General features: G+C 43.8%; 11 protein-coding genes across 17 annotated transcripts; 4 read left to right on the top strand and 7 right to left on the bottom strand.

The window, feature by feature from the left end:
• Window positions 1-318: 318 nt before the first annotated feature.
• On the top strand, window positions 319-26,520 carry LOC6613725 (choline O-acetyltransferase). Its single transcript, XM_032722655.1, has 9 exons — window positions 319-445; window positions 855-1,109; window positions 18,183-18,262; window positions 19,333-19,524; window positions 23,026-23,787; window positions 23,853-24,260; window positions 24,328-24,474; window positions 24,540-24,740; window positions 24,947-26,520. The coding sequence occupies exons 1-9, from the start codon at window positions 319-321 to the stop codon at window positions 25,142-25,144; spliced, it is 2,370 nt and encodes a 789-aa protein (XP_032578546.1). The 3' UTR covers window positions 25,145-26,520.
• Window positions 1,022-13,713, top strand: LOC116801669 (vesicular acetylcholine transporter). The gene is made up of 2 exons (XM_032722641.1): window positions 1,022-1,109; window positions 7,339-13,713. The coding sequence occupies exon 2, from the start codon at window positions 7,710-7,712 to the stop codon at window positions 9,435-9,437; it is 1,728 nt and encodes a 575-aa protein (XP_032578532.1). The 5' UTR covers window positions 1,022-1,109; window positions 7,339-7,709; the 3' UTR covers window positions 9,438-13,713.
• On the bottom strand, window positions 19,698-20,657 carry LOC6613727 (peritrophin-55). Its single transcript, XM_002038161.2, has 2 exons — window positions 20,548-20,657; window positions 19,698-20,466 (listed from the first exon to the last, which is right to left on the bottom strand). Exons 1-2 carry the CDS (start codon window positions 20,555-20,557, stop codon window positions 19,778-19,780), a joined length of 699 nt encoding a protein of 232 aa, XP_002038197.2. The 5' UTR covers window positions 20,558-20,657; the 3' UTR covers window positions 19,698-19,777.
• LOC6613726 (vegetative cell wall protein gp1) lies at window positions 21,791-22,732 on the bottom strand. The gene is made up of 2 exons (XM_002038160.2): window positions 22,638-22,732; window positions 21,791-22,564 (listed from the first exon to the last, which is right to left on the bottom strand). Exons 1-2 carry the CDS (start codon window positions 22,642-22,644, stop codon window positions 21,915-21,917), a joined length of 657 nt encoding a protein of 218 aa, XP_002038196.1. The 5' UTR covers window positions 22,645-22,732; the 3' UTR covers window positions 21,791-21,914.
• A 250-nt stretch (window positions 26,521-26,770) lies between the features above and the next one.
• On the top strand, window positions 26,771-27,221 carry LOC6613724. Its single transcript, XM_002038158.2, has 2 exons — window positions 26,771-26,877; window positions 26,951-27,221. Exons 1-2 carry the CDS (start codon window positions 26,871-26,873, stop codon window positions 27,157-27,159), a joined length of 216 nt encoding a protein of 71 aa, XP_002038194.1. The 5' UTR covers window positions 26,771-26,870; the 3' UTR covers window positions 27,160-27,221.
• Window positions 27,222-27,246: 25 nt separating this feature from the next.
• Window positions 27,247-37,915, bottom strand: LOC6613723 (mitogen-activated protein kinase kinase kinase 4). 2 transcript variants are annotated; one of them, XM_032722639.1, is made up of 7 exons: window positions 37,374-37,915; window positions 32,709-32,909; window positions 31,428-32,209; window positions 30,839-31,352; window positions 28,065-30,780; window positions 27,592-27,771; window positions 27,247-27,527 (listed from the first exon to the last, which is right to left on the bottom strand). In XM_032722639.1, the coding sequence occupies exons 1-7, from the start codon at window positions 37,613-37,615 to the stop codon at window positions 27,441-27,443; spliced, it is 4,722 nt and encodes a 1,573-aa protein (XP_032578530.1). In that variant the 5' UTR covers window positions 37,616-37,915; the 3' UTR covers window positions 27,247-27,440. The 2 variants fall into 2 exon arrangements, with proteins under 2 accessions (XP_032578530.1, XP_032578531.1); XM_032722640.1 differs by lacking the exon at window positions 37,374-37,915 and adding an exon at window positions 33,602-34,364.
• Window positions 37,916-38,391: 476 nt separating this feature from the next.
• LOC6613722 (CDP-diacylglycerol--glycerol-3-phosphate 3-phosphatidyltransferase, mitochondrial) lies at window positions 38,392-40,347 on the bottom strand. The gene is made up of 2 exons (XM_002038156.2): window positions 39,081-40,347; window positions 38,392-39,018 (listed from the first exon to the last, which is right to left on the bottom strand). The coding sequence occupies exons 1-2, from the start codon at window positions 40,143-40,145 to the stop codon at window positions 38,599-38,601; spliced, it is 1,485 nt and encodes a 494-aa protein (XP_002038192.1). The 5' UTR covers window positions 40,146-40,347; the 3' UTR covers window positions 38,392-38,598.
• A 338-nt stretch (window positions 40,348-40,685) lies between these two features.
• On the top strand, window positions 40,686-44,628 carry LOC6613721 (serine/threonine-protein kinase greatwall). 2 transcript variants are annotated; one of them, XM_002038155.2, is made up of 6 exons: window positions 40,686-41,028; window positions 41,508-42,341; window positions 42,402-42,560; window positions 42,632-42,760; window positions 42,936-43,938; window positions 44,010-44,628. In XM_002038155.2, exons 1-6 carry the CDS (start codon window positions 40,879-40,881, stop codon window positions 44,273-44,275), a joined length of 2,541 nt encoding a protein of 846 aa, XP_002038191.1. In that variant the 5' UTR covers window positions 40,686-40,878; the 3' UTR covers window positions 44,276-44,628. The 2 variants fall into 2 exon arrangements, with proteins under 2 accessions (XP_002038191.1, XP_032576624.1); XM_032720733.1 differs by lacking the exon at window positions 42,632-42,760.
• A 25-nt stretch (window positions 44,629-44,653) lies between these two features.
• LOC6613720 (ectopic P granules protein 5 homolog) lies at window positions 44,654-53,121 on the bottom strand. The gene is made up of 15 exons (XM_032720732.1): window positions 52,998-53,121; window positions 52,216-52,949; window positions 51,876-52,161; window positions 51,353-51,813; window positions 51,065-51,292; window positions 49,793-51,007; window positions 49,587-49,730; window positions 49,347-49,524; window positions 48,315-49,282; window positions 47,797-48,253; window positions 46,985-47,741; window positions 46,205-46,913; window positions 45,827-46,141; window positions 45,189-45,764; window positions 44,654-45,132 (listed from the first exon to the last, which is right to left on the bottom strand). The coding sequence occupies exons 1-15, from the start codon at window positions 53,025-53,027 to the stop codon at window positions 44,820-44,822; spliced, it is 7,371 nt and encodes a 2,456-aa protein (XP_032576623.1). The 5' UTR covers window positions 53,028-53,121; the 3' UTR covers window positions 44,654-44,819.
• Window positions 53,122-53,470: 349 nt separating this feature from the next.
• LOC6613719 (sodium-coupled monocarboxylate transporter 1) lies at window positions 53,471-88,600 on the bottom strand. Of its 5 annotated transcripts, none has more exons than XM_032720736.1 (11): window positions 88,446-88,600; window positions 85,652-85,701; window positions 62,872-63,116; window positions 62,653-62,800; window positions 56,045-56,219; window positions 55,813-55,948; window positions 55,218-55,377; window positions 54,932-55,150; window positions 54,498-54,876; window positions 54,289-54,431; window positions 53,471-54,175 (listed from the first exon to the last, which is right to left on the bottom strand). In XM_032720736.1, exons 3-11 carry the CDS (start codon window positions 63,080-63,082, stop codon window positions 53,704-53,706), a joined length of 2,043 nt encoding a protein of 680 aa, XP_032576627.1. In that variant the 5' UTR covers window positions 63,083-63,116; window positions 85,652-85,701; window positions 88,446-88,600; the 3' UTR covers window positions 53,471-53,703. The 5 variants fall into 5 exon arrangements, with proteins under 5 accessions (XP_032576627.1, XP_032576625.1, XP_032576626.1 ...); XM_032720734.1 differs by having other exon boundaries at window positions 62,872-63,113; XM_032720735.1 differs by lacking the exon at window positions 88,446-88,600 and adding an exon at window positions 86,904-87,245 and having other exon boundaries at window positions 62,872-63,113.
• A 10,349-nt stretch (window positions 88,601-98,949) lies between these two features.
• On the bottom strand, window positions 98,950-102,935 carry LOC6613718 (alpha-2B adrenergic receptor). Its single transcript, XM_002038152.2, has 2 exons — window positions 102,741-102,935; window positions 98,950-100,653 (listed from the first exon to the last, which is right to left on the bottom strand). The coding sequence occupies exons 1-2, from the start codon at window positions 102,933-102,935 to the stop codon at window positions 99,514-99,516; spliced, it is 1,335 nt and encodes a 444-aa protein (XP_002038188.1). The 3' UTR covers window positions 98,950-99,513.
• Between the last annotated feature and the right edge of the window lie 3,598 nt (window positions 102,936-106,533).

The following is a 106,533-nucleotide window of genomic DNA, read 5'->3' as shown; positions in this document are numbered from 1 at the left end:
CAAATAACTACATTTGGTCGGTGTGTGTGTATTTCCCTGGCTGAGAAGGAAAAGTGAGGAAAACTCAGCAAGTAAGTCCCCAAACTTGCCTTACATAAGCCACACAAAAATGGCAAAATGGCAAAAGCACGCAATGACAAAATGGGCGCAAAAAATAGGCGCAAAAAACAGTCGCAAGACACACAAACAAACAAACAAACAAGCAAACCAACAACATTTGCTAACCGACAGGTGAGAGCGAGCGGCCAAAAGGAAATTGATTTTCTCCGCACACTTCAAATAGAATCTTATTCAAATGTGCTCAACTGGGCGAGAGTAATGGGCCTGGGAAAACGGGAAGCGGGCCAGACGGATGAGGGGCAGGATTTGCCAGCCAATTGGCTATCGAATGCCCGGCGGAGGCGCAGGCGCATGCGCAGATGTCCTGCGCCGTGGAAGGCGCAAGGTGGGGAGCTCCAGCCTTCCAGGCTGAATACCTACTGCTGCTCAACGCTTTTTGGCAAGCCGTCGCCAGACAGAAGTTACCTTTGCTCCTGCCCGGACGACTGAACGCACGCTGCTGCTGTATCGCCGTAGTCGCCGTCCGTCGCCTGGAAAAAGAACTCCCCGGAGCTACATTGTATAGCCAGGAATAGAAAAAAAATCATAAGAAGTATAATTTTTTGTGGACGAGCTCAGCCAGGGAAATCCAAGCGAACGAGCGGTCGAGCGTTGCGGTTGCATTGCGGGTAGAGTGTCAGTGTGTGTGTGTTTTGGCGTCGGTGTGAGCGTCTTGGCGATCGATTAGCGCGCGCTGCCCTTTTACATAATCGCAGCGAGAAAAGTCCGCGCGCTTTCGTGTGCTTTTGGGTGATTTTGGGTGATTTGGGCGATCATCCCAACCGACAAGAAAAAAAAGGGGCCAAACCAAGCGGATCCGAAAGGAGCGAACGTGGCGTCCAACGAGGCCAGCACCAGCGCCGCGGGCAGTGGCCCGGAGTCCGCCGCCCTGTTCTCCAAGTTGCGTAGCTTCTCCATTGGCAGCGGGCCCAACTCGCCGCAGCGCGTCGTCTCCAATCTCCGAGGATTCCTCACCCATCGCCTCAGCAACATCACACCGAGCGACACAGGTGAGCAACATATATAGTTACTGCTTGGTTGGGACTTGCATAACGTGGCTGGGTCATAATTAAAATTAAACAACATCTAGTCGCAAGCACACTAGAGCACTGGGCCCGCTGGCCAAGTGGTTCGTCCTCGTCCTCAAAGGCCTCCCGCTCATCAGCGTTGTCCTTTGGTTCACAAGTGTGGCTATATATATGTATATATATATATATACACATCTATGTCTCTCTGTGTGTGTGTATTTTTATGGACATGGAGAGCTCGTTCGGGAGCTCGACACTTGCCACATTTCACAGGGTAGACACATTTTATTTATGGCCCCAAAACAGCACGAGGAAACCGAAAGCCGTAGGTTCGTAGGTTTCGTTTCACTCAATGGGTATCCGTGGAACAACATGGGAACACGAAACGGAACGTAACGGAATGGAACAGTTACCGTTCGACCGCCTACCGTCCAAGCTCAAAGACTTTAGCTCTTATGTAATTCCACGGACTGTCCAGGTGCCATTTCACACAAAGAAAACTTTTTGTATTGAATATCTAGCAGTTATAAAAAATAATTTCAAATCACTTTTAAAGTTCGATACGAATATATATATATAATATATAAATAAATAAATTTACTGCAGTTTCTAAAATTTTCATTGAATATTTAAAAATGGTTTGTAGGGTTAGTAAGCTTGCTCTTTCAGAGAAAGAATTTTTGGGATTGTTGATAACGAATTAAAATTACGGATTGTTTAAAGATACATTTTTTCAAATCAATTCTTTCTTTCCAAAACTTAGAATTCGAGGTAGTTAATAAAGTTTTTGACAATGGCACAGTTTGAAAGTATTTTTATAATATTAAAGATTGTGACTTGACTGAGTACTTACTTTACTTCTCATGAATTTATAGCCAAGTTACTTTCCTTAGATAATTTTAAAATGCTACTTATTTATACCATTCCTGGCGAATGGTAAAAAACCATTTCAACACTGCCTTTATACATTTTTTTTATTCTAAAGAAATCTCCATTGGCACTTAATGCCCGAATTCTTCTGCTCGTCGTTGTTTTAGGACTTTTCTGCGGTCACCAATTGAGAATCAATTAGCCGAGAATCGCAAACAACTGCCTTTATTAGATTGCGTTGGCTAATCAAATTTGTGTCTGCCGTCCCATTAAATCATTAAGATCCTCCTCTGGTGGAATGTGTAGAATGTGTCTAGCCGTGGTCCGGCTGGAGTTCATAAAGGCTGCCGCCACCACTACCACTACTGTCATCCATGGGCCAAAGGAAACGCCACCATGCCGAAAGCCACCTGCCAGAGGAAGCAATTTTCTCTGGTGCTGCGGCTGCTGCATAATGAAGGCAATAAATATAAATTTCACACACAAACACAAACAAGACGACGCCGTCGTCATTAGATTGTTTGCCTTGTAGACGCGTTTGTAACGCTGATGTGTTCATAGCGGTTTCGTGTCAAAACAAAAGGGGGCGCACCACCACCCAGTCACCACCACCACCAGAAACCACCGAGAAACTACAGACCGAGTTCCTCCTTCTATATTTTATGCCCATCTACGGCAGCCCGAGGGGATGGAAAAATGCCAGAAACAAAGGCTGGCAGGAAGGTAGCTCGTAATAAGCTAAACGAGAAACAAGTAACGCATTTGTCTTGATGCCGTCTGATAAGAACGCGCCCGGACATCTCGAGGGTTGCCCGCTCGGCATTGAGCCATCAGGATTCGAAGGGGGGACAATGCGGCAAGGGGCTGGCGGAAGAAAGGGAAAGAAGGTGGAGAAAGGGGATGGATCTGGACCAGAAGTTGCACCCAAGTAGCGACATCAAAAGTCGTAAACGGGCCGCTGATGGTGTTGTTGATTGCTCCGCATTTGCCAAGCTACAAATGGTTACATTTTAGGCCCTGGGTTCGATGCTGGAAATTAGCAATTTGCCAGGACGAATAGGATATCGCAGTTATCAATCAAAAGTGCACGCAGAGAAAAGTTGGGTATACTCGTATATAAAAGCAAAATATACTCTCGAGCGTAAACTATTCAAATTTTACAGCTGATAACTATGTTAAAAGCTTGAATTTATTTCTACGAAAAGTTTGTTATTATATATCCTTTAAATCTCATACAAGTTAAAATATATGAATTAAATAGTCATAGTTTAGATTCATACTTTCGAGTGGCTTGTAGTTGAAATTTGAAAAAGTTAGAAATTGTTAGATGTCTGTTATACATCAGTTGATGTTGTATCATCTTCTGTCTATTGTTCTCTGTGCACAAAACTACTTGAAACACGAACTGCTGAATGGGAGACATAAAGGTAAATTACTTTTATGCTGCAAAAAAAAGGCATTGAGTGCGGCAAGTCCGAGTAATTTATGTGGAAATCAATTTGTAATCCAACGCTCATAGTTGACCAAAAAGGGATGTTCGGTGGAAACTGCACATGTGTGCAAAAACACGGACATTAGACACGCACATCCACACGGGGAAGAACGAGAAAGAGGAAACCATTTGGGGCTCACTCCCCCCCAAGTGCCCCGCCCATTTAATGTTTTGATTTATAGACAGATCCCACCCCCAACCCCACACTAAAGGAGCTGCTCCATACGCCCCGTGGTACCATCAGTGCCACCTAAATGGCGCCCTTTGTGCGCTCGTGCTCCTTTATTTCCATTTCGGGGCAGCTGGAAACTGAAGTACGGATCCTCGGGCTAAGTGGCTGCGTGTCCACTGGGAGTTGATAAAAGCACATCAGCGCGGCAACAATAAGAGCAATAAAAACAAGGACCTGCAGCGCAGAGGGTTGCTTACAAAGGCAAAAGGGGATAGATACCCTGTTTAAATTGACATTTTCCTTCGTTCCAAAAACTTTGGCAATTAAAAAAGTGCTTTACTAGCCAAGCTAAAGCCAACCCGGTAAAATCGATTGCACAAGAATCGCAAGACCGCGACAAGACAATTAAACTTGAAACAGAAATGTCACTTGGCAGCTGGAAGAGGGTTAAGGTAACGCTAGCAACGCTGGCCAAGTTAATCGATCAAGAGTGGCCAAGGTGAGGCTCATTAGCTGGTCACAGTTCATTAGAGCCAATTGCTCGGGAACGTGTCTTAGCCACATACGAACTACGGCACTGCTGCCCACCCCCAACAGAACTTCAACCCTTCGAGCCACTTGAATAAAGCAGCTTACACCACTTGCGGGGAGTTTTACAAGTTCAGTACTTATGAAGATGGGGTTGGTATCTCGAATCCAAATCCATATTGCGGACCTAACACTTGTGAGGATTTTCCGCCGGCTTTTGTCGAGTGCGGCTTACCATAAATATTATGATATATTTTATTTGCTGCCCCACCTTTGAAATTGGCACTGTAACGAAAAACGAAATATATTCTAGATTATTAATTTTAATGGCATTCGCTGCGTTGCCTGGGCAATGGCAAAGCGCCAAAGCTCACAGTTACATGCCATCTCATTGCAAATTCAAGTCGAACGAAGCCCACGATATAGTGTTTTTTTATGTCTTACCCTTCAGGGGAGCGAGGGCAGAATGAAATTGTATTTTACGCTGATTACCTCGTCAGACAGACGCTGGCACACCCAGGACTAAAAAAGCGAATGTAATTTCATTCCCCTTTCTCGCAAAGCAAACATCCTTTGCTGTTGCTTAAAAAACGACAGGACGACAGGCTGCGGATGTTCCCAGGGTTACGGGGCGGGTGGCAAAAGTCGGCGATCATCCTGCCATTGAAAAGGCTAGTGGGTGTCTAAGTGGGTGGAGCTTTAAGCCTGGCTGAGAAGAAAACACTTCCTTCAATTGCTGCCCCAGAATCCCATTTCGTTCTTTGTTGTCTGGCAGAAGATTAAATTTTGGCTTTGCCTAGATGGATTGGAGCTAGAAAACTTAAAGCCTTCTGAATATTTAAGGCAACACCTGAAGCCCCTGAAGCCCCATAGCTAGCCTATTATTTATGAGACACCAAGTAGAAACTACACTATGCTTCCTTCTCTGGAGCCTGGGAAAACACATGGGCCGTCATAATTTACTGCGGTCGAAGCTGCATAAAATATGATGAACGCTTGGCCTGCTAATTGAACCAGTCGGAAGTTGCCACTCGACCCCAAAAGGAGATGAAAAGGAAACCCAGCAGAAGCTGCAACAAAAGGTCAGGCGAAACGACTAACTAAACTCACGCAAAGCAAATTCACGACCACAAGCCAACCGAATTTTCCATAAATGTTCGAGCATTGCCTGGGAAATCCATCAGCTGTCCCGGGAGCTTTGCCAGACAGGGCGGAAAAATCAATAAAATTATAAAAGCGTAAATACAAATTGCTAGCTCATTTATAAACAGACATAAGTAGGTGTGTTCCTTTCAAATAGGTAAATATAATAAAACTTCTTTGAAAACATGCTGAAATATTTATAGGAATGAAAGAAGCAAAGTTTTTGATGTCTTGTCATGTGCACGAGTTCTGTGTAACTTGAACAGCTTATATAATTGTTTATCATACCATATAAAGATTAACATTATTTTAATATTCCGATAAGACCTTCATTCAGTTGCGAAATATTATATGTATCTTAAAGACATATATTAAAGTATAACTCCGTTCAAGGTTCTTTTCCTGATGTTTTGTTATAATATTCCCTTAAAATACGTGAGATACATTGAATGGTCTGTTTAGTGGGGACCCTGTTGTAATCAACATGTAGGCACACGTTTCTGCACTTGACTTGAGCAGCAGCTGCAGGCGCTCGACCCAGGAGCAACCCCTGGTGCTGATAAAAGCCCGACAACCACCAGCACCACCGCCGCACCAGGGTCAAGTGCGTCCACCCACCTGACCCACCGGGCCTCCTCCAGCGGATTTTGTTGTTGGGGGAAAGCACTCATGCATGGAGAAAACTCAAAAATTAAAGTCGCTGGATGAAAAATAAAAGCGAGAGCCCCACACGGTCGCAAAACATAATTGACTCATGGACAGCCCGGGGGCTGTTGCCATATACATTTATGTATGTAAGAGTAGCTAGGTGAAAGTGGGTGGGTGACCAGGACAGAACACATGGCTGTCGGGGAGGTTTGGAGCAGATACACGGGGACGTGGTCATGAAAATTTAATGATAAAACGAAATGTTTTTGTTACGTCTCGCGTACACCAAAGCCTCATAAGGGGCGGCTCTGAATTTGTTTGGATGGGGATGGTGTACGCCACATAGTAGTAGCAAAAACAAAAAAGTGGGGCAGGGGTCATATTTATACGCAGCACACGTCGTATTTTCATGTTTACCCAAATGGGGTAGCTGGTCGTCGAGCGCTAGAAGGTAGATAAATGTTGAAATTAGATCGGCATTGATAGCCGGCACAGCAGCGATGTTAGCTAAAGGAAGTTTTTTAACACCATGAAGCCCTAATGAACTTAGGTGGCTGTTTTTTAAGCATCAGTCCAAACTGTATTACTTTTCACACAAAAACAATGAATCATTAAAATCTCACAGATAATTCTTTATATTAATGCCTAATGCTTACTTACGTTTAAAAAACTAAATTTTGATACTTTAGTATATGATTGTCCACCGATTCTCTTCGGAAAATTGTATTCCTTATTTAAACACAATGCTTGGGTGAACTTAAGCTCCCTTTTGTTCGCATTCAAGTATTTTCTGATGTCGTGCAAGTTGAGTGGGTCTTTTTTTGTGAAGTAAAAGCAATAATTATAATTACTGTGTCGATGAGTGCAACCGCGTGGCTCTGAGAACACTTGGCTCCGCTTACATGCCCACAAAATCCAATTAAAATAATTGCTACACCCTTATATAATCACCCTGGACCCACAAATGTGTTCAATGAAATAATTGTAGAATTTACTTTACACGTACTTTTCGGTATTCGTTTTATGATTGAAATGTGTGTCCCTCGAAGAGAAGAACCTAAAACTGAAAGATATCCCTAATCCTATGTAATCGAAACAATGCGAATGCCACGAACTAATCCTAATAAAATACAATTTCTGTTCACCAGCAGGCAGCCTTTTGCAACACAGAAACAACATTTCAATCATAAAATAGACCCAACTAACCAGCTAATCCTAGTTAAGAGTAAGAGAGAGAAAGAAGCACATGTGCGAAAGAGAGAGTGCTGCTAAAAAATTAAGAAAATAAATGTAGCACGGCAATCAAGCAACAAAATTAAAGAAAAGACTAACGAAATCTTGTTTCTGTGTCGTTAAAGGTTGTTCACTGGCATGCCAACAACTCGTACACCTCCAACTACAACAACCACACCAAAACATGTAAAACCACACAGCAACAACATCAAGAGCAGGAGCAAACAACACAGTTAACCACAAGCAACGATAAACCACCTCAGAGCGGGCAATTAGCGGAGCGGAAACGGAAGCGGCCATATTTGTAGCAAGAGCTAAGCAATTTCCGGCTGTAAGAATGACAGGCCCGCCGATCGGCGCATAAAAGCTTTAAGGCAACAGAGAAGAGTACAAAACAAGAAAAGGAGAGACAAAGAGAGAGGGGGAGGAAATCCCGAAGGAACTGGATCAGAACTTTGTACACCTCAGCAGTTGAAACTAATTAATTGCAACAAAAATGGCCTCATTCCAAATACCTGTTATCAACCTGGAGGTGCGCGAGGTCAAGGACATCGTGTGGGAGAAGATCCAGGAGCCGGTGAACCAGCGACGCCTCATCCTCGTGATTGTATCGATAGCCCTGCTGCTGGACAACATGCTGTATATGGTGATAGTGCCGATTATACCCGACTATTTAAGAGAGATTGGCAGCTTCGATGATGGGCCGACGCCTCCGCCGTTGAGGGATAATATCACGGGAAAGATCATACCCGTGCATCATGACCATCACGGGCAGGACTCAGCCACGGGCATCCTATTCGCCTCGAAGGCCATTGTCCAGCTGATGGTGAATCCCTTTTCGGGCGGCCTCATCGACAAGATCGGCTACGATTTGCCCATGATGATCGGCCTGACCATCATGTTCTTCTCCACGGCTGTCTTTGCTTGTGGCAGCAGCTACAGTGTCCTGTTCTTTGCCCGATCCCTGCAGGGAGCCGGTTCCGCCTTTGCGGACACCGCCGGATTGGCAATGATAGCTGATCGGTTTACCGAGGAGAACGAGCGTTCGCAGGCCCTTGGCATTGCGTTGGCCTTTATCAGTTTCGGATGCCTGGTGGCGCCTCCGTTTGGCGGAGCGCTCTACCAGTTCGCCGGAAAGGAAGTGCCCTTCCTGATCCTGGCGCTGGTGTGCCTACTGGACGGGCTGATGCTGCTGCTGGTGATGAAACCGGTCAAGGAGGCGATGAAGCAAAGCAAGGATGTGCAGGACCAAGTAATACCCATCTGGCGTCTGCTGATGGATCCCTATATTGCCGTCTGTGCCGGGGCACTGACCATGTCCAATGTGGCGCTGGCCTTCCTGGAGCCCACCATCTCGCTGTGGATGGAGGACAACATGACCACGGACAACTGGAAGATCGGCATGGTCTGGCTGCCCGCCTTCTTTCCACACGTTCTGGGCGTGGTCATTACGGTGAAGATGGCCCGCAAGTATCCGCAGCACCAGTGGCTAATGGCCGCCGGTGGATTAGCGCTGGAGGGCTTCTCCTGCTTCATCATACCGTTCTGCAGTGGCTACAAGATGCTCATGCTGCCCATCTGTGTGATCTGCTTTGGAATTGCCCTAATAGACACGGCTCTACTGCCCACACTTGGTTATCTGGTGGACGTGCGATATGTGTCGGTGTACGGCAGTATCTATGCCATAGCGGATATATCCTATTCGATCGCCTATGCCGTAGGGCCCATTATCGCCGGCGGAGTGGTGGAGGCCATTGGCTTTACGGCTCTCAACTTCTTGATAGCCTTCTCGAATCTGGCCTATGTGCCCGTGCTGCGAAAGCTACGCAACATCTATGACTTCAAGCCGTTCGAGAATGAGGCCAACATCCTGATGCAGGACCCGCCCAACAAGGAGTACCAGACCTATGTGATGCACGACCAGAAGCCAGTGGAGGGTGGCGTCAAGAACCATCTGGAGTACGGCCAGCAGTATCAGCAGGAGCAGGAGACCAATCTGGATGACCAGCAGTACGAGTACCAGCAGCAGCAGCAGGGATACCAGCAAGGATATCAGCAGGATCAGGGCTACCAGCCGGGCTACCAGGAGCAGGGCGGCAGCTACGCTCCGCAAGGCCAGCCCCGTGTGGCCAATCCCTTCCAGCAGCAGCAGCAGCAACAACAGCAACAGGTCCAGAGCAGAGGTCCTGCCGCCCCAGCGAATCCCTTTAGGCAAGGATTTTAAACTATTGCCCCACATGCCCAAAGCAAAACAGATACTCCTAGTTTTAAATCGTGTTCTTTTGCACACCTCCGTGTGCAATATTCTGTTCTCTGTTGAACCCACTCTAATCTAGACACAAGACACATACACATATATTATTACTATAGACATATAGGCAAGTGGTACGTACACTATAACGAGCATTACATGCAGATAGTTAAAATAGCAGCTAGTTAATGCCTTGCACCGCACCTAGTTTTGTATCATACACGAATGTTAAAGCAACCGAGGACAGTGATGGGTACGGTATGACTTGAGTTTACTTGGATGTGGAAATGGACCTAAAGGATAGAAAGCTTATTTTTTAAAATCCAATTCAAAGTTACAAAATGAACTTTTTTTAATTAACAAAGCTGATACCAAAAAAGGAAGTTAATACAATATAATTATAATATCAAGCTATTTGTAAAGATGACATTATATGCGAAGAGTTCATTATTTCGAAATGCCATAAAAATCATTGTTTCAGTAACTATGAAAGCAAAATGCAATTTGAAAACTCAATATCCAATATTCCTATCCAAGTAAGCCGCCAAACTACCAGGCCTAAGAAATGCCCATCACTGACATAACGCATATATGCTATATAGAGCGGTCCGATCGGATCGCCTATGCCCTATACTCAGTACTCATGCAGCCGTTTTCGTGTCTATCAGTCAGTGAAGCTAGAGAAACCAAAGCCTAGTCATAGATAGTTGATAAGGGGAGGATTCGGACTCGGTATCGAACTCCCGCCCCATCAAGTATACACACAAGTATCAGATATTATATACACGCATACATATATATATATATATCTATATACAAGCTAGCTGTGTAAGCAGCTCAGCTGACCAGAGGACCACTTTTGCCCGAGTGCCGCCGCTAGACAAGCAATGGCATCCATATCGCAGACATATCACAAGATGCACAAATCGAAACCCTCCCACGCCCGCTGAAAAAAAGAGGAACTCCTTCGGGTGTCATTGTGGTGGACTTGGGACGAGAGTGGATTCCCGGCCAGAGGGGCTATATGATTTCCGGTTTGAAAAGCATTATGAGTTGAAAGTTTCTTAAACATAAGACACAACCAAGGTAACGATACATATCAGAGTCTCGATGGCTCGCCTGTTAAAATTACCAAAAGTGATATTACTTATTGCTACTAGTCTATATACAACATACATACATATATCGTGTCATATCGATAGCATACACAACTAGTTTTAGGACGTACATGAAGATGTGTACATAAGTTATACAACAACCAATGGAAACAGAAATCAATTGAGATTTAAATTCAAGTTTCATATTTACCTACCAATCAATTATTATTTGCTTGTTGACTCTATGTGCACATGGGCAGTTCCATCCATGGAAACTGCCGCCATAGTAGATCTTCGATAGCATAGCATAAATGTGTGTACCTTGTCTATAAGATAAAGATAAACCTAACTGAATAATATGAACATATTTACTAACGATTATTGTAGTCATACAGTACGGTATTTTAATTCGTTTCGACTGCACCACTTTTTAGGGCAGTTTACTGCCCCTATATTATACACCATTTAGTCGGACCTAAGATCCGTCATATCGATAAGTAAATTGATCTTTTATATACAATTCAGCATGCGTATATGGATTTCGGAATATTTATCTACACTTTTCGAATGTGTTTAGTCGAAGTTTAGAGTTGATTGCGAGTATATCACAGACGTTCTATATCCGTAAACATATCAGTCAAACGGCCATTTAAACACTAATGATGATGATATTAATTTAGCGAAATCAATTGGTTAGATCGCAGTCTGCATAAATATACACTAACAGAAATGCACTGATTTTGACGAAGTTACAAAATACGTTCATAGGATTTTAGAAAAATGCTCGTTTCGATACTTTCATTAATTTTGTTTTAGATAAACAACAACGTTATCTGTTTTTATGGATTACCCGCTTTATATTTAATTAAATTCCATTATTTTCCCTATTTTACCGACACTAAATATATGTACTTAACAAATATATACATAGTTCTACAAATTTACAAAACTGTAGAAAGGCTCTAACTATAATATGAATTAAACTCATGAAAAAATCTCCCATCAAATGTATCAATTAAAACGAAGACGAGTAGTGGTGACAAAAGAAGTGTTAAAGCAACTACATATTTATATATAAAGCGAAGATGAATAAAAGCAGAACAATTAATATAGTCAAATAATATATATTATTATGTAACATATTATAACCTTGTTTATTTAAGTAGCTAACAATAGAATTTTAATAACAACTAACTAAACAATATATATGAACATGTATAACAAGACACCGAAAAAGCAATATTTATATAAGTTTCCTTTGAAACAATCATCTAAAAACCACAATGCCAGGTCTTAAAGTCATGTAAGGATTGAAATTCCGTTTAAAAATAATTAGACATTAACTTTAGTGCGTTCCTTTCACTAATATATGATTGATTTTTACATGACTTTCGAAACTGGACGTAGATAGATGACAAACAAATGAAAAAACATGACAATTTCAGGCATTCAAGATTTCAATAGATTTGAACAGTTTTAACCAAAGTTTGGTAGAGCGCAACATGTATATGAATCTTCCACTTTTGGTTTACAAATAAATATATACATATATGAATATACAGCTTAGGAATAACCATCACACTATGTACTCAAAGGACGAGGACATTGAAGGTCGATGGTGAAGAGCCTGAAGGATGTGTGCAGCAGTGCCGGCAATGTGTAATAACTTACTAAACAAATAAGAGCAAATGGAACGCATAAACTGTATGTGTTACGAGCAAATAATTATAAATATAAATATTAAAATAAAAGCGTAAGAGAGATGTATGATAACATACATATAAGTAAAATATACATTTATAAAATGAATTATTAAACACGATAGCAGTTAATCGAGTGGTTATACTCTGCGTATTACAAGTGTTGAATGTTCAATAGCATTATATGAATTATGAATTATATGCAATAACTGTGCGCTATGGATAATTAATTAATGAACAAAATTCATTTTTAATATCGAATATATACTAAATGATATAGGGATTTTACCTTGGCAACAAAACCAGTAGCACACAAAAATAATTTCATATTTTTTCATATGAGAATTGCCTCTCCGACAGTTTCTATGTGTTGTGCGTGTGAAGAACGTTTTAGAAAATTTAATTGTATACCCTAGACAAAATAAAGTGAAGCCCACAAAGTTATGTAATGCCCCCCAGTTCGGTTTTGTATTGTATATAAGGCATATTGTTAGTTTCGAATGTCCTTTTTGGTAGAAGTCAAACTGTTTCAAGTACATACTTACATAGATGGTACAGAGCTAAATTATAACAAAGATCTTTGCAATTTGTTTCGGCTAATGTTATAGACGTTTGTGTTACATATCTAACAATAATTATAACGATAAACGGTGGAAATTATAATACAAATAATTAAGCAAATGCAAATCAGAAGAGTAACTCAAATTTTACCAAATATCCAAGTCCCAGTTCTGTAACGTTGCTGTTCAATTTCCAAGTCTATCCATCTATATTCTATACGTAATTATGTTTGTATCTGTATATCACAACGTTCTTCAACTATCCCCAAAACGAAACTAAGCAAACTAAGTGCTATGCATATCAAAACGAACGAGAAAGCGAATCGATGTTCGATGTTCGATGACTTAACAAGGCTAAAACCCAAAAAAACCCTCTATAATCAAATGTAAGCAATAGGGAAAGAAGCAGGAACTGCCTCGAAAACCAAACACCCTTCAAGTTCGGATCGATGTGTGTATATTTTCCTTAAGATTCATTCACGGCATAAGTCCGCAAAAATTGAAAGCTTAAACAAATACCAAACTGGCATTTGCCGGATTTGTTCAAGGGTAAAAATATACAAATAGAAAACTCGCACACATGACTCTATAAACGTATTTGAACTGCATCGATGAAAGGGAATTCAGAATGGCAGTTGCCTGCTTTTGGCTATTGGAAAATGCAATGAATAATGAATTGGACGAGCAGAAAAAATTATAACCGAACGTACATTAAAGCATACTGATATTGTCATGAGCTATAGAGGAAAGATAATGCATTATTACAGAGCGACACACCCAACACACACCCACAACCCATACTACACACACCCAACCACCACAACAGAAACAGAGGACAAACAACACAAAACAAACATGTACTATTGAAATATAATTGTTAACCATGAAAAAACGAGTCTTTTCTTAATGGAAACTGGCAGCTCATCCGATCTATTAACGATTAATGCAATTAATTAGCTAATGTGGGCGAAAAAAGGGACCTTCTGTTTCGATTCAAATCGAGCCGCATTGTGTGTACACCTGGTTTCTGGTTTCGTGCCAAGTCGGAACTGGGAAACTTTGGCATTCTAGCATTCATCTCCCAGCTCTGGGGGTTAGTATGTGTACCTATGGACATCCCCATCCAAAAAAAAAACCCACGAACTTTCCGGTGGGGAATTGTGTGCGTGCCCCGGGGGCCAGAAATTTGTGTGGAAAATGATTTTATGTTTGCAATTTCCATTAGCAACTTTGGCCCGAGTCACGAACAGCCAACTTTCGTCTACTTATTTATTTCGGATTTTTGGGGGTGGATGCCCCAGGCTGAGATACGGATTCAGCCGCAAACGAAAGGTGGACCGATTTTCGGGCGTGTCGGCCCAAATATTCTGACTGCTTGGCCGCAAACCGCAGGCCAAGTGCAAGTACAAGTCAGCAGAATAGCAATCTCCGCCACAATGCCCAAGCAATTTACGCTTTCCGCTTGTTTCAATCCGAACAATTAAAAGAGTTTCCAATGCCACAATGCGGCAGTTAATTTGAGTTTGGCGCACAAAAGTATGCTAGGCATTTGCTGCTGAAAAGAGAAAAATCCCGGCTCATATCCACAAAAGCGCAGTGAAACAACGGCGCTAAGACCGTAAAGGATTTACGGCTCAATTGCGATGTGCGTGCGATGGCGATGGCGACGGCGACGGGAGCCCCACCATGCCCATCGACATCCCCCATCCTGGTCCAGGTCCACCCTTGTGAATGGAAGAAAGCCCTTTACGAGCAGCAAAACCGAACAAAAGGAGGAAAACTCATTCACTCGACCATTCATCGCTTGTTTCGACATCCGACAATGTTATGACCCCGCCAGCCGCCAGCCGCCAACACTAAAAAAATTCGTATGATTGCAATACGCTTTTCAAAGATAAAACATCTCACTAAAATTAAAGTTATAGTGCCAGCAAGTTTAAAAAAAATACTAAGGGAAGTATTTGATTTGTTAAAAATTTATTTCTTCTTTTATAAATAAATATCTCTTAATATAACATATTTATCTAATTAATTTTTTAAAAAAATTTTATCGAAAAGCCAAAAAATTTGAAATCGATTGAAATACATTTCTTGATCAGCCCGAATTATATATATTAAATCCGAATCGCTATGGATACGCCTCAATATCTAATAACTTTTCTTGGCAAAATGTTGTCTAAGCTTTCACCCCTTTTATTTTCCCAGTGTATCTTCTTTCACCACCGAACACTGGTACCAGTTGGTGGCTGCGGTTTGGGGTTCCGGCCTGTTCGACGGGTGTTTTATGTAGTCGCAACGTGTCGCGCCCTCGTCCTGCCGCCTCCTTGGGGTGCGGATTTGTTTTGCCTTTTTAAATTCTTCTCCTTCATTTGCTCCGGTTGCCGGCATCTGCTATTTGGACTGGTCCTAATGAGCTACGGCTGAGCTTGGGGTCGACTGTAGCTAAATTGGAATCATGCCGGCAGAAACATTATTTTTCATTGGGATTACATTTTATCGCATTGTCTGACAGGCGGCAGCAGTTGCCCGTCGTTGGTGCTTGCTTCGTCCTTTTTTTGTGGAATGGGCAGCTCGGAATGTCATGAATTCGAGCGTGATTTTTGCAGCTTAATAATGAGCCCTCGGTTTACTGACGCGTTTTATTGGCCAGCATTTAAAGTAGGGGCGTGTTGGCATTAAGCCCAAGATTCCTCGCCGTTAATGTGTGAAATGTCTCCGGAATATTGCCATCCCCATAATGGGAATGGGAATCCCATCCCGTTCCCATTATCCAATATATTCAACCATAATTATAACGAGGCATCGATCTCTATCCGCAAAGTTATGACTGCGCACAAATCGAATCATGAGTTGGCACAAAACTGACAGATACGAGCAAATTGAAGCAGACAGCTACATGGAAAGAAATGGAAAGGGGAGCATTACTTTGGGGTAAGTCCCCAAGTTCCGGAACCGGAACTGCGCTGTGTCTGCCACCGAAATTATGCATGAATATCTGATTAGCCGTCTGTCGGCCTAATCAGAAATCCTGGCCAGCAATCAATCAATTGGAAAAGTGTCGCTGCCAATGCATACAATTAAAGGTGACGCAGCAGATACATTTTTAGCTCAAGGAAGGGAAACCAAATGGGACCCATTCCTATTTTAGCAATAGTATTTTATTTTATTTTTATTTTAATATTATTTTACATTTTTGTACATTTTTTATTTATATTTAGTATAGATGACAAACTCAAAGTTTATGATTTTGGCATTAAGTCCCGCAACTGGCCCCATCAACCTTCAATTCATTTTCATTTGGGAGGCTCATTTTGTATTTTCCTAGTCCTGGTCAGCGGAAAACTTGGTAATTGGAATTTATATTTGGACATCAAAGTGAAAGTAACAAGCGCCATAACTTTTCCCCCCAACTTCTTGTAAATTTATATTTGCTCTATGAAGCGAGCGAGATACAGCTACCCCAAATCCATTAGCCAGTGAGATGAGCGATGGGCCACCCCAGAAAAGAGTGGCCCCAAACCAGAGCTTTAATTACTTAATTTGAATTTCTCAACGACGCTTCCTAATACAATTTATTACAATTTGCTGATGGGTGGATGGCTAAGATGGGTGACCCCGGACAGGTTACATTTTGTGGTTGCTGTTGTTCCAGCTCGGCAAGGACAACAAAGGAACGGACGTTCAAATTGCCGCCACGTGACTCCATTGTGTGATTACCTCCGCCAGCTATGCAGTTGCTCAACTAGGGCATCTTTAGCGAGATAATGAAAAAAGGATAATAAATTGTATTAAATTTGACATCGTTGTGGGTGAGTCGCGTGGCTCTACCCCCACTTCGGTTCAAAGGGAAATAAAGGCCTGTTTGCCGTTTCTGCTCGTTTTCCTTTTATCCCGATTGCCATAGAACAATTTTATTAATAATATTATGATTGTCCTGCCACTTCGAAGGTGGGTGGGGTCGATTTAGCTGGAAATCAAACAGCTCCACTAAGCTAGATGGCCGTGCTTCAAAGAGCTCAATGCTTTGACCCTGGAGTGGCTGATATGTCCCCTTAAGTGGCAGGAAGTTAAGATAAGAGGCTTGTTACCTTTGAAAGGAAATGTATTGAAAAATGTAATTTCTACATTGTTTTTGGGCTATGCTCTTTATTTTACTGCCCGTAAACTCGATCTATAGATTTAAATCATTTAATCGCTTGCGCTCGCATTTGCGGAATTCTCGACGAGTGGATCGTGTAGCTCCATGTATGGTACGGATAACCATGCTCATCTCATCTTAAATATATTTTATTATATAAATACATATGTGCATATTATATACTTTTAGTATTATGAATTGAGCCTCTTCTCACTCTTTTGTCGAAATATCCAAATTTTTGTTGATAAACATAAGTTTGTCCATAAGTTAGTAACAAATGATTGATGAATAATAGATGATGTTTAATTAATAATAGATGTTTAATTGATGAAAGGGCGAAGAACAACAGTCATTAAAAACGCTAAAAATCGTCCGATAAAATGCGCTTAAACAGCGGCGATTAATAAAAATTTTTGGTCTCCTTTAACGGAGTTTTTGGGATGTGATTCACAGATGAATCGGCGGTGAATGGAAATACAGGATTGATTGTTACACTCTTAGTTTTACGCTAGCTCATTTTGGCCATCCAATGTATGGCATCTTGCGCATCATGTTATTCTTATGTCTTTGGCTCACAATGGTCCCAAAGTTCCCAAGACCTTCTTGCCTGAGCCGGAAATTCGAGCTACTCGGGCGCAATGGCAACCGGAAGTGCTTATACAGCTGAATTACAGAAATGACAGCTAAAGTTTTTATGTGTATGTCAGGAGCCAGAAGGCGGACAGTCAAAAGGAAATGGGCCTGGCTTTAAGCACGAGAATTTTCAGTTTCCTCTGACCAATTTTATTGTATTTCGCCGGCGGAAGCCTGGCCAAGACAATAAATGGCAAACTAGCACGAATTTGTCCGAATCTATGTGTGCTTTGATGCGGGTTGTGGGTCATCGAGGGGATAATCGAATGCGAGCTAACGGAATTTGAACAGCAGATAAGGGAAATCAAGTTAAGGGTTGTCGAGATCCGATAATTTTGGTCTAAAAAAAAGCGAACTACTCTCGGTGACGCATAGGCTATACATCTTTTTTTTTTTGGTGGGGCTGTCAGCCGATCGATAAGGTCGGCATATTTCGGATACCCCAAAACTCTTGAGGCTTGTGACAGTGATTAACTAGTTCGTGACTGTAGTCTAACGATTGCGGCAAATTACTCAACCATTTAATTTGGTGTTCAACAAGTGGTTAATCAGCGATTGTCGTGTCGCTTTTGTTTTCTTTGTTATTTCAGGATGGAAAGACTCGATTCTGTCGATACCAAAGAAATGGCTCTCAACGGCCGAGTCTGTGGACGAGTTTGGATTCCCTGACGTGAGTAAAATTGATTAAACCATTTCGAATTCGCCTCCCCATTTCTAGCAAATATTTGCCCTAGGGCTAAACTCGACTGTTACTTGAATAATTCAAAGACAAACACTCGCTCAGACGACAGACTAATCCTGTTTGTTATAATTACAAATGCAAATAACGAGGGCTTTTGTATGGCAACAGGAGCTCGGGTAGCTCCTGGCAACCAACCTGCCTGCGTGCAAACAAGCCGGAAAAACCAACCTTTTCGAAACCCAACCCCCCAAAGCTCAAACCCTCCCACCCTCTACCCTCTACGCCCCCATACTCACCTGGAAAAAAAGCACAGCAGCCACAGTAACAACCCCCGAAAAGCAGAGTTAGACATCTAAATTGTAAACCGATGGATGACAGGGGAACCCCCCAAAAAAAAAGACAAGTGACAAGAGACTGGGTATTCGGATATAACAAAAGTTTCAATGGCTTTGAAAACGGAGAACACGACGTATCCGGAAGTCAGCGACATGCTGATACCTCGTCGTTTCGTTGTTAAGTGGAAAACTGTGTTTTCGCAGCAGGTAAATCAAGGTCGATGGATAGATACATTTAAATATGAAATTGCAGTCAGAACTCCTGCATGCAAAACCAGCTGCTTTGAAAATTCGGCAATCGATTGGATTGCAGACCTCGAAACAACGATTTTCCCACTTGGGAACTCCTAGAGAAAATCTCTCAATTAAAGTTTCCGGTCGAGGGTGGAAAGCAGAAAACGGAAAAGGAAAAAATGTCAAGGAGTGGAGCACAATGTCAGATTCAAGCCATTCCATTTCTTTTTCTATTTTTTCTTTTTTTGATTTGAAATTTGGCTCCCCAGGGCATAACGTTTTTGTACGAGTATTGCTGGTGGCAGGACAAGGCAACTTTCCATTTGACGCTCGATATTGTCATGCATACAAATGAGGAAATGGGGGGAAATTCCCGGAAAAGCCGGGCAATGTCAAGTGTGGAAGAGAAATAAAATTGAATTTGCAGCACCACGCAGCTTACTAACCCCATCGAGAACCCTTTGTCCTGACTCCGTTTCGTTGTTGCAGACTCTACCCAAGGTGCCCGTTCCAGCACTGGATGAAACGATGGACGACTATATCCGCGCCCTGGAACCGATTACCACGCCGGCGCAGCTCGAGCGGACCAAGGAGCTGATCAGGCAGTTCTCGGCTCCCCAGGGAATCGGAGCGCGACTGCATCAGTATTTGCTGGACAAACGCGAGGCGGAGGATAACTGGGTGAGCATTGAAAGTGATGAGTTTTGAAATCTAAATAAAAATGCAAAAATAAATAGGTGCACTTTTTGGCAACAAACAGGTTTATATGTCTATGCGTTTTCTCTTTTATAGCTTACAATCAGATTTTCTTGTAATCAAACTAATATTGGTGCTTTGAAAAACTAAAAATGATATCCTTTTCATAATGTGTGTGTGTGTCAACACTTTATTCAGCCAACAAATTTGGGGTTTTGGATAGAATCAACTCGAGGACTTAATCGGTGCTGGCCGAAGGTGCGGTCGGAGGACCGTCGTTGATGACAGGAGCTGTGGGCGCGGGCGTCACCGGAGTGGGCACATTGTTATCATTGGGAGAGGGGGGCTGGGGCACGTAGATGGTGGTGCCAGTGGGGGTAATGATGTCGTCACTGCCGGAGGCCGTGGTGCTGCTAGGAGAATCAGTTTGTGGTACGGGCACCGTGACGGTGGTGGACTCGCCAGGTGCCGCAGTGGTGGACTCGCCGGGTGCCGCAGTGGTGGGGGCAGCGGTAGTTACAGTGGTGGACGCGGTGGTGGGAGCAATGGTGGTTACGGTGGTGGGAGCAATGGTGGTTACGGTTGTGGGGGCCACAGTGGTGGCGATGGGCACACAGGTCACGTCGATGGGCAGACTGCTGCACTGGGCGCTTGGGAAGTAAGTGTCGCAGGTCATGCATCTCTGCATGGCATAGTTGAAGGAGGAGCCTTGGGCACAGCTGGTCGGGACGGCGGTCAGCACTGAGACACCGGACTGCACCTGTGTGGTGCACTGGTAGTACAAGGTCGCGTTCTCGTAGTTGGGCAACTTGAATCCTGCCTTATTGCATACAACAGGATCAATTTTTTCCGTATACTGAGGATCGTTCTTGCATACGGCCTGGGCTTTTCCGGTCATGGCCACCACGACGGCGAGCACAAAGATCACTTTGGGATTGAAAAGAATACGAGGAGAATGTGGTTGATGGGCTGGCTATATCCTGTTGGCCTGTGTGAGATGCTGCTTACCGGCTTTCATGTTGATGGTTTGATTTTCGGGTTACTTGCACGACTGGAGAAGGAATGCGTCTGGCTGCTAACTCGGCTCACCGATCACTGATGCATTCCAGCCAGCTGGAAAGCCTTTTTATGTGGAGGCAGCCCATGCTAGGCACGTTTAATCAGCCCGCTTCTAGATTAATTCGTGTCTTGTCGGACCGGGTGCGAAATTGAAATCAGCAATGCCAACCAACCACGACGCTTAATTGCGCCTTAGAGTCGTTGGCCCGAAGTCTCGGTAATCTCGGCCAGATAACAACGGGGCGGAAACTATTCCGAATCTGGGTGTCAAGTGAGCAAGCAAGCAATAGGAACTTCTCATTCCGAGTGTCATGTCAATTAGCATCGCAAACAGATCATCTGTGGAGGCGGCGATCCCATTCTTACCTGGTAAATGACTTCATGATATTTTCTGGGGAACTCAAGTTCTCAGCACTTTATCACTGGCATTCAGATAGCAGCAGCAGTGGTTGCTACATAAGGTCTATGTTTTGTTCTGGGGAAGCACTCCGTTCACCCTGATGGTAATTCCTGAGCATTAAATTTAGCAGTTTAATAATTAAGGTATACAATCATTGAAGGTTTAGAAATCACTTAAAGTATCTGGATTGGTAAACTTATGAAAGTGTTATTTCGATGTTATCGAAGTTATCATATCTTAAACCTGCAAAACTTCCCACATTAAAAGGTTTGATTACAATTTTTATAATGTATTCCCAATAAACAGATAACATGCGTGTTATACACCAACAACTTTCTCGAACTTTTCCACGATATATTGGGGTGCCTTCGAGTAATATCTTATAGCTAGTTATAGTCACCATAATGTACCATATAATAGCATTGATTTTGTGTTGCCCTGAAATTGACTTCCTTCTCCAACTACGAGTATATATCTCGTACCTCTCACTGCTATTTCTTGAATTTGCATTTTAAATGTAAGTAGATAGTGTCAAACTAATGACCATTTATGGGCGGAGTACACCAATAGTTCAGTTCTCACTGGCAGCTCCTATCTGTTCGTCACTTTTTCCTTTTCGTTTCACATTATCGAATTCGGATGTCTTTGGCGGCCTATCAAAATATTCCGTGCCTAACAAGAAATCGCAATCAATTACCCAGTTCTGACTCCCTACCGCGATAAGGAAATTCTGGAAACAACAAATGCCATTCCCCCGAACGCCCCCATTCCCGTCGAGAAATACGAACGAAAGTCGTTGCCAGTTAGATATTTAATTACTTTAGGTTGCTATTTAGAGTAGTGAATGAAATTCCGCTTGCTGAACGATGGACATTGAACTGGCGATCTTCGTTAGGATTGGGATTGGAATTGGGATTTAAGCGGTGGCTGGCTTCTTCTGGGCCTTGCTGGGTGGCGTTGGCTTCTTGGCGGCCTTGGATGGAGTCGGAGCAGCTGGCTTCTTGGGAGCGGCGCTGGGCTTCTTCGCCATGGCTGCCTTTGAGGGCACTGGAACGGTGGCCTTCTTGCCGGGCTGGGGGACCGTGACCTTCTTGCCGGGCACGGGCACAGCTGGCTTGATGGCAACGGTGGGTGGGGTTGGTGGCTCTGGGGCCGGGGTTGGTGGGATGGGGTGCGCCTCAACCTCCTCCTCATGATGCTCATGATGCTCCTGGTGCTGATGGTGCTCCGGAGTCTCGGCCTCTGGCTGAGACAGTGCGGAGATCACTGGTGGTGCATTCTCGATAACGTGCATGGTGATGGGAGCAGCGGTGGGCAGAACATCCATCGGGGGAGCTGGGATGTAGTGGGCGGGCGACACGCACTGCTGGAGGACAAAGGTGAAGACCTGGCCGGCCGGACAGTGGACAGTCAACTGGCTGCCGTAGACGCTCGGGCACACATAGTACTCCGAGTTGCTGTGGTAGCTGGGCCAGCGGATGCTGATCTCACCGCGGGCGCACTGCAGCGTGTAGTCCAAGCGGGCCTGGCTCAAAGCCAGCAGGCTCAAGAAGCACAATGCGAATACTGGGAGGATCGAAAAAGAAGAAGTATTTTATAAGTCAGCTCCGCATACTGTAGGGATCTTTTCGCATCCTACCTTTCATCTCTGGGCTGCGTCCGTTTTGTTGGTTATCCGTGGTGCTTCGGGGGAACTGTGGTACTGCTCTTTCAATGGCCCACTTACCATTATTTATACTACTTCGCATCTTGCTATCAGAAATCAGAAATCAGAAATCAGTGATCAGCTATCAGCGATCTCCGCGTGATGCTACGAGATAGACACTCAAACCGCTCCCCAAAAAATTCCAAAAAATTCACAGCTAATTGAATTTGTGTCGAACACGACAAGGAAAAATATCAACCACTAACAAGATTTTCATGTAAAGACCTTGGACAGATAGAATTCGAACATATCTCTTAATATTCTATTCACAAAGTCGACTAAAAGCTCATTTTAAGACAGTAAGTCCTTTTTTTTTGAACAGGCCTATTACTACTGGCTCAACGAGATGTACATGGACATTCGCATCCCTTTGCCGATCAACTCGAATCCGGGCATGGTGTTCCCGCCGCGTCGCTTCAAGACCGTCCACGACGTGGCCCACTTCGCCGCCCGCCTGCTGGACGGCATCCTGAGCCACCGCGAGATGCTGGACAGTGGGGAGCTGCCGCTGGAGCGGGCCGCCTCGCGGGAAAAGAATCAGCCGCTGTGCATGGCGCAGTACTACCGCCTGTTGGGCTCCTGTCGTCGGCCTGGTGTTAAGCAGGACTCGCAGTTCCTGCCGTCGCGGGAGCGACTGAACGACGAGGATCGCCATGTGGTGCTTATTTGCCGCAACCAAATGTACTGCGTCGTGCTGCAGGCCAGCGATCGTGGAAAGTTGTCGGAGAGTGAGATCGCCTCGCAGATCCTCTATGTCCTCAGTGATGCCCCCTGTCTGCCAGCTAAGCCAGTGCCGGTGGGTCTGCTGACCGCCGAGCCGAGGAGCACGTGGGCACGGGACCGGGAATTGCTTCAGGAGGACGAACGCAATCAACGCAATCTGGAGCTCATCGAGACGGCACAGGTGGTTCTCTGTCTGGACGAACCGCTGGCTGGGAACTTTAATGCGCGCGGTTTTACGGGTGCCACGCCCACTGTTCATCGGGCGGGGGATCGGGACGAGACGAACATGGCCCACGAGATGATCCACGGCGGAGGCAGCGAGTACAACTCCGGAAATCGCTGGTTCGACAAGACCATGCAGGTAATGCAACTTTAACTTCCTTAATTTATTTAATTTTTATTTTAAATAACTAACCTAACTTTCAGCTCATTATTTGCACGGATGGAACCTGGGGCCTGTGCTATGAGCACTCCTGTTCCGAGGGCATTGCTGTTGTCCAGCTGCTAGAGAAGATCTACAAGAAAATCGAGGAGCATCCGGACGAGGATAACGGTCTACCGCAACACCACTTGCCACCACCGGAGCGTTTGGAATGGCATGTGGGTCCGCAACTGCAAGTGCGCTTTGCCCAAGCCTCCAAGAGTGTGGACAAATGCATCGATGACCTGGACTTCTATGTGTACCGCTACCAGAGTTACGGAAAGACCTTCATCAAATCGTGCCAGGTCAGTCCGGATGTGTACATTCAGCTGGCCCTGCAACTGGCCCACTATAAGCTGCATGGACGTCTGGTGGCCACCTATGAGAGTGCGTCCACTCGACGATTTCTGCACGTAAGTATGCCGGCATCTATACAGGAAATGTAGATCGGTTTCATCATATCTGTACAATCATTTCCAGGGCCGCGTGGACTGCATCAGAGCGGCCAGCACGGAGGCATTGGAGTGGGCGAAGGCCATGTGCCAGGGTGAGGGTGCAAACGTGCCCCTGGAGAGCGATCGCGAGGATGAGGAGGAGTCGCGCAAGGTCAAGTTTAGCATTTACAGTGTGGGTATTCCGGCGTTAAGCCACCACCGTAAACCGAGTAACTTATCTTCGCCCTCAACCCACAGAAGGATCACCTCCGTGAGCTTTTCCGGTGCGCCGTCGCCCGCCAGACTGAGGTGATGGTGAAGAACATCCTGGGCAATGGCATCGACATCCCGCTGCTGGGTCTGCGAGAGGCCAGCATAGAGGTCACCGGCGAGATGCACGAGCTGTTCAAAGACGAGTCCTACAACATCTCGCAGTGCTTCCTGCTCTCCACCAGTCAGGTAGTAATGGGCCAACAGGTCCTCGCTAATAAGCACCACTCTGCACTCAAACACCTCTGCACCACCTAATCAATTCTTGCACCCCAGCACCACTGAGCACAAATCAGCTACACAAAAGTAGGTATCGGCTAGAATGAAGATTTCTTCTGGACTTGGCATACATGTATTTGGGATCGTTATAATGATCTTCTTGAAATACCATTCAGGTGGCCTGCTCTACGGACAGCTTCATGGGATACGGACCGGTGACGCCACGTGGCTATGGCTGCTCCTACAATCCACATCCGGAGCAGATCGTCTTCTGCGTCTCGGCCTTCTACTCCTGTGAGGATACCAGTGCCTCGCGCTACGCCAAATCGCTGCAGGACTCGCTGGACATAATGCGTAATCTACTGCAAAACTAGACGAATGTGGCCAGGATTGGGGTCCACCAAAAAAAAAAAAAAGAAAACATATCAGTTAATGTACCTAAGCAGGTTAGCGAACGAAAGTAAGTAAGTGTAACTAGCGACCACACGGGCGTTTCATTTGTGACCAAGCACCACCAAGCGAGCCACCCAACGAGGGGTGGGGATCTGAGGAATAAGATGGATAACGATAACGAAATCGGAATCGAAAACTAATGTCAATCACTATCAAGTTGAGACAAAAAAACCAAAAAAAAAGAAATAAGGCAACTATACGCAACCCATTCGCTTTACATATCCGTTACCAAAGTATCCTCGTAGTTTGAATTAGAGCAACTCTAGTCAATTAAATGTTTTAGAGCCGTTTTATGCGCAAACTGTTAGTGCTGTTATCTAAGTGTGTTAATTGTGCTATATTAAATATGAGTGTTATACCAATCACTAACTAACTTAGCAGAGCTTACGAACTTGTTTACCCCCACTGTCCGCGAATTATGGCGAGCAAGCCCAAAAGTATGCAATACTTTTCGTTACGAAAGTTATGTTTCAAATACGTTCTATAGTCGTTACAAAAGATACTAGCTAAAGCATATACTAAAAGTACTATCTGCGCTTGTTACTGCAATTTCGTTGTTTGTTTGAGGACTTATTACAAGAAAAAAAATTATATAGTGTCTGTTAATATATTTCCATATATATTCGTGTTTTAGAGAGCAAATGGTATACCGTAACTAAAGGCTTTTTGGATGAATATATATATCTATATATATATATATGTATGTACAACCCGTAACTGAATAATGAAAAGAATGTAGAGGAAAATATAGAATACGCGTATAGACTTGAGACGTAACAATACATATCAATAAATTTACATACATCCCAGGAAGGCAAATAATGCCCCACGGCGCAGGACGATTTCGAAAGATATAGATACATATATATAACCTATGTGTGTGTTTGTTAGTCTGTTCGAGCCGTTAGCAAAATAAAAAGATGTTTCGATGGCCATCCAAAGCTGTCAATAATCTGCAAAGAATATATTATATACATAAATACTATACGTATGTTATTTACAATGGAAAATATATGAGAAACGTTAAAGGACAACCAGATACTTATATCAAACTAGTTGCTGTGTTCATTGTTGCTATATATGTACTATATGTATGATTATCTTTTAAACTGTTAACTACGTACTATCCAACTAACTATGTATCCGTTATTATTCGATCTGTGTATCATTACGTTACCATACTGTTCTTTACTGTAGTTAAGTTTGACTCGTTTCCATATGGCCAAGAGCCGCAATTAATGTATGCAAAAATAATCACGAACCGTATAAATTGAAATAAATGCATTACAAACCAAGAGCACCATCATTCCTGACCTACAATTGATCTGCTGGTGAATGAAAATACTCCTACGTATATGGATTTGGATAAGGCGAGCGGACAAATTGGCCACGTATTTTCAGTGACTTCCAAGAATAGATAAGTCGTCGTCTTCCGCTTGAAACAGTCATGAAATCCGAGCTGCGCACTTTTTAATATCCAAGTGGTAAATACGATAACAAATAAATAAATAATGATAAGCCAATGCCAGATAAATAGTGTTTTAATAAATTAATTAAATATACCAATGGATACCCATGGCCAGGTGGTTCTCCATAAAAGGCCCTGGCCGTTCTGGGCAGTTCAACAGTTTCTAAAACGCCGTCAACATGAAATGTAAGTACCGCATAAGGAGTAACCGCCAACGAAATCCGTGGACCATTCGAGTAACCCGCTCAATTCGTTGCAGTCTTCAACCTGCTGTTTAGCCTCTGTCTGGCCTTCATGCTGTGCACCTCGTGGGTGTCGGCTTTCTCCAGTCTTGCCACCCCGGAGCCAACTCCGCCAACTGGTGCTCCCGTCGATGGTACGACTAGCACGGGTTTCTCTGGCCCCCCGTCGGCTGAAACCACAAATGCCACGCCAGAAACGTCGACCATCTATCCCATTTACGGATAGTCATCATCGATTGATCAATTAAAAACTAAATCGCAAATATATTAAAATACGTGTAATTTTCACTTGCATCAAATGATTTGTGGGGCGTACGGTACGAAAGGCATTTGATTATTTTATACGGGTTATATATTGTCCAACATAAAACCAGACGAGGTCATTCAAATAATCGACATTCACATAAATTAGACACTAAACAAAATGCACACCGATGTACATATGCATCATATGTAGGAGTGGGCCTAAAAAAACCGGGTGCTAGTTAAGTAGACACCACGTTGCATCTAGCTGCTGCTGGTCGCCACATTTCGCCGGAAAGAGCCTCGCACCTGCATCTGCAACTGCTCGCTGCTGCACTCGTCTCGACCGTACTGCACATGGAAACGAAAATCAATAAGCAACATTTGGCAGCGGGCTAACCACAGGCCTACGCACCTTGCAGAAATTGTGCTCCAACAGTTCCACTGCCGTTAAACGCCTCTTGGGATCGTGCTGCAGACAATGATCGATGAAGTCGTGACCCTCCTGGGATAGGCTCTCCGGTGCCTGCGGCTTCTCGCCCATGCCCACTTTGAACATGATCTGGAAGTTGGAATCAAACTGGGCCCAAGGACGCTGTAAAGAAACCAAAAATAAATAATATTACACATATTAAACAAATGATTTAGTAGCCTAAATTGATATTATTTCCATTAGGTATAATTAGTTAACTATTTCTGCATTCATTAAAAAAATGAAATTTGTGTAAATTAAAATAAATTAAAGAACACGTTACTTTACGCAGTCTAATGCACAATTGGTTGGATAATCATCAAACTGCACCATTTCAAAATAATCCAACATTGTGAAATGGACTGTATACCCCGCCCCATACATCGCATTGCTTATCTACAATGTGAAGCACTCACCTTGCCCGAGGCCATCTCGACAACCACACAGCCCACCGACCAGATATCGGCCGCCCTGCCATGGCCATCGCTGTTGGTCTTTGTGAACACCTCTGGCGCCATATAGGCCTGCGTGCCGACATAGCCCTGCAGCTCGCCGGGCACGGTGGTGTGCGCCTGGATCTTCACTGCTGATCCGAAATCGCCCAGTTTCAGGCTGTTGCTGCCGTCCACGAGGAATATGTTAGCAGTCTTGATGTCGCGATGCACAATGCCATGCTTGTGCAACTCAGACACGCCCGACAACAGCTGGGCGGTAAAACGTCGCGTAAGCGCCTCTGGCAGATTACCAGTCAGCTCCACCAGCGACTCGAGAGTGCCCTCAGAGCACAGTTCCATGAAAATGAGCAACTCTTCGCGGTGCACCTCGATGCCATAGTAGCGCACCAGGTTTTTGTGCTTTATTCCTTCCAGGATCTTTAGCTCTTCGGCCACATTCTTGAGCGCTCGCGTCTCTCCCGGCTGGATTGCGATCTCTTTCATGGCCATCAGCTCTCCCGTGTTATTGTTCACCGCCGTGTACACCTTGCCGAATCGACCCTGGCCGATCTTAATGCCACGATGCCAGCGGAAATGAACGCTACGCGCCCTTATATGCACCTTGTCGCTGGAATTGAGAGACTTGACCTGCCCAATCAATCTTCGTTCGCGCAGCCCGTCCTCTAGATCCATATCCAAACGGTTGACGGCATCTCTAACGCGTTCCTGCCGCAAGGCCAGCGGTGTGCCTTCGAGGCTGCTCTTTCCAGGAGATGCTGGAGTCGGAGGCGTCTGGGGCACCAACAGACGCAGCTCGCCATTGGCACTCCTCTGGCACGGAGTGTCAACATAGTCTGAACTGTCAACGGGACTGTACGAATTTCCTGACACATCCTCCTTTAAACTGAACTGCGGATGCAGTAACTTGTTGTATGGTGGCGACTGCAGTGGCGGCGTATTCGGATTAAGGACCATGCCAGCGGACATTGGAGTCCGTGTTGGCGTCCGGGAACGCGAGGTGGCCGGCGATGAAGTCTTGCGAGTGCGCGGCGAAGCCTTTTTCTTGGCGACCTTTTCGGGTTCCGAGGTGATTCCAATCACGTGCGAAATACAGCGATCCATTTGCTGCTTTAGCGCCTCAAACTCGTCGTCGTCCAAGTGCTGGGTGATTTGTGGATCACAGGCAAGAATTAAAAACTCCAGACCCTGGGAGGCCCAACGCGGACGCATTCCTCGCCCACGTTCGCAACGCTCCATCACGAAATGCATCCACATCTTAGCGTAAGCGATAATTCCTAAGGCAAGATCTACTGTGTGAGCACCGCTGTCCTTTTGGTCCATAATCTTCTGCTCGAACAATCGAATGACGTCCTTGTGATACTCGAATCCAAATTTGTACCCCTGATGCAAAATCTCTCGAGTGCGCGACAGCACAGCCTGTTTGTCTTGCTCATCCAAATCTCGCATGTTGCTCAAACAGCAACGTTTTTGCACTCCTTCAATTATTGCCGTCAACTTGTTGCGCACTTGCAAAACGTCCTGCTGCAGTAGCTTGAACGCCGCCTTGACGTCCGAACAGATGAAATCATGCTGCTGGTTGGCTACGTCATGTTCGTAATGCTCGCGATGAAAATCCGTCGTCTCTACGTCGCGACAAAAGGTTTTGGCAAAGAAGAGCACCTTAATGGAGCGCTCACGTTCGACTGTGAGCAGCGATTGTGTCTCTCGGCAAATGGTCAGCAGTTGCCATTTAACCTCCTCGTTGTCGTCGGTATCGGCGGTGCCATCGATCTGTTGATCTAGCTCAACGGTACGCTTCACCAGGCGTTCGGAAATGCTCCGCAAAAGCTTGCTGATTATGCCACAGAATTTTTGAGATGCTAACGTGTGCATGCCCTTTATCATGGGACTGATAAGCTTGGTAAACATCCATTCCTTCTCAAGGACGGACTTCTGGTTGCCCTCCGGAACGGCAACCAGCACTAGTTGATCGATGTACTCCAAGTACAGCTCGAAAGTCTTTCGCACCGTAGCATCGTAGTGGTTTAAAATGCTAATATAACTGCCTAGTTCCGCCTCATTCTCCACCAGCGCCGTGGTTATGTGCCGCTGGTATCGCTCCCGATGGGTCAAGGCTAGGGTCAAGCCCTCCCTGAGCTCCTTCATCAACTGTTCCAGGCTCAGTGGATTGGGTCGAACGGGTCTCGTTTCGAGACGCATGCGCAAGAACTCATGCATGAACTGCAACGGAATTCCGCTCAGAAATACAAAGGTAGGAATGTACGACGGTAGATTTATGGATTGTGCCTCTTCGCTCCAGTAGCCGTAAGTGCGCAGCTCCACAACCTGTTCGCGGCTGATTTGAGGATCCAGCCTTGGTACGTCTTCCTCAATGGACTCCGCATCCGACTCGTAATCTAAGTCTTCAGCTCCGGGTTTTTCCAGAGCTATGTGCGCCTTGTACAATGCCACGTTGTGCAGCTTGTGTAGAAAAGCCAGCGACTTGGCCAGTCCTCGACTTTTGAGCACATTTTCTATGAACTTGCGATACAGCGCAGTGGACTGCTCTCCTGTCCCATTGCTGCTGCACGTACCCAATGGCTCGACACTGAAAATGTTGATGTCGTGCATGGATCCCTTGCGCATGTGGCTGTGAGAGCACTCGCTGGACCACTGGCTTACCTCCGTGGAGGTGGATCTAAACGAAAATGTATGTTATATGTTTTCTTCAATTTTGTACTACTTCTCATACTTACTCATTGCTACTTGATGTCTCGCCTGGCACGTGGGTGGCGTCGTTTAACATGAATTGCACTTTGTGGCACGGTGTCACACCCTTACGCGAGGATGATCCGACCATACTGGGTGGCTTTGATGAATCCATTGAGTTAACAGCCGAATCATCGTTCTCTACACCCGATGCTGATGAACTACCGCTGTCGGAGGCGATGTAGGAGGAAGTGCACACGGGCCAAGAGAACTTCTCATCCTGCAGTCTTGCCAGAATTTTTCCTAGAATACTGAGCTTCAACTTGTTCTGCTTGGTAATGTTATACCATAAGCACATGGACTTGATGCGCCCTACAAAGCTCTGGGATTTGTAAATGGGATGCAGAGCGCCCATGGCCTGCGAGGAAGGGTAGAGTGCCTCTGCAGCTTCCAGGCGCGTCAGCATACCCTCTACCTCTCGCAGCGCCAACTCCTGATGATCCATGCAATCCTTGCAGTACAGCGACATGCAGCCTTGGCACATTTTGCTGGGCAGTGGAGCTGGAGAATAGATTTAAATAATGAATAACAAGAATAACAATAACAAATCATGAACAACATGATGGTTTGACATACAGCTAGCATTAGAATTGCTATCGGAATGAATGCCACTATCCAGGCTTATCAGACTCGGCTCGCGGCGATAGCGCGGCTGGAACTTGTAGTTTATAATGTGGGTGAGCAGGTCGGAGACTCCCTGACGCGCTTCGAAAAGGTACTTGTCCTGCTGCTCCACCGTTCGGTCTGCTTGCCAGGCCTGTAGCTCCAGCCAGATGAGATCCTTCAGCTCAGTCTGCCAGGTGTGCTCCTCCTGTGATAGTTTGGCATCCTGTCGGTCTACGCTACCGAGCTTAATTAGATTGGCAAACGTTTCGTGGAAGTCCTTTCTTTTTCCCAACCCAGGCGTTGCTCTTCCATCACTCCTTAACATTCCAGCGGGAAGTTGAGCAGCGAAAGCCAACGGCGGCGCCGAGGAGCGATACCCAATGGGACGTGAGGACACGCAGCGATAGCGATTGCAGCTCTCCACAACCTTGGAAGCAATTCGCAGTTGAATCGGCGCCATTGCCTCCGAATTGAGCGGCATGATCTGGTCCAGAGACTCCAGTGGATGAGCTGTCTCGTGGAAGCTGTTACCTCGTGGAGCAGCCACCGCCGTTGTGGCCAACGAGTTCTTCATCTCACGTTCCGAGTCGCGAAGGAGTGACTGCAGCCGCTTGTCCGTCCGCTTGCTCTCATCGTTGACAAACATCTCGTTGAGCAGGGCGCAGTCCATAGTGTTGCGCCGCAGGACGCGGGATCTGGCCGTCCTGGTCTTTTTGGGTGTGCCACCCAAACTGGCCGGCAAGTCTGCGGAACTGAGAAAAAGCGTTTAGAAAGTGGTCGCTTATGAGTATGCATTTTTCTTAGAATTCTAAAATTTTGCATGTTTTTTATTAGATTAAAAAGACGACTGTTATTTGCATATTCTTGCGAATATAAATATTTAGAATTTAAACATATAAATTTTCAAATAATTAACTAAGATTTTTTAATCTATATTAAAATCCAATTTTTACACAGACGACAGGGCAATTCTTGAAACATATTTAATTGTAAATGGATATTAAATACTTCAAGGTTATTTAAAATCATTTCCATTTTCGTTTCAACAGTGATTACGACTATGACATCAGCCATAGAGATGGCACTCATATACCATCATATGCGGCATATGGTAGCATATGGTCATTTGGTGGGTCTGCGTTCGTCACTATTCGCGATCACGTACCTAGCCCGGACGCAAACCCTTATCGCGTCCATCCTGATGCCTTATCCATATGGAGCACCCCGTGTGTATTGATTGTGGATACTCACGCTGTCACATTGACCACCTTCTGTTTGCGTTCCCAGTCGCGGTTCTTAATTTTGAGCCTGGTACGTGGCGGAGTAGTGCCGAAGGCCTCATAGTGCGCCGCCAACTCATCCTCGGGCGGCATGTCCTCCTCCAGAGCACCAATCCGATTTCGAGCCATCTGCACTGGACGCGAAGGCGTCTGCTTCACACGGTACTCAACTCTGTAAGATCCAAAAAAGAGGGGATAATGACGTTGAATATCACGGTTGATAGTATAGTATATTTGCATTAATCTAGGGGCTTGTCCTAATTGTTTCGCTAATTGCAACGGCGGACAAGTGCCGCTTAATCGCCGATAACACAGATAAATATACCTACTGCACTCAGAAAATATCTTTAGTATTGCGGTGTCTCGTTTATTGAACAAGGAAGTTTTCACGCATTATTTTTTACAGCTGCGATAAAGTTATTAAATTGCTAAGTTAATATATATAAATTTTCATTTTGTGGTATGAAATGATATATCTTGGCTTTTTAGAATTATATCAATGAGCGTTTGAATCGTGTTTTCAAGAGATCAAGAAGGTATTCAACAGTTAACCGAACTAACTTTTACATTTTTCTTTTAAACTTTCAACCAAATTTCGCGCTGTTTTTCGTGTGCATCACATGGAAATTTGTCGGTGTATCCAAGGGTGTGAAAGCCGCGAACGCTGGGGAGGAGGACATCCCTATCTTATCTGACTGCTGCCGGTGTTGCAGACAGCCACATGTCACGCCTGCGATTATGCCCTAATTTGAGCAGAGGTTTGATTTATTCCCGACCAAAAAAAAAAAAGCCCAACATTGGCTGTGATTGTTGTGTGCAAATCGCGTCACATTTTTCATCAGCCTATTGGCTAGGTTCACTCACTTCCTTCGACGCATTTTGCAGCCCTCCTCCTGGGGAATCAACTGTTTGCCCAATCCAATAGCTCCAAAACCGGCACTTATCAGCGAGTCGCAGCGAGACGAGAGAGAACCTTGGAGTGCAATCCTCGTCTTTGCTCTCAACTGGCTGGTTGATAATGCCGCTGTTTTAAACTGTGCTTAATCGCCGCAATCGAGGGCTAGTGTTACTTTCCGAGTCTCCGGTGGGTGCCCGAGCCAGATTTATGCACATATAATTGCACCGCACCATACACCACAACAACCCACTCTGGAGACAAAAAAAAACAAAAAATAGCGGCGAAACGATACGAGAGCTCACAATTAAAAGCTGGTGGAGCTGGAGAACTTTAGACGCGAGCCAGCGAACGATGACTGGACTGGGGACTGGACTGGCCTGGGGGCGGAATGACTGATCCACGGTACGCGGCACCCGGCTGCCGATTTCCCTCTCGGATCGATGGAATCTCACTGGTGGGGTGGGTTACGGCTTATGCACTATCTCCCACCGTAGTAGTGTGTAGTTTTCTGGCTGGTTTATCACGACGAATGGCAAACAGGCGGCAGTAGTTCGCACTCCTCGCACCGAACCCTTTCGAATTTCATAACGCGCAGCACTTGTCGCGGCAGCCAGTCAGTCAATTTATTAGCACTTTTAACAAGAATATTCCCCATCTATTCGCCAAAGCGTATAGTATACGGATCTGTATGTAGCGCAAGCGAGTGTGTGCCGCGGTGCCGACGAAGCGGTGTCGCCCCCAAAACGACTGCTATTCACTGCCAATCGCGGCGAACTGAAAAGCGCGAGCGGCGAGCGCCCGACCGACGCATCCGATTGTTTGCGGTCCTCAGCGGAGAGCAACTAGTGGGTGGCCACTTCAAATCGGAGATGCCGGTTTAGCTACTAAATAGTTCTGTTTCACATTTGGAAGTGGTCATTTCAGTCAGAAACAACTCGATTGTGGCACAGAAAGTGTAAAAGTATGTTTAACATATTAACTATATATTGTGAAGCCTAAGGATTACAATACATACAATACCTGCCATTAAACTATAGCCATTTTTGTGTGGCATCTCAGAGAGAGGAGAGAGCCAGAGAGGTATGGAAGCTAAGAGCGCAAGAAAGAGAGACGCACCACCGAGATACGGTTTGTTGTGGAACTCAAAGGGGTATTCGATCGTTTGTGGAAAGCATTGCGTTTGTTTGTGGTTTGCAATTGTCTTAACCGCGCGAATATTTATTATTAATTTATGGCATTTTATTATGTACGCGCTCGTTAGCTAATAAGCAATGTGTTTACTTAAGCTATTGAGTGTATGTATTTTTCTACGAGCGATCAGAAGAACAAAATCGTTTCGAATCAAGTCAATCAACTTCATTGAAAAATATATGAAAAATCTATTGTCACGTGACCAGCGGTGCGTATACTTCATATTAATAGATACACATTAAAGTTGCACATTCGCACCGTGGTCCCCATTTATGTATGAGGCATTGGAAATTCGATGACTAACCGATCAATTTACCAGATTGACTGATAGGGCGACTTCGTCCAAAACAAAGTGAGTTGAAATAAGAAACAGACAATCAGACACCCAATCAAAATTAGTTCTTGTAAACAAATGTGAATACACAACCATAGTTTTTAGTTTTATTTTTCAATGTTTCATAGCTTAGTTCTTGCCAATTTAAGGAACGAAAATGAACAAGAGTAATCGAATAGGTTTTGAGAGGTTTGTATTTTAAATAAATAGAAATAACAAATCATACACAATCTCTGAATCTCATGTTTATGCTGTTTTCTTCGGTAAACATGGCATTTAAAAACACATTAGAAAATTCTAAAATTAGTGCAAACGGCAGTGGCACGTGTGTGTGTGTGTGTGTGTGTGTGGGCGCGTGCGTGTGCAATATGCGGAAATGTTTTCTGATATGTGTGTACATTGTACACGCCATAATTATGCTTATCAAACACACGAAAGCCCCAAAATTATAACCAACTGATTTGATTGTGCTCATGCCAGGCTGCCCACAGCGAGAGGTCTAGAACGTGGAGCAGAAGAGAGAGCGAGAGAGAGATAACCAGCAAGTTCAAGTACAAATACGAATGTTGCAAGAGCGCGATCTCTCGCTCTCTTGACCAAAGCCAACAACAGTTAGGCCAGAGACCTTCAATCATCGGAATTCCATTCAGTTAGCCAGGTGACAACCACAAAACATTATGAGACGGAGATTTGAGAAGAAAGCGAATTCGATTTGAAAACAGAATAACGAAAGAGGTTACAAAGCAGAGTGGGCAAACGCACGTATTAAACGCGTTTTAACTTCCAATAGTCTCCCCTCCATCTCTTCTTCTTCCCCGTCCCCTAAAACAGGTATACCAGCTGAAGAAGAACAAGATTGGCGGCATTAAATGAGAGATAAAGTCAAATGAGAACACTGCTTAAACTTGTCCAAACTATCGATTACCCTACAAATGCTGTTGTAAAATTTAAAATCAAAAACTTGTTAGTTACCTTTCCTAAAGAATCGCTGCTTGTATCTTAGCACATATGATTCTTTAATTAAAAAAAAACATAATATTATATTTACACATTGGCATTTTTCCAGCGAACTAATCAACTTATCAATTAACAGGTATTAAAATATAGAAAGACCAACGAAAAAAAGAGCAAGCAGCAGACACATAAATCTCGGCTAATTTCACTTAGTTGCCATAGAAACAGGTGCCAAAGAAAATGGATGTTTGCCGCAAATTTCCTGCTAAAATACGACATTGGTGTTTTCCTGCGAAACGAAACCCCCTTGAACACTCACCCATCCCATAAAAATCAAATCAAAAAAAATTAATTGTATTATGAATAAGCCCCGCGCAAAAGACACAACAAAAAAAAAAAAAACAGCGGAAAACGTATCCGTAATTCCCTCAAGGTGAGCGTGTGTATGTGTTATCAGTCCACCGTCAGCGTTATCAGCAAATATCTTGGAAGACTTGAGGCGGCCCCACACAAATATGACTATGATAAATGCCGAAATACTCCGAAAAACGACGCAGAGCGTATATAACATGCATTATAAAGAAACTTAGTTTTTATATTGTATACCCGATTTAATAACTGGCAATTAGGGATTTTCCATTGAAAATATTTCAACACATTAAAATCAGTTTAAAATATTTATGAAGGGCGCTCTGTTGTAAGTGCGAAAACTTGTTGATCACTGAAAACAATACGTATTGTTACATAAAGGAGCGAAGATTTCGTTTCAATCCCATGAAATTTCCACAAAAATTTGTTCGACGAGTATGGGTTACACAAATATTAACGATTTTTCGCAGTGCACCTGTGCAGAATTTTAATTGCGCTGCACACAAAGTGTTCAATTTCAGGCAGAATTCGCAATTTGTTGCTGTTCATTTTTTGTGCCTGTCTTGCAGTTCGCTAAATTCTGGGGTTCGTTGAGCCACCCAGGCCAACAACAAGATAACGTGGCCCAAAAACACGTTGTTTACGTTTAAACAAATAAAACTGGTGAAATGCACAGCGAGAGTGAAGAAGAGCGAGAGCAAATGAGAGGGAAAACCCGCAAACAGGGCTTTGAGAGCAGAGCCGCGACAGAGATACATATATGTTGTAAGAGGGGGAGAGGAAATGGGAAAGAGAGCGCTAGTTAGTTACGTGCCAATGCAGACTTTCTTGTTTCTGTTTGTGTTGGGAAAAGCCCAGCAATTCGAAAACCGCTGGTGTGCTCTGCTCACCTTGCAACATCCTCCTCGACGCTCTGCTCGCGTCGTAATCGTATGGGCGGAATGGGCGGTATGGGTGGTGGGGGTGGCGTTTCAGCTGTAAAAGCACTATGATGCCCATTGCCATTCTCCTCCTCTCCTGCCTGTGACACTTGGTCCTCTGCATTTGTTGTTGCTGCCGGTGTCTTTTGCAAACGCAAACTCTGTTGCAGCGCCAGATAATCAATTGTTCGCACTCTTCGCCTGTTTGACATTTTTGCAAAACTCTGTTTTTTCTGCTTTTGTTATATTCTTGGAATTTGCTGCTCACACGCACACATGCTCAGCCAGCCGCCAGTGCACAAACACTATAACAATCCAGCACCAACACACACTTGCAATTTAGTAAGCACGCGCCGCGTTGTTTTTTCTTTTTGTTTTGCCTTTGGCGATAATCAGATTTATTTTAATTTAACTTTCACGGCGAGCAAACACATAACGTTTAACGCGCTCCCGAACTTGGCACGCAGGTGAGCAGCCTGTCCTACGTCTTACCGGGCCAAAAAAAAGCAGCTAACTAAAGTTTCCCAGCCACTCAAGTCGCCCGGCGTTTTTGAAGAGCGAAACGAAGAGAGAGCTTTAGAGGTGGTAAAGAAGCAATAATCGATCTGAGACATTTCGTTCAACAATTGGTTAAAAGCTTAGAAGTGAGCAAAGTATGTCAAAGACTTAAAAGTTTGCTCAGAGAACATCTAAAAATATTAGTTAAACAACACATTTCACCTTTTTTTATTAAAGTTCGAAATACATTCTTGCAAATAGCTAAAAACATAGGTCTATCCCATTATTTCTGCTTCTACAAACCGTTAAGCCATCGTAAAGGCGTCCATCACTAGTAACAGATAGGCGGGATATTTGATTTTGAACTTATGATTATTATATCAACAAATATTAAAAATGAATAAAAGTACATATAGATAGTACGTATATTTATAATACATGCGCTTGATTCTGAACTTATGATCCCCCTGGTGATAAGAACACAGTGTGGTAGTTTTCCTTCTGCATACCCTCGATTCCGTATAACATTCTCTTTATTATTTAACAAACTTTAGCGTGTGTACAAAAGCAACAATTACCAGCAATAGAAACACTTGCCCAGGGCAAAGATTAAACACGAATTATAAAACTAAATTAACTACTTGGGATATGGGCCTTAACAAAGAACGAAAAAAATTAAGCTATTGTATCAAAGAGCCTAGAAGAAATTCCTGAATATGCGAACGACGGCCTGGACCCATCGCGGAACGGGTCGTTGGACGATTTCCCGCTCCGCCGTCTGTGACAGATCGTATAGCCGGTCAGCTTCCGCCTGCAGCCGCTGGCTCAGATCCTTATTAGCCGTCACCAGACACACCTGCGTCTCCAGATCGCGGTTCACCGATCGCTCGCCAAAGTTCGAAGAGCCTATGAGCGTGAGGTTGGGCAGTAGCGCCTCGGGCAGGTAGTACCACAGACCTTTAGCATGGTACGTCCAGCCGGGCTTCTCGTACTCGAAGAAGTTGACGCGGTGGTTTTGCTTCCGTCGGACCAGGCTCTCGTAGAAACTCTTGGCTATCAGTGTGTAGGCAGCCGGAATTCCGCCCGCTGGTCCTTTGGCACCCTGAAAGCCGTTTGCCTGGATAATGAATGAAATGAGGTTACTATTGGTCAACTAATTTATTACTGATAGTCACTCACATTTGGATGAGCCATCAGTATGCTGCATTGGGCCAGACACTTGTGCGTGAGCGTGTCCATGTACTCCTGCGTCAAGTTAAAGTACCCGGTGGCCAGCTTCAGCCGTGATCCAGACACGCAATTGGAGAGCAGCCGCTTGGTCACCACGCTGTCGTGATGGATGCCGATCTGTCCCATCTCAAGCAGCGGAAAAATCCATGTGTCTGCCTGCGGATTCTGGTCTTTAGTTTGCGTCTGCAGCTGAAACGTCTCCTGTACTAGGTTGGAGATACGCTTCCGCGCAAGCTGGATAAACTGCTCCTTGGTGCCCTCGTACGGCAGTATTCGCCAATTGCGGTGCAGTCCCTCGCTGGCATCTGGCGCCACTGCCAAACTAAATTCCTGCACGCGTTCGATGAACTGCGCATAGAAATCCGCCAACGGTTTGTCCTCAATGAGTATGTATCGATCCTGCCGGTTGGTGAAGTAGTCATTGGACAGATTGGCGCCGGAGATGATCACGGCATCGTCGAAGAGGTAGACCTTCATGTGCTGTAGTCCTAATAGCTCATTCCATCGTGGCGGAGCTAGTCGCTTTGTCATCCCGCGCAGATCAGGGGTGTGGTACAGGGAGAGCTGCACTTGGCTGGCAAAGTCGCGGACCAGTGGCAGCAACATGGTCTTGGAGTTGAGAGTGCCCCGCGTGCCGCGAGTAAAGTCCAATAGCACGTTCAGCCTTAGGGCAGACTGTTGCTCCAGGCTGTGACGCAACGTCTGAACCATGGCGTTCTCCAGTTGCCCGGTGCCCAGGTACAAACTGGCCAGCACTATACGGCGTTTGGCCTGACCGATGCGATGCACCAGCGTTTCGTAGAAGTGCTTTGGCTCGTGGATGACCTGAATTTGATCGCCTCGCAGCGGGAAGCACGGCGCTAGGTTGTGTAACCAACTTAGGCTCTCCAGTGCGGGTGCTCCAGGGAATCCGGTGGCCAGGACACTAGGCGCCTGCTGCAGACAGCCCAGGAAGTCGCCCTGAGCAGCCGGAGAGAGCTCCTGGCTGAAGAGGCGGCGAAGGTATGGCATCATCTTGGCGCGGATTTCTCTGACGGATTGGCTAGCGGCTCCTCACTCTGGGCGGCGGTTATTTGATGATAGGATATGGCGCATTGCTCACTGCCTGTTTGGCTGTATCCGGAACAGACTTTCATTCATGGGGTGCTGTTCTATCACAAAAATACTCGAAATTTCAGCACGTAAATAAATTCCAGGTGGAACGCAAGTGTTGCAAAGCGAGCTGGGATTTGATTACAATTTATATTTATCGGAAATAATCGACTATTCATAATGGTCATCCTGTTATGTGTTCCTTTAAAAAAAATAATATTTAAATCAAATAAATAAATACCTAACCATATATCACTAGTTTCTAAGTCTTACATTTTTCATTCATACATTGCATAAAAAAAATATTTGAATAAATTTTCTTGAAATATTATACCCGTTTAATACATTTTACAAATATTTCTTTTTGGTATACATCGTTTAATTTGAAACTGTAACTGCAATAAAATTGATGTTGTGAAATTTCTAGAAACATCGATAATACTAAGAATCGAATTAGTTCCACCTCTAGTTCAGGTCATAGAAAATAGACGCGCTGTTTTAAATGTGTGTTTGAAATAAAAATTGTGCAATAAACAAGCTAATAGCATTCAGGTCTACATCAAATTATATACAGTGTCTGTCTCTATACGATATTTGTATATATTGTTCGAAACCGCGAGAAAATCGCACTCTAACCGTCGGAAACCTGGAAGATATGGAAAACGCCGATGCGACTTCGCAATCGGATGTCCACATCGACTACAAAACCCCCAAAAAGACCCACTCGCTGATCGACAGTGAGCAGTTGCTGGACAAGATCAATATCCTCACCACCAAGCCGGAGAATCACTCCCAGAATGCCAAGGTACGCGGAGAAATCGCAAACTAGCGATTACCACACGTGGGTGTTTTACAGTTAGCCACGGTTGCTCCTTAAGAAAATTTGAAATGCGCCAAATCACATTGTTTATTTACATAAAGGGGCAGTAAATGTTTACGACTTAGTGAAAAGATCAGGTTTATGTATTATTAGCAAACCGATAAACATATGTACGTTGAAATGTTATATTATATAGGATGTTCCATTGCAAAAACATTTTTACAGTTCTATTTATCTTCTGTACTTTACATTGCCCTTTCTTCATTTTCTTTTCTATTCTATTATATACATATATACACATAAGATTGCTTAAAATCTGCTCTAAATCTAGAATTGAAGTTATTGTATGTCTAACTTAAGCTAAATTATTTTCCTTTGTTCTGTCTTGGTTTATAAGAATCACCACCACCACCACTTAGGTCACTTAATTATATCGTAATGGATACATTTGCTTCCTCGTACAGCTTCCCACTATCAAGGATTTTGTCATCATTAAGCCAATCAGCCGCGGCGCCTTCGGAAAAGTCTTCCTTGGCTACAAGAACAACGACTCGAAGCGGCTGTTCGCCATCAAGGTGATGCGCAAGTCGGAGATGATCAACAAGAACATGGTGTCCCAGGTGATCACGGAGCGGAATGCCCTGGCCCTCTCCCGCTCCCAGTTCTGTGTCAGTCTCTTCTACTCCCTGCAATCGCTCTCTTACGTCTATTTGGTGATGGAGTACATGGTGGGCGGGGATCTCAAGTCACTGCTGGCCATGTTTGGGTATTTTGACGAGCCCACGGCCCGGTTCTACGTGGCCGAGATGGTAATGGCGCTGCAGTATCTGCATCAACACGGAATTGTCCACAGAGACATCAAGCCGGACAACATGTTGCTCTCCTCCAGTGGCCATGTGAAGCTCACGGATTTTGGGTTGAGCAAGATCGATATGCGAAGAGATCTGGAAATATCAGACCTTATAAACTGCTCACCGAATTTAAACGCCCGCACGCCTGGCCAGCTTTTGTCGCTTACCTCGCACCTGTCTTTTGGATCAGAGAAGAAACTGCATGACTTCGGTTCTGTTTCAAGTGGACAAAACAACGGAATGGGCTCGGTGGCCACGGGGACATCCCACTTGCTGCAGGCCATCAACAAGCATAGTCTGATAATGGAGCTGTCGGATAGCGAGGGCGACACCTCACTCAATGATGCAGAGAAGACGAGCGATAGCAAGATATCTGGGGTTTCCCCCTTCTTTTCTGCCGAGGAGGCCAATGAATCGATTACTCATACCTGCACTACCAACGTAAATGTGGGTAAACATATGGCAATTAAAACGGATTTATTCACCCATCATTCTCCAAATCTTCAGCCCCAGGATAGCAGCTCGTCTTGTTCGTTTCACACTTGTAACTCGGCTGATCTGAGCAAGTGCTCACCACCACTGGAGTCTAAGGACGGTGCTGCTGCGGGCAATGCGATCCCCAGCAAGCGACGCGTGGAATTCGTCTTGGATGCGGCACCCTGTCAGGTGAGTGGCTAGAACTCGGCCAAACCCGTAATCTCTGTATTTATTTGCATAAATGGTTGATTCTCTGAAAGGGCTGCAAGATGGCCGAGCAAGACAGCAGCAACATGGCCACCAATGAAGGCAAACATTTGCCCAAGATAGATAACGCAATCGAGGCTTCGTTTGAGTTTTCCATGGTGCGCAGGCGATCGGTCGACGAGGTGCGTTGGCATGTGCATGAGTGTGTGTCTGTCCATTGTGCGGTTTCCCTTTCTGTTTTAACATGCTAGTATTTTATAACTAACTTTACAACTAATCAAAATTAAATAGGTTAAAAGATATGTATACCACATATGTAGGTAGTTCAGTTAATAACTACCTCTACTATTCCCTCAGCGAAATCGCATTTCAAAGGGGCAGGAGGATTCAGGGGTGTCCAGTCGCAAGGGCGACGACTATTCCAGCTGCCACTTGAATCTGAATAGCGAGAGCACGGCTTCGTCGATTGAGAAGAATGCGGACAACCTAAGCCAGTCCAAGGAGGACTTTAGCTGTTCGGATTACTCGCGCAGTTACAACGTGACCAACGGCAACGAGATGAGTGGCATCAACATGAACTCCCCGTTTCGCAATCTGTCCAAGCACTTTAAGCGCCCCGACTTCCTGCGCGGCATGAAGCGAAAGATCAATCTGGTCAATCGTTCCGACAACATGTCCAGCATGGATACCGATGGCTGCAGTTCGAGCAATGGAAGTACCAACACCGGACTAACGCAGGAAATCGAAATCCTCAATATTGGCAGCAGCACGCCCAAGAAGCGCAAGGCCCGTTCCTCGCCCATCCGGGGTGTGCTAAAGGTGCGCTCTTTATCGGATGACGAAATGCCCATAAATCATCTGCTTGGTCCGGAAGCAAATGTGGCCAATGTGGTCTTCTCTACGCCCGTATCTTCTCAGAAGTTGCCACGTCGGGATGGGGGTCTTCTTGGAAAGCTCAAGGCCACTCGGTTCGCTCTTCCCCTGTCCATTGAGAACAAGAAACGGGAGCATGCGACTGCCGATAAGATGTCAGCCATTCAGTACCATCTGAAACTGTCCGATGATCCCACGATGTCGCCTATCAATCATGGTGCCGGCAATCTACCAAAAACGCCGAAAAACGTTAACATCAATACACCATTCCGGACACCGAAGTCAGTGCGTCGCGGGGCTCGCGTGTCTAATGAGCGCATTTTGGGCACACCCGATTACCTGGCGCCGGAGCTACTGCTGAAGCAAGGTCACGGTCCGGCCGTCGACTGGTGGGCTCTGGGCGTCTGTTTCTACGAGTTCATGACCGGCATTCCACCCTTTAACGACGAGACACCTCAGAAAGTATTTGACAACATTCTGAATAAGAGTGAGTTTAGTATATTTCAAGAGTTTTCTTGCACGTATTATAGCTATATTTTTGTTACTAATTCCTCGCAGACATCGAATGGCCAGAAGGTGATGAGGCATTGTCCGTCGAATCCATGGAGGCTGTGGAACTGCTCCTGACCATGGATCCCAATGAGCGACCGGCCGCAAAGGAAGTGCAGCAAATGCGTCACTTTGCCTGCATCGACTGGGAGAACATTGGCAATACCGAGCCGCCATTTGTCCCGACACCAGACAATCCCACTGATACGGGATATTTCGATGCGCGCAACAATCTTCAGCACCTGCAGCTGTCCAACTTTGCCCTAGAAGACTGATTGCCAAGCGGAGCCCGGCTGCCTCCGTCTCAGCTTGCTCGTTCCGAGCACTGTATTATCGTTATTTATATTTTCATGTAGCAATACCTAAGAGTAGACCTTTAATGTTCATCTGTTATCGTTCGTGTAGTCCTACGTATTTATATTTCGTTTAGAGTTCATTCAATTGTATCATTAAATTTTCGTGTACATTTAGTCGATTATTACTGTCATGATTGTCGATGATCATGGTCAGTGCAGAGTTTATATACAGGTACTGATTTCGATTTTGTTATTGTAACTACGCTTAAACAAATAGCTTCAAGTATGCACTTTCGAGACATGTATATCAAATAAAGTTATAGTCTACAAGATTTAAAACAAAGTTTCAGTTTTTGACCCCTTGTTTGTATGTAAAAAAGGTTCACTTTTATATATGTATTTCTTGCAATTGCTTAAAATGTATCACTTTATTTACCCTATACCTAGTTAGATGATATATAACACCTGGAAAATAACACAACTGGCTGTTAGGATGTTTAGAATATTCCAATTGGTCGGTAAGCTACGTGGCTATCAACTTGAATTCAAAGTCCCAGACCTCTGGAATGGTTGTCAGGTAGCTCTCCTCGTAGAAGATGCTGATTAGTCGGCAGACCATGTGAGGTACGGCCCGGACATCGGGAAATGTGGATTCCTTGAGCAGGCTTACGGCCCGAACGATCAAGGGCTTGATGTCGGTGAACTTCTTGTTGGCCAGCAGCATAGATAGCTCCCGGAGCGCACTTTCGTACTCATCTGACGGTATGCGAAGCTCCCGATTGGCCGGAAACAGCGAAAAGATTACGCAAGCCAAGCAACGAGTTAGCACCTTTCGTCTGAAAATGAATTTGGAAATGTAAGCCACTCATCTTCATAAATCGGACAAACGAACCTGTTGGTAATATCCTCCGATTTGAGACCAATAACTCCCAACAGACCATCGCCCCAGCCTTCTGCCTTAGTTGATGCAATCTGCAGGTGCCTCGCCAGCATGTGAAGTGGCTTTTTCACCTGCTGGTTGACCTGCGCAATTTGACAGCCCCGTGCGATGATCACGCCCCAAACTAGGGCCATTCGCGGTTCCGTCTGTGGGCTGGTTTTCAAATTCTCCAGTAGCTGGGATAGGTCCTGCAAAAAGGTCACCTTATCCCCATCCGTCGCGATCTCCTCCATCTTGTAGAGCACGAAAACGTGCAGTGAGAAGAAATAGCTACCCTGCAAGATCGGCATAAGGTCCAGTTTCGGCAGCGACATGCTCAGTGCCTCCATTAGACCTCGCCAGCTGGGCGCGTGCCAGGATGCGTTCTCCGGCGAGGTGCGAAAGTAGTTCTCTATGCTGGCCTCCAACAGCGAGTAAATGCTGGCGATGTATGTGTTGAGGTGACCGATGGCCGGTAGCGTGGAGCACATGACCAGGTTGCCGGGAGAACATCGCTGCTGCCACCAAACCAGAGTCTTTATGTGTATGCTGAAAGCCATTAAGGGTAATTGGTTAGGCTTAAAATTTAAAAGCTATTAAGTAAATTATACTTGGACACTTCCTGGCTCTGCGTCTGGGTGGGCGCAACCAGCTCCAGCATCAGGTTGAGTGCTTCTCGACGCTTTTCCTCCATTGTACGATCATCACTACAGCTGCTGATAGCCCCATTGATGCTTTCCAGCAGCTCTAGGAATGCGTTACTAAACGCACGCTCGCCCTCCTTGGTGGCCAAGAACTTCTTGTGCTTGGCTCCGCATGCGCGCTGCATGCGGACCATGGAGCGGGTGTAGAGCATTCGCTTGGCGGTACCCACAGCATCCTGCGCAGAGCTTCCCGGCAACATGGCACAAGCCAGACGAAGGAGTCTGCAACAATGAACAGCTGGGATAAATTTAAGTCAACTTTACATTTACTCCTTTTTAACTTACTCCAAAACAGCGCGGTCCGCATAGTTACTTTCGGCTGGGATCTTTAGGGCAATGGCTGGCTCCACACTGGCCACGAACCACTTGAGCAGCTGCTCCAGCTCACTGAATTCCACCAAGTGCCATGGATAACGAATGGCATCCTCTAGTATCTTGCTCGTGTTGGGGTGAATGTGAATGTTGGGTTCGAAGGCGATCTTAACGAATATGGTGAAAAGTCGAGAGAGAATCGACACTGGCTGGGGCATCTGAGCAAACCAATTGTTCCATTCAATTCGAATGAATATGTGTCCCAGCATGGCGTGTGATTCTGGCAGAAATTTCTGCAGGCTATCATAGAGCAACTCCACGTGTTGTGCCGGTGGTAGGAAACGTTCCCAGGGCAACTGAGCCAATCCCCCGTGAATGGGCGCCAGCACGTGACCTGTTGTGCTAGATTGGGCAAAGTGATGCACATACCAGGCGAATACGTGCTCCAGAATCTTGTTCGACGAAGGCAGATACTGCAGTACTTGTATTATGGTGGCAACGAAGGAATGGATCATCAGTTTGCAGCTGCTAACATGTTGCTCGCTCCATGGTAGAAGCACTTTGCTCTGTCCAGGAGTCAGCTGGCGGATCCAGTGGGCTACGCCACTAACCGTTTCTTCGGTATATGGGATTAGCCAAGGACTATACGTTTCCACAATAGAACCAAACACAATATCGCTGACTAACAATAAATAGGATATAGTAGATACATTTTATAAGATATAGATATTGCCAAAATGGTTGTCTACTCACTTTGATCAGCCAATAGCTCCTGATAGCTGCAAATGGCGGAAGCGAGAAGCGTATGACCGAAAGAGGTGAACCACAGGACTAGTGCCTGGCAATAATCCTTGTGCTTGGGATACAGTCCATGGAGTCCATGATGGAGGCGCTCCTTTTGAAAGTGTCGGGATAACAGCAGCAGGGTGTCCGTTGCCGCCTTCAGGGTGAATAACTTCTGACGTCGGGCAAAGTCCAAGGCAAGTTCGTGGACCCGCACTTCGCTTTGCTCCAAAGACAACTCCGCACAGTTGGATCGGACGAACAAAGCATTCAGAAGGTCCAAAAGAACAACTGGCATCAGTTTCTGATCCGACGTGCGGTCCAGAACTAGCTGCATTACCTCGCCGTAGTGTTGTGGGAAATCATAATTAAAAATATGCACTAGATGCCTGCGGAACAGATCTTGTAAAAGACTGCTATCGGGCTGAGACCATGCCTCCAGTCCCTGCAGAACCAGTAACAGCAGACGGTTGATCTCGCTCAATTTCGGCTGATAGGCCTCCATCCATCCCAAAAGATCGAATTTTGAGAAAAGTACGAACAGAGTCTGTGTATCGCAGTGCTTGAGATGCGAGTCAACAAGAAACTCGTACATGGGCAGAAAGTGATCCACGTTAGTGCGACTGGGCACAAAGACTCCGGCGAGCAGTTCTAAAAGATCGGGTCGTTTGAGCGCCAAACGAAGAACAGCCAATCCCTGGGCGGCCTGGTCTGCTTCTAGAAACACCTGAGCAAAACCATGAATTAAATGAGATCTTCGCAGTCACAAACTTATTACTTACCCCAAGCTTCTCCAGAACCTGAAAATACAGGTCATGTGTTGGTTGGAATTTCATTGTCACCTCGTTTAGGTTATCCACTATATGGTAGAAGACCCGAATGCCAATTTGCGTGACGCTTGACTCCAACGGGGCAACCAGAAGGGCACCGATACAGACGCCCAACTCCTCGATGGCTTGAGCAAAACTGTCTACACTCATGGCCAACAAAATGTCCTCAATAATTTTATCATGCCTTTCCCGATTCTGCGTTTGTTTTCGGGATATAACGTCATTGATTCGTATATGCTCCGGCGTGAGTTTAATTTGGGCAGCAGCAGTACAGTTTCGCTTGAAGAGCAGGGATGTGCACTCCTTTCGCCTCGTTTCTTCATAGGGAATCATTGAGTACAGAGTTGGCACACTTTCCAAATAGTTGAGATTCAGGGAATTTAGCTCGGACGTCTTATAATGATAGTTGCTAAAAGTGATATAATTAATAAGTAATGTTGAGTTGTATACCATGAAAGTTAGCATCTTACTTGGCCGTTGAGTTCAACGTGTTCATTTTTTTCTGAATCTGAGCAACAATACTTCCATCGATCGGCGGCGTCTTGATAGGTTCCACACGAACATGAATCGGATTCTCAACAATCTTCTCGTAACTATTTAACAGGCTTTTAATGTGTTGAGCAGGCGGTTGTCGTGGCTTTGGTTGTACTGGTGTTCTCGGGGCCTTTTGGTTGGAAAGTCTCATCACTTTCCGGCCCCACTGATCAGCCTGATGGCGTTGATCCTTGCGCAACGACGCGAGGCACAGGAACTCCGTCCAGTGGTTGACATGACCACTTAACAGTTCGCGCAGTTTCTCAGAATTATACTGGGCGGGCAGATGTTCTGCATCACTGGTAAAGCGATTTATTTGAGTATCCTCCAGCCAAAGCGCGCAGTTTTGCATTAGCTTGCAACAGTTTCGATAGAAGTGGGCCATGGCATCATCGCTGGCGTTTTTGGTTGCTAGCGCCGAGTAGTACGACTCAGCAGACTTCAGTTGGGACTTAATACTCTTCATTAAAGGCACATTGTATTCGTAAAACTTGTCGGATACACCGAAATTGTGACTAAAGTTAAGCGATTCGTTCTCTGTCGGCACTCGCCACAGATAGAGTTCGAACAATTTTTGGCAAACAATGGGAAATAAAGCGTGATTACTTTCCATGCTGGCCAGCAGTTGAGCGTATTTGAATATTACCAACTGGCTTGCGGGAAAGGCACTGGTTTTGCTTAATGAAATGGTTTTTTTAAGAGCCGCTTCCACGGGTTGAGCGGATATCTGTCGCAAGAGCTCGGGATAGATACGCGTGTCCACCAGACGGAACTCAATCTCAAGTATCACTAAATTCAGCCAGCAGTTTTGGGGCGAGATTGTGGGAATTCGAGACACAGACTGTCCGCCGAAGTAAGCTTTTAGAGCTGATCCCTTAGGTGCTGATTTCCATTCTGTGCAATCCTGTGGTGTAGACCAAATGAAAATTAGTTAAGCTGTATAGAATATCCTTGATTACAATATATACCTTGTAGTAATTGTAGAAAAATTCAACTGCCTGAGCACGGCAGTCAGGAAACTGGTACGAAATACGTAGCATTCTGTCCAGGAGATACAATAAATTGGAGTTCTGGGACCATCCTGGCAGTGTGGTGAAACAGTTGAGCCAGATGTTGAGAAGATTGAGCGGTGAACAAAGGCCATAGCTGCCGAAATAAAATGATACAGCTATGTATTTATTAAACTATGGTTGAAAATAAGGGTTTACCTGGTATACGAGATAATCTGATGGTGCAACATGTTGTCTAGCAATTCTAGAATGGGGCCAATTGAATTTGCATAGACCATGTCCTTAGCCAGCTTTATATAGGTACGATCCGCATTTAATAGAGTGGTTATAAGTCTCTGAAAACTAGAAATCATAGCGTTTATAAAATAAATCGTTAAATCAACAAATTCAATTCGACAACGAACCTTTCACAATTGGCCAGAGTTTCGGGCGTTTCCAAAAACAATGGCACTATTAACTCCAAGCAGCGAATCGTGGCCGCGTGACGGTGATCGAGCAGCAGTTGCTGAAGAAGGTTGAATCCGTGCTGGCAGATCAGCGGAATCGAATGGCCATGCAGGCTGACCAACATGCCCACATACAAAGCGAGGGGTCTGTTCTCATTTACGCCCTGGAAGATTATCTCCATTCGTTCCAGTTCGGGAATAAAAAGTAGTGGTTCCGTCGGATGTTGGAGAGTGCGCCTTACGGACTGCACACCCTGATCCATCAGATGAAGCCGCAAAACGGAGACCATGCGCCAGCACCAGTTCGTAAACTGCTCTCGGCTCGATTGCGTGGAATCAATAAGGGAAGACACTTGACGCACGCTCTCAGAAATGCCGGAGGCACCAATAACCTCCGGAGCGTATTTATTCAGTGCCTCATTCACCAGGTGAGCCATTCTCACGTGTATGTTGTGCGGCAGGAAGAGCCGACCCTCGCAATCCAATCCCCAGTTTAAGTGGCCGATAATCAAGCGAGCTAATTGACTCTCCGACGATTGGTAATCAAAATGAAGGAGCCAGTTGGAGAGCACCTCAAAGCTATCCATGCTGGGGTGCCAGTTTTCCAGGGGCAGAGCTTTGAAAAGATAAGCCGCTTGATCTACTTCTCCGTAACGCATCTTCAGCTGAACCAACACACAACCAAAGAGATCCTCATCCATTAAGTTGGCCAGCATATCACGTGCAGTTTTATAGCAAATTTCCCTTGTAGACTGATGTATGTATCCAATGTGAAAGATGTGCAGGCAGATTGCCTTGACGAGACTTCCATCCTTAGATCGATTTCGTTCAATGGCCATCTCAAAGAAGGTCTGCAGAAGATAGTACATATCCTCGGGCGCCACATCGGCATTCGCTAGATCGAATTTGCGCCAGAAATCTTCCGCTTGAAAGGCTGCCTCCGCATTGCTCACTAAATCGTTGGCCAAATCCGTGGGGAAACCCACATTCAGATAGTAAAACAAGTGCCAGATCACCTCTGCATCCAAGGTGCCGAAGGGCAGCGTGGAAAAGTATTGCCAGGTGCCCAGGTTTCGGGTGCGGTATATGTAGCCACAAGCGCGTACAAGTAAGGCTTGTAATTCCACTTGGATGCGCTCGTACATCTCGGAGGATTTGTAAAGATTGTTGTTTCTGCGCAGTAGTTGAGTAAATAAGAAATCATACATTAATATTACGTGATCTACTCACATGAACAACTCGTTGTAATCAAACACGTATTGCAGAGTATGTCGGACCAGACGACCAAGTCGTTTGGCCAGCTGCTTATATCGCTCGTTATTGTAGGTCAGTAATCCTTCACCGATTGTTTTGACCAGTTGTGAAAAAAACACTACCACGGCGAGCATTTGCTGGGCCGTGATCATATCCGGTTCCAGAATGTAGTCGTCCAGAAATTTTTCAATGCGCAGGGCCGAGCTAAGGATTCGATTTTTTTTAGAACCATATCAAATTACATATGCAGGCATTCCAACTCACGTAAATATCTTCTCGAAAGGCATCTGGTTGAGCAGGGCGATCAGGTCGCTTTCCTTCAGGCCTACGCATTCACCGGCGGGTGTGTGCGAGTCCTCGCCATCAGAGTCCACCACTATCCAGCGATCAGTGGCTCCTGGCGTAGCGGAAAGTTCACGGTGAGCTTGAGCCTGACTCTTGAGATATTCGTTTCGCTTTTTCACGGGCATCAGCAAAATCTGCAGCACAGCCATGCAGTGGTTAAGTTCGGGAGAGTTTAGGTCAAGTGGTAGTTCGTTCTGTTGGGAACCACGGCGCACTGCTCGCGTTCCCGGCAATTGCAGGAATTGGGCAGCCCAGGAACCGACCCCATTGGGACTCCGCAGTATGTTGAATAGCAGGAACCAGTGATCCTCTTTTGTTGCCAGCAACAGTTGCAGAGCAATCAGCTTGCGCAGCCATTCCTTGAGGTCTTTGTCGAAATTCTGAGAGGGTAAAAAGGTATTATATATGTTGTCACACTCTTTACTCTGAAGTATTGAATTACTGCATTTGGACTGGGTCTGCGAACGAAGCTGAAAAGTATGGATATAGCTCGCCTTAGTTGGGAAACGCACTGCAGTGCCTCTCCAGATTGTGTGTGGTGCAATGAAACCACCGAATGGCCATCCAAATGGGGATAGCTCAGCAGATCGTTGATAATTTGGTCAACCTTTACTTTGGTTATCTTGGCTGTAATCACGTTGTTCGTATACGCGTGGCACACCAGGTCATATAGGCCAGTTAAAGCCGTTTCGGCCACTTCTAGCTTAATGGGATCCACCTGTATCACACTGGGAAAGACATTTTGGTAAGCAATTCCATGATAGAAGTAAGGCTCGACTCACTCGTAGGTGACGGATTCCTGGACCACATTGCCATCGCCGCAGGTTCCACTGAAAGTGCGTGTAACTGGCTGGCGGACCCAGATTTGTTTTTGGGACTCGGTGCAGCCCTTGCGCAGATTCCCCACATCGTGTAGATTGGAGGTGATTTTTCCCTGCAGTTCATAGTATTCCATAACAGCCGCATACAGCGGATCCGCCTCGCTGGTCTCCAGCAATGAGTTCATTAGGAACTCCAACTCAAATTGCTTGGCCAGCTCCAGCTCGGGACAATCGTAGATTTGCCGCAGTTCCTCCGTGCTCAATGGCTTAATGTGACTCCTGGCCAGCGCAAAGCCGGTGGGCGACTCCGCCTGTCGGTACACGATCTTAGCGGAATGCTCCTCCACTTGGGCGTTGGACAGCTGCATGGGCTGCAGGTTGGGATACTGAACGACATGAACGGTCGTCGAGGGCGGGGCACTTGGGGCACTTGGAGCACTGGGTTGGGCCTCTGTTTCTGTGGGTTCCTGTGCTCCTTCTGGCTCTTGCGGCGTTACTCCTACATCGCTGGAAATGCAGCACTCGTGGCTTATGATTGCCTCGCCACTGGAACTGCTGGCCAAGGCCGCAACGCGCTCGAATTCCTCCAACAGAGACACATTGTCCGCTGGCCTTTGTTCTTCACTTGTTGATAACTCAGCAGGCTCCTCTTCCTCTTTTTCGATCGGCACTCTGTGGCGAGACCTTTTGCTCTTCTGCAATTTACGCATTAGGTTTGTTACTTTTTATTGCCCACGACTCACCTCGTTTTTGGGCTTCTCCAACGTGGCCATGTTGTACGTTTGATTGCCTAGGGATCAAACTTTTTGCGTTTTATTTTCGCATTCTTTGGGGGGCCGCAACAACGCCAAACAAAAAGCCCCATAAATATAATAGTGATGGGAGAAACCGGAGAACAGCTGGCAGCAGTCACGAAGGCTCACGAGTAAACAGCGCTGCTTACAAGCATGCATTGTAAAACATATAAACAACTAATTTTTTATTTTCATATTCACGCGTATACTTTGGTTAACTAATTATAAATCCATTTCATTCCCCACTTAACTTACTTCATGTAACAGTCGTGACTCACGCAGCACTCCCGCTGCCCTAGTCATCTCAGTTATCGATAGACCAACTTGATGGGCAGCACTGGCCAAGTGTAGCAAGTTTCAGCGCGCGAAAAGTAAAACTTTGTGTTCAAAATGTAATTTATTATGTTTGTTTTTTATAAAAATACGTTTATTTGTCTTTATTTATTGCATGCTGCCACGCACACACATATGCGTTAAGTACATGCGAATGAAATGCGCGAGCAATTGCTCAACAACAGTCGCGCACAGAAATCACAGCATCTTTATAGACATGAAACACTTGGCTAACTAACTTGGTCTATTCTACGGCTTAGCTTACGTACTACGGACTAAGTTTAGGGTCAGACTATCTCTACGTATGCAACATAGTTAACCCTCAGAGCGCAGATCGGCCGGCCAGTTGGCGATACACTCCCGTTTCGCCCTCGCCCGGCACAATGTCCAATTGAATCCTACTGCTGTCGCATATCGACTGCTGATCCGCTGTTCCCGTTCCCTCGGAGGTGGTGAATACCACGGCAATGGGACTGCTCTTCTCCTTGTCCTCCGGCGAGGACTCGTAGCCGTGATTCACCTTCTCCTCCTTGCATGTGGTTGTCGTGGCCGAGGAGTCGCTGCTGCTCCGACCATTCAGTCCGGACTCCTCCTCATGCTTCACATAGTACGGCTTCCGGCCGGAGAAGCGCTCGCACAGTCGAAAGATCAACGGATGCAGCAGCTTGCCGTCGTAGGCGTCATCCGGATGCTGAGTCAACAAGCTGATCACTGTGCCAATGATCACGGTCAGTGCCGTGCCAATTAAACTGTAGTACATGAAGCTGATCGAGTAGAAGGTCTCCAGTCCGGATCTGCATGGGAATTAGGCGTACATTAATATCAGGATAACAAAGTTCTAGTGGGCATTTTCACCAGGTGACGTACTATCTTTCGCAATACTTCTAGAATAATTAAATTATCTCACCTTTCAGGTGCAATTGTGGGTTGCGTGGGCACAAAGCTCTGGTTGAAACCATCGATCGGCGTGTGCGACAACAGCCAAGGCATCTGTCCCGGTTCCACGATGGGCTTGCCAATGGACTGCGCGAAGGTATCGTTGGTGCAGCCCTACATTTTGTAAATAAGCAAAACATTAGGCATCAAATTCAAAACGGAAATGCTTTAAAAACCCACATCTGTGGTGGTGGGCAGCAGGGGATTGTCCTTGGTAACGGTCATGCCACCGCCAATGATCCAAAGCACGAAGGCGCAAGCGGTGACCATGCCGGCGGAGGTGCCCTTCCAATTCGCAATCGGAACCATCATGGCCAGGATGAAGCAACCCAACAGAGGACCCGATGTGGCCGAGAACACCAGCAGCGAGGACTCAATAACGCCCGCCAGCAGACCAACTCCAAAGGCCACGCCCATAATAATCAGTCCACAGACGACGGTGATCGACTTCAGAATTCGTAGCTGCTGTTTGTCGGAGAGTCCCTTGAATTTCGGCAACTGCGAGATGAAGTCCTCCCAAATAACCGTTGCCAATGAGTTCAGATTGGACACCATCATGCTGGAATATTAGCTTGGATTAGCGAAAGAACTTTATGAGGATGTTAGCTATTTACCAAAGGGCGCCATTGAACAGGGTGGCCATGAAAATGCCCACGAAGCCGGGCAGGAAACCGAGCTGATCCTCCACAAAGAATGGCAGAATCTCATCGGGCTTCTTAATGTAGCCCTCGGCGTAGGGATCGCAGTTGATGTACGTGGAGTAGATGACCATGCCAGAGATCCAGGAGATGGAAAAGAAGAAGAACACCAAAGGCACGTTGGTGAGCATTACACTGAAAAATGAGATAAGATTTAATATATTTTCGTTAGTAGATGGGTTCTCCGAAGATAGTTACTTACCGACGCACTTGCTTGAGCGACTTGAGGCTGACATAACGCTGCATAAAGTTCTGCTGACAGCCGATCTGGGAGAGGGACATGAACAGTTGGCCCAGCCAAGCCGATGTGGTATCCACTCTGACAGTCATATCGCCCGTGAAGTTCCAAAAGTTGAGGCGTCCTGGAAATAGAAGGAACGGAGTCTTTAGTGCATGTTTATGGCGGGAAAAAGATTGAGCCGCCGTTAGAGGAGGAGCACGTGGAGGGATTCCCAGGAGCCGCACGATTGCCGCACAATGACAGCCAACAACTCAAACTCGAGTGACAAACGCTCCGCCGACACACATTTATTACTGTCGTCATGCGAGGCTGCCATTTCCTCCGTCCTACCTCGGATTCGGATGCCGCTGTTTTATGCCACTTTTATCATCATCATTTATGTGCATAATGAGCCGACGCAGGAACACAAGCAAAGCGAACGGCAATCCACAATGGATGCCATTTTAATAGTCATCATTCGTCAGCACTATGCACACACACACACACACATCCTGGCAGCTGGCTAATAAGCTGCCATGATCAATCGAAACCCAGCCCACACCCACAGCCGGCTTACCATTGTCCCGATTTAGTTGGTAAACCTTCTTCAGGCCGCCCGTAGAGATAGTTCCCTGGATGCAAACGGCCACAGTGACAACCAGAATGGTCACTGTCTGGATGACGTCCGCGTTGATAGCCGCCTTCAGGCCGCCCTAATGTGTTGGATACAGGGTGAAGAGGAATTTAAATATTTTCATCATTAAATCGCTGGCATTCCCCGGGTGCACAGCGATGAGCACAGTACGTACCATAATGGTGAAGAATATGCAAATGACGGCCATGCCCGTAATGGAGGCCCAGTAGGGTATGCCAATCACCGTCGAGAGGGCCACGCTGGGAGTGTACACGGTGATGCCAAGGTTGCAGATCTGCCGCACGATATATGTCGCCGATGCCAGGCATCTCACCGTGCGGCTCTTGAACCTGGAAAACGAAAGGGAAAGGGGAAAGGATAACGATAAGAATAAGAACAAGGATGAGAACAGGAGCAGGTGAGTGCATCCTTCTACTATAATTAAGCAGCTCCTTTAGCAGCTCCATCCGCTTTTTTTGGTCTATATTTTTTTTATTAAACTTTTAATGTGTGTCCCCTGCTCGGGTGGCATTTCTTGCATTTCATTATTGCTCTAGCCCCTTTTTTTTATGATTTACTAGCGCTGTAAAGAAGTTATGTGGAATCGGGAGCAACGGGCGGGTCGAGTTTACGACATGGGCGAGAAAACCTAAGAAAATTGGCGGGTCTGTAACTCGTTTTGATTGTTTTTATAGTTCAGGCCGGCGCTTTTATGGACTAGGTTGTAAAAATTTGTGTGTTAATTCGATGCGAAATGTGCGACAAGATGGGTGAGTGGGTGAGCTGGCGGGATGGGGTCACTGCTGTGGGGGTCCACCTAATGATCGTTTAGTATGTGTTATGTGGCCATGGTCGAAATGTCTGAAGTGCCTGCGCACACGCATCCAACGGGCACGGCATGGCTCTTAATAAATAAATGGCTTTGCGTCCGTAATCCTTTGATTGGCATCCTGAGCTTTAAGCCACTAGTTGGCGCATAAAGTTAACAGTCCGTTCCGAAGCTATTAAATTGTTATAAAAGGCGGTTAGACGCTGGGCATTTTAAAGTAGTTTAAAGTGGTTGTATTTTGCCAGGAATATGGCTTTTATGTGGATTCCTTTCTCTCTTTTTTTTTATAATAATAAATGCATTCTCATTTAGAGATTAATGGAATAATCGTTAATCACATTGCAGTGATTTATATTAATATTTAATCTGCATAATTATCATATAAATCATTAAACAAATCTACTTTGGGTTTGGCTTTTCAACATGATTTATAATGCAGGACTATGGACAATCTGTATTGATAGTTGCTATATCCTTGCACCGGACTGTGCGTTGTAATCACAAGTAATTTCTTGTTGAACATCTGGGCTGACTGCATAATCCACTTTTGTCTGTGCCCAACTCCGCTCCATTTGCCCAGTCTCCTTCTCCGCTCCTCCCCGTTTGTCATTCGATGTCTCTGCATTGGGCGACGTGTGTGAGTTGGCCCACTAAATGATTAATTGCCCTTGGCCAATATTGATCTGAGACGAGTTGGGCTGTCAACGGGCCGTGTCTTGGCTGAGGTCCTGGACTTGCTGGTGGTGGTGGTGGTGTTGGGTGGTTCATGAGCGATTGGTGACCCAGGTGTTCGGCACGGGGGATTAAGTGCACACTTAGATGTGGAATGGGTTGCACTGGATTTCATCTTTAATCGCCTTAATGTTCTGGTTATTATAAAACGTGGCCGCAGGCTGCGAACCATCGTAATGTGTATTAATTAATGATGTTGCACTTTTACCCCCAACCACCCGCTCGCAAACATCAATTGGCATATGCGGGATCTGGGGGCCACGCCCCCGGGCTAGGTTTGCATTAAGCGGGCTTAACATATTTACCCGATCGACTTTACATGGGAGCGGGAGGAGCTTAAGCGGTTTACATGACAACGCGTCGTATGCTTGATACACATTTTAATTGCGACACAGCTGCGTCTGTGGGCCGGAGGAAAACAATCGGAAAATTCCGCAGAGGAAACTCCAGGGCCACCATAAAAGCCTGGCCAATTTGGCCAAGGACATGCACATGGACATGAACTCATATATGTGTTGATTGAGTGGGCGTGGCATTGGGCGGGAATTTCGTTGCGATATGAAGTGGTGTGATATGATTCGGCCTGCTTGGTTGGTCAAACATTTATTTAGGCTGCGTCTCATCTAATGCGTGTTCTTTGGTTTTTTGCTTGCTTTTCCCAGGACTAAGCTCTGAGCTTGAGCTTGAGCTTGTTGTGGAAATTGATAAAGAAATATTATTGTAGGATACAATATCCCACAAGGAGACACACACACACATTTGTTGCTTGCTTGCGGTCTATTTTAGTCTGATATGTCAATTTAATATGATTTATGCGATTTATTGTTTTCGGTTGCCTTTCATTTCGTCCTCTGCTCCTTGTTTTTCCAACGTTGTCTGATTGTGGCATTTGTTTCTCATTTAGCCTGTTAACATTGTGTTCATCACAATAAGTGCTCGGCCAGTTGTCCTGGCCCAGGATTTGCCCGATCCAGCCCTGCTCTACTCTCCTCTTCTATCCAATCCGTCTGCCTGTCATTTCATCTCCATCTCACTCCGACTGTGTGTGTGTGTGAGTAATGACCTGGGGCTGTCACCGCCGTCCAGTTGATTGAACGTTGGCCTGCTCCTGGCTTTTGTTTTAGTTTAATTGATTTAACCAGTCAGCGGATCGCCTGGCCGGCATAATTTACTTGGCTGAGTTGATTAAAGACGTACTGCGATGCGATTGTCGCTTAATAACTTTAAATGAAATGTAAGTGCCGCAAAGTATGCAATAATTGCTGCAGCCATGCCAGCGGGCAAGCAATTACCAGCAAGGACACTCGCAGCTGCCGGCTGCGCTCCCATTTACACCACCATACCGCGCCCACTTAACCATCAGGAAGGCAGGATAGCAGGCTGGCGAGCTGGCAGGACAACGTCAATGACCACCATCACTGGAGGGTGTGAAAATAGGTTACCAGCGAATGAGCAGGTCAGCACCACCACCACACCCCGTTCCATTAATTGAACCCTGCCCGTACTGGGGATTCAGTATTCCCACTTCTGGTGCTCCTCGATTCCAGCGCCCCTGGAAATTGAGTTTACTCTGCAACTGGAGGCTATCATTTATCATGGCAAGCCGCTAAGCCAATTTTCGGCCGGGTCGACAAAGGCATAAATTAATGGCAAATTTAATATGACGAGTGGTTTTGTACAATGGCCACATAATCGCCGTTTAGCCAGCCAATCCCAAACCAAATCGCTTCCAGCTACACACTTTCGTGTCTCCTGTGGGCGGGTCGAGTTAATTTTACAATCAAAGGCAATCATCTGGGGCAACAACAAGGACGACACATTTGATTGCATTAACTGTCATGCATAAATAAACATAATCAGCCATACGAAGTAAGGTGTCCTGTGAGTGCCTTCAATGCGCTAAAAGCCGCCCACAAAAAAAGGTGGCACAGAAGGTATCAAAGGTGAATGGCTTCGCTTGATTTAATCGACTTCAAGATACCCAGAGCAAACTGGCTTTAAGGATTATATGTATATTTAATGTTCAAATCACTTGAAGTTGATTTATCGTCTGCAGTTGAGAGAAATCTTTTATAAAACCAGTTAAAAGGTAGATGTTTTATTCCTTAAATCTTCCAAATTTATCTGAACTGTGTTGGCATTTGTCGAAGAACTCACCCATTTGTATCTCTATCTAACTACCTTGATTTTGCATCATTCTTGGCTTGTGTCCAATATCCCCATTCTTGTTTCCACCGCAGGGCATGTGTGTTACTCCCAACTTTGTTGCCTTTGAATTGCAAATCACGGCCTCACTTTGTAGCGCCGCCGAAAACGTCTTTATTTATGCGTATGCATGTCGTCCTAAAACACCGACCCCTGTGAACTCCTTCACCTCTCCCCACACCACACCACCTCCGATCCTGGCCGGGCCAACCTGGTTTTTGCGTCGCTTTTTTTCATTTGGTTGTCATTCACTCAGAAGCACTTTGGGCACCCTTGTACTCGTAAATAAACCATGGTGGTAGCCGGAATGCATTTTTTCCATTTGCTAAGTGCCAACGACTGTTGGCATTGATCTCTCCCGCTTTTCTGGCACACAAGCTGGGTATCAATTTATTTACATGTAATTGCCAGCTCCTACTAGCTCCTCCCTCGCCACGAAATCACCGGCAGTATGAATTATCCGGGGCGAACAAAGCCCAACTTTACTTGACCATTGAACTCGATGGTTGCCCAGATAGCAAATCTCTGTGCGAGTTGGCTAACACTTGAGTTGGCAGCGAGTCAAGGGTCATGCCACAGCCCCCATTCAACCAATCCGCCCAATCCACCCGATCCATCCAATCCACCCCATTCACCCACTCCTCCACAGATTTGAGTGGCAGACATCACTTGCGACAGGCGACTGACAAGTGAGAGAATCCACGACTTTTGGGCGGCTACGTGTGTGCGTGTGTGTGTGTGATTGTGCCTGGGTTGTCTTGGGTTTTTTGTTTCGCAAGTTTTTCGTTGGGCGGAGATCCTGGTGCTTGATCCTTGGTGCCTGATGCCTGATGCCAGTGACAGACAACAACACGCGCTATTTATAAACATTATGGCACAAACGAATTGTCATACAATTTGTCAACAGCCTCAGACCGAGTGGCTTCTTTGTGTTTCCTGCTTTTTCCTTTGCGTCTTTCAATGGGTTTCTTTTTTTGGCTTGATACCCGGTAGTCATTGGTTTCAAGGGTATATTGTCTTGTTGGGATTGTATGCAATAAGAAAGATAGAGTTGGTATCAGGATACCTACAAAATGAGCAACTAATTTAATATGTTCACTACATCATATGTTAAGTATCTTAGAAATTTAGCTGTTTGCCATGTATTCTTTTGATAACTAGTGCTTAGTTATACTTTGTAATTTAAGATAGAATGGGTATGACTTGGCCTACTGGTTTTACTATACCATTATTCACGTATGGCATTGTCCTCGTCATGCTTTTGTCTTCTCCTCATTTTTCCTCTGCTGCCTCAAACTTGCTTTATTTGGCCTGGTTGGATGTGTTTGGCCAAGTGGCTTTTGCCAATTTGTAGCATATTCACTTATCGGCCTCCGTGTGTGTGTGTATGTGCCCTAGACCCCATTTCCATTTCCACAACCATTTTCCTCCGCCCGTCCAAAGGCTCAGCCTATTTTGATGAAGTTGTATGCATAAACATGTCGCTGGGCGCCAGTTGCGATGACAAGCGACAATGAGGCATCCAAATGTTGTGCGCCCAACTTTTTGGGGCAACATTTGGCCATGTTGCGCCTCCGCAACCCTTTTCTTCGGATTCCTCCAGCCTGTCTTCTTGATTTGCCCGCTTTCGGGGCCAAAGCCAATTGACTAAGATTGATGAAGTGGCTTGACTCGTTCGCTCTTCAATTAGTTTGAGTGTTGCGTCCGAGCCGAGTAAAATGTACATTTATAAAATGGTATTTTTTTTGGAGACCAACATTATCAGTCATTAATTTAACTGAGTTTTAAAGCCATTAAACAATTTATTGAATTGCTCAATGAAAGTCTAGAGGTGATTGAAGAAGAAGTCATTAATTTAACCTTTTTTTGGTAGGCATTTGTTGCAAGATTGTACTTTAAGGTATTAAACAAATTCTTGTTAAGCATGATTTAATATAGGTCTTGTTAAAATTTATGCAAACATGGGCAAAATCCTTGGTCTTTTGAGACGCATCTCAGTAGTCGAAACATGCCATTGATTTTATCATTAATTTCTCTTAGACTTCCCATTAGTTCGTCTTGTATTTCAGTTTGTTTATGCTAATTAACAAATTACATTCAGTTATTCAAGCAAACATTTAAATAATTTGTCAGCTTTCGCCCACGTCCAGTTCCTTCGTCCTGTGGAAAACCCACCGAGAATTTTGTCAATGTGCGGCACATGCCAATTAAATTTCAATCAAATTATGCTCTGGCCAACATCCCCCCTGTTTGCCTTGTCAGTTTTTGCAATTAATTGAATTCTGTTGTCGAAACTGCAAAACATTTGATAACAAATTTGTTAACTAATTTCGAACTTAAAAAACAATTAGGCCCACGAGGCGACAACTTGCGACAGATGGAAATGGAAATGAAATAGTAGGAGCAGTTAAACTTCGGATGAGGGGGGGCAAACGAGGTGGCCCAGTAGCGCTGACGACAACTGGACGATAGCATCCAAGCGACCAAGTTCACTACGGGCGACTCCGTGACCAAGAGTTGCCATCCATGGCGGGGCAAGGACAAATCTATAGATTATTTGCTCTGCCGGCTTGGCTTTTGTTTGGCCATTTGTTAGCGACTCATTGTTGTTGTTGTGCTCCTCCGTTTGCTCGTTTTTGTGTGAAATGTAATTCAAATTTATTTAGCAACGCAGCGAACTTGTGCCACTCGCAGCAGCCTGGCAAAAGTAAAAGCAGAACCTGAGCTAAACTGAACTGAACTGAGCCCCGTGGCGCTTTTCTGTTCACTTTCATTTGGGCTCCTTAATGAAGAATAAAATTGTGTGCGCTTCGGCGATAAGAGAGGCGACACAGGACCCTTGGACAGCAGTCGCTGCTGCTCCTGCGTCGCATTTGGCGGAATTAAAACGAATGTTTAAATAACAATTTTCCTGTCCTGTTGCCTGCCGTTTCACTTCGCTTCGTTTCGTTTCTTACTAATTAAACGATGTGGCGCTCTAGGGAGTGGACTTCCTTGGACTTGGTAGCTGGACTCACCTGAGATCGATGTACTGATAGACAGAGGTGATGCCCAGATTGAAGTACACGGGCACGAACATGAAGCAAACGATGGGATAGGCGCTCATCATGCCATAGATGATCTCCCACATGGCCGATCCGCGGTAGTACAATTCACTGGGATAGCCTTGCAAATATAGTTACCAGTTTACAAGATATAGATTTAATAAGAAGTAGTTAAGTGGTTTAAAGACTCACCTAGCACGGATCTCACTCCCAAGGTTCCACGGGCAATGGAAATCATGACTGCCACTATCGAAACTCCGCCGGTGGCAAAAACATAGTCAGCCTTGCTGCGCTCCTTCTTTTTTCCAAAAATGCGTTTCCACAACGGACCCAAAACGGTGAGGGCTATAAACAGCACAAACATCAGATAATCCCATCCCATAGTGCTCAAGTCCTTGGCCATGTTGATGCTGCTTTTGCTATTGCTGCTGCTTCTGCTGAAAAAAAGTGGGCAAGAAATGAGAATCAAAATCAAAATTCAAGTTGGTCACCGGCAAAAAACAAACACAATCTCTTCAACTTTCGGATGGTGGGGGCATGGTTGGGCTTTTAGGTGAGATGTGAGCTGGATAAAACGTTTTCCAGCACAGTTGAGCATGTGCATGTTAGTCACGCCCGATGGACATAATGCCAACTGAGCGCTCCGTGGCTCGGCGGCCACGTTGTGTCGAGCAGGAAACTTGACAACATTGTTGCATATCCGCAGGCGAGTGGTGTGGGTGCGCCTTGTGCTGTGGGTTGCCTGCACCCATCATAACACTTGCAACTACCCGCACCCAAACGAACCCCATCAACATCAACATGGGGGCCAGGGGTTAGGCGAAATGAGCCGGGCGAAAAAGACGAGGCTGCACAAAACTTCAAGGGAGCAAAAAGATGGCACAGAGTGACAATAAACTAACTTTCTTTGTGTGGAAAATTCGTAAACCACAAGTGCAATGACCAAAAAGTTATAGTCAAATGCATGTAGGTTCAAATGCTTCTCCAGATACATAAGCGTATAATACAAATCCAAAGATGTTCAACAGTTAGGATTTAAGAAGTCTGCCATAAAAAACCATTTAATGCAAACTTAATTTCCAAACGATTTTTTGAAATTTCATAATTTTGGAATATTCTTTCCCCTTGCAAAAACCTCCCAGTTTTTCTTACAGTGCACCCTTGGAAAATGTGGCTCGTTGTTTGGATTTATGAACTTCGCCCCACTTGCTGACATCTGTATGCACGTCCCGCCGTAAGGACATTCCACTGTACTTCAGTTGCTGTGAGCATGAGTGGGTGTAATCAGGACGAGGGTTGGGAGAGAAGCTTAAGTGTGACTTTGGCGGCGACTTTGTGTTTTTATAGCCAAGCCAAGCTGTTGAGCTGCCCTGTGATTCTTGGTGATTCCGGGATCCATGGGTCCAGGCGACCAAAAGAAATGGCATAACCCAGCTTAGGATTTTCTCCTTCACCTGAAGCTGTCGTAAAGCAGACTTCTTGTATCTGCTCTAAAGTCGTTGTTACAACTTCAAAGGGGTTAGAGAAGGAAATAATTGGAAGTTATGTTTCATTAGTTTTTATATTAAAGCTTGTAGTTATTCACGTTTAAAGTCATGGTTTCTACTAACATCTTGCCCCACCCATTTCTAATTCCTATTTTTGATTGTCTTACATTTCCGAACAAAAGCAAGCTTTGTCATAAATACTGATGGATTCTAGGAAGCAGACACTAACACTAATTGACAACCTGATTGACAGTATTGAGAGATGTAGTTTGTCTAATTCGCTTCCTAAGAAATCGTGTTGTTAGCTTGTGTTTTAAGCCCAATAAATCTGCAAGTCAGAGAAACAAGTCTCGAAATTCCCATAAGTTTCACATGATTAGAAATAATTGATTTGTTGTGCAAAGATGATAAAATAATGTAAAATACCCATTGCAAAAGGGTCAACTTTTTGCGAGCCAAGTTGCCCAGTCATTTGGTCATTCGTTTTTTGGCTCACCAACTACAACTAATTGACAACATTTAGCATGCAGTTTCGCCTGCCCGGCGAACCCCATCATTTGCCATCGCTTTTGGCTTTTATCTGACATGCTGTCTGGCCTTTTGTTTTGCCTGGCACTGTCAAAACTATTAGTCATGTTGTTTTTACCACGAGCTTAGCTTTGTTTAAAGCTGCCGTGTCACTTGCCTGACAGCCGCAGCAGCAGGATCCTGGCCAGCTTGCTCATCTTTGTCCCCTCGCATTTTCGGCCATGTGATAAGCCGGGGGACAAAAGACAGGAGTCGGGAAACGGGAAACGGGAAACGGGACACAGGAGCCAGGAGTCCAAGGATCTGCTCTGTGGCTGCCTCATTGTGCGTGCCAGCTTGTGTGTGCAAAACGTTATTTTCTGCTAGCCGAGTTTAAGCAAATTATCCGTAATCCATGCGAAGTGCCACCTGCACTCCACTTCAATGTCCACAGGTGCATAAAAAATATCTATGTAACCTTAGGGCCTGCGATAAAAGTTTATAAATAGCACCTAGGAATATTATTTCAACTTTTGTAGTTAGTTTAACAAACAATAAGTTTGTTTCCAGTGTATCTGCTCTTTTGTTTGATGGGCGAGCAAACCGAATGCGGCCACAAAATGTCCAATAGACAGCGACGACAATTTGCGAACATTTGCATCAAATATGTATGAAAAATCCTTTGCCGAAAAAAAAGGACGAGTGGAGTGAGAAAAGGAGACTTAGCTACACGTATGCATAAGTTAGTAGGGCGTGGCCACCGCCCCCTTCCGGATCAAGCTGGCACTTGAAACTTTCGGGCGCCGGGCGTCGCACACACAATAAAAGTGGCAGCCAAGATGGGCCAGGATTTCGGATGGCAGGATGTGCGGCTGCCGCCATATTCTGCCACTTGCAGTTAATATTCATGCAGTTCAGTTTTTTGAAAAATTATACAAAAGTTGGCGACATGTGTGGTGTGCGGGTGTTTGCGTCTCCGTGTGTGTGTGTGCTTAAAGGAGTCTTCGATGCCAAGCATCATAAATTATAAAGCAGCTTGAAGGAGCGACAAAAGCAACAACGAACCGCTGACATGTCCTGACTCTCGAGTCCTGCGTCCTGGCGAGCAGGAGAAGCACGTGTGTTGCTGTTGCTGTTGCCTGCCTGCCACTGACAGCCACAATGGAAAGTTATTAAAAATAAAAGGGCGGCAAAACTGAAGCGCGTGTAAAGGAGAAATTTATGACACTCATGAAATATTCAGCATATTCCACCTACCCACCATCTCCACGATGCGGAGCCGAAAATCTGCCACGTTAATGCGCCAAGATCGTCAGACAATGAAACGCATATCAAAAACACATTTGCCGCTGCAGAATGGAAAAATGAAAAAATTGAAAGCACGCCAGCAGCATCAGCGGCATCAGCAGCTCGGGAAATAAAATAAAAGCCGGAGCTGAACTTAATTTGCCATTTAATGGCCTGCAGTTCGCCGCCAGCTGACAAATTGAAAATGTAATTTAGCCAAAGTGCAGCGCCGACATTGGCCAGCGGCCAACAAAAGAAAAGCCCGCCGAGCCGTGGGAGTGGGTGTGCCCGTCCGTTTTTCCACTTTTCCGCTTTTCCGCCTCTTGTCGACCCAGAACGTATGTAAAACTTTCGCTTTCCACTACCTTTCATGACCTGGCATTAAGGAGTGGCCTCCCACGAAGCCTGATCAGCTTGTTGATGAGTAGGTGGGCTGGTGGAGCTGTGTGCATGACAGGGATAATTATGGTAATGCGGGGGAAATTACACTATATGCCACATTGTTGCATATATACGTATATGTACGCATTCGCTATGCACTCAATTTATGCGCCACTTCAAATGAGTTGGATGCGTGGATGGGGGCGCCACAAAGTTGCATGCACGGCATGCAGTTCATGGCAATGCTCGAAAGTTTCCTCAGTTCGCTGCATTTGCTAATTAATGCACTGGCAAAGTCATCGCTCCAAAACTCCCGTGCAGCAGGGGGTGTGCCAATCAAACTTTTATTTGACAGATTTCCCGAAGTAGTGGGTGGATGCAACAACTTTCAGAGATTGCAAAGTGCAAAGTGTTGTCCCAATTTTGGGAATCTTCGGAGCTTTTAACTGCCTCCTCTGTTCTGTTGGCCACATGTTTCTGCCAATTGGCTTTAGCTCTCCTAATTCATTAAGATCCCTAGCGATATTACACTATAAAATACTTAATTCACTAATGAAATCAACTATTGCTTGTCAATTATTATTGATTCAACGCATTTCAACTTCGAAAAACCTAAACAATAATTTAATTGTTTCTGAGCGAAATTTTGACAAGTGAATTTCGAGAGAATTGCAGTTAAGTCAAGTGACTGCAACTTACTTTTTGTTCTTCATTCCACGATTCACATTTTTTCTTGTTGTTTTCCATTGGCTTTGCCATGGCAAACTTTGGTCGGTTCATCTTCTTCATTTTTGCTGCTCGGCTGCTAAAAGTTGTTAAATACAAAAGTTTGCCACTTAATACCAGTTCGAGTAATGAAATACGAGTCAAGCTGTAAGCAGCGATCCAAGTTCCCCGTAACAATCCTTCCAGCAAATTGAAGTTGAAGCATGCGGTTGGCAAACTTCTTCCTGCCATTTGCCAACATGCAACTGTGCCCCTTACCACCTCCTACTGTTTTTCGTCCTTTAGACCAATCAGGGTCCAACCGCCTGCTCCTTCGGGGGGCCAAAAAACCAACTCGATTGCATTTGGCAATTGTTTGTTTAGCTTTAACCGCTCGACGCTTTACACATGTTCACGTCCCTGCGGGCCGGCGACCCCAAGAATTTTGTGCAAAACTTTAGTTTGATTTCTTTTCGACCACGTTCGCCTTGGCCAGGCTTAATGAGAAAAGTCATTCGGGGGGCGTGGCATGTGCGGCTTTCCTCCACCGCCCCCCTTTTTCACTTTTGCCAGGTCAAAGTCATTTATCAAAGGATGCCCGAAAAATAAATACTCGACTTAAGTTGGCTCTTATTTATCGTCCGTTGACTGTTTGTTGCCAACCGAAAATAATGTCAATTTTTCAACTAGCCCTGTATATGGGGTTTAAACTTTCAATTGCGATCATTTATAACGAGTGGCGTTTGGCCGGCAAAGGAATCAAATGCTCCTTTCACACACACTGCCTCACGCCGAAGAAAAAAAACATAATTTTCCGCGGACATTTTTATAATTTATTTCCAGCATGACTTTGGCCAAAAGTGTGTAGCCTTGGCCAAAACGAAAATGAGCAAAAAAAAGTAAGTAAGTTCCTGGTACTTTGTAAATTTCGAGAAAGTTTCAACAAAAGTGACAATTGCAACTTGTTGTTGCCTGTCATTGTGGCCCCGTCGCATTTCAGACGTGAAGTAAAGCAAAACTTTCCGCGTTACAAGTTGTCCTGTCAAACAATTAGGCAGGCTTCGTTTGAATTACACGGCGAAATATTGTTTAAAAAATCGTGATTGCAACTTTTGAACTTCTTAATGTCATATTAAGCAACATTAAGCGATATTTGGCTTATTAAAGTGCAAACAAATTGTATCTAGTAGTTTCAATTTAGTCTATACGGATAAAATCAGCTATAACTCAAATATATTCTGATTTTTTTAATGATACTCAAGTCTTTAAATTCCAATTAATTACTAGTATATCTATTTATTTTTTAAACGCTGTCGTGATGTGATCGATTGAACTTATAGATTCTATTGCTATTAAACCAATTAATTTCCATTTTTCTGCGTGCACGGTTCCACTTTCGATGCTCGGCAATTCAGCTTAAGCAATTTGCTGGTATCTCTGAAAAGTATGCTACAAAAGGAGCAAGAAGGACGAGGGACGAGGGACGATGGTAGCGCATTAAGCGACGGTCATCAGCCACTTGGCACAGTCGCCACATGCTGTTAATTTGATCAACATCAGCCAGAAGCCGGAGCCGTAGCCGGCGACTTCATCTCGGCAATTTAGTGGTCAACCCCAGCGGCAGGGCATCCAGGACAGCCGGCTAATGCCCGGGTTTTGCGTTGCAACTAGCAAGCGTGCACAACTAATTTCCCGTTGTCGCCACTTTCGTGTCCAGCAGCCGGAGCACTCGACACCATCGAGTGGCACTGCCGGGAAAAGCTGTTTTTCCCTCTCATATATATTTTTTGTTTTTTTTTTTGTCTATTTCTGTGCCATTTTCCTCGGTCGCTATGTGCGCCCTAACAAAGTTTTCATTACGCGTGCTGTGCGAAGTTTTCCCAGTTTTCCCGCTTTTTCCATCTCCTCCGATCCCCTACTGCAAAAAACCCCTGGAAAACTTCTCTGTGTCTCGGGTTTCACCTGCTGTGGGTAAAGAACAATGGGCTGCGGTTTCTTTTCAGTTTGGTCTCTCAGTTATTTTTTCTGTGCTCGCATTTTACAAATAATTGGGTTAGTTAGTCTCCGGGTGCAGTGTCTGTTGGCCCTTTTGCTATCTGCAACACCTCCCGACTTCTGGCCATTAGCCCATTGTGCTGGCCACTGGCCACCTGTGGCAGTGGTTGTCGTGCAGTGACAAAATTCGTAGGCCATAAGGTATTTTAAAACACAAAATTGTTTGTTTATCAACTTTGAAAACAAATAAATAATGGCTCCTTTGCGCTCTTAAATTCTGAGCAAAAAATAGTTTGAAATTAAATTACTATACACTTTTCTCTGGTTAATAGTTTGTTATTAAATAATCGTTTACATTATGATCTTACTAATTATTTTTAATATTGAAGCTGTCTTAATTAGACTTTCTGTTTTTTACAATTGTGTCAACAAATTTTAGTTTCCCCACCCCGGAGACCAGCGCTCAAAAAGTAAATTAGAAAACATGTTGGGGAATCCCCTCAGCTGCGACCTGCCAATGCTAAGGACCGACTGACAGGGGGAATCCTTTCGGGCACATAAATTTGCATTCAAGTGGCTCCTGTCGGGCGCTAAACAAACAACAATTTGTCTTGTATTTCGTCCTGGCCCAGGACGAAAACGAATGGCCACTAATCATCGTTTAAAAAGCTGCCACTTGACATCCAGCCAGCACCTGTCCAGCTAATTGAACTAATGAAACGGTCTGGTCTTGGCCTGTCCACTGGCCAGTACCCAAGTCCTTGGTCCTCCGTTCGTCCTTTGAGATTGTGGAAATTAAAAAGCTTGTTTGGGCCCTTTGTTTGCACAAAGGCTGTTGATAATAAATTAGACTGGCTACATTTTTGTCACCATGGAAATGCCGCAAATGGATATTTACGGCTCCAACGCCTCCCTTTTGGCTATCTACGTTTGGTAAACTATTTCTACCTGATGGCGGAATGAGCAGGAGCAGGAGCTCTAGAGCCCATCCCCATTTTATTGGCCACGTGCTGGTGATTTGTTCAAGTGAACGGCTATCATTGGGGAGGCTCTTTATGTCCGGTCGGGGACAAAGTGCTTTGGGCCCGTCCAGTCTGCTTAATGAAGTATTTATGTAATGAGTGTGCATATGGCAATACATATTTTAATTATTCATCGATGTTTTGTATGAGCACGCCTTTATATGGCCTTCAATTGCTGCTGACTTTGGGAATTTATGGCGTATTGCAGCAGTTTAAAGTTTTCCTAAAACCAGAAAAGCAATCTTTGGAATAAAAATTAAATTGTATTTAATTACTTATGTTTTTCGAATATCTCATAGCTGAAATATGTTGGATCTTCAGTTGAACATTATAATTAGCTTAAAGTTAGGATTATTTCGCTCGCAATTCAGCCTTTGAGCTCCTCATTTTCATTTGCATGCTGAGCTACTTAATTTAATGGCAAAACTCTTGTCGGTCTTCAGAACACGAAAACTAATTTCTTTAACAATTTATGCGCAATTTCTTGGCAATATATAGAGACCAGCTTAAAGGAAAGCTCTCGAATATAATGCTGAGGTAAGGGAAAACTATGTTAAAATATGCTCTGGCCTTCACCGGTTGCCTTTTTGGATTTTCAATTAACCCGGATAAACCTGGCTTGTAGCAGCTCGATCTTTGATGGCCAATGCTAGTTATTAAAACTTAAATTCACTTACTTGGAGCACAAAAAATTAGCCAGCCGGCTCATCCGGCTGGCCATGGCAGCTGATGTGGGTGGCTAAATAATGAAAGAGGAGGTGCAGCAGGATGTGCAAGGACCCCATCCCGAAGGACGATGTTGTCAGAAGGGGGGAAAGGGGCATTTGGCTGGGTGGCCCTGATAGCTGCACAAATTGTTTAGCTGGCAGCGTCAACTTTATGCCGGCAACAATGTAATTTATTTAATTCCCAGCGCATCCCCCGCACCCCACTGCCTCTAATTTTTCACGCTGCAAAGCAATTTAAGCTGGCAACTGTTGCTAAGTCACGCCCCCTTTTTGTGTTGATTTCATTTGAATTTATGCTAAATTGTCAGTTTCACAATGCGTGTTATCCTGGCGGATTGGCTGTTTGTGTCCTGGCCGCTCTTGTTGCTCCTGCCGGCGCGAAGTGAACTCGCTCCGCTTCGCTGAGAATTATAATTTCAAATGATTGTGCGTACAATCAGTTGTAATTAGCATATTTAATTATATCGCGCATAAATATTCATGAGTCGCAAATTTGCGGCTAACTCGGGACCAAAACTGTTTGACAAGCTCGCCGAGTTGGAGCTCAATTAGATGGATACAGAGGGAGCCAATGAGTTGGCGGTGGTTACAAACTTGGCGCATTGATTGATCTATGGATCGCTTGATTGATTGATAGCCACTCCGACCGGACAGAGTTGCATCAACGGAGCGGAGCGTTCAAAGCAAACACACAAATAGAACGTACAAGGGCAAACAATTGAGCAAACACTATCAATATGCAATTAATGTCATGTAAACGATATTTACAGATAAATACGTCTCGCTCGACTCCTCTGCTCCTGGCCACATTTTATCGGCTTAATTGACAGGAAAATATTCCAGTTGGGTGGGGGGCAATTAGTTATTGTCCGCACTTCAATGCAAATGCCACTTTTCGTATCGGTTGACACTTTAAATCGATAATGCATTATTACCTAGACAGCCATTACTCATACGCCATGTCTGACAAGCAGCGTACAGCGATTATCCTTGCTGCGTGTGTTGTTTTGGTGAGGAGGTAGTTCCATTCATAATTAAAGGCAATTAGTTGAGCCAGCTGCAACAGTTTGTGCCGCCACACACACCACACACACATATCTGGCATGGCAATTTGGCAAATTGTTTCGGACAGCCATGGCCGAACTGTTCGCAAAAATCGAAATTAATTTGCAACTCGCCTGCCCGAAAAAGCAGACTACACAAAATTAGCCACGAGCAACGGATGCTCGGCTCGAACAAGAGTTAATTTACATTTGGCCAGACCGAGCTGCTTCGCATAATCGTTAGATTATGCTTTTGCATCAACGGAACAAAAGCACCAGCGGCAGCAGGAATAACAATCACTTAATAACTTGGCCCAAAGTAATAGCAGCACAGCAATTACATGACCAACTGGAGGACCAACCAGGAGTCGCTGGCGCATCGGGAGCGGAACAATGACAGCGGAAAGGACAAAGTAAACTCGTTTGGCAGCAGCAGCTTGTCCAGCAACAATGTCGCAAAAATTATGCTTGTCTTGATTGACAGCAACAGCTAAAACAACTACAGCTACTACAACATTTTGCCATCTTAACTTCTGGGAGATGCACTGAGAAATAAGCTAGTGAGATTTGTTAAGGAAAATAGTAAAACTTAAGATACGAACAAAAATATACCTAAATAGCCTGTAAACTGAATTTGTATCTTAAATTAAAACTTCTTGTGATTTTAAGTTAATGTGTTCCCATTGGAACTTCTGTTTTTTTCACTGGACACACAGCGTTTTGAGAGGTTTCCCTTAAGTCGTCTCCTGTGGCCGCCACATCATTTATTAGGCAACTCGTGTTGCCACTCGGCGTGCGTCCTGTGTCCGTGGAACATCCTGTGTTCCTGTGTGTGTGGTTCTCGAAACGCTGTGCTTTGTCATAACTAAGGCAGCTTACTTAGCCTGCTTACTACACGGCTGGCTGCTGGGTTCTTAAGTCGGCAACTGGCCGCATACGTAACGAACTCAAATGAAGTTGCTGATGTTGAAAGTGAATCAATTTGCATAGAGTTTATGCTTTTGCCACTGCTAGTCCACTTGTTGAGAACTCATTAGGAACATTGTCTGGAAACTTTCGAGTGCTGCCTGGCAAGGCCAACGGCACAGATTTAAACACTTGCAAGGATTCAAAGGTTTAACACTCATGTGGCTTACTCGGCAAACGGCAATTTCGAAGGATATCCATATGGCATATCCATTGAGCTAAACATCGAGCTATATAAATACACCGAGCACAGCTGAAAGACAACTGAGAATATTAACTGCCTAGGCATACGCGACAGCCAAAAATAAGCTTTAAAAATAATAATATTTCCGTCCAGAAGTTTCTCTCTGCACACAAAAGACCCGAAAACCTTTAATGGGTCAACTCAAAAACCACTGACAGCTGTTTAAACGATCCGATGTGAATACATTTTAACCGATTACTCACGTGAAAATGCAAAATGTTTTGAGTTAATTACTGCAAACTCCTTTCAAGTTGACCACTGCACTGAATTGAAAAATAAACTGAATGACCGACCTTGTCGAAGATCGCCGAAGGAATGCTTGCAGCTTCTGGCCCTGTGCCCTCATTTATAAGACCGAGCGATATGGATCTACGCTGATAATGCCAAAGCAAATACTAGGGTGTCGGGTGTTTCGCCAGGTGTTTTCTTTTTATACGCAGACCGTGCTCTTGTTGTACTGCTAGTCGGTGTATCGAGTTAAACGGAATCGGGCTAGACACAAATGTTTGCCAGACAGTAAAATCATATAATGAGCTAACGTCCGTTCGTCAGCGGTGATGATGATGATGATCATCATGGTAGACCCAACGGCCTTGCGGTTGGGATGTTGCCTCGACCTAGAGTACTTAATCGGAAGTATTTTTCCCAGACCGCGTACAGAGTCTTATCTAAATTAGCTGGCTAAAGGGAGCTCATAACTCATAACGCCGCCTTTGAAAGCTGTAGTGCCTGCGTCGTTTTAGCCAACTAATTACTAGTTTTAAGTGGTATTAATGGAATAGAAGGCGGCACACGGCTAGGCGAGAGTTTTTCTTCGCAAACTGCAGTCGTGATTAACTCCGCTTGTCTGATATATGCATATATATAAATGATTTATAAGATTTAGGCATCGGGTAAACGGCGGCTACTGCAATGTAAAGTGTAATTTATGGCCACCACTTGATTATTTAATGAGTCATCATTTTCATTTGCCACACACAAAAACTTGGAGACCACCGAATTTGAAGTTCATACCGACTGGCTTTCTTTTTAGCCTCGGCTTTGGCTTTGGCATCAGCTTGTGCCGTCTGCTTCATAAATTTTCATTTGGCTGAAATCATAAAGTGAAAAAGGAGGAGCGGACGCCGCTTAAGTATCCTAAGCCCGACACTCTGCGTGGAATTCGGTGTAGCAGATTTAATTTATGTTTCATTTTTCACACCAAGGCCAGGTCGACTGGCAATCGCCCTTTCAACAAGTACATATCCGAGTATAAAAACATATATATGTGGGTGGCTTCGAGTGGGGTTTTATGTGCCTATAAATATGCAAAATTTATGCGGATGCTGTTGCAGGTTCGCCGACTTAGCCGCACAAAATTAAAACTCTGAGCAAAACGGCCCAAAAAGTTTGAGCTCTTTACATGACTAACTAATTGAAATTTACGCTGAGGCAAAAACGCTTTCCGTATTTCTAATTTATGTATGAGCCTGCGAGTTCTCAAATCTTAAGAGTTCTATTGACTTTGCGAGTTCATCAACAATCGATAAATGTTTGACAAAAAGAAAAAAATATTGCGTTGATTTGTGGCCTTCACAAAAAATTTAAAGTTTAAGTACTTAACATATTTAACATGCAGCATGTCCTGTTCAAACCAGCTCTGTAAATATTTACTTCAACTAACCCAGGGCAAATATTAACTCATTTGATTGCACACAATATTTCTCGCTTGTTTCGGATTAAAAGTAAGTTAATTTAAACATCAGCTTAATGTACATATATGGTGCCAGTGATGAAAACGCTGTTTGTTTAATGCTTAAATATTCAACAGGGAAAACGTTATCAAAAATTCAAAAGCATTGCGAAAATATCGAATTCATTGCAGAATATTTTTGCTGTCGTTCTTTTTGTTGTACTTTAGTTTGTTTTCCAAAGTGTTTTTTTTGTTTTGCAATAGTATTTATTTTTTTTTTTGGTTCACTGTATTTATATTCTGTACTGGCCAACAATGCAAAATGCTGAAGGAGGGCGAAAAGAGCTGAAATTTTCACCGAACCACACAAATCAATTTGCAATTGTGCTCATTGTGAGCATGCGAATGGAAATGTTTTTATTACAATAGTTTTGATGCGGTTTTTATTTATATACCACAATAGCGATACTGGCAACGATTAAAGCAACAATTTCCCTCAAAACACATTGTTGTGTTTCTAGTTAAAATTTTGCAGCTGTTGCGTTTATTTTTTGCTTGAATAGCTCTCAACGAGCACTGAAATGATTCTTAAATCGGCATTTGTTGTATATCTGCTTTATGCGTTTGTTAGTTTCACTAGGCTAATTGCAAAAAATTGAATTTCATGCAGTGAAATGCTTTATCAAAACGTATTGAATTCAATTGCAAATTAAATGCAGCATTTAAACAATTAATTAAGTTTGTTCGAGGCTCAAGCTAGGCATCTTGAATATATTTATGAAATGCCATTCAAAAATTAACACATGATTTGGCTCGCCGGCGAACACAACGTTTTTAGCGCCACCCAAAAACGACGAGTAAATGTCGACGAGAGCAGTATGCCGAGTATGCCGCTCGTCAGCACTTACCTTTAATTAAATGATTTATGCTAATTTTGCGCCGCGTTGCCAAGTTAATTAAATTACTAATTATGATTAGCAGACTCCGCTGTGATGTGGCTATTGTGGAGCGTTTGTTGTTCGCCACCTAATTGTTGGTATTATTACCATCGATTAGTTGGCTGGCTGTGCATTGACTATGGCTTATGGCGAGTATTTGCGGAGTGCAGCGTGTCTACTAGACGTGTTCAAATATTGATCACTCTGCTCGCCTTGGGCGCAGATGTGGCAAAAAGCACAACTCTTTTGTAGTTCATTTGACTGCACACTTTGATTGCTTTCTGTGTCGAGTGGATCTAAATTGGATTTCGGATTTTTGAGTTAAACAATCGCCGCTGGCCGCATTAAAAGCAAATTTAGCCTGGCCAAGTAAATTAAAGTAATCAAAAATGTCTACCAAATTAAATCTATTTGTCCAACAGACACTTCATCATCATCGCCAGGCACACTGGGCATCATCATCGTTTCAATTAGTCGAAACAAATAACTCTAAACAAACAAAAAAAAAAACAAAATTGCGAGCTGGCAGAAAATAATGGAGATAGTCACCAGACTCCAGGGAGCGATAACAATAAGCAATCAACTGGATGCCCTGAGTGGTGCTATCTCTCCACGAACCATCGCATATCAGCCAGCCATCGGCATTCATTTGCCTGTTTTCGCGTGTAAAGTGCCACACAAGACCATTGTGAATATTCCGCGTGCCGAAACTAATTGATAATACAAAACCCCAACCTCAAAACAATACCGAAAATTGATTCTACCGACCATTCGCAACTTATGCACCTAATGGAAACAATATGGCAGTTGATAAAAACACTTCAGTGCCGGTCGCCATATTGTTTGCATCACCAGTGCTTCGGTTTTGATTTAATTATGTGATTTCCAAAATTAAAATCAGTTAACCTGTCCATTAGTCTGCTTCCTGGTGCAATTACCTCAAATTATTGCCATTGATAACGAATTGGTTTTTGCCCGTAGAACAAATGGAATTCCTCTTTGGGTTGCACCCAAAGTATCTCTGAAAACAATCTCGTATCTTACATTTTCATGACTCAGTGCATATCTTTCGAAAATATCAACTAGACGTCTGTACTTACAAATTATTTTTAGAATGGCATTAATAGATTGATTTGAATTATTCGATTGATTTTTTTTTCTTTCGCCCAGACATTTTAGTGACTCATTCTTAAGTGCATCTTAAATCAAGTCCTTGTCTTATCATCCCTAATTGGTAACATAGTCGTCAAATAAGACTGCTAAGTACCTATTTCGACTATGCATAGTAATCACGTGACTCCAGTTTTTTATTGCCCGCCTTTATGGTGACATTTTAAGTGTGCGATAAGCTTATTAAAATCAGTTAAAACCATATAACCGAAAAGCCATCTTGGGTGCCATATTAGTTTTTCCCCGAAAAACATCAGCTATCTAATCTAATTATCAGGCCAGTACTTCAGAAATTTCAATATGAAATTGTTTTTCCCCAAAACGTTTTTTATTTACACATGCTTATCAGATGAGAAGAAATTATTTTTAGCTTTGATTGACTTGATATCTTTAAGTGCTAAATAATGTTAGAAATTAACGTGGCCAGTACCACTCATCGATTTTCTAATCTCGTGACTACAATTGCTTGTCTCGCAATATTAAAACAGATGAATAAAGAAAGTTATTCGACGACAGCTAGGCAAATATTATTTTAAAAGACTTTATGTTTGCACTGTCGATGTACGCATGTAGACAGAACTAGATGTTTGTTTGTGAAAATATTTATTTAATTGTCATCACATTTTATCGTACTATTATTCATGACAGCTTATATAGTATATAGATATGATTAATTTACAAATTCATGGTTAATTTTACTGACTGCTCAGATTAATTTGGTGAATATTTCCGCGAATGAGATTGAGTCAACGAGAACAATTGAGAACGTTTTTCAGAAATTTCCTAATTTGATTATGACAGCTTTTCCCAGGAATAATCTTCTGCGTTTGAGAAATTTGTCTTTCCCAACTTGGTATTTAATCTTTCTTATCTGTTGAAAGCCCTAAAGATAGCAGAGGTTTTATGGCCGATCTTCTCCGTTGCTAAAGTTTATCCCAGTGGCAGTCGTCGCGTTTCAGTCTTTACTTATTTTTCATCAACAAATTGAGTTCCCATGTTCGTTCGCGGCATTGAGATACTTGCACTTCTGACCGACAGTTAAACAAGCAAACCACTTGGAGCACTCTGTAGCAGGCGCTATCCATTGTCACTGGCATTGCCACGGCTCCGCTGACCGCGATCACAGAAAAGCCCGTGAAAACACTGAATATACAGTGATGAAACTTGTGGAAAACCCTGAAAGCCGCCGGAGGACCCACCGTCGAAGCTAACGAAGTGCGTCTGGCCAACTTTGGTGGCGATGACGGCGCTGCATTTGTCGGACGGACGAAGTCGAGTGGAGCATTGCACTTGAGTGATTTTTTATTGTGACACGCGCACGCTGTGCAGGAAAATTAATGCTTCATCCACAATAACAGCAGTGAGAGATGTGCATAGCTGGAGGGCCAGTCCACCAGTTCATCAGTCCAACAGTCCACCAGTCCACCAGTTCAGCAGGCGTCTCTGACAAGCAATTAAAATGCGTTGCAAATGTGTGGCCGGGTAAAAAATTGGTAAAACACTGCGGCTTTAATTGAGGCTCAAGCAGCAGTCCAGTGGCCCAAAAGTGGGTGTGTGTGTTTACGCACTCTTGCCACACTCACACACACACTGACAGTTTCAATTTGCCACTCCGGTCTATAAAACTGTATTTTTCCATTAATTATTCATTATTTTTAATGGCTGCCCCACTATGATGATGGTCACAAAAACGGGTGATGCTAAAAAACAGCATTCAATTTAAACACGTCTGTGGTCTTTGGCTTTTTATTTTATTTATATTTTTTGTGTGTTTTATTTTCCGCACTGGGCAAATATTAAAATTGAAAATTTTGTTTATTTGCTTACTCAAATATTACACCATAATGTGTTTGCTTAACTCTGGCTGTCCATATTTAATCGCTAATAATGTCTGGCACTCACGGCTCACTAAATTGTATTTCTGCATATTTATTTATTTTTTTTTTGCACAACTTGTCATGTGATTCTTTTATACAAATTTTTTATTGGTGCTTCCCCAACCTGACTGACTCAGCACTCGCGGCAGCTGTTTTGATATTTATTTCAAGTCGAGATCATTAAATATTTACCCAACTGCAATTGGCTAGCACGTGATCGCATATCTGCTAAATCCCGCTCATGGAACGAGGTTCACAGACCATGGACCACATTGCATGGAATGGGCATTGAACGCGGATTATAGTTTGCACAAAACGAGGATTATGGCCATATTAAGAATGTAATTAATTCGAGCTTGTGTCAATGAACAGCAATAACCGCACAAAATAAGCCCAGTTCAAAGGACAAAGGCAAAGCGCTTAAAAACAGAAAAAAAAGAGGAATTCGCGCACAAGTCTACAGAATATACATAATATAAATAATTAAATGCATTCGAGTATATACGAAACAATGGGCGTGCTCCGCTCCTCCGGCCACCCGCTCATTATTTATATTCTATATATGCACTTTCAGCGCCTACTGTCTTGCCAAGATTTATGATCCCCGGCCAAAAGGGCGGTGTTCCTGGGCAAAGGGCATTAAACAGCCAACAGCGCCAACAGTCGACGGAGATTGACATAAATAAAAGGGATGGTGGCTTGTTGGTTGGTTAGCCCTGCTGTTTCATTTGGCTGGCTGGCTGGCCAAGAGGCATGAAAACAATTTACTTTTGGCCAGTTTGGTGCTGCGCTGCATTCACAAAAAGCAGACAAATGTGAGTGCCGACGAAAGATGAAAGTTCGATACACTTAAACTGGCTGCTCGTCTTCGAAATTGAAAGTAAGAAATTTCAAGCGAGTGCTAGGGAAAAAATTGAACAGCTGGCGTTTATTTAGCTCATCGCTAACTATTTATTTTAGCACTTTAAAGTCTGTCAACACAAATAAACAAATGTCAGGTTTACTTTCTCTATTTGTGCATAAGTAAAGCGAGTACTAATTATGTGGTTATGCCATTATGAGCTTTTTTCACCTTTTTTTTATTTACTTGGCTGTAAAAAGTTAACATAGATAAACATGTATGCATACTTTCAAGAATTACAAACAAAAAGTTCTTGGAAAGCAATTCTAACTATTTTAACTTTTGTAAATAATAACTGGAAAGTTTATAAACAAATATATTTAATACTTCTCTCACTAATTCTAGAGCAGGAATGTATGATAATAATGAATTTTAAATTTATAAATAGTATAAAGCAAATCCCATGGATAAGTTGCAATACCTTTCGCTCCAAGGCAGCAATAATGATATTTTTGTGTAAGTCCAGAACACACGACACGCCATGAGGAGCAAAACGAAATCAGAAGGAACAGAACACAAATTTATCTGTGGCGATTTATGGAGCATGTTTTGGGACCATGTCGAGAGCACACACAACCCGGACGTTCCGAACATCGCAGATGGTAGCGAAGAATTAAGGGGCGGTGCCCAGGACATCCTGCTTGTTGAGTTCATAAATAGCGATGTTGCATGCAACTTGAAGAGCGCCTCAGTGCGGCTCAGTTGGGTGTGGCTTTTCCTTTGACTTCGGCTTCAGCTTCAGCACTCGAGGTTCTAATTTTTATGAGCATGTTGCGTGCAGCTGGAGGGCAGGCAGTGCAGCATACTTCGAGGCGCTTTTCCCCCGAGCTGCTGCTGCTGCTTCTTTCACTTTATTGTCCTGACGTCAGCAGCAAAGGATCTGGGACCAAGGAATCAAGCCGACTGCTAGCTTTGCCTTCGGTTCGTACACTTGTGTGATTTAATGCTGGCAATGGCAGAAAAATTTCAATTGCTTTATCATGTTCTTGGCCTACGGCACATTGCCCATACGCCCCGTGTGCCCTGAATGCACTGAATGCCCAGCGAACAATAAAAATTAGGACACATAATGACGTCGCGACGAAACACACCTCCCTCCTCCCCGCAGAGGACCAAATTGAAAACAGCATTCGGTCAGCTCTTTTTGCCGCCGCTTTCGATTGCTCTGATTTTGGTTCTGGTTTGCTGCCTGTGTGTTGCATGTGGCAAGCAATTCGATCAGTTGCCAGCGGCAAGTTGCAATCATTTTTGGCCCCCGCCAAATAGAGCAAAGCAAATGCAAGTCTGATAACTGGAGGACGGCTTTCGGCGCTGCAAACTTTGCCACAAAACTATCAGCAACACTGCCACTTCATTGCTGCAGTCCTTGTTTTTGTTGTTCAAGTGACGCAGAAGGCAGAAGCTGCTGAAAGGGAAGCCCGAATGTCGGACGGGGATGCACTACGAAAAAAAAGGGGGTACCACTTACATTCAATCAAGTTATACCTTCCTGCTTTAGTAGCTTGAATAGTTTCCTTTATAAGAAGATATTTACAGGACAACCAATTATGAATCCCTTCGGTTCGTTGAGGCAGACTTCACCAAACTTGTGTATTTGATTTTTTCCAGTGCATACTGGGGACTCCGTATTTTGATTTCGCTCGAGTTGGCCGGGTCTGCTGGGTTGGTTCGCTGTCTGCTTAGCGTGTTGGCCAAACAGAACAGAACTGGAAGCCACAAGAAACTGGGTTCGGCTTCCGTCTGGCGCTTCTGGGTTACACACTTCGCCCCATTTCCACCCACCCCGCTCATTGATTACTTTGTTATGGATTTTTTCCATTTCTCTTCGGGGGACTACTGAGTATGTACTTGTGTGTATGTTTCTGGGTTTGTGGGCCGTTGGACTTATTTGCAACACGAGCAGTGCAACTGCAGACGCTCCTTTGATTGTGGCAATCAAAGTTAACGAAAGGGTGCCAAAAGTTTGTGTAATTTCATATTCAATGTGTCAAACAACTCGGTTTTAAGGCAGTTGCTTTGGGTGGTCTTAAGTCTTAAGTCTAAGATAGAATTAAATTACCAAATCCAGTTTAAACTTAAGTCGCATGCAGCGCCACTTTCTGCGCCATCCATGTGCAATTAAAATGCGAACCATGCCCGAGTTTATGATTAGAGCGAAAGATCGCCGCAATTTTATGCACGTAGCCCCGGCGATTCAACATCAAATAGCCGGAGCGCATTAGCCGGGAATAATATTCAGGCGGCGTCGCGACGCCGTCACCATTCACATCCACATCACCATCGCCATCACCATGCCAACAACAATTAGGCAGGAGTTGAAATACGAGGAGGCACACTACCACGACCAAGATGCCTGCTTATAATATTGTTGAGGATGGTCCGCTGGTGCGGAGCTGGGTGTTTCTGGAATTGGAATTTGGCCTGCACTTAAGCGGCACAGCGACTGGAGCTCAACTTTGGCCAAATGGAATTGAAATGACAAGTCGCGGGCTGGTGGGAGCAGTCGTGGATTGGGCAGCGCACACGGGCACTGAGAGAAAAGTTGCAGACTTTGAAAAGCTACTGATAACAGAGTGACAGCCTAATACTTAAGGGAGAAGAAGCTGGCTCATCAGTATAGTTTAAAGTAATTTCCCAATTCTGCCACTACTTTTCGCTCAGTGTGCAATCAGGCGAGTGTAAAGGAGTGGATCGGGATCGGTCGGTGATGCGAAATGCGAATGGGATGGGATGTGATGCCCAGCTGGATGCCGCCTATTGGCCTGTTGTTGTCACATTTATCACGGCTGTCTGATTGCACTGCCTTGCAGAACTTGCTGCAGGTCAAGTTACGGGCAAGTGGAATCTTGAGAGTCGTTCGCCTCGTCGCCGATTCCTTGCCGGCTTCGTCAGGCTGGCAAATGAATTGGAACAGAACGCAAAAGAACACAGAACAGGTAAGTTGCATTTGGCCCGAGGACGTACGTCCTTTTTGCTCCCTGCAGTTCAACGAACTGGCATGCAAAATGTATTTTTATTGAATTTCATTGATAAATGCTCCTTGCAACATGCATGGCCTGTTTTTTTTTTTGCTGTTTGTTTGTTCGATGGCAATCCGATTCGATTTCTGATTGCATGCCGGGGCATAAGTATGCTGTTCTGTTTGGTGCTCGTTTTTAATCGACTTAAATCCAATTTGGGTCATTTGCAATCATTTGGCCCAAAAGGTAACCGAACTCTCCCAGCCAGTCGTTCAACTTTCGCAAAGTGTCTGCAAATTCTGCCATCGATCTGTATTGATTAGCCAAAAAAAAAAGGTTTATAGTCGAGAGTTTCGCTCTTTTGGAACTTGTTTATTAAGTTTTTATGACACCTATGTATATGATCGAAATCGATTCAAAAATAGTTAAGTCGCCTCATGAGATGGCAATTAATCAGCAGCAAGCACTAGAAGCTACCACGTTTTTCTTTTTTGTTGCTGCACTTGCAATTATTAAATAAATCCGCGTAAATACACCTCGCCGCATTCCACATGACTCACAATCTCTGACTTTTGTGTACTTAACCAAATAATTAAGAAAAGCAAACAGTTCGTTCAACCAGGCCACTTGCGAGGTGTCAATGTCAAGAATTTAAGGCCATAAGTCAATCAACAAAAGTTTCCATATTTGCAGTATTTTTAATAGTAAATAAGCATATTTCATATCCAAGTACGAGTATTTAAATGCGAGCTATTCAAATCAGAGCCGCTGGAAAAATGTTATTTTCGTCTCGCTCGGAAAAGCTATTTTCAGACTGGAAATCAATTTGCAGATTATTTGCGTGGAGTCTTCGAGTCTTGGAGCAACCGGTATCGAGTCAATCACGTGGTTTGGCAATCGGGTTTGGTTTGTTTTCCGAGTGGTTGATATAGTGGTCATGTGCTGTTTTTCCATTGCCTGATTGCTAAGGAGAATTGTATGCTGCACAGATAGCAGATATTTGTGTAAACTAACCCGTGACTTGTGGTGCTGTTTGTTTTCCTTAAACGAGTTTTTCAATTTTTGGGGAATATTTCGATTTCACTCAAAGCGGATATTCATTCACACCAGTTACTGGACTACTTAAAAATTATACATTAATTTAAATTTAAGTATTGCTTTCCCTTAGCTAAATAGGTGTCAACGTTTAGGAATAAAACTTACATAAACACAAATAATTTGATAGCTTGCATGTTGCAGATAAATGTGGCACATGGATGCATTTCTAAGACTTAAAGTCGGCTGAATAAACAATGTAAAGTTCGCGCCTTGTGCACTTGACACGCAAAGGGGATTGTTTGTTGTTATGCTAATTGACTGCTTTGTAAAATTATTATACTTCGCCGTAAGAAAAGTTCGCATGGCAGGTAGCGGAATAATTCAGCAACAAACAAAAAAAAAACCTTTCATTCATGACTTCTGATGTCGGATGTCAACAGGAATATACAAAATTAACAATGGCAACAAAAAAATATGTCGAGTATCGGCATTAAATTGCCATCAACAATGCTGTCGTCTCGATAAAGTATTCATGAAATATGCTCTACGAGTGCTGTGAGGATTTGACTTCATTATTTGGCTTGCGGTGCGGTTGCAGGTTGTGGTCAATGCGGTTATATTAAACCAACGTGGAAACACTAAAAAAAAATTACATAAATGTTGCATGGATTTATGCTTGAAAGTACGTCTTAAGTCCAAAAAACATTAGGTATATTTTATTTAATATTTATAAGCTTAACCAAGCTTAAGGAATATCTTTAAACCTACTTGATCGAAAATTTCTTGTGTTTAAACTAACTATTTCCTATAGACTTTCGAAAGTAGTCTTTTATACTTCTTTTAGTATCAACTATTTTTCCTATTTGTTATGTATACATTTTCGAAATGATTTATATATTCTTTAAGCATCAACTTTTTCTCGCAGTGCACACTATCTCGTGTGTCCTTATTATGGCAGATAAATGTTAATACCAGCTTGACAGTCTGTCCGATGCGGGCTCATGTTTAATTAGTCATGTTTGTCACAAATTCTGACATACGAGCCTTTCAATCGATGTAGCTCATTTAAAAGCGTCAGTTGGCCGCCAGCGGGGCAGCTCTAAAAATAAAACCAATTTCGATTGCAATTGCAATCGGCAACTCGGTGGTTGACAGTTGTTCTTTTTGCCTGGGTATATACATATATATGTACATAAGTTGCACAAGAAGAAATATATCGTTGCATATTTCACGCCCAGCATTGCGCGAATATTTATCAAGTTACCCTAGTCCGCAAGTCCTTCGGCCTTGCTCAACCAACCCCCCCAACCCCCATATCCCTTTTTTTCTGTTGCAGGGAGTACGGTGCTGGGGTAAATGGACAAGAATGCAAGGGGGGGTACAGCAAAAAAAGGGGAAAAAAATAGTTAAAATGTAGATTTATGCAAATGGAACGCATAGCTCGCATCCTGTCCCATCTCGCATTCCCTGTATGCCAATGTGTTAGTAGCCCGCCAGGCGTTCCTTGGTCCTTCCTCCGCCCTGATCCGCCTGCTCCTGCCTGCTCCTCCTTGATCCTTCTTTGCTGCTCCTCCCCTGCTTTTTTTCCGCACTGTCAGCCCAGTTTGCTTGCCAGCTCGCTGCCGGTTGTCTGTCTGTCTGCCTGTCTGGGTATTGAGTGTATTGCATTTAATATTTATTTGCTTTTATTTTCCCTTTTTACCCGCTGCCGAGCACATTTTTTTCTTTTTTTCCTTTCGAGCTAGCGAAGGATGAGAGGAATAGAGAACTCTTCTGCCGCCGTCAGGTGGAAGAGGAAAATTAAAAATGCAATTGCGATTAAAATTGCATGACAAACGCGCGTCGCGTTCGCAAAAAGTGTTGCCAAAGGGGGTTTGCATGTTTAGCGCCCACGAGTGTACCCACTACCCACCGCGCTCGATAAATAGTTGCATCCACAATGGGAGACTGCCCCAGTTATATGTTCATAGCCAAGCATGGTGAATCACTATTTCACCTGATTCACGTTCTTTAATCGAAACCCCTTTCTTAGGAAATCAATTCACACTTACCCTTAGTCAAATGCGAAGAAGAGGTGTCACCACTTTGCGTCTCGTTGAGTCTTTGGTACGTTTCAGCGAAAGAGAAGAAACAGTTTGATTTGTTAATTACCGCGACATAAAAATACTTTTTAACTTTATTTGCCGAAGCCAAAAATACGCATCAATCGTTGATTTCACCGCCAAACAAAAATGTTTTATATCCGCAATCGTTGTAGCATTAAAATCCGTTCATATGCTGATCATTGTATATATGTATATGCATTTATCTTTCGGCTTTTGCCACTCTTCCTATTTTCTGGCTATCTGCCCAGTTTCTCTTCAATAGAATTTAAATTTTGTGCCAATGGCCCCCACACGCGACACTCGGCCATATCAGCATCATTCCCCCACCGATCTACTCTATACCCTATATCTTTGTATCATCCCAAGTGCATTAAGCGATAAACAAAGGATGAGTGCAGAACAAGGAACAATGACTGCGAAAGCTAAAAACATGACAGTGACATAGGAAAGTGCATTTCAAGGCGAAACTTGAAGGAAGGCACAACGAATGATGGCTATAAATCTTTAAAAAATATTATTAAAATTCCTTCGTCGCCAAAGAAACTGAATATCGAAACGAAACTATGATAAGAAAACATTGGATTTTAGGATTTATATGTATATATGTATGCACATTTTTGTTTACTCAACAACTAATATTATAATTTGAAACGATTATGATATTGATATGCTTTGAGCAGGGTGAAAAAACCTAACACGTGACCAGCTGATGATTTTGTGTTTTTTGAAAATACAACTTCAAAATTTATATAATGAAATTTTTATAGTTCAAAAACGCACATGATGCGTGAAAATATAAATATTTATATTTATTTGTTGGCACAAAAACGAGGCGAAATTATAATCACGTGACTAACAGATGATTTTGTTATAGTAGCCAATAGGCAAAAACTGAGGTGACGAAGAAACATATTTTTGAGTGTTTTCCGTACTGAAAGTACTCATTTAGTAATCGTATTTTGATTATGAATATTTAAGTTAATTTTTTGAATATACAACTTCACCATTTAACTAATTAAATACTTTGTTTTAACACAACGTGTATTTATATTTAATTTAGTTCAAAAAACGCACATGATGCGTGAACCTAGAGATTTATTTTTAGGCGAAATCATAATCACGTGACTGGCGAATGATTTTGTTTAGCCGGCGCCAAACAATATGTTTTTTTTTTATTTTTTTTTTTGAAATCTTTTACTTTTTGTTTTGATTCCGGTTTACGCTTTCCGCTTTCAGCTTCAGTTGTCTCCTATTCGTTTGGCTTTGTTCTTTATTATTTTTCGCCCAACATTCGTCACTCTTTCGCGCACTTGTCGTCCCGTCTGTCCCACGTCTGATGGGGGACTGAATGTCAAATGATTTGGCCGCCCAATGGTTATGCTGTATTTATAACAGCACTAATTAATTTTCACTCTTTTCGCCTTGCGGTGGTGGGCGGGGGGCGGGGCTGGTCCGAAAATGAAAATGGAAATGAAGTGAAATGAAATGAAATGAAAACGGTGATGCGATTGTGATGGGGGGATAAGCCGGCCGAGCGACTACGAGCGACTAATATAATTTGCGGAAACTGTGACACAGCACACTGGGTACCAGGTAATTGCACCTGGCTATATGTAGGGCTCAAGCTCAAGGCCCCCGCACTCCCCTGCCGCTCACTGTCATCGGTTATTAATTTCCCAGATTCGCATTTATATGGTCTTTGTAGTGTGTGTTTAGTTTAGTTAACAGAGAGCACACAGTTGGGTTGTATGGACGAACACGAACACGAACACTAACTTATTTGCCACCAGAGAATGGACCGGAATAAGTTGGACAGATCTTTTCGTTGATGCATTTACATAATGAAATATGAATATATTTGTTGTAAAATATCCCCCTCGCTCGGAATCGGAATCTGTTTTCAATTAGTCAGAGTGAGGCGTTTTTTGAGAGAACCTGTTCGTTCCACTGCCAGCTGACTACGCTACGAGTATTTAGCGCTTTATGTGGCATATTTGAAAAGTTTGTCTGAAAACCGTTTAGATTATATTTTGGTAGCTCGTTTGCATTGCTAATGAGCGAGCCCAGGGGTCCAGGCCAGAATTAATGGCCCCCCGACCATGTGAAAAGTTCGTAAATATTTGGCGTTTTGTATTAATTTATCAAAATTCGAAAACTACAGGCCATAAAAAAAGGCACACATCAAATCGGCCGTTTTATTGCCATTGTCAGGTTGGAAATTCAATTTCTTTGGAAAGAAGGCGTATTTTCGCTGACCAACAACCCCACCCACCCGGCTTGTTTGTTCAAATTTTCCGCTTAGTTTTGTCAGTTTGGTCGCGCAATTTTTCGAAAACATAGGCATACGAAAATTTTCCACATCCCACCAAAATTGGTGGGTGGCTGGTGGCTGGTCGACCTTCGTTATCATATATTTCTGTCACGTCCGCACGAGTGACCCAAGGGCAAGAAAGGGTTATGTAAATGCCTCGATTTCGATTGAACTCTCGGTCAACCGGATCGCGTGATTGCAAAGCGCCTGTGATAATGCCGAACTTGTTCAATCAATTTTCCATTTATCGCCTACACTTTTTCCACTACCTCGTTGTTTTCTCCCCCTTCCCCATTTATATTGCAAAGGGTGAATAAATTGTGTTTTTGTGGCACGCCGAGATGACAAGCAAATAATATTAATAATAATAATAATTTCATTTGCGTTTTCGAATGCGAGAGTAGTTGGCTTCCGTTGTTTTCTTCTTACTTTTTTTCTTCTGTTTTTTTCTTTTTTTGTTTTTCTCACAAACTCAAAACTCGGTTTCGGGTGCGTTTTTGAAGTGGATGTGGATTCGAGTGCGGCACGGATCGATTCGGAACTGCGAACTGCGTCTTGAGTCTGCGAGCGCCACGACGGGTTTGTTTTCATCGCCAGCTGCGCGGCTGCCTCTTGGGCGGCATTTATTTCTCCTCAGCGTGTTGGCTCGATCTTGTTCGTCGTCGCGGAAGGTTCGTAAAAACGCCGCAGTCGACGGCGACGGCTGCGCAGCGCCAGCTGCTCCGCTGGGCGTACCGCCAGCGTTCCGCCGGCGTCAGCATCTCGCAGCCAAAGTCCCAATCGCATTGATTCCACAAAATCGGAAAGAGTCAAGAAGGAATGAATCAAGCTTGATATTCGACTGGGAAGAACCCATTAATTGGGTGCTGAGGATGCTGAGGATGCTGAGGATCACTTTCTCATCACTACACAGATGTCCTTGGGAACATAGGATCATTTATAGAGTACATAGTTATAGCTTTGCTTTCAAAGCTGCAATAAACTGATCAAATAGTATATCGATTGTTTGAAATTTGAAAAATGTCTTAAACCATGAAATAAGATCATTGTGATGAGCCAAGTTTCATTTTAATGCAATTTGATATATTTATGAGCAAGTTGACTTTACTTGAGTTCATTTGAGGAACTAATAGAAAAAGTATCTACTGTTCACATATTTCCTAAGTAGCTTTAAAGTCTTTGAAGTCTTTATCTGCTTCATATCAGCAATCGTTCTTAATGGCTTAAAGACACCATCTTCTTGCAGCAAAGACCATCTACGACTACTGGGTATCAATACAACTTAAATGAACGAACATCTGTTGGCCGCACAGGCAAATATTGTGGGTTTGTTTACGCACTGGCTGCGGTGGCACAGAGCCGGTTTTAGCCATATATTTTTTGGACCCCAACCCAGTTGGGGTATATTTTTTGACCAGTGGCCAAAGAAATGGATATACGGATTCTACACCACGCGGTGCAGCCAGAGTGCATTTGCCCCGTTCGTCTGGCAGCCAAATGGAAATACATATTCGAAATGCCAGTGCAAACATGGCAACGTAACGCGATATAATTAACACATGCAACGCTAAAACGTGGATAAACAAACAACAATTGTCGACACTGCCCTTTGCCCAATTACATTGGATGGCTGAAAAGTGGGTTGAGTGGCACGATGAAGAGCCCTTTTCTGGCCCTTTTGAGGCGCGGGGAATTTCCTTTCAGGAGTGACTCATATCCCCGAGTCGAGCCATTAATTATACGTCTAACAACGCGTTGGTTGTACTTACCAACTACACATGTTTTGCACTTCCATTGCAACACTGATAAATGCTTTGTTTTGGCGGCAGGTTCAAGGAGCAACTGCCATGCATGCACTGAGAAAATTCGTACCTCTCTTTTACAAAAAAAAAGTTTAGTCTATTCATAGTGTGTGTTTCAAAAGGAAGTTGTGTAAAAAGTGCATAGTAAGCTTAGTATATATGTTTCTCCACTTTTGGTTAATTCTGCACTAATTAACTATGTTTTTCACAAAGATTCACTTATACAAATGGCAAACTTTTCTGCCAGTGTATTCACTATTTATCGCTCCGTTTGTCGCTCATGCTGTTGGTATTTGCGGCCAGTTGCATGTTGCCGACTTTGCAACTTTGTGGCCAACTTCCGGCAACAATTTCTACGCAGCCAAAGAAAAGTTTTTGCATTAAATGCGAAACAGTGTTAAATAATTTCAGCTATTTTACGATTATTTTTCTCGTCCTGGGCCTGAATTTCTAGTCCAGTCGGCGGTGGTAGACTGTCTGTCTGTTCGCACTTGTGTGGGTAGCACGGCTAATCATCTCCAGCGGAAGTGCCACCCACCGCCAGCTCATCCTTTCTATCTGGGAATAGCGTTTACTTTATGACCGCTAAGCAGGGCGGTGGTCGTCTGTTTGGCGGTTGGCTTGGTTGTGCCAGTGAATTAGCACAAACCGTTAGATTCGTTGATAACATGCCACCAACGCCCATGCTTGGTCCGCCCACATCGCAGCACCACCATAACACCACCGCCCACCTAAGACCAGCCACCCACATAGACATGTACAAGTTGATGTCCTGTGGGTGTGGGCGCGTGTCCTTAGCCATGCAGTTAGAGGCTGTCAAGTTGCGAATTTTATGCGAAATGTTTAGTAATTAGTTGCATCCGCAAGGGGAAATTACTTAGCACAGCTAACCGCAAAAGTCCCATCCCTCCATCTGCCACTACCCCCCTACCTTCACCAGCAACCGTTTTGCTCGGCTTGTTGCGAAAGTTCAAGCGTTGGCAAAATGTTGACAGCTTCAAGAAATACACATTAAGGGTAGCTGGCTTACATATCCTGTGCAGTGAGAAAAATTACATGCATAAACCATGAATAACAGATGAATCAGGACTTCTCATACTAATTCTTTTTGATTAAGCAATGAGAGCTTAGGCTTAGATACGAAGACAAAACAGATGTCTTCGATTGGTTTAATTAGTTAAATGTAATTTAAATGGAGCACAAATTGATCTTTTTTTTAATCAATCATTTGCAAGCTTAGAACACTTAACTTTTAGTATTACTGTTTCATTTAATTTAATTCTGAACATATTTATTTTGCTCTGTACGTATTTAGACGTCTTTCCGTATCACGCATACGACTCGTTGCCCGACTGAGCCAGCGCGCTCATTACTCATACGCAGCGTGCAACGGGACTCCTGTTGGTGCCAGGCGTTAAATTAACTAATTAAAACTTGCACAACTCATGTAGCCATCTCTATATTTTGCCATAGAAACAAACGAGCTGGCTGCGTTTTGTGTAGCTTCTTGTTTCGGTTCCGTGACAATTACTCGCGGGTGCTTTTTCATTTTTTTTTCTAATGCCGCTGCAAAACGTTGTTGCTCGCGACCTCTGACCCGGTTGATAAACGCTGCACGAGTTTTTGGAAGCAACAACTGAAACAATTAGTACTGTGGCTGTGTGGCATTTGGACTCAGCCCGCAGGCTCGCTGTGTGTGAATGTTTTTGGTTGTATTTCTTTTTTTCTCTTTTTTTTGTTGCAGGAAAGTTGTACATACTAAGGTAGCCCAGTTTTTGCCAACCGGCGTCACGTGTGTAATTAGCACCTGGCTGACTGGCTGACTGACAGACGAACTGGGCAAACAAACTGGCTTGACAAACTTTGCATGCTGCTGGCGCGTTTCTGATTAATGAGACTGTTGCGGCTCCGCGGCGCTAAGAGCTCGCATTTGGCGCTAATTATTTAATTGCGCTCGCACAACAATTGATCACACAGGAATTTGTTTAATTCGAAGTTCCTCTCTCTCTCTATCTCTCTTTGAAGAGTATAAAGTACACACATTGTTAGTGAATCGCCCAGGGATTGAGTCAACATAGTGTGATAATTGTGTCCGGTTCGGGTTTTCCATTTAGCTAGTTAAACTTTGTACGCACAGGTATCAATTTTGTTCTTTCTGCGAATGCATTAGACTTGAAAATGATGTGTGATTCAGGCTAAAAACGTGCTAATTTGTTCAGATGATTTATGGATTCATTATTTTAAGTTATATGTCTTATCTATTCTTAGTATTTTACTATAAGCAGAGGCATGCTTATTGTTCACATAGGCTCACAGTCTTAAACCTTTATTCACCGATGCAGGTTGCTTGTTTTCTACCTGTAACATACTTAAATAAAATCGTTTATTGAATAAAATACACAAAATTAAATAGAATTTTATAAACATTCTTTAAAGTTGAAATTAAAATTTAAAGCTACTTCAATGTTCTACCATATATATTAAATATTTTTCAAATGCTCACAGTTTTAAACCTTTATTCACCGCAGCACGTTGATTGTTTTCTACCCATAAAGTGCTGGAATAAAATTGTATCTACGCCCAAAGGTGTGCTGTGCATTTGTAATAAACTTACCATTTAACTCCTTCACCCAGAAGTGTGCTATATTTGGTAGCTATCTCGACCTTTGTTCGACTGCATTTTTAATGACTGACTTTGACAGCTCGGCAATGTCAAGGCTGCTGGAGAAAATCAATATGCTGAGGAGCCAAAATGCCGGGTCCTTCTTTCGTGGCGGCGTCTGCGCATACAGGAAATTAAGATGCCATTTAAAACGCCCCAAACGAACTTTGCTGAATTTATTGGGGATTTTCACGCATTTCTTCACTGCAATGCCACCACTTTCGCTTTCCACTTGCCATATGAGATTCCCAAGTATTTGTCGGCATGCGGCATGCATGGCGACAATAAATAATTCCACAAATGCATTTAAAGAATTTAAGAATACTTTCGGTTTTTATTATTCATTTATGATTTCTGCTTTTTTTTTGTTTCTCTGTGTTTCGCTTAACGAGAGTAAGTTTTAAAAGGTTTCTTTTTAGTATTTTGTTTGTTAGCTTTAGCTTGGTTTTTGATGAGTTCGAGTTTGTAGCCTCGGGAGATATTCCTCGTCGGCTTGGTTTAGTGGTAATTGTAATCGTACTATATAATTTCAATTCAATTTCAATGTCCTTTCTACTGGACATATGTATTCGCTTAGCTAATAGTTTTAATTATGTATCGTATGCTCTATATTATAAGTTTTACTTAGGCTAACAAGATCTTAGGAAAACAACGTGTACCCCATACAATGGGTAAATGTTACATACGTTTGCTCAAACTCAACCGGTGTGGTGGTAGAAAAACAACTTCTTGGTGTTTTGTCGTTTTGGCTATTCTCAGAAAATGTACACATAGTTTTTTGGGAGGAATTGCCATTTCTTTAGTTAAGTTGAACTATGATATATGATTGCCTAAATGCTAAAAGTTTTCGACTATTGTTGCTGTTTTTTTTTTTTTGGGTAAGAAAGGGTTCTCAGATGTTTTTACTACACTTTGTCTTAGCTTTGGTTTAATAAAATACTTTTTAGTTTACTTGTTCGACTTACATGCGAAAATTCAATTCTTTGGTGGCTTCAATTTGCAATTTGTGTTGCTCAATTTACATTTCATTTATCGTAATCGTATTATATTTAGTATGTATGAACTATAACACGGCATAAGTAATAGGTATTTACAATGCTTAGCAGCTAAGTAGGTTTCAAATGCTCTTAATTCCCTTAACTAACTTTCAAATTTGATTTGAGTTCTCCTTTTGTGGGCGAGTGTATAATGTTTGTGGGGCTTTAGTTTTTGGGTGGTGCTGCTCTAAAAGCAAACAAAGACGTTAAAAGGGGCTCAGATTTTAACGTTTTGACCACCCTGACTGACTGGCTAAGAGATGGGATGCGATGCACGATGAACCGAGGAGGAGGATCGTAGCTCATAGCACCATGTTACTTCGTTGTTAGCTATGTGGACACTACCAAAAATGTATAAGTAACGAAACAAATGGAAATAAAACGACAACAATGATGGCACTAAACATAGTTTCTACTTATTCGTAGCACATTTTTGTGTATTTTACCCTTTGTTAACTACAGTTTATTAATCGTAACTTACATGGCTAGCGTAACTAACATGCAAATTTGTGCAGCATTTTTCTATTAATGTAAATTTATGGCTTATGCTTGCCATTTGCTTAACACATCAATTGGATTTTTTGCTAGTTTCATGTTTGCGATGTTGCTTAGTTTGTTTTTATGTTTTTTTGTTTGTTTGGGGAAGAAACCTTTTCAAATACATACACCTATTCGATATACACACACATTTAGTTACATAGTCTGCCCGGAAACAGAAGTTGAAGTCGGTAAAACGAGGGAACAAATACAAGAGCGTAATTGTAGTGGAAGACTTCCGCTTAAAATGTAGGTAGTTTTTTCTTTTTTTTAATTTATGTTCATTCATTTGATTTTTAACCGCTTGATTTGATATACATTTGCATACTCACAGATTGTTGTACAATGTGTTTTCGGTTCCGTGAAGTATTGTTATGGTTTGTGGTATCGTAATCTGGTGGTATGTTTTATGTTTGCTCATATTTGATCTACGCACAACTAGTGGAACAGACACGTATGAGAATATGAGTTAAAATTTTGCTATGCATATGCCGCGTACGATACAATTAAATGAGTAAACGTTTCCATTTATCGGCAACTATAAATTATGCTAAATATATCTGAACTATTCGAATATTCGCCGGCTGCGTTTATCTAATTTCAAAATTCAACTTTAATATATATATATCTGTTTATAATTAGTATTTATATGTATATAAATATTTGTGTCTAGTTTACAATTAGCAAAAAGTTTAAGTTTAAATATTGAAATACGTTTAGTTACTTGCGATTTGTTTGGTTTTTGCAATGAAATAATTTCATTTAACATTTCAGTCATTGTATTTTCTTTTTTTTTTTTTTTTTGGTTTTGAAAGACAAGCCTCAAAACTTGAACTTACATGGTCGCATGGATTTTCTTATCTTATCTTCTCGTCTCTTAACCTGAACACAGGCATTGGATTTGCTTAGTTTTGGGCGGCATTTTTGGAACTGCAAAAGGGGGAGGTAAGAAGCATCAAGCATACGACCCGTTGAACCGGAGCGAACCAGCATAACCGTCTTAACTTTTCCAATTAATCAACGGGTGGTGGAGGTGGCGCATTTTAATGTCCGCTGTCGTCGTCGTCAGTGGCTCATAAATATTCATGCTGTCAATGCGCATAAATACCTAAGTGCATATTTATGGTCCAAACATTTTTCGTTACGAGTTTTACATTTATGGCCTTTATACTCCACTAATTAATATGCAGGCCAGCGAGCGTCATTTCGATGATTCATGCCCCAGCCGCCTTATAGCCACGATAATTGCTCCAAAAGTATATATATACGGGCTAGAGCCAAAAATTCCGCCGCCACAAATGCGTTCATGCGATTCCGGCAACAATGCATTTCTCTGCGTGTGCACTTTTCACGTGTTTATCATGTGGATGGATCGTAAACGATAATGAACGCCGTTTTATTGATGGTTTTGATGCTTTTATACACTTTGTTTTATAGTGTAATTTAGTTGCTTGTGATTATGAGTGGTGCGTCTGGGCAATAGTAACGCATAAATAAACATTTGTCTGCATGAGCGATAGTAATTCGCAGAGAAAAATTGCAGCCAAATATTTACCAATAGTGGCGAAATAGTTGGAAAATTGCGCAACCGCAAACAAAAATGCATTTAAAGAGAATTTCGCTGTCAATCCGATTTTCTATAAATACCTCTGCAATTTGGCAAGTTAATCAGGCATTAAATTGGCTTATGGCATATAATGCTTGGCGCCGAAATAGATGTTGACAGAAATGCAAATTCTAGATTACGCATTTTGCGCAATAAATAATTCAATTTCACGAGCCGGTTTGCGGCCTCCGGCGTCCGGAATTAAAATTTACAAAAAAAAAAAAATAATAAGAGACAATAAAATGTTTTTATGTCATTATTTTTATGTCATTAAATGTTTAACGCTTAATTTTGTTATTTACTCGCTCTCGGACAACTCCCATGTTGACTGAAAACAATTAAGGCAAACAAAGCAAAAAATTTGCATTCCGAATCGCATAATTCAATTATGGAAATTAATTTACATAGCAATGAATAATTCAAAATGTTTTTTTCATTCCAGTTTTTCTTTGCTCCTTGTTTGTTTTTTATTTTTTATTTTTTTTTGTTTTGGCTACTTTGTTGTGTTTAATTTTTCAATTGTTGTCGAGCATTTAATTTATGGTGATTGCTAATTGTGACGTTAATTGCAATTTTATTAATGCGCCTCAGTCGTTAAATCGGTTTTTACCAAAAAGGGTAAACAATGGATGGCGTTGCGTATACGCAGCGTGGTCTAAAATGCCTTCCAGCTTTTTACGCCAGCTTTAAGTGAAAATGACTTTCAGTGCGCCTGGCAAAACAATGCCATCCGTGGAATGCCGTTCGACACTCATCTGACTGTCGCACCTAAGTGCAGTTAAGTGCTGCGTGTGTATAGTGCGCTTACACTGAAAACAAAACGGAAATATAATAAAATCTAACTAGAACATCATAAAAAAGCCTTAGCAATGCAGTTCAAATTCATACATTTTTCAAAAAGATTTCGCATAATCTATCTTTGGAATATCATATCTGCAAATGTATCTAGTTTATGGATTTTTTGAATTGTTAAGTTAGATAGGTTTGGTATTGATTTTATGGTTGCTTTTACTTCAAAATGCGTTTTGTTTTATTAATGCTTTTTTCCGTGTAGTCGCGCATTTTAATGTGCCTGCTGCACCACCTGCTGCACCACCCTTGCTGCCACAGACTTCTTGCAACACCCCCACATGGTTTTCCCTTGCTGTCGATTTCAATTGTTTTCGATTTCGCTCTGTGCACGACGGTCCTTTTTTTCGTCCTGCCATTTAGCTTGTTGTTGTTGTAATTGTTGTTAGTGTTATTGTTGGACTTTCTGTCGTTGTTCAAATTGTCATTTGAGTGCAGTTGTTGTACACACATTGCTGACAATGCCAAAACGTTCAGCTGGATGCTGTGTGATCCATAAAAAATGCAGGCACCAAAAGCCTTTGCTGTTTGTCTTTCAACACCATCAAAGTTCTCTCGTCAATTTCCATTTTCCATTTATTCAAATGAAACACTCGGTGGCACAGAGGCGCATTCATGGCCGATCTCGGTCGCATTATTTATGCGTTCTTAAACAATTTTAAGAGGTCTTCGGCAACCGCAAGCACTTAGGCTATTGCCCAGAGCTATAAATCAGATCAATCTTCGACTATGCCGACATATGTTGAAAGTTCCAGCGCTGCTAAGAGCTGGCATACATTTTTTTGGGACAAGGTGATTTGAGTTGTTGTATTGGAGATAGTAGCTTGCTCTATGCAGATTACAATCTAGCCCGATAATGGTTACAAGTGCCTCGCAGATATTGTTGCATCTTGCCACAAAGTGTCAAAAAAAGGTGAGGGACAGGCCAGCCAGAACACACAGGAAGTAAAATAAATTGTACGTAAAATTTATGCATACACTGGCAGCCTCCGTGTTTTGTGTGGATTCTCTGGGCCGTGCCACATACTATATATAGTATTTCCTTGCCATTTTTTTTTTTGTTGGCTTTGCCCAGCAAAACAAGCCCAACCAGCCAAACGAAATGGAGAGCCATTCTGGGCCACATGCCAAAAACAGAGTCTGTCTGTCGGTCCGCCGCCCTCCTCATCCTGGATGCTCCTCTGTCACCATCTTCCCGTCTAACTCGGTGTCATTGTAGCGTTCCAGTGACGACTGTCTGTCCGCTCGACTGACTGAATGGTTGAATGACGGAAGGACAGACAGACTGAATGACTGAATGACTGACTGACTGGGTGACGGGCTGTCTATTCCACTCGGCCGGGCGCATGCATTTGCTGATGCATAGCCAAAAACTAAGTGGGAAATGGTGGAGAAAATGGTGCCATGGAATGAGGTACACTCAAAGGAAAATGTTCTGAGTTACAAAATCAAATACAAGCTTTTGATATAAAGCGGAAAGTTAGTTTATGGAATTGAGATATATGTAAGTATTTAAGCATATGAAAGCAATATCATAAAGTTTTTAAAATTATCCGAAATGAGTTGAAAAATATAACATTGACCCGCTTTCTTTCAGTGTAGTAGCGTACCATTTGCATTTGCATCTGTCTGTGCCCATTAGGCATTGGTTCCCATACATTTGGATTATTTTTTTTGGGCTCTCACTTTCTGTGTCGCCGAGTGAAACATCTTTGAGTGAATGAACAAAACTGCGAATGCCTTGTGGAATCTGTCGCTGTTTCGGTTTCGGTTTCGGTTTCTGTTTTTCTATTTCCATAGCTATGTGTGCTCACTTTGTTACAACAAATTGTGCGGCCATTGTGCTGGATTTTAGTTACATTTGTGTGCGCAAGGAATTATTGATTTGGCCAACGGCCAAACTGCATTCCGACTCCAAGATTTTCGTCGTCGAAGCAGCGGATAAGCGGCTGCCAAAATATTAAAAAGGAATTAAATTAATTTGTTGCCATCGCTCGACTTCAGCGTACACACTTGTTGACCTGCATTTTGTTAGCCAGCTTGGAACAATGTGTATTTGGGACTACCTGAACCCGACTTTCGAAACATTTGCAGTCTGCACTGATATTTGGCATTTGGCAATGCAGCCGCAAATGGAAATTTGCGAAATTATTTCAAGTTGAATGGCCATAGACGTCGCTGGCGGACACATCCATTCAGGGAGCATAATAGATGTTTGCCCAGCTCAAATTCTTGTTTGCTCAGCTCATGCATTTCTATGAGCTCGTCGAGTGTGAAAAGTGTGTGGGTTGTGGTGAGTTCGTTCGGTTGCTCTGGGAGTTTTGTGGGCTATGGGGGTTATGGGGCCTCCGGGATTGGGGTCTCTGGGTTCAAGAGTGCTCGAGAATCCAAACGAAACGAAATGGAACCAAAATGCGTAAATTGAAATTGAGAGATTCCATCAAATTCACAGCCGTTCATTGCTTTTGAAATGAGCTACAATGTTCGTTACTTTTTTTTTATTCAAACCAAAGAAATTCCAACGAAAGATTGGAAAGGATTTAGCATATGGGAGTGGATAGAGCTGCAAAACTATGGATTATTCGTTTATTCGATATTATCGATAGCTAAAACAACTAGCTTATTTTAAAATAATTTATGTTTTGGAATTTGTAGAAAAATATGTTGCTAAAAACCTATTAATACAAGTGGCTAGTTAGCTTTGCTTTAAAGAAAATTAATGTCTTGAGGCATTAAATGAAATAATCCAATGGATAATATGGGATATGTGCATATATATACATCGATAACATCGACAGTCGATAGCTTTGCAGTTCTGGGATGGGGAATCGGAATAGGATATGTTCTGAGGGACCTATGGCACTGCCAAAACGAAGCAAATCTAACGCCTGTAGTGCTGATACATGCCATGACCATAGCCCATTGGTGTGCTGCCCATGGCACGTTCGGTTGCCTTCTCGATGCTGGCGTAAACGCACCTGTAACAGCACACATAGGCCAAACATCACTTGAACAGGATGCGCCGGAAGGCGCGTCGGAAGTCCTTGTTGAAGATGGTATAGATGGCCGGATTGAGCGCCGAGTTCATGTAGCCCAGCCAGAAGGCGACGGCGAACGCCGATTCCGGTATGTTGCAATGGCTGCTACATGCCGGCACCAGGATGTACAGGAAGAAGAAGGGCAGCCAGCAGGCGATGAAGCTGCCCATGATCAGGCCCAGAATTAGGGTGGCCCGCTTCTCCTTCTTTCGCGCAATTCGTCGCTTCTCCTTCTCCGGATCCCTGGGCTTCGGTGTCTTCGGTATGGCCGGCTCCAGTTCCGCCTTCACCACCTGCTGCTGCTGTTGCTGCTGGTGCTGCTGCTGATTTTTGCTGGCCGCTCCGCTGGGCTGTTGATTCTTGGCCGCCGCTTTGGCCTCGTTGCGCCGCTGCTGGTTACTCGACTTGCGCCCGAAGATCGGCTGGCAAAGGCGAAACTTGAGCGGCTTGACCACGGCACAGCGACTGACCACGCCCGAATCGCTGCTGGATGGATCGAATTCACTCACCATGTCCGTGTCCACGCCCACGGATAGGGCTCGACACCGTCCGGCGATCGGAGAGACGCGCAGCTCATTACCGCCCGCTTGCTGCAGTCCACCAGGCGTCGCTACAGCACTTCCATTTCCCCCGCCGCCGGCGGAGGCACCTCCATCCATGGCCACAGTGCCGTTGTTGTTGTTCAGCACATTGATGGAACTATTGCTGCCCATGGACGGTGGCACGGGCACATTGAGACCCACCCGACCGGTGGCTATCGTGCTCACCTGAAGCGTCTCCTTCGGCGAGCTGGGTGGAACACCCGACGCCCCAGTGCCCCCGTTCCCGCTGCTCACCACGGTGACCGAATTCGTGCCCGTACCATTGGGATTTGCATAGGCAAGCACCGTTTGGGCGGCCACCGCCTCCAGTTCCCCCGCCTCCGAGGTGGATATGTCGGAGGCCAGGTCCATGGTCACCGTGGGTATCTGCATCGGTAGGCTGGCGCTGTTCGGTGGTGTCTCGATGGTGGCTATTTGGCGCTGCTGGTGCAGCTGCAAAGCGGACACGCCGCTCGAGGAGGGCATCGGTATTGTTCCTTTCTTGGCGGTGGTGAAGCTCGTTACCTGAAAAATGAAAAGGCAACATTAATGCGGTAAAAGGTTACGAGGTGCAATAGAAAAGTTCGGGCACAAATCCATAGAGCCTATGGTGAATCTACAGTAAATAGAACTGTTTTCTAAACATAATCATCCTAAAATGGTTACAGCTAGTTAAGTACCCATTGTGTGATTTTCTAATTTACTAATATTTAAAGAACATTGTAAGTAACATTATATTTGCTACTTAAAATTGCTGTTTAAACAATTCGATAGTATCTGTACTATTGCTTCCGGTCCTCCCACACTGATATTGATTTAGAGATCATAAAGTGCTGTCAAAATATTTTTAGTTGGCCAGACCTGTTGTTCCTGGCACGGTTCACAGTGCCCAAAGTGGTTCTGTGTGATTAAAAGTCTCACATGCTCGGGCATTGCAAATTAGGTTGCAGATCCGCACAAGTGCAGCGGCAGGCGAGTCGAGAAACGGGGACAGATGGCCAAACACTTGCTACAGAAGTTTTCCATTTCGAAAATCCTGTTTAAGCCAACCGGCGGCAGGGAAACGCGTCCGAGCGCGCGGATTACACAAACATGGAGCTGGGGCTGTTGCTTTTGGATGGGGATGTGGATGTGGATGCGGGATCGTGGCCCAAAGGGATGGGGGAACGGTAGGGGATGTGCATATTCAATGCTCGAGAGGCAGCAACAATTACCCGTGGCAATTAACAGAGACACGGGGCGCCCCCAACGAAAATGAAAATAAAATAGAAGGGGTAGAGTATCGAGAGTGGATATACCCTGGAATTTTATGCAGAATAATGCATTGCTTAGTTAAAAGTAATTATAATAAGTGTCAACGTAGGTTAACTATAATATAAGTATTATTAAAGATTAAACAACAGAATTTAAAACATTTAGTATTATAAAAGCATTAAACATGTGCATTCTAATATTTAAATATGCATTTTTAAATGTTTTTTATAGCACTAATGAACTTGTAGCTCTGATGCACATTTAAAATAGGCCTTATTAAATGTTTTTGTAATCTGAACTTTAGTTTCCATGTAGTAAGTAAGTACCCTGTGTAAAATGGGTGTAGAAACAATGCTCGAGGCAAATCGCGCTGTCAGCATATGTGCGGGCAGCTCCCTCTGTTCTACCTGATTTCTGTTTTTCCTCTGCTGCCGCTGTCTCTGCTTGTTTTTCCACCCATCCACCCATTTTCCACCCCCCTCATCACTCCGGAAAATGCAGCCCCTTGGCTGTTTGTTAATAACTCGTTTGGGCCGCTCGTTTGTACTCTTGCATTTGTTTGCACAAAATGGCCGAGAAGTGTCGCTGATATTGCCGGCACTGTACAGTCGTGAATGTATAACCAGCAGCGCACACCCATTTTTTTCTGTCAGTGTACATTGCGCATATAGTTAATTGAAAATGCAAATTGCACTGCATTGTGGCCGTCGTTGCGCTACCTAATTGACGATCATTAGAGACTTTTCACTCAATCAGTGGATTTTGGGGCGGAGTTTCGATTAAATTTTCAGCGATAATTTTCCAACAAAGGCCGTTAAAAGCGGGTGTGGCGACAGCAAATGCCATTGGATTGAATGGGCCTGTATAATGGCCGTTCGCCTTAACGTGGCCAACTGCAACTGCTGCAGCGCCAGCCAAAATTGCAGCGTTGGCAAGTTGCAATTCCCGATGGCTGAGGGCATGGGCAAGGGGAAGTTGGGGGGTAAATCCTACACGTAGTTACCACAAGTTGTTGATGGGAAATTGAAGCGAGGCATGTGTGCTCAATTTGCAGCATCCTGGAGTAATGCACAATTACTTTTTGGGGTAAGCGGAAAGGTGTGCGTATTTGTGTGTGTGTGAATATTACACATACGCCGCATATGCCGCATTCGGCTACAAGACTTACATTTGTCCATTGAATCGTAAAAAGATCCCATTTCCATGCCTGACACATTTTGCGGCCAACCGCAATAATGGCTCAAAAGTAAGATTATGTGACGCCCCGAGGTGTGGAGTCCATTAGGCATTAGGTGTGTGTGCAAATATGTGCCCATTTTGACGGGTCAAATTCATAAATAATCAGCCCACCCACTCACCTGTTCGTTGTTCGTTTTGCGGGGATGCTTTTTAATGCCCCGCCTCGCCCGCGCCTTGGCGGCAAAGTAAATTCGTATGTACACAAAGACCATGATGCAGCTGGGTATGTAGAAGGAGCCCAGTGCCGAGTACAGCACGTAGCCAATGTCCTCGCTTAGCTGCAATGAATCGAAAAATGGACGAAGGTTAGACATTATCGGGGTATGGGCCAAATGGATTTAGAAAATTACTGCCAAAGGTAAAGTCCAGTGTAGTGTCAAAAGTCCAGAGAAAGGTAACTAAACATTACTGTCATTAAAAATTAAATACGATTTTTGATTTTGAAATGAAATTTACTTGCAAAATGATAAATATATTTAACTAAGAGCAATTAAAAATTAAATAAATGTTTGATTTCTGGTGAAATGCAATTTACTTGCAAAATAATAAATATATTTAAGTAAGAGCCATTTCTAATTGGGTAATAAAAGTGATTTATATTAGCATTAACACATTAGGTTAAATGGCAATTTATTTAAGATTTCTTTATCATGCCAAATAGCCTGAAATGTATTTTATTCAAACGCTTTCTGCAGCTAAATTTGCTTTTATCCTTCTTTGTAGTCTTAATTAATTTGAACCCTTTTAGCCATCAACTAGTTTCATTTTCCCATTGAATGCCCTGAACTTGACTTGTAGCCTTTGTTGGAGCTTAAGGAGCATTAACTTTACCAAGTTACCTCAACTATCGTTTGCCAGATTAAATTTACGAGCCAACATCCTCTGACTTTGAATCGCCTTTTCTTTGATACTTTCTATCGCTTTAGCCCGGCTGGTTGCTTTTGGCCATATTTTCAGGCTTGATAGCGGCGTTTCATTGAGTGCAATAGGCTGATTTACTGAAAAATGCATTCCGCCTTTCTCTGTCTGGCCGAGAATGTTTTTGTCTGAGGCAATTCTGCGCCCCGGGTTCCATTTTCCTAAAGGCATTTCATGTGAAATATGCAAAGTGCATGCAATTTCATAACGTTAAATGAAGTAAAAGTATTAGATTACTGCACAAAGGAGATTTCGCAACCTGGCGGCGAAAAACGTTCGCGGCACATTTTCTGCTGCTTGGTAAAGCACTTTTCCACTTTTTTTTTTGCTCTTTAAAGCTGCCGGAATTAAATCGTCTCAAACTTACTGCCCGTCCAACTCTCTTCACAAAAATTATGCAAATTAAGTGTTTTTATGAAAGGCATTCGAAAAAGTCCACTTGACAGCAGTGGGTGGGGGGAGGAAACTGGGGCTGGAGAAAGGGGTTGAGTGGAGAACGAGCGGATTGCCCCAGCAGCTTTGCCCTTTTGAGTCGCTGTTCGTGTTGTTCGCCGGCGAGTGGCGTGCATAATGAAAAGCTTTTGTCCCGTTGTTACTGCCACTGCTTGTAGCTCACCTCAATCCGCATTCAACGCTCCTGGGAAATGCATAATTCTACACGCCGAGAAATTCGAAAAGGCTGGGCAAGGATAAACTTTGAAGCAAATCCTTTGCACCAACATAATCTTTTGGTTTTGCTGGCTTGCTGTCTCCATTTCTCACAGTGCATGCATCCTTGTGCTGCGAATATCTGTGCCCGACATCAGCTGGTCAAGTTAAGCTGCTTCGCCCTGGTGGAATTGCAGTAGCCGGTTAAGAAATCGACTAGCAATTTATAAAAAAAAGTGCTTTACGTACTTGATATCCAGAGTGTGTACATCTGGAGAAAGAAGCTAGCTGGCTGGCTGCAAACGAAATTTATATAAGGTTTTAAGCTGCTTACGCTACACATGCAGGCAGGCAAATTGAATTGCCGGGCAGAGGAGCCAGCTGTAAATACGAGCACACAGCCAAATATCTTGCTGGATAGCTGGCCTCGTATGCAGAGGCAGCTTAAGTGCAGCCCAGTTTATCATAAGCCGCAAGGCGAAGTTGCACCAGAAACAGGCTGAGCTAGACAACTTTATCCTGCTGCCAAAGCGGAATATAAATATCCTATCCTCTACCCAGCCAACCGGGGTTGTGGCAACAAAATAAGAATAAAGTATTAAGCGCCGGGTATAATGTTGCCGAAATATACATCAAGTGGCACGTAGAGAACGCCAACAGAGGATCCGAGCAGATGAGTAGAACCACCAACAGCTACTTAAGCTGGATTCTTGAATGCTGACGCTGCTGCCAGCCGGGCTGTCTCGGTTTTCAACTTATTGCTTGCCGCACAGGCAGCACGCAAAGTGCACTGAGAGAAAAGGGGTGCGAATTTCTCAATTTGTACGTATTATTAATTGTAAGGATTAGATGAATGATAAACAATAGATGTGTGTGTTATTATCTTAGTTATCAGTAGGCAAATCTTTAGTTGCAAATACAAAGACTAATTATTTTTAGCGGTGTATGCTGCAGTTGCATCGGACTAACTTTGTTGTAGCTACTCTTACAGCACCATTATAAATGGTCTCATCATTTACGGTTTAAGGCTGATATATTGACAGCATTTGTCAGCGCTTCACGCGCAACCTTCTCTCACCTCCGCAGTGAAATTTAGTCGGCCAAAGGATCGAGTTTCGTTTCGTTGCCATTAAAGCCAAAGTTGGCCGTAAAACTTTTTTTTTGGTAGGCCGAAAAGTTGCGCATACGCCAAACGTGTGTAGCACGTCACTCGGGAAACACCTGTAGCAAAAAAAGTGGACCCAAAAGTTTTGCACACTGCGATAATGATGTTGGATTCGAGCGGCGGCGGAAAAAGTGCGGCAGAATATTTTATTAACGCATTGGAACAAAGCTCTTAAACTGACATTTGTGCGGGCCAAGAACGTTTTGGCCAGGCTGGAAACTAGCGAAACTAGCGAACAAATAAATTGTCAACTGTGCGTGACGATAACTTTATGCAGCGGATTTAATGTAATTGAAAACTTCGCTTTGTTGCTGCATTTCCCTTCAGCCTGTTGCCTTTCCTTTTTCCTTTCTCCATTTTCCATTTTCCGCTTTCCTTTTCCCCTTAACCCATTTTCCCCAATGCCATGCACCTTTGGAGCTTCCTGCTCCTGCTGGCTTGCAATCCCTCAATCCCGCCTCAATCCGCCCACAAGCTGCATTTGTGCTAATTTGCAGATTTTCAAATTGCAGAGGGCGCCTTTGTTTATTTAAAAGTTTTCCCACGCGCTCCCCGAAGAAGTAGCGTGCAAAAGCGAGACAGAGTAAGGAAAACAAGGAACGTGGCGAAAAGGAAAAATAATTATTCTGCAATTTTTAATTAAATGGCAATGGCAATTGTTGTTGCCACCGCTTCATGCTCTGCATTGGCGAAGAACTTAAGCTGACGGAAAAAAAACTCATTATGCGCCACCAAATTCGTTAGGCGGGCAGGAGCTTGAGCAAAAGCAACAGCTAAAAGTGTTGATGATGACAAGTGCCTTCGAAAAAAGGATGAAAAAAAAAGGAAAGAAAGCCGCTCCGAGCAAAATGGATGGTGAAAAATGATGAAAGGGTTGGTCGGCAGACCGAGCGGAAATTTATTGAAATGTAAACATGGAAAAGCAGGCTGAAATGAGCGTAATTAAAAGTATTAAATTCCAGCGTACAACGCGGCGTATGAGCGATGCTTTAAAGGTAAATCATACGCCTCGTGGGCTTGTGGCCACCAATAGCTGCCAGCAATCGCAAATAATATGTAATGAAAGAAATTAAAGAGGAAATTCCGCTGTAAACACAAAAGAATTTCAATCCGCATTGCACTGCAGAAAGTTTGAGCAGGGAAGAAAAAAAGGACGCAGAACAAAAGTTGAGTCAAGCTCA

The sequence above is a fragment of the Drosophila sechellia genome, chromosome 3R (assembly GCF_004382195.2).
Source record: "Drosophila sechellia strain sech25 chromosome 3R, ASM438219v1, whole genome shotgun sequence".
NCBI lineage: Eukaryota > Metazoa > Arthropoda > Insecta > Diptera > Drosophilidae > Drosophila > Drosophila sechellia.
The sequence above is the reverse complement of the archived record's forward strand: the minus strand, read 5'-3'. Positions and strand labels throughout refer to the sequence as shown.

Coding starts and splice junctions, on each gene's coding strand:
- LOC6613720 (XM_032720732.1), bottom strand. CDS start 53,027: ATGGCCACGTTGGAGAAGCCCAAAAACGAG. Junction 49,283..49,346: donor TTTTCTACAATTACTACAAG/GTATATATTGTA, acceptor TCTACACCACAG/GATTGCACAGAATGGAAATC. Junction 45,765..45,826: donor CAGAGCCAGGAAGTGTCCAA/GTATAATTTACT, acceptor AATGGCTTTCAG/CATACACATAAAGACTCTGG.
- LOC116801669 (XM_032722641.1), top strand. CDS start 7,710: ATGGCCTCATTCCAAATACCTGTTATCAACCTGGAGGTGCGCGAGGTC.
- LOC6613723 (XM_032722639.1), bottom strand. CDS start 37,615: ATGTCAAACAGGCGAAGAGTGCGAACAATTGATTATCTGGCGCTGCAA. Junction 32,910..37,373: donor GTCGAGGAGGATGTTGCAAG/GTGAGCAGAGCA, acceptor TGGATCTTACAG/AGTTGAGTACCGTGTGAAGC. Junction 31,353..31,427: donor TAGCAATTCTAATGCTAGCT/GTATGTCAAACC, acceptor TCTATTCTCCAG/CTCCACTGCCCAGCAAAATG.
- LOC6613718 (XM_002038152.2), bottom strand. CDS start 102,935: ATGTCTAACCTTCGTCCATTTTTCGATTCATTGCAGCTAAGCGAGGAC. Junction 100,654..102,740: donor GCAAAACGAACAACGAACAG/GTGAGTGGGTGG, acceptor TTCATTTTTCAG/GTAACGAGCTTCACCACCGC.
- LOC6613721 (XM_002038155.2), top strand. CDS start 40,879: ATGGAAAACGCCGATGCGACTTCGCAATCGGATGTCCACATCGACTAC. Junction 41,029..41,507: donor ATCACTCCCAGAATGCCAAG/GTACGCGGAGAA, acceptor TTCCTCGTACAG/CTTCCCACTATCAAGGATTT. Junction 42,561..42,631: donor TGGATGCGGCACCCTGTCAG/GTGAGTGGCTAG, acceptor ATTCTCTGAAAG/GGCTGCAAGATGGCCGAGCA.
- LOC6613719 (XM_032720736.1), bottom strand. CDS start 63,082: ATGGCCAAGGACTTGAGCACTATGGGATGGGATTATCTGATGTTTGTG. Junction 55,378..55,812: donor CCAACTAAATCGGGACAATG/GTAAGCCGGCTG, acceptor TTCTATTTCCAG/GACGCCTCAACTTTTGGAAC. Junction 54,176..54,288: donor CCCACAATTGCACCTGAAAG/GTGAGATAATTT, acceptor ATTCCCATGCAG/ATCCGGACTGGAGACCTTCT.
- LOC6613722 (XM_002038156.2), bottom strand. CDS start 40,145: ATGATGCCATACCTTCGCCGCCTCTTCAGCCAGGAGCTCTCTCCGGCT. Junction 39,019..39,080: donor TACTGATGGCTCATCCAAAT/GTGAGTGACTAT, acceptor TTCATTATCCAG/GCAAACGGCTTTCAGGGTGC.
- LOC6613725 (XM_032722655.1), top strand. CDS start 319: ATGGGCCTGGGAAAACGGGAAGCGGGCCAGACGGATGAGGGGCAGGAT. Junction 18,263..19,332: donor ACGAGTTTGGATTCCCTGAC/GTGAGTAAAATT, acceptor TCGTTGTTGCAG/ACTCTACCCAAGGTGCCCGT. Junction 23,788..23,852: donor GGTTCGACAAGACCATGCAG/GTAATGCAACTT, acceptor CCTAACTTTCAG/CTCATTATTTGCACGGATGG.